General features: G+C 37.5%; 1 protein-coding gene and 1 non-coding gene across 2 annotated transcripts; one reads left to right on the plus strand and one right to left on the minus strand.

The window, feature by feature from the left end:
• Positions 1 to 13,688: 13,688 nt before the first annotated feature.
• On the minus strand, positions 13,689 to 13,794 carry LOC131929271 (U6 spliceosomal RNA). Its single transcript, XR_009383942.1, has one exon. It is a non-coding gene; the product is annotated as a U6 spliceosomal RNA (small nuclear RNA).
• Positions 13,795 to 25,770: 11,976 nt separating this feature from the next.
• On the plus strand, positions 25,771 to 100,813 carry LOC131929270 (uncharacterized). Its single transcript, XM_059285345.1, has 9 exons — positions 25,771 to 25,917; positions 28,465 to 28,573; positions 30,315 to 30,387; positions 31,862 to 32,014; positions 37,578 to 37,757; positions 40,172 to 40,252; positions 40,841 to 41,014; positions 42,263 to 42,414; positions 100,654 to 100,813. The coding sequence occupies exons 1-9, from the start codon at positions 25,809 to 25,811 to the stop codon at positions 100,811 to 100,813; spliced, it is 1,191 nt and encodes a 396-aa protein (XP_059141328.1). The 5' UTR covers positions 25,771 to 25,808.
• Positions 100,814 to 135,188: the final 34,375 nt, after the last annotated feature.

A 135,188-nucleotide genomic window follows, 5' to 3' on the forward strand; every position in this document is an offset into this window, starting at 1 on the left:
TCTTCAATCTCTCTCACTCCTTTCTCTCTCTCCCACATTCTCTCTCCGTTTCTCTCTCCTCTCTCCCAGTCTCCTCCGTTTCTCTCTCCCTCTCCCACAGTCTCTCTCCGTTTTCTCTCTCCCTCTCCCACAGTCCTCTCCGTTTCCTCTCCTCCCCTCTCCCACAGTCTCTCTCCATTTCTCTCTCCCTCTCGCAGACAACATGTGCACTTTTCCTGGTGAGTGGACGATCGCTCACCCGATCAGCTTGCCAAACACGCCTATCTCCAGTCTGTTGATCCGTTTTATCCTTAAATTCACTTTGCGCCACATTCTTCAACCTTTTTATAGAAAAAAAAAAACATGGACCATGAGAATATTGCATTGCCTCCCTTTTCTAAAACTTTTTTTTTCATTATCGAACAATACTTCCAATATTAAAAAAAAAAATTCCTTCCAGTATAAATGAATACATCAATATTCAACAATTACCACCCATATCACATTGTGTCAGTTGTAAAATCACATAAAAACACTAACAAACCCGATTGAGCTGATACACAATTGCCTCACATTTCCTAAATATTTTACAAATATTAGTCTACTTATTTTAATAGTAATATTGATCCTTAGACTAATATTTATCATTAAACAAACATTTTGCCTTAAACCAACAATTACCCTATATTAACTCCCTGATACCACTTATCCAAAAAAAACCAACAGTCATCCTTAAACCAACAGTTATCCTGAATCCAACAGTTATTTTGAAATCAAGTTATCCTGAAATCAACAATTATCCTCAACAATTATCCTCAACAATTATCCTCAACAATTATCCTCAACAATTATCCTCAACAATTATCCTCAACAATTATCCTCAACAATTATCCTCAACAATTATCCTCAACAATTATCCGCAACAATTATCCTCAACCATTATCCTCAACCATTATCCTCAAGAATTATCCTCAATAATTATCCTCAACAATTTATCCTCAACAACTTATCCTCAACAACTTATCCTCAACTTATCCTCAACAATTATCCTCAACATTTACCCTCAACAATTATCCTCAACAATTATCCTCAACAGTTATCCTCAACAGTTATCCTCAACAATTATCCTCAACAGTTATCCTCAACAATTATCCTCAACAATTATCCTCAACAGTTATCCTCAACAATTATCCTCAACGATTATCCTCAACGATTATCCTCAACAATTATCCTCAACAATTATCCTCAACAATTATCCTGAACCCATCTTTACTTTCCTTCAACCCCGTGTTACCCCAAGCGTGACTTCGTGACGACGATTGGAAAAACGAAGGTGGTTACGCTCTATTAACCAGCTGGAGCAGACGATTCCGTGCCTGCATGACTGACACCTGCAAGCGAACCGCTCGATTGTCCGCGGACAATTTGATTATCCGCCGAGCAGTTTAAAATAATAGCGCCGTACGGCAAATCAATACGAGTTTCCTTGTAAATTCAAACAGCTACACAAACCACACAAAAAAAGTTGGTATTTGATGGCGCGTTTTTATCGATGTAAAATTATCGATTCTTTCCGGATATACGCAATGATTTAATATAGTGTGTGTGTGGGGGGGGGGGGGGGGGGGGAGGTTCATGTGAGGTGGTATAGATAGTGAGAGTTGTAGTTTGTAAATCTAGGAATTTTCCACTTTCTCCGACACAATTTTTTTTTCCTCGACTTGCGTGGCGGGTATGTCCCGGAGTTGTTTTGCTGGCCATATGTGCGTAGTTACGGTGTGTGTGTGTGTGTGTGTGTGTGTGGAAGGGGGTGGGGGTGTATGTTCTCTTATTGGCTCAGTTCCATTACATAATTCAGTTGGTGGTCGTGTGTGTGTGTGTGGGGGGGGGGGGGGGGCGGCTGGTCTATGGTTAGTTATATCGGTTTAGTTTAGGTTAAGCAAAAGGATAAGTTTGTGGTTAGGACTTGCATTTGGGTTTGGGGTTGACACAAGCAGTTTATGTATTAGTTAAGTTTACCTCACCAGTCTAAAACCTGGATGTTCAGAAGATTATATTACAGCTGAGTTTTTGTTTCTAAATATAAACCGTGTTAAGTCAATCACCTCCCCGAGATAATAGTTAGTATTCGATTCCCGTACTCGTGTTGTACCTTACTCTTGGCTCATAATAGCGCGTAGTATCGATTTCTCCTTTTTTTCAAAACCACAAGACTACGTTACATGGAATACATAGAATCGATTACTTGACCTGGTTACAACTGTTTTTTGGGATGCGACTCAGGAGGAGGCAATTTGAAAGCCGGTGAATTAGGGTGAAAATAATCTCAGGGGGTCGGCTTTTTCAGTAACGGGAGTCACGTGTCCGGGGGAGGGGGAGGTTCTGTGGTCGTCAAATGGCTGGAGCAGACGTGGTGGTACCTGCCATAAATCGTCTGCCCAGATTTGGCTATAGAAGTCTGCGACTCGTAAGATTTCGCACTCGTAAATTGGCACAAAAAATTTACATCACTAAATGTGCCTCGCTGTAACTAGACAACGGAAACGGCGTCGCTGTACATTTTATGAACGTAAATTGCTATCGGAAACTGCGTCAGTATACATTTTATCACCGTAAATTGTAATCAGGAAAGTGCTTCATTATACATTTTATCACCGTCTAAATTGTTATCGGAAACAGCTTCATTATACATTTTATCACCATACATCGGCATTGGAAACTGCGGTCACTATAGATTTTATCACCGTAAATTGTTATCGGAAACTACGTCATTATGTATGTGATCACCGTAAATTGTCAAAGAAAGCTGCGTCTGTAGTGTTACCACTTGCAGTTTAAAAACAGTTTATATCCCAATAATTGTCTCACCATTAAAGTCACCTAAAACGTTTCAAAACTATTGTCTAACCTTAAATTTTGTCACCATGCAGTGCATCACCATTAACTGTTTCATCAACAGTCTCATAAAGTGTGTCGTCATTTATTGCCCACCATCTATAGCCCTACAGTAACATGTCACCATAAGTGTTGTTGTTTTAGGAATCTCTCGGGGGAGGGTGGCACGGTCTACTGCCCCTCTCCCCCCCACCCCCCCCCCCCCCCCCCACCCTCCAGAAACGAAATAGAATTTACATAGAATTTTTTTTTATTTTTTTACACTCGTGTCCCCAAACCCGCCCCCCCCCCCCCGGAAAATTTAGTCTTTATTTCCGAAAGTTTGCGCCCCTTCCCCCCCCCCCCCCCACTTCGACCCTCACGGAGAAAAAAGTCTAAAGAAACACCGATAACAGTCAGTTTTGTACCACCAACTGTGGCACCATCAAATTTACTCTCATTTTTTTAAAAAAATGTCTACTTTCAAAACCTACAAAGTTTCACAATTATTCGGCTCTAATTAAATACAGCGCCGATAAAATCTAATTAAACCAAGCTCCGTGACAGGGAAAAATTGACAAACTTTGTGGCCGTAATCAAGCTGCCAATCGCCCTGGCCGCTAATTAATGTTTAATTAGTCTCGTTGTTTTGCAAGTCAGGGTTAGATTAACTAGGGCATCAATGACGGTGAGTCGAGGTGTGGTAACGTGAACAGTGATATCAAGTAGACAATTATATCAACGTGGACAGTAATATAAACGTGAACAACTATATCAACGTGAACAATTGTATCAACGTGAATAATCATATCAACGTGAACAATTATACCAACTTAAACAATTATACCAACGTAAACAATTATACCAACGTAAACAATTATACCAACGTAAACAATTATACCAACGTAAACAATTATCCTAACGTGAACAATTGTACCAACGTGAACAATTATACCAACGTGAACAGTGATATCAACCGTTTATTAACGTGAGCAATTACACCAGCGTGAACAATTATACCAACGTGAGCAATTATACCAACGTGGAAAGTGATATCAACGTCACCCTCGTAAGGCTATGCGTGGTAGCGAGAACAAATTAAAACCATTAAAAAACAAAATAAATAGTTTTAAAAATAGCTCATTTTAATGTGCAGCATTTTTAAAAACATAATTACGCTTAAATGCTTTCATGCTGAAGAGGTCGGTCGTCTGAATTATACTTTTTTTGTATAGGGCAGCGAACTATGCTTTAACAATGGCACTATACTTTGGTAAGTCTATAACCAAACTCGGACACAGTGGCGTAGCGAGGTCGGGTGTCACCCGGTGCGGCACTTAATGGTGTCACCCCCCAGAGGCGTAGCGACCCTTCCCGGGGACAAACTTTCAAATTTTCGATTTGCACCCCCCCCCCTCAAACTTTCGATTTGCAAGTTTTCGATATAGGTCAGTTGGTCAAGTCCCTAAGCCCAAGTCGCAAATTTTTTATTATACAAAAAAGTTTTATCAACCATATAAACAAAAAGAGGTATTTCTGCCGACAGAAAAATTCTAGAGACGTAAGAGGTTTAAAATGTAAGCCTAATGCTTAATTAAGCTGATTACGTCAGCTTTTATATCCGATTCAACTTGTCAAAAAAATACCTTCAACAATTTTAATGGGTTTGTACTTCTTGTATATATTTATCGTAATATTCGTCATTTAAAAATTAAAATCTCACATTTTTATCAGGTTCACTTTATTTTACGTAATTTTTTAAACAGTGGTCATATTTTTATCAAAAGTGAGATACCTTCGGTACAATTTTTTAATCTTAAATTCATGGTCATTTAAAACAAACGTATGATTACAAAGTGTTGTTTCAATATTACACGTTTTCATTTTCAGTAGGTATATCCTTTTATTTACACGTTAGTAAGTTCCTTTCCAGACCAGGCGAACCATGGTGTAAATGAAGTAGAGTACATGTGTTTCTCTGACCTCGGCATATAATAAGTTTGTGTATTCAGCTTTGAGATGCCCAGCCGCCTGAGCCCTCAGGGTGGTATCAAAATACCATACGGACTCCAACCAGTATATTAAACTCGAGACTTTCTTTTTGATTATCGTGCGCTCTATCACTAGTCCAAGCCTTCCAGCTTACATTATTGTTTACCTGTATAAGCATCGATTTACTTTCTTGACCTTGTCTAACTTGCATTACGTTTCTGTTCAAATGAATTTGTGTCCGTAAAAATATATTTTAAAAATCTCTCTCTCTCTCTCTCTCTCTCTCTCTCTTTGAAAACACTTGTTCACTTACAAAAATAGTGCTTTTTTTCCCACCAAAAAGTATTTTTCTTCTTCCTTTTTTCTTTCTTTCTTCTTTTTTTTTTTTTAATTATGACGTTTCTTAAGTAAAAAGAAATTTGTTTACCAAAATAGTTATCATCGATTTTCATCCTAATGAGTTCGAATACATTTTTTTCAACATCGCAACGATTACCCTGAGATAAAGGTACACAATCAGGTGAGTCCACTCGTTCAATCACCCAACCCATACGGGTCAAGTAGATTCATGGGTTCCAATAGATTAGCCAGTGATCGATTGGAGTCAACGTCCGACGGCTCGATACACAGGCGATACGCTTTTAACGGCGTCAGAGTACATGTGCGGGAGTTGACGGAAAGTGCAGATACCTGCCAGTTTGTTGACGGAAAGTGCAGATACCTGCCAGTTTGTTGACGTAAAGTGCAGATACCTGCCAGTTTGTTGACGTAAAGTGCAGATGCCTGCCAGTTTGTTGACGTAAAGTGCAGATACCTGCCAGTTTGTTGACGTAAAGTGCAGATGCCTGCCAGTTTGTTGACGTAAAGTGCAGATGCCTGCCAGTTTGTTGACGTAAAGTGCAACCAGTTATAGCTAGCATTAAGCGGAAAGTGCAGCCTTTAATAGCTAGTTTGTTATTGTCCCTATCGACAGGCCAATGACAGTGTTGAGTCCCTATCGAAATTTTCGAATCTCTATTAGGTTATTGAGAGCCTCAAATTATATTAACTCCTTAAAAATAATATAAAATAAAATTTTATTTTTTAAAACATGACTATGAAAATTGCCTTTGAAATTTGCTTTAAACAAATATGGTATTTACTTATAAAGTACCACATATATCTAACTTTAATTTTCAAAAGTGTGATTTTTCTTTAAAAGAAAAAAAAAACTATTCGTGCAAAAATAATTTAGAAGGAAACAACTAGCCTAAGGGAAGCAACTGAAAGCTAATAACTTCGCTAATGTAATTGTTTTACAGAAGACAAGACATGACGTTATTAATGGAATTAAATTGTTTAACCCTGACACACAAGGAAGACATTTTGTTAAAGTATTTTTAAACGAACCAAAGGATTCAATCTATTTCTCGAGACGGAATAACGAAGGGTTAGTTTATAAAGGCTGTTTAAGAAAGCCAAGATGTGTGAGTTATTTCTGTATTAATATAAGTTATCGATTTTGTTAATATAACCGTCTATTTCGTTTGTCAACCCTTTAATATAGGCTCATGTATAGGGCATACCTCATATCATAGCTTGTATAGGGGGGGGGGGGACATACAGCAGGTAGGCCTACAGCCTACATAACGTCTTTCATACAAAATGTGCTAGCAGAGTCCACATCGAGTAATCGATTACCAAGTAGAACGATGACCCAATAGGTGAGACCAGCTCAGCGATTTGCTCAGTCCACACTTTTACCACACTTTACTTCCACATGCAGATGTCACATCAACAACAGGTGAACTCTACTTCAACTGTCCCTCGCGTCCGAAAGAGCAATAATTTTTCTACGCTCTGCTCTATAGCCAATAACTTTACTTTTGGTTTAAAAACAATTGCTTAAAATGTCATGAAGATTTAAAGTACGTCTAAATAACTAAGTACAACATTAATAATTTCTATAGACATCAACGACGGTATTTGTAAATTTTCACTGCGATTATCGGAAACGTGATTTTGAGTAAAAATATTTATCTTGAAATCCTGGGAAATGCCCAAAAACAAACATGTGTTGTGTTAACTTACAAAAGTTGCTCATGTGGCGCTTAAATGGATAGAAACAATCTCATGCGTCAGGAGTCTAGATTAGAAATTTAAAAATTATCAATTTAACAGATATTTCTGTACCAGACACAGCTTTTGTTTCGGCACTTTAAGCCAGCTAACCCAGATAGGAAATGACTTCTCCCCGAAGTTTATTTTTGTCTGATCACAGACTAGGGCGACTGAGACAATTTCAGCGAATTAGATTTAACGCTGTTAATATATCATGATGTTTATGTGGTTCTAGGAACAGTAACTCTTCCAAGGGAAGTAAATTATACCGACCAAAAGAGACTTAGGAAAATAGATTGATAGCGTCGTTTCTTTTGTTGGAAACGTTGACGTGTTTGGTTAAGTTTTAGACGAACTATCCCCAGGGGGGATCCCATCAGTGGTCTGAGAGTCAAGCAAGATTTAAAGACAGAGATCCTTAAATAGTGGCACCCTGCTTATAGCGATATATTTGTTTTTGTTTTAAGATTTTCGAAGCTTTTCATTTGAAAAAAATACTACAAATAGTTTAAATATATATATATATTTATATATATATATATATATATATATATATATATATATATATATATATATATATATATATATATATATATACATCATGAGCACATCGGATGCTCGAGACCATGATATAACGTGATGTTGTTTGTATTCACGCATGATCACTAAGGTGACAGTTCTGGGTTAAAAATAGTTTGAGCATGTTTCCTAATGGCACCCATTATCCGTCTTAGTTTTCCAAAGGAGACACTCGGAAAAACTTTCTCTGTCTCAGGTGACCTGGGAAGCTTCTGCTGTCTGCCAATGTCTTGGTGGAACTAGCGAGTAACCATCAAGTGGTGATCACTAAATAGTAGCTATATCACATCCAGTGGTGATCACTAACTACCATCTCATATCTAGTGGTGACCACTAACTAGTAGCTATCTCACATCCAGTGGTGACCACTACCTACCATCTCACATCCAGTGGTGATCACTAACTACCATCTCATATCTAGTGGTGACCACTAACTAGTAGCTATCTCACATCCAGTGGTGACCACTAACTACCATCTCACATCCAGTGGTGACCACTACCTACCATCTCACATCCAGTGGTGACCACTGACTACCATCTCACATCCAGTGGTGACCACTACCTACCATCTCACATCCAGTGGTGACCACTACCTACCATCTCACATCCAGTGGTGACCACTACCTACCATCTCACATCCAGTGGTGACCACTACCTACCATCTCACATCCAGTGGTGACCACTACCTACCATCTCACATCCAGTGGTGACCACTACCTACCATCTCACATCCAGTGGTGACCACTACCTACCATCTCACATCCAGTGGTGACCACTACCTACCATCTCACATCCAGTGGTGACCACTACCTACCATCTCACATCCAGTGGTGACCACTACCTACCATCTCACATCCAGTGGTGACCACTACCTACCATCTCACATCCAGTGGTGACCACTACCTACCATCTCACATCCAGTGGTGACCACTACCTACCATCTCACATCCAGTGGTGACCACTACCTACCATCTCACATCCAGTGGTGACCACTACCTACCATCTCACATCCAGTGGTGACCACTACCTACCATCTCACATCCAGTGGTGACCACTACCTACCATCTCACTTTCAGCGATCCACAGCGGGTTATTCTAGTTTATAACTGTTGTCTATCCTTTCCTAGGTAACAAATTCTAGTTCTAGCACTAAAAAAACTAAACTTGCTAAAGATACATTTCCGGAACATACACAGAAACGTTAACACGTGGAGTCTAATTAGCTGCCATATTTGTTTCTTTTGAGGCTAATTTCCTCTTCTATCATCGGTTATGAATGGAAGCACTGCGTGTAATACATGGCCAGAGTTTAATCAATAACATAAAAAGAACATGGCACTCCTTTTTTCATCAAATAAAAAAATACACACACAAGAAATAACACAAAAGACACAAAAAATAAACTAAAAAAATATAGAAAATTTAGCAGACAAAAAAACAAAAACTCGACTGAAAGCTTAGAAAACAAACCACAGAAAGCTAAGGAAGTTCAAAATCAAAGTTAGCAAAGGAAATAAAACCACATAAATTTAAACAAGAAAAACAGAAAACTTAATAAGCAAAACCACATAAAGCAAACAAACCCACATAAAGTTAAGCACACAAAAACCACAGAAGGCCAAACAAGCCAAACTTAACGCAAACGGCGAGAGACGTAGGAATACCTTAAACACCTGAAGACTTCGATTTTGTCTTCTCTAATTTAATCCCATTTGCAGTATCATCTTAATTTTAAGGTCAAAATAACTTCATGCATTTTCCCCCATTTAAATGCCATTACCGCATGCCGGCAAATCTGTTATTTTTTAAAAATTAAATAACCTCGCATAAAGCTAATAAAAATGTTTTTGACGTCAGAACACAAAAATAGACATTTCTTGTATTATACAAGAAGAATAAAATTGTTTCAAATTTGTTTCAACATAATGGTTTAGGGATTTAGCTTCGTCTCTAGGTTTCAGAGGGAATTCGGTGTCAGTGTATTTTTAGATGGTGGTTTAAAGATTTAGATTTATCTATATAAGATCCGGGGGCGGATTTTATCGCTAATTTAGTTTTAGATGACGGTTTAAAGATTTAGGTTAATTTATAAGTTCCAGTGCGGATTCTATGGCTAATGTAGATTTAGTTTGTTTATAGATTATAGATTTAGTTAAATCTCTGGGTTACAAGAGCGGATTATGGCCAATGTGAATGTTTTTAATCAGAGGGGGCCGATTTCGCCACTTTTATGTGTACATTTTACAGTAGAAATGATTGGCTGCGGCTTTCCGTGGTTGGATTATATATGACTAAAAAGGTGAGGCAATTTGTCTTTTTAAATAGTTTCTGGGATAATAATGAATATGTATGGTCAGCTTTTGTTGATTTGGTGCTATTATAACTGGGGAGTGTGAGGGTGGGGGTGCAGGTGTTATTGTGTCTTGTCTGTGTGTAGCAGGTGGTTGCGGCATAACACCAAAAACTCGACACCTTTTGTGTTCTCCGTTCGCCACTCGGCTTTGAACTAAATTACATGCTGACATTTGATTTGTTCGAATTAGGCGAGTCATATCTTTTCTTTTTTTAAATAAATACTATTGGACTAATTATTAAAATATTAAATTAAAATTTTTTCGGCGCAACAATAGTTTTAAATTTATTATAACTAGACTTCTAAGATAAATAAACAAAAACATTATGTATTGGTCAGACCTAGATGTTTCAAATTGATTTCTTAGGATCGATACTTTAGTAGAATTCTAAAAATATTTTTTTGTTCTTTTAAATTTGAAAACAACAAAGAAATGTTTGAAAACTATTGTAATTAGATCAGTGGTTCTTAACCTTTTTGGGGGTACCGAACCCAACAGTTTTATATACGCCTTCGCCGAACACTTTTTAAATATGTTATCTTCCGTATTGACAAAATCCGATCTCTAATCATTTTGAGTCGGGTGTGAGTCTTAACCTCCGACGAACTCTTAAGTTGAGAATGACTCACCGAACTTTGGGGTTCGACCTAACGCACGTTTAGAACCGCTGATTTTAGCTTATCAGATGGTAATCGAAACGTGTCCTTGAAATAGCTAGATCTGTGCTACAAGCAATACATATCTGTATCAACATAAGCTACTGTTGTGAAGTTAGCAACATTGCTCTTTGGCCGCAGAAACTATTGTTGTATGGCTAGTAGTTCTGTTTTTTTTTCTTTAGATAGGCTACTGTTGTATCGATATTAAAACGTATGACAGCATACATACTAGCGTGGCCTAGCGGTAGAGAGCTAGACTGCTAACCAGAGGGTCTCGGGTTCTAATTAGTGGAACGTCCCTGAGTCCACCCAACTCTGATGGGTACCTAAATAATTTAGGGAAACAAAGGCGGCTGGGCACAGTGCAGACCACACTATCCCTTCATATGCCGAGGTCTATGTAGCAGATGAACTCAACTTCACCTTCCCCGTGTGTCTTGGGCACGATCGGGAAGAAGATACTGTATTACAGCCAGCAGTACTGTTTTTGTCTTCACAAACATTTTTGTTGTACGGGTAGTATCCTGTCTTTACAGCAACTACTGTTGTACAGCTAGTAATACTGGTCTGTCTCTACGATTTTATATCTGAATTTTTGTCTTCTTCGCGCTATTAAAAAAAATCTCTATTTAAAGATATTACAAAGGAGGGAAAATTTATATGAAAAGAAAAAAATCCTAGGAATTTAATCTTGTTTTTTTTCTCTTTTTTTCTAATATGTTATTTTACACCTTTACATCCAAGAAAAGAATCTCGGCGAGAGAAGAAATCCCATAAGATATCACTGAACATCACCGCGACAACGAGATAATTCCCAGGGATAATCATGCTTCTATTTTTAGACTTGATGACACTAGTTAGACATGTATCTTAGTTTTTTTGTAAATGGAAAATATGAACGAAAAAAAGCAGGAAAATAAATATATGTTGATCTAGAACAGAGGACAGATTAATGGATCAATGATGTTAAGTGCTGATGTAGGCATTTTACGTGCGTGTCTGTATGTAATGTGTGTATTGTGTGGCTTTCTGTGAGGGAGATGTGCGAGTGTTGTATAGATTATTGTGTGTAGGTGTGAGTACATTTGCAAGTGACTGAAGTCATGTGTGCGATTCTGTGTGTGAAAATGTAGGTATACTGAAGTGTGGGTTTGTGTGTGCTGAGGGTTTGTGTATTTTTTTCTCATGTGAATGATCGTAGGTTGGTCTGTGTAAAGAACGACATTCCATCAACGTAACTAAATGTAAATAATGTAACACTTTATGTTCAGCTGCCAAGTATGATTCATCCAGGCACTATAAAGTATTTGTTACGCATAAAATATTACTGATTTAAGGATTAAATCCCTAACAACCCAATCTCTTTACATATATCGTCTTTACCTAACCTACATATACTTGTTTAATAAAAAATATATACAATTCAGATTTATAAAGCCTGCACTGTAATCATAATATTAAAAAAACTTTAATCACGTTTAATTAAAGCTCACATTTTCTGGAGATATCAGATGACACGCAGCTTTTTGGTGCAAATAATTTTAAAAATATTCCTACATTTTTATATTTTTATGCCTTCGCTTTTTAATATTACACATAACTTCTGACAAATAACTGCTGATTATTTTGGGTTTTTTTTTGCTACAAGCTATACAATACATGCTTTTTTGGAATTGTATTAACTTTAAAATACTTCAAACAATATAATATTGTATTTTTTTGGGGACAATTTATATATTTTTTGTCAAATTTGGTGTCAAATTGAACATTTTCTAGGTACACAGTAGAATGAAAATAACTAAAAATATAATTGAAAACAATGCAAAGTAATGAATTTTTTGTTAAATTTTTATAATGTATATTTTTTTCATATGATTTTCTAAGAAAGCAATTCTAAAAACTTTCACAGTTTTTTTTAAAAATTAAAGTACAGCCAAACCCTTCTACTACTATATAGATACATATGTTTGCAACACACAGTGGCAGTTTGAAGTATTTCTGATAGGCGCTTTTTGAGTAAAATTCATCCCCGCGAGATCTATATAGTAAAATTGACAAAACTGAGAAAACTCAAAAATTAAGCATTATTGACTAAATATTTTGTCATATAAGGTATGCATTAGCAAAATAATGAATAACTTTGACAAATAATTACTTTTTCCGATAACATTATTGAAGAAAACAACAATTTACTCAATTTATAAAAAAAAAAAAATTCGAGGCCAATCTTTACTAGATATCAAAATCCCGCGAAAATAAGATAAACAAAACTGATTTTAGACAAGAAAATTGAAATTTTTCAAGAAAGTTGACTACAGGTCCCCCCTTAAACCACATACATGATCGCACATATACACATACACACATAGGCGTACACATATACATACAAGTACACACACACACACTTACCCTATCATCGTAATGAATCTTACAATTCTTGCAGTTGTTATTTCAATTATTTTTTTTTGTCCGCAAGTGGAGATGATGGGACGACGAAATCAAAGAGAATTCCGTGTTTTTAATTTCAAAGAAAACATTGACGTTGTCTGTATTACAAGGGAGATAATTCACATCGTATGATTGTGTCCCTTGTAATCATGAATTCATTAGGTAATGGAGGATCGAAACGTCAGCAGAAAATGACTGTGTTGTGACATGCAGTCCCGTAGAATAGACATGTGAGTTTTTAGCACAGGGGGTGGGGTAGTGTGTGTGTGTGTGCGGGGGGGGGGTGAATTTGACCATTTATGATGTATGTGAGGTGGTGAGAAGGGGTAAAGGATTGCAGACATATCGGTGGAAATCGGTGGAGGTGTGAATGGTTAACTTTGGTTTATAGACGAGTGATTTTTTTTACCAAGTTTATATGCTCGAAAAATCAGAAGAGAGCGTTAGTCATGTTAGAAATCTTTGCGATCCGTTTTCGGCTAAGGATTAAACTGTTATAACTGCCGTAGCCAAAAAAAAATTGTTTATTTTCGCATTTTATAGTACCTTAAAACTTATAAATACAGCGTTTATTTTTATTTTTAAAATTTTTGTTTGAGCAATAATCAGCCGAGTTATTAAGGATCGTTCCGTCAGCTTTCATTGTAATGTGCAAGTATTTTGTTTAATTCCTTATTAAAATTTAATATTAATTATTTTTTATTTTATTTGAAAACGCTTCACGATTCTGTGAGTCGTGTCTGCGCGTAGACCATGCTAATCTTCTCTGTATCGTTCCAATTTTATTGTTTGAACTGCGTGAACAGATTAATTTTTTTTCCTTCTTTGCATCAGACAGGTTATTTTCAGCGTCAGTTTGCCTTGCCTTGTTCGCTTTTGTATTTCAGTTTTCATCATCGGCTTGTTAGGAAAGTTATAGATTTACAATAGTAATACTTCTTACTTACGTGTTCTTTTAATGCCTTTTTACTTTAATGTAAATAGTGACATTCAATGCATGAAAAGTAATAATAAATGTAAATTTGCGTTGAACCCAAATCGAAGTGTTGACTGATTAATTATTATGAGTTTTCAAAAAGTAACATATTTTTTTTTTAAAAAAATATAGTACTTTTATTGTCAAAATAACACCTAAATGAAAAAAATAACATCAGCATATACACATACTTCAAACATTTACAAAAATTATCATTACATGAAGAAAATGGTGAATATTAAAATAATAATGTCTTTGCATTTACAATGTTTGTTTGTAGGCTGTGTAAATAAAACAATACACAATTAAGCAACAATAAGAACCTTAATGACAAAAAAAAATAAATGATGCGAAACGAGGTGGGGACATGGGGGTTGTTGAGATAGGAATCAAATCAATGTTGTAAGAAATGTATGTGGAAAATACATCATCCTCAGTATTTAACATAGTATTTCAACACAGGGGTGGGGTCATGGGGACGAAGGGGAAGCAGTTATGGGGGAAAACTGATATTTCATTCCTTTTTTTTTTATTTTATTTTTTTTATTTTATTTTTTTTATTTTTTTTTTTTTATTTTTATTTTTTTTTTTTCTTTTTTTTTTTTTTTTTCTTTTTTTTTTTTTTTTTTTTTTTTTTTTTTTTCTTCATTCCATCATTAAAGTTTATAAATATATGTATTTATATGTTTAAGTGATCAAAACATAGAGATGCATATTACTAAAATGAATTATTTTATAATACAACTAAAGCGTTTGATTCGAGTTAATGTACATATTTTTTGTTAGTGATAGCTTTACTAAGTATTAATAATTAGCCTACAAATCAAATAATTAAACTTTTATGTCATATAAATTAAATAACCATCTGTAGATCTTACGTCTTACCTTGTTTATACTTTGTTTAAAACAAAATAAATTAAAATATGACTCGTTTCCCTTGGTCTACATAACTATTATGTACATTGACATGGGAGGTAATAAGTATGTGTGTGTCTTAACCACAGTATTCTACTCGGTAACTACTCACTCAAATATTGTTGCACGTGAAATGTTATCTTAGTTAAATTGATATGGAATACCGCGCTACACTCTCTCACACACACCGAGACAATCATACGATCATTCACTTGAAAAGAAATACCCATTTACACAAGCACACACAAATCCACTTCTCAGTTTACACAATATATACTTATGGTTAGGGTTAATAAACTAGCGTTAAAGTTCCGCTAGGACCGGTATATAATAAAGTCCATTCATCTCTGTGTCTCCACACCTGAAGGGGGGATAAGGCCTGTATCACAATCTCCTCCCATTCAGATGTATCATGACTTGTTCCTTTGGAGCCCCCGTGGAGGAACGGGCTGGGGCTAGACCACACCACCGGACTCTGTTTTTTTGGGCAGTTCTCTTTAGTTGAGCCCACGTAAGCCTACCAGCCCCTGCTTCTCCTCCCACTGTCCTTCTCGAGGACTGCTTTGACCGGTCTACTTTTCTTTTCCCCTTGGGTTTCCAGTCTAACACTTCTCGCGATGTTATTCTCGGCCCTTCTCAGGGTATGCCTTATCCATCGCGGGCTTTAGGTCCATGTCAATCGGCTGTTGCTTTGTGGGTTGGCCACAGGTCTACATTTGATATTTTGCTTGGCCATCTTGTCGTCACCGTAATGCAGGTTTTTTTCCGGGGAAAATGTGACCGCGTGGTCGGGTGGTAGAGCGCTCGTCTGCAAACCCGAAAGTCTAAAATTATCGGAATCTGTAGGGCGTCCCTGAGTTCACTCAGCTCTGATGAGTACTTGACTCACATTAGTTAAAGTAAAGGTTGCTGGGTATAGTTCTGATCACAACATCCCTTCATGTGCCGTGGTCAAGAAACACAACTTTAATTCATCTGCCCTCTGGATCGACAGGTCCGATAGGGGAACCTATTTCTTTGCGGTGTTACTCTTTAAAATACCGTCTCCTCTTAATTTACCTTTTTATCCAATCACAAGTTAAAACTACGGGACGGAGTGGTCTAGCGGTAGAGAGCTGGACTGCTAACCCGTAAGTCTCGAGTTCGAACCTGGGTTCAAGTCAGTCGACCGTCCCTGAGTCCACCCAGCTCTGATGGGTACCTAACTCACGTTAGGGAAAGTAAAGGCGGCTGGGCATAGTGCTAACCACACTATCTCTTCATATGCCGAGGTCACAGAAACAAGTGAACTCTACTTGCCCCATAGACCGTCAGGTTTGAAAAGGGAAACATTACTTTACTTTACAAGTTAAAACTACACCGCCAACCATGTTGTGGATGGTGTCTAGATGCAAACTAGAGAGCTCTTCCTATGCGGAAAATTTAAAAAGTATATCCACTCCGCTGAAACGAAATAAAAGTCAGAAATATTGAATCGTTTTAATGGAGAATTTTTTTTTTCTATACACATTTTTCTTCATGCGAACCCTCCATTGCTAAAAGCAGTGCAATAAATAAATGATTTCAATCCTATACTCAGGAGGTTTGAGGCTATGATTTCACGAGTGGTCAGCTTAAAGGTGACCTTTGGAAGAGAGGCTACACAGATTTTAGGGCAATGGTCAGATGAAAGCCATGTGGCATTTTGTAGAGATAGACAGAGAGAGAGAAAAAGAGAGAGAGAGAGAGAGAAAATAAATAGTAGTCAAGGCATTTTAAAAAACCAGTCAGCTATATTGACCTTTTTAAATAGCTAGTTTTACAAATGTAACATCTGTAAATAGCTAGTTTTACAAATGTGACCTCTATGAATAGCATGTCTAAAAATTTGACATCTGTAAATAGCATGTCTACAAAAGTGTCTTCTGTAAATAGCCAGTCTACAAATGTAACATCTGTAAATCGGCAGTCTAGATATAAGGCACCTGTAAATACCCAATCTACAAATTTAACATCTGTAAATAGCCAGAGGCGTAGCGACCCCTCCCGGCGCCCGGGGCGAACTTTCAGTTTGGCGCCCCTCCCCCATATATATATATATATATATATATATATATATATATATATATATATATATATATATATATATATATATATATATATATATGCGTGTGTGTTTGTGTGTGCGACAGTCTGGAAAAAAATTAACAATTACGCTGATTGTCGTTCCCTAAAACTTCACTGGACGCCAATTAAATTCCCCTTAAGATGCCGAAACGAATAAAAAGTAGAAAATAAAAAGAGCTTAGAACAGTGGGCTCCATCGAACCCGAGAGGTTCGGTAATTCAGTCTCAGGGCTTCCGCGGAGGTCAAGACACACACCCGACTCATAGGATTTTGTCACTGTGGACGATAAAACTATTAAGGAGGGTTCGGTGATTGCGCATACGAAACTAGTTGGGTTCGGTACTTCAAAAAGTTAAGAACCACTGCTTTAGAGTGTATTTTGTAGAAGGTGCAAGCCTTATTGCAATTTTGAATTATCAGTTAGGTTGAACAAAGTAATAATCAGTACAATATACTAATTTTCTTCTCTCTTAAAATTTTGGCTTCCTATCAACCAGCTCCGATTTTTTCCGATTTTAGTCTTGGAAAAAGCGCCCCTCCCCATCTAGTAAAGCTGGAAAGCGGTTTTTCCGGTCACTGTTTCTTAAAGATATACGTTTTACAGTTACACAACAAAGGTGGAAAACAGTTAAATCAGTATGCAAAGGTTCTCAGACGTTAAATTTCTTTACTTTGACTGTTTATAATTCAAAATTGCAACTTAAAATGAGCTTTTAATTTTTTTTTTACCCCTTTTGGCGCCCCCCTAGGGTCGGCGCCCGGGGCGGCCGCCCTCCCCGCCCTCCCCTAGCTACGCCTCTGTAAATAGCCTGCCTATAACTGTGACTCATGTAAATCGCCATTCTACAAAAGCGACATAAGTAAATAGCCAGTCAGCTAATTTGACATCTACAAAAACCCAGTCTACACATGTAACATCTATAAATAGCTTGTCTATAAATTTGATATTTAAGTGCTCAATCAGACCCACTGTACACTAAACTCAAGTCCCATAAACAAAGCAAAACCCCTCCAACACCGAATCAGCTCCATCAGCTTTTCAACATGTTGAAATCTCGTGAACTACACGACACCCACATGACATACGCGACGGCTATAAATAGAACTAATCGTTGCGAATAGTTTTAACGTATGTCGACTTGTGCCTGCCTCATGACGCACGTTTCATTGGTTTTATTTTTTTCTCTCTCTCTGCTGCTACTGAGTTGGTGATGGCGTTGGTGTCATGGGGGGGGGGGTGTCAGACATTTTACAGGCGTTTGTCAGTTAACAGAACTGATTACATATGTAGGTAGTAAAGCTTATGTCGAGCTTTAACTGGTAAAGTTGTAACTCAAACCCCAAAAAAAACGAGATTAAACTAAGCACTCAATCTTACACTTTTTAGTCCTTACTCTGAATACTTCTCTGCTAATGAGTTGATAATGGCGTTGTTGACATTAGGAGAAAAAAAGTCAGACATTTTACAAGCATTTGTCAGTTAACAGACCTGAATACATGTATAGTTAGTAACGCTTATACCGAGCTTCAAGTAGTAAAGTAAAACTCTAACCCTAACAGCGAGACCAAACTAAGCACTAAATCTTACACTTAGTCCATACTCTGAATAATAGACGATTTCCGCTGTGAGATTACGAGGGGAGTCGATAACCTTTTATTGCAGATAATTTATTTTTATTTTTAAGTCGACAACATCAATCATTAAGATTGTTGGCGTAACAAACAGAGAATGTTATGCTTTCTGTTTTTATTTTTGGATGGGGGTTGGGGGGGGGGGGGGTTTGAGCCGCATCGGGTAAATACAATAATACGTTGTGTATAATTATTATAGCTAATGGAATTAATGGAATTTAGACTTCACTGTGGTACTGAAATATATATTTGGATGGTGTATACAGGTTTTCACAAAAAAAATAAAAAATGAAAACAGTTTTCTTCTGCCACTAGCCAACAATGGACTCGTCCAAAGGAATATTGTTGGGTTGTTAATATTAGTGTAATTTCAGGTTTAGTACTAAGGCCATGATTAGGGATTTGCGTATGAAACAAAATTGTGTTAGGGTATTGTATATGCCGTTTGAAATGACCGAGTTAAATTTTAAGTTTTATGGTTTACTACCAGCAACCTGACACCCCCTTTTATAGGAAATACCATTATTGTCACATTCTTTGGTACGAAACACATACACATGTCTTTGAAAAGTTTCCCCGGATACCGGTACATTTTATACTTTGTCAACAACCCTATTAACATTAAGCTTTTTAAAACGTGTTTGACTGTAATTTAAATATTTAATATATTTACATACACTTAGAGACAATCACTGGATCTGCTTTGGCGTATTATTTCAGGTTTTTCTTTTAATTTAGATGGTTAGAAATTCTAAAAGATAATTTAAAACGTATGTGCTGCAAAAGCTGTCGTGTCATATTTCTGGTTAAGACTAAAATTGAATTAAATTAGTTTTTTTTTTAAAGTGTTCAATAAGAAACTGTAGACTTAAATTTTATTTCTAAGTGTTGTTATTAATTTCTTGAAGCTTTTAAGCAGGGTTTCTTTTAGGTATTTTTCTCTGTGGGTGATTGTGGGGGATATAGACGCTTTTTGAGGAGGTAAAGCGCCCTCCCCCCCCCCCCCCTCGGGATATTGAAAATATATACCTTCAATATCCGGGGGGGGGGGGTTGTAGGTGCTCTGAGGGAGGTGGCACAGTCTACGGACAGATAGCTATAAATAAAAAAAATTAACGTCTATCAACGATATTGTCAAACACAATGCGCAACACGCCATCGCAGATGTTAATAAAAAAAATATCCAAAACAAGCACTAGAAAATAACCCGCGAGACAAACTAACAACTAACACAATATAATGCAAATACGGCAGGGGAGGGAATTGGGGAGATGCCCAGACAAACACGCAAGGGGCAAGTAATTCGGTGACGTCCACATTACTTGCGGAAGTAATTGTCTCCAAAACGTGGAATCGTTAAGTTGGACCAGCGGTGGTTGTAAGGTCACGGTCAAGGTTAATTGGTGGGACAGCGTAATGTAATTAAATCTGCTCTACAGGATAGTTACGAAAAAAAGGTAATGTGTTTAACTACAGCTTTTGGAAAAGAGATGAATTGTTTGACAAATTATTTGATGTGATGCTTAAACTAACACACACACGCATATATATATATATATATATATATATATATATATATATATATATATATATATATATATATATATATAAACACACATTCAAGTACAAGGAAATTCTTTTCTTAAATTGTACAAAACAACAAAATGGTAATTAAAAATCCATTCTCATGTTCTGTTATAAGAGAACTTTTTAAATGAGCTGTATTTCATTATAAGACATTTTTTGTTAAATAACAGTAAGTTGGTTCAACATAGTGTGTCAGTTTTTCTGTATCACGATTGTAATTATGTTTAAAATAATGTTAGATCCCCCTTCCCTTGTGAAGACACAGCCCTCATTTTGCTGACTGCGACGAGTTAGTTTAAAAATTAAAATTAACCTGAGTAGCTATATTTTCTTACAAAGTAAGTTACACAGACATGTTAGTAAGTGTGAATGTTTTTATATGTTTCGTCACAGTTTAATTAATCGTTGAAAACTAAGAATCTATAGGAGGTTTGGAACTTGCTAAAGTATTTGGATATTTGCGTACTGGTATGATAATAAAGTAGTAACACAACCATTATTTGTTTGTGGATATGCCGATTAGAGCAATAGAGAGATTGAATAATGAGGTTCTTTCCAGAACACTCTAGAACGTAGAAAATTGTTACAGTTCTTTGCCTCGGGAATTCTGATTTGATGTGTGTCTGGTACTAATTAGGAGAGTTCAGAATGAACACAAAGGAAGATAATTACATTGTACAATTTCATATCTAGAATAGACTTTGCTAACGTTTTAGTATGATTTGATAACAAATTATGCATGTAAAAGATCAAAAACGGAAAAATATGTCATGAATTACATTTCGAAAAATAGAATTATTTCGAGAAAATAAACAAAGTAGAAAAAAATTTGAACAATGACGACCAGTTCTAGACGAAAAAACAAACTTAAATTAAATGAGTAATTAAACATGTTTTTTTGTCCTTATTAAGCAAATGAGTTTTTACGTAAACAACTTTTTAAGCAAATTATAATTCACATTAAACCTTCAACATCCGATACAAATACGTTACTAATTAGACGGTTGCATTAAGGAGTTAATTATTTAATTAGCCTTGCTGATGAGATTCTGGACGGTATCTTAAATCTTATATCTTCCGGCATGGCCGCACTGTGACGCGGACTGATCGAACGTATGCCAGTCGTCCGTCTCACGGAGTCTGCGGACACGGCGTCGCCCTCGTTGTGATACGGTGGAGGTTAGGTAGGATGATAGGGTAGAGTCGGTGTTTATTTGCATTAAAGTGTATCTACATTTTTCAGAAAATATTTTTTGTTTGTTAATTCCTTATAAATCTGTTTAGATATAGGCATATTAGTTATATGTGGCGGTATGACGATCAGTTTCTTCCAGTCTACCCCCCCCCCCCCCTCGAACGAGATGGATTTTATATAGTAAACATAGGTTTTTACTAGTGTCCGCCCCCCCCCCCCCCCCGAAAAATGTTGACCGCCCCCCCCCCCTTAAAATATCAAGTCCCCCCCCCCCCCCCCCGGAGAAAAAAGTCTGGAAGAAACACTGATGACGACGCGGCAACGTACAAATAAATAAAAATGGTAGCTGCGGCAGCGTATGAATGCTAGCTTAAAAGTCTCGAGTTCGGATCCAAGGCTCATGAGTCCACCCAGCTCTGTCTAACATTAATGAAAAACATGGCTTCTATGCACAGAACTAACTGCACTATCCCCGTATATGCGATTTCACATAAATAGATTAACTCTACTTCAACTGACATATGGACCTCTAGATCCGAAAGGGTAGCTAACCAAACATTTTAGCGAGTTCCTTGATGGATTTGGGTTTTTATTTTATTTTTCCAAAGTCGCCAGAGGCCAGTCACCCATCTAAGACAGGACTAGCGTTGGGTTCAGGGTTGAATGGAATTGACTGTTGCGGTTCTCAGCTTAATAAAAAGCTGGGGGGTGGGACGAGGGGGAGGGTAAGTTAATCGTACACGGGAGTTGGGTTTGAATGCTTGAAATAAAGGTTGGTTTCATAAATGTAATAAGGGTAGTTTCTCAGTTAGACAGTGTTGGTAATATCTTAGATATAACAGCTGAATATGTTTCCCTACTTTTTATTTTACCAGGCGCTAGATTCAATTTTCCTAATTATCCACAACAAACAAAACAGACGACATTAATTAACCCACACATCAAAACAACCAATCCGAAGGTCATTATTTTTTATTTCTGTGGCCGCTAGTTTCTCTTTCTTTTCTTTCCTGTTATTTTGTCATTTTTTTCTTGTAATTTTTTTTTTTATTCGTGGCGAACAGAATTCTACTTTTAAGAATGTCCAGAATTGATTTCTTGAAATAAACAAGCATGAAATGAAAACCATGAAATGTGCGCCAAGAGTGGAAGGTTCGCTAAAAATACGTCATCGGGAATTTTTATGTGAGATGGCGGATAAAAGAAAGAGAGATAAAAAGATTGAGGAATGAGGAAATGTATAGATTTTTTTTTTAGAAATAGGGAAAATGATCTTATGATGAGGTAGGGGGAATAAACAAGATAGGATTGTCAGTTGGTGAGATGGGCAGTTGGTGAGATGGACTGTTGGTGAGATGGACAGTTGGTGAGATGGACAGTTGGTGAGATGGACAGTTGGTGAGATCGACAGTTGGTGAGATGGACAGTTGGTGAGATGGACAGTTGGTGAGATGGACAGTTGGTGAGATGGACATATTAGTGAGATGGACATTTGGTGAGATGGACTGTTTGGTGAGATGGACAGTTGGTGAGATGGACATATTAGTGAGATGGACATTTGGTGAGATGGACAGTTGGTGAGATGGACAGTTGGTGAGATGGACAGTTGGTGAGATGGACAGTTGGTGAGATGGACAGTTGGTGAGATGGACAGTTGGTGAGATGGACAGTTGGTGAGATGGACAGTTGGTGAGATGGACAGTTAATGAGATGGACAGTTGGTGAGATGAATAGTTGGTGAGATGGACTGTTGGTGAGATTAAGAAGATAGAATTCCGTTACACAGACAATAACCACGCAGGGAACCAATAACATTTTTGTACACCCACCCCTATGTCGATTTAAAAAAATTAATTTCTAAAAAAAAAACAACAAACAAGGATCTCAAATCCAACTTGACGTCATTGCTGACATTTGTAACCCGATCCAAAACAATTGAGTTAATAATTTAGATACCAAACTAGGTAAGGACGTCATGAAAACGTCACTAGAGCGTCATTAAGCCCTTACATTCAGATTCAAAATTTCAACACAGCATATCAGTTATATGACATTGTTTTTTTTTAAAGACGAATATAAACAGCTTATTTCTTAACTGCTTCTTCATCATATTTCTTGAAATTATTGCTCAATGTTATATTAGATTTAGTTCGTATATATATATATATATATATATATATATATATATATATATATATATATATATATACCCAAAAAATATAATATGTAGGTATTTATGTTTGAGCTATAAGGTATGTATTGCTTTATAATTTTGTCATACTCACATCTAAGAATAACATCGACATTTAACTATACAAGTTTCTAATCTATATCTCCATATCCGGTCTCTTCTTTAATACGTCAGACATAATATTGATTTTTACCTGTGCCCATTGGAATGCATGTATTACCTGACCCTTAGACGTGTCACACTCCCAATTAAGTCCAAACCAAATCTAATTACCCACCTACCCTTCTCCACATTACACTTTCCAATACCACGCACCTTACAGTAACTACATTGCCAGTCTAGTTCTTTCTCTACACCCAGAACCTGTTTGTTATCTTGCAAATCTCGCGAGTTACTGCGTGAATCCCGCACTACTTTCAAACAACACCCGGCTGTCCCAGAGCACTATGTCGGTCTTATTTTGGAGATTGTGTCAACAATGCTGTCTGCTGCCATTGGTATGGAAATCCAAACTTCATTTTGTCGCCGGATGGGGCAGAAATAGAAATAAGTGAATGCGACTTGTAATAGAAGAAATACGTTTCCTTATAAAAAAAATATCTAGTTTCTAAAGTCTTTCTACAAAATAAATATCTTTGGGGTTTCATTATCTAGGATAAGACTCAACGCAACCGGCCATAAAAGATATGAAATAAAATGGCACTATTAAATTTAAATTTTTTTTTTTTTTTTTTTTTTTTTTTATATTTGTCTGTTAAAAGCGTAAAATAGAAAAGCTGTTAAGGGGGCAGTATCACCCAGACAAAGGGAAAGGAACGAAAAATCACCACAAAAAAAAAAAAAAAAAAAACTATTACATATACAGATTTCGAATTTTACAAAAATAATATTTTCTTAGCTATAATACAGCATATAATTTGAGGAGTATATGTGTAAAACATTTCTTCTACAAATTAATTTGTAAATATTTTATATATGTTCTAAATTTAGTGTAAACCAATTACCAAAACCGTAAATAAAGTACTTACAATTCGGTATAAAGTTTTCTGTCGCTTTGAAGATTTGTTTAGTATTACGACTGTCTCGGCTAGCAAGAAAAACAATTTTAGAAAATTATGATATGTTTTTAGGTATATCCAAGAGGAAATGACCTAGGAAAAGTTAAAAATGTACAAAATTTGTAACAATGGAAATCATCTAGTTCCAACAGTAGGTTACTATGTTATCTCCTTGTGATTTTCAGCAGTAAGGGCCCAAATGTCCTAGATTTATTAAACAAATTTTGGTCAAATTATTTATAAAAAATGTTTGCATCATACATTGCTTTATAGCTCCCTGATTATAACTATTATTTAAAAAATTATGTGTGTATGTATAATAGTTTTTTTTTTTTGGCAAATTTTTTTCGTCAATTTTCCATTGTATGGGTGATAATGTCTACTTTTAAAAAAAAAAACGGAATTTAGTGGTTCTTAATCTTCTGTTATTACATTTAGTTTAATTTTAATTGTTTTAATGAAGCTAAATGTGGGTAATAAAGTATTAAGACTTATTTAGGGTGAAAAATTCAACAATCCCAGCTTTATTAAACTTTGCACGTGAATTTCTGTCACTAAAATAACAATAAGAACTAAATTGTATTTGGGCACATTTTGAATTTTTTTAAATTGTTATACAATTATGATGACATGATCGAATGGTCGAGCGAGCTATCGCTAATCCGGAGTGCCGGAGTTCGAGTCCTTTATGGGAATTCAGAGAAAGTAAAGGCGAGGTTCATTTTCGTTCAGTGGCCTTAAAGTAAAGTTTCCCTTTCAAACCTGACGGTCTATGGGGCAAGTGAAGTAGAAGAGATAGTGTGGTCAGCACTATGCCCAGCCGCCTTTACTTTCCATAACGTGAGTTGGGTACCCATCAGAGCTGGGTGGACTCAGGGACGGTCAACTGACTTGAACCCGGATTCGAACTCGAGACTTACGGGTTAGCAGTCCAGCTCTCTACCGCTAGACCACTCCGTCCCTTAGTGGCCTTACGTTAGATAAAATCTTCTCTACCCATGTAGACTGCGGCATCCGAAAAAGCCTTGTACGAATAATCTCCCCCCCCCCCCCCCAACCATCAGGTAGTTTTATACTGTTTGATTGCCGTCTGTTGTAGGATCCAGACCTGGTTTACAGTGACAGCAGCAGACGAAGAGGACAACGGCTGGAACCGGCAGACATGGAGTACAAGGGCAACCACAAGAACTGCTACGCTTCCCTCTCCAACCCCTCCCTGAAGGAGGCCATAGCTCTTCATAACTTCTCCATCCTCAAGCTTGCTGTGCTAGGTAAGTCTTCATCTACCCTCACAAGCTAGGTAACTCTTCATCTACCATCACAAGCTAGGTAAGTCTTCATCTACCATCACAAGCTAGGTAAGTCTTCATCTGTCCTCCCCTTCTGTGTTCTTTTCTGTCCTCTCCTGCTATGTAAATCATTGACAAGTCCTTCTCTGCCCTCTCCTTTTAGGTCCTCCTCTGCCCTCTCATGTTAGGTAACTCCAACATAAGTCATTTTCTGCCTTCTCCTGCTAGGTAAGTCCTTTCCTGCTCTCTACTGCTAGGTAAGTCCTTTCCTGCTCTCTACTGCTAGGTAAGTCTTTTCCTGCTCTCTACTGCTAGGTGTCCTTTCCTGCTCTCTACTGCTAGGTAAGTCTTTTCCTGCTCTCTACTGCTAGGTAAGTCCTTTCCTGCTCTATACTACTAGGTACGTCCTTTCCTGCTCTCTACTGCTAGGTAAGTCTTTTCCTGCTCTCTGCTGCTAGGTAAGTCCTTTCCTGCTCTATACTGCTAGGTAAGTCTTTTCCTGCTTTATACTACAGCTAGGTAAGTCCTTTCATGCTCTCTACTGCTAGGTAAGTCTTTTCTTGCTCTCTACTGCTAGGTAAGTCTTTTCCTGCTCTCTACTGCTAGGTGTCCTTTCCTGCTCTCTACTGCTAGGTAAGTCTTTTCCTGCTCTCTACTGCTAGGTAAGTCCTTTCCTGCCCTCTACTGCTAGGTAAGTCCTTTCCTGCTCTCTACTGCTAGGTAAGTCCTTTCCTGTTCTCTACTGCTAGGTAAGTCTTTTCCTGCTCTCTACTGCTAGGTAAGTCTTTTCCTGCTCTCTACTGCTAGGTAAGTCTTTTCCTGCTCTCTACTGCTAGGTAAGTCCTTTCCTGCTCTCTACTGCTAGGTAAGTCCTTTCCTGCTCTCTACTGCTAGGTAAGTCCTTTCCTGTTCTCTACTGCTAGGTAAGTCTTTTCCTGCTCTCTACTGCTAGGTAAGTCTTTTCCTGCTTTATACTACAGCTAGGTAAGTCCTTTGCTGCTCTCTACTGCTAGGTAAGTCTTTTCCTGCTCTCTACTGCTAGGTAAGTCCTTTCCTGCTCTCTACTGCTAGGTAAGTCTTTTCCTGCTTTATACTACAGCTAGGTAAGTCCTTTGCTGCTCTCTACTGCTAGGTAAGTCTTTTCCTGCTCTCTACTGCTAGGTAAGTCCTTTCCTGCTCTCTACTGCTAGGTAAGTCTTTTCCTGCTCTCTACTGCTAGGTAAGTCCTTTCCTGCCCTCTACTGCTAGGTAAGTCCTTTCCTGTTCTCTACTGCTAGGTAAGTCCCTTCCTGCTCTCTACTGCTAGGTAAGTCTTTTCCTGCTCTCTACTGCTAGGTAAGTCCTTTCCTGCTCTCTACTGCTAGGTAAGTCCTTTCCTGTTCTCTACTGCTAGGTAAGTCTTTTCCTGCTCTCTACTGCTAGGTAAGTCCTTTCCTGCTCTCTACTGCTAGGTAAGTCATTTCCTGCTCTCTACTGCTAGATATCATGTTCTTCCTCCTCCCAATAGGTAAGTCCTTTTCTGCCCTCTCCCGCAAGGTACGTCCTTATTCAATCCTCTCCAAATCTTCCCATACAGAGTTTCTTCCAGGCATCTCTTCGGGGGGGCGAAGCCCCCCCGAAAATTTTTTACCGCCCCCCCGAACGAAATGAAATTTATATAATTTATATAGAAAATATATACTTTTAACAGTGTCCGCCCCCCCGAAGAAAGTTTACCGCCCCCCCGAAGATTTCAAGTGCCCCTCCGGAGAAAAAAGTCTGGAAGAAACACTGTTCCCATAGCACTAAAAATATTCTGCATCCACGTGCTTTCGGTGCTAGATCAGTGATACCACGATTTCATTTTCTCTACCCACTCTGGGGCTGTATTCACTTTCCCACCCCTACAAGCTCAGCACCTATTCAAAGAGTGTGTTCATGAATCTTTCTACCTGACCAAAGAGTGTGTTCATGAATCTTTCTACCTGACCAAAGAGTGTGTTCATGAATCTTTCTACCTGACCAAAGAGTGTGTTCATGAATCTTTCTACCTGACCAACATGAATCTTTCTACCTGACCAAAGAGTGTGTTCATGAATCTTTCTACCTGACCAAAGAGTGTGTTCATGAATCTTTCTACCTGACCAAAGAGTGTGTTCATGAATCTTTCTACCTGACCAAAGAGTGTGTTCATGAATCTTTCTACCTGACCAAAGAGTGTGTTCATGAATCTTTCTACCTGACCAAAGAGTGTGTTCATGAATCTTTCTACCTGACCAAAGAGTGTGTTCATGAATCTTTCTACCTGACCAAAGAGTGTGTTCATGAATCTTTCTATCTGACCAAAGAGTGTGTTCATGAATCTTTCTACCTGACCAAAGAGTGTGTTCATGAATCTTTCTACACGACCGTAATACGCTCTATTCAAATAGTGTGTTCATGAATCTTTCTATCTGACCAAAGAGTGTGTTCATGAATCTTTCTACCTGACCAAACAGTGTGTTCATGAAGTTTTCCGCCTCCCCCTATAGTTGTAGTTCTCGCTGATAGTTTCAGAGTTCGCCCAGCAACTGGCCGCCGCCTACGAGCTGTTCTCTAAAGAGGTTCAGGCCATCATCACAACGTTCAGGAGACGGAACACGGAGCTCAAGAAACAAAGGTAAGGCCGTCTGTGTAGATGCTGGTAGGGTTTGGCTCTTATGTGCTTATTTCATTACCATCATAGATGTATCGGCTCTCGTCTTGAGTGCTGGATTATGATTATCTCTGGGGCCATTTTCCACATTTCCACAGATCGTTTGATATGTGCCATATCTCAGTGTTCTCTCTCTCTCTCTCTCTCTCTCTATCTCTCTCTCTCTCTCTCTCTCTCTCTCTCTCTATATATATATATATATATATATATATATATATATATATATATATACATATATCTTTTTTCTTTACTGCATTGTCTTTGTCATTGCAAATTATCTAATATTAGACAAACAAATTGTGTTCGTGATCATTTCTCATTTCTTGTTCTTGAAAAAGGTTTTTTTCAAATGTATTTTAATTTTATAGTCCTTACTGATTAAACTAGCCAATCATAAAAGCTAGTTATAAATAGTATAATAACACAACAGCCAACTTACACATAATAACACCGATCTAATGTCTTTATAAAACATAAAATCACTCAAATAAAATAAAAATTCTGCTTTTCGCTGCTTCATCTCGTATCTTGAATTCGTGTTAAGCGTGACTTGACCTATTCTACATTATACTTTCGACTACACCAATTGCGCTGCTGTAATACACACACCAAACAGACACGAAACATCGATGGTGCTTAGCGCTGTTTAAATTTGAAGTACAAATTATAGAGGGCAGTTTTAAGTGTCTGATAATAACGCTTGCACATTTTCTCATTGCTTCGTTCCTGCATCGTTCAGCATACAAGATTGGAACATCGATTTTCTTTGTTTCAGCCCCTTATTAGTAACCGTTTTATTGAAACAAACTGCGTTGGTTAGATTGTAAAATTGAATATTATTTCGTGAAATGAAGCTAATTTTAAATTTAATCTAGTATTTGCTTGGTTTTTCTTTTACCTTGTATGAATTAATTTGTAGTCGTTCGTCTTTCGTCTTCAATATATCAATTTTGTAATTACTATCGGTATATTTGTTATGTTTTTGTTACATTGTATAACGTAGATAATAATCACTGCGTTGTATTTCGGACATTAGTGATGCTAATATCGGTCCACTCTGTTGTTACATTATATATCTACACCCTAAACTTTTTACACAATACTAAAGCTATTGTTGATCCTCTGTATATGATAGGTTACCTGCATAATGACCATTACGTTGTATTTCGGACATTAGTGATGCTAATGTCGGTCCACTCTGTTGTTACATTGTATATCTACACTCTAAACTTTGTTTTTAACACACTACTATTGTTGATCCTCTGTGTATGTTAGGGACTTAGGTTGATCAGTAGATCTAAAGATCAATCTTTACTTTTTTTTTTTACCGACACTTTAAACACTTCGTCGTGTTAGTCGCAGTGGCGTAGGCAAGGGGGTTAGGGGGGAGGGGTCATAACCCCCTATAGACCCCTCGGTATATATATATATATATATAAAGTATGAGGGGGTGCAAATCGAAAGTTTGAAAGGGGGGGGGGGTGCAAATCAAAAGTTTGGGGGGGGGGGGAGGGGTGCAAATCGAAAGTTTGGGAGGGGGGTGCAAATCGAAAGATCGTCCCCGGGTAAAAATTGGACTCCCCCCCCTTCAGACAATCCTGGCCACGCCACTGGTTAGTCGCATGACATTACGCTACTGCTGGTAACAACTGATTCATGTTCAAGTCAACATTTTTTTGTTGTTGTCTTCCCCCCCCCCCCACAGGCCCGTGGATACATCCAATAGCATCTTCAATGCCTGGGAGTCGCTTTTGTTGGAATCAGAGTTGGATGCACAGGTAATCATGGTGGGGGGGGGGGGGGGGGTTAAAAATTAAATTATTGTTTAAAGATTAATTCAAACAACTAGGGATTAAATTTATACTTTGAATTTGTTTTTATGGTATGAATGTCAATGTTGTAGAAGGATAACATTTAAGGATCGTGGACGTCCTCTGCTCTGTAAGACGTACCTCTGTCTATAGGACGTCTCTCATTCTATCATGTCTGTATACAGGACGACCACCTGTAGGACGTCTGTTATTCTGTTGGGCGTCCGTTAGTCTGTAGGACATTTCAATACTGTAGGACATCACTCGATCTGTAGGACGTCTTTTATTCGGTAGTACGTCACTCCCGATCATATCTCACTATACAGGACGACCATCTGTTTGACGTTTCTCCAACTGTTGGACGTCAATGAGTATGTATGACCTTCAGTCCACTGACCTACACGCTGTGGACGTAAAAAAAAATTAATTAAAACAACAACAAAAAAACACGCCGAATTTGAAAGACATACCTTGTGTAGTAGCACGACCTAAATCTGTAAATCGTCCTTGACTCAAAACATGTTTACCTCAACCATCTCATTAACTCCGTACTTCTGGCATTTTTATTTTGTCCTTGTTTATTTTTTCGGGTGGGAGGTAACAGTAGTGCTGCCTGTTCAAACATCGGACCGGAAATGGGAAACTAACTCATCGGAAAAATCCAATAACTTGGTGTAGTAGGGTCCATCTGCTAGGGTAGCCTCGAACTGGATAGTTTGGTTGATACCAGCTGACGCCATCATTAATTCTGGGTAGACCGGAAGTGAAAGTGTATTGTATCGATTGCAGAGTCTTCTAAAAATAGCCACACAAAAAACCGACCGACAGTATGAATATAAAATATAGTTTTGATTTTTGCAATGTTTTACGTTCCAATGTGGTCTTTGCCCACACCAAATCGGGAAATATTTATAAAAGCCTTTTAGCATTTCTTTTCAAAATTTTAATTTGATTCCTGATAACCAACGACGACATTCTAAAAATGATTTTTTTTGTTGTGTTACTGTAATCTTAAAAGAAAATTCTGAGTTCAGTTATTTATGTTGGATCATGTCTAATCAAACAATTCGAACATCAATCAAATAATCTAAAGTAGTCATTTTAAATGACTCATTATAAAGTTTTAAATGATTCTATAAACGAGAAACGAGAGTAATCTAAAATTCACCCCCCTCCAACCACCAAACATGATTTCTATTTATCAACGAAGTAGCACCCATAAATTTAATATGAGCTAGACTTTCGTTAAGCTTAAAACAGCAGTGCCATATAACATTCAGAGCGCTAATTCCCTTGTATAGATTTCACCAGGCACTATGTCGTGCGGATGTCGTATTGGGGTGAGAAAGTCGTCTGCTAATCCTTAATTGTTTCCTGGATTAAAATATAAAAAAAAAATAACTGTCTTAGGTTAATAACAATTTTTTTTCCCCACCTCTAGGCCCACCTGGATGCCGCTGGTCTGCTGATGAAAAATGTCTTCCGGCCCTTACAGGAAGTTGCGTCACACAAGAACAGACAAGCTGACGTGCTGTCGTCATACAGAGATAACTTTGAATCTGTTCTCAGCGAGGCCGTAAGGGAGGCCACTCAGGTAAGGGGGGGGGGGCACTGGTAGTAGAGGCTACTCGGCTAAGGAAGGCCACTCGAGTAAGGGAGGTTACTTTGGTAAAAGTAGCTACTCGGGTAAGGGAGGCCACTCGAGTAAGGGAGGTTATTTTGGTAAGCGAAGCTACTCTAATAAGAGATGCCACTCAGGTAAGGCAGGCTACTGGTAGGAAAGGCTGCACGGCTAAGGCAGTTTTATTTGGTTAGGAAAGCTTTCCAGTAAGGGATGCCACTCGGGTAAGGGAGGTTACTTTGATAAGGGAAGCTACTCTAGTAAGGGAGATCACTCGGATGAGGAGTCCACTGTTGTAAATATGGCTCGAACTTATTAAATAACAATATAATAACAATTATACGGCAAGTACGATTATTTATTTGTGATACTTCTGCTCTTTGAAAAGCTTCTATTTGACGTATTCGAGTCTAGTACTCTGGTATCGCTCTCATAATATTGAATCTACCTGTTTCATAGCACCGACATTACATTATCAACCCTGACGCTTACAATACATTCACACACAAGAATACCTTGATTGGATACTATAGGGCTGCATGAGCCACATAACTGGTTGTTGACCTACTTACCAGCCCTATTGTCCATCCAAAATTTTCATTAGAACCAATATTTAAAACACGAAGTAAGTGGTGAGGCTTATTTAGTGGTGTTTTTTTTTTATATTGATGCTCATATGTTTCTCGTTAGCTTGTTCTAAAACCTGGTGTTTACGTCCTATTATTTTGTTATACTTATCTTACAGTCTTGCCACATTGGCATTTTAAAGCCAATTACTATTTCAACCACTGAAAACTGAAATTTAATCACAAGTTCATGTCAAGTCTAATGACCTTATTAATTCATATAACAATCTCGGAAAACCATAAAATACAAAAATAAAAAGGACATTATATAATACATATTATTATGCCCTACCCGCCAGTCACATGCTTGAATCAGCCAATCAGATTTGATGTAGCTCGCACCATTAACCCAAGACGACAGAGTAATGTCAAGGTTGATTAAAATACAGGATTATAACGTGCCATCAAGGGCAATAATCAATACTTCACTTCAGCGTCTTAGAACAATTTTTGAAGATTTAAAAAAATAAAATAAAACACGTGATAATTGGATCTAGTTATGCCTAATCACACAAGAACTATATGTAAAAAGGCAATTTGTAGCTATATGTAGTTTAATACCTGCTGCTTTAAAACGAATAGGTTTTTATTCTGAGTAAAGAAGCCTTTGCTTGTCTGTTGGTTCATGTACCAAATCTTACTTATTTAGAAACAAGATGAAAAAAACTTCACTTTATCTTTAAATCAAACAAAAAGCATCGTCCACATTTTGTTTGCTCTCATCTAACTTTTACCCCAACCGTAACCCTAAACATAATAACTCCAAACGTTAAACAAAAAATTCAACTAAATTTAAATCTAAAGCTACCAGACTTCCGTCGCCAACGCATCCATTCCGCCTAAGCTGATACAAATGCTAACCATGAACACAAACACTTACCGTGACCAAAACCATTACTCTAACGCCACACAAACCCAAACGCAGCTATTGGGATATACGACGATACATATCTAAACTTACCATATCCTAATACAAGCACGATAGATAAAGGTCACCCCTTGTGAAGTTCAAAGGTCAAGCTTTATTCACAATCCGCGAGGGCTTAACAGATTTCGTGACGAGTTTAAAAAAAAAAAATCCCAAACGATCGCCGTGCAAATAACGAATTCTGCTTTACCACCGCCGCGAGCACTTAAAATATTTACCCTCGTGTTAAATGGGCGGGGAAAAAATGCCTGTCTGATGTTTGTCTGTCTCTCTCCTAACCAGATAAAGCTTGCGATAACCTATATATTATTGCGAGGTATCGACTTTACCGGAAGTGTTTGTTCAGTGAAGTGGTCTACACTTTTTTCGCGATTACTTCCCCTGCAAATAGTTTTTTTTTTTTGTTTTTTTTTTGTTTTTGTTTTTTAAGTATACGTATCAATTTTTTTATAAAGGTGCTTTTGTATTTATTTTGTTTTGAACTAGTTTCACATTACGTCGTCATACAGAATCTTTTTTTTTTCATAAATTAATTAAATTATAAAATGACAACGCGAAATAAAGTAACAAAGAACTCGGCTATTAACGATTCGACCTAAAGTCGTTATCAAAATAAATAAATTTTAAAAATGTTTAAAAGTTTAAAAATATATAATCTGATTTCTTAGCTGTCGAGATCAGTAGTTATCAAACGTTTTAATCCTACTGCCTCCTTTTCAAGATTTTTTTTTCACTCTGGGGGGTGAAATCGCCCAATTAGGGGCACACTGATCTAGATCTTATGAAGTTCTTCATTTTAAACTGGAGATAATATAAAAACATTGAGGGTATGGTAGCAAACTCTTAACAGGTTGAAACGTTACACTTAATTTTATTGAAGGAAATCCCATCCTACGCTATAATTAAAAATGACAAAGAAGAAATTCGAAGTATCAAACATATGACCAGATGCTCAAAATACCAAATAGCATCACAACTAGAAAGCTAAATGGCTTTCGACCGAAGGAACGAATGATCATTTGGACAAGGGACATATGCACACAAGATTCGACCATACAGCGAAACAAAAACTGCAAGATCAAACTACAATTCGACCACACTTCAACACAAACAATCAAATCTCAAGACCAAACGACCATTCATCTACACGACCTTTCGACCAAAAGTCACGCAAATGCCACGCTGGTGTTGAGCGAGTTAATTAGACTAATTAGTTGTGTTAATCACAGTATAACATGGGTAGAGTGAAATGGCTGTCACAAAAGAAAAACTCACTACAACATAATTATACAACACAGACGCGACCAAAACATTTGATTATACTGTAGTTATACATTGCCACGACAATTACACACAAAATAATAATTATTTTTGTAATTAAATTAAAGATCAACAAATATAAAAATATTTGATTAAAGGTCAGAAACCTAATTTCGTTTTTTTTTCCTTTGTTATTTTAATAGAGGAATCGTATATGAAGGATTTGACTTAGATTCTACCTGTCATAGTGTAATTACATTACTGTTTATTAATACTAATAGTTTCGCTGTCTGTCTATGTATCTGTCTAAGTATCTGACAAGAACGCTGTAGAGAAAACACAAGCAAAATAAAAACATGCATAGTAATACGGAAACGAAATATGACGTCATATTGAGCATGTAGTAGAAAATAATGTCAAGCCGGAGAGTGCACACAGTAATATGACGTCATTGATTCTCGAGTAAACATCCAATTAAAAAGCCAATGTTGTCTAATCTTAAAAGTGGTTTGCGTGAAGAGTTTCTTTCATACAATTCTTCGGGTAGGGGCGCAGCCCATCCCCCGCGTAAGAACGTCTAAGCCGACCCCCCCCCCCCCCCAACTCAAAAGAAATGTCGTCATCGATACTCTATAATAAAATTACAGCCTAATTCATGTGTCTAATCTAAAAAGTAATTTGCGTGCAGTTTCTTTCATGCAATTCTTCAGGTAATGGCTAAGCGCGACACCAGTGTTTCTTTCAGACTATTTCCTCCCCGGAGGGAGGAACGTTTTCTAATCTAAAAAGTGTTTAGTGTACACAGTTTTTTCATGCGTCTCTTCCGGTAGGGGCGAAGCCACGCACAGGTTCTTCCTTTAGTTTGTATGATCTATAAATGCGACCAGTGTTTCTTTCAGACTTTCTCCTCCACGGAGAGGGGTGGGGTATTTGAAATTTTCGGGGGCGGGAGTAGAATTTTCTGGGAGGGGGCGGACACTGGAAAAAGTATATAATTATATTTCGTTGAATGGGACGGTAGATATGTTTTGGGGTGTGTGCGGGGGGGGGGGGGGGTTAGTTTATAAAAAATAGACAGCACTATCAACCTAGCGCCCGTTGTATTCTTCCTCAACGGGCTATTTTTCTCGTTGTTAATATTGAAGAAGACATTTCGGAGAAATATGTTTTATTTTAGATTTAGGTGCATTTTGCTTAGGCTTCAGTCTAAAAATAAAACACGTTGTTTGTTAGTTTGTCTTTCAAAACTAGCTTATCATTTGCTAAGCGTTGAGGAAGCTTATTTTTTCTTTTTAAAATATTTATAAAAAAAAGTCCGTATATGATGAAGTACTGAGAAGTAAAACTGAAAAATGTCAAAATTTCTTGTGATTTTTGTGCACGATTACAATACTTCCTCTATGCTTTACATACGAGAAAGTAAAAACAATATTAAATCATTTAATGCGGCTTCTATTACTGTCTACTGGTAGTTGGTTTACACTATGAAGACCTCCCCAATCGGATGTTGATGTGTAGGAAACAGACATTCACTGATGTTATTTGCTCGTTCTTACTGTAAAACTCAATCAAATCTGACACAGCGACGGGGAGGGGGAAGGGTGGTAAAAAAAAGAGGAAATGTTTGAATACCTGAGCTGAATAGTGGCTTGTTAATTACTTGATTTGTGAACGGCTCCATCGGAGTTTCCATGGCAACGGTTTTGAAATAAATAGGTATGGCTGTTGCGTAACGATGCCGGGTGTGACAATACGCATGGAATAGGTCCCTGGGGTGTGGGGGGTGGAGGGGGTCGGGGTGGGGATCTGGCGTGGTGAAAAGAGGGAGATTTTGATTGAAAGCGATCAATATTTGTATTGGTTGGCTGGGTGATATAGCGTTTTATTAGTTTTTATTTTTTTATCTCATTCAGAGAGGTTTAGTGGTTGGAGGTTGTTTTTTCGTTTTTTTGTTGATGGTCGTTGGCTTCTGGTTGGTGCTATGCTTGAGAGGCTCTTTTTTGTGGATGGATGGTAGATATGGTTAGTGCTGTGTTTGCGTGGATGGATGTTTTTGGTGAATGTTTGATAGCTTATTGGTTAGTACTAGGTTTATTATTTGTAGATTGTTGGTAGGTTATATTTAGTGCAGGGTATGGTGGAAGGTATTGAAGTTTAATGTACGGTTGTATATGGTTGATGGTGATAGTTGGTTACATTTATTGTTATGGTTGATTGATGGTAGTTTGAGGAACCTGGACAAAACAACAGCAAGTCCACGACACTCCAAGCCCACAACATCATCATGGCCACAACAACAACATGGTCACTACACCAACATGGTCACTACACCAACATGGTCACTACACCAACATAGTCATCACAAAGGAACAACATCCTAAAATCTATCGTTGTGTCCTTCCCATTTCTATAAACGTTGGTCATCATTAAAGCCTAGACCAGACACAACAACAACAAGTATCAAAATCTACAACCTTACACCTCTATCTAGCTACATCCAATAACATAGCTTTAAATACTGAAGCGACATAATACAAATAGCCAACATCTTTCGTAAAAGAGTTTATTAATCGCGTCTAGTCCAATTTATTTTACCTCCCCTTTCCCACTTCCTTATTTCGCCGAGCCGTTCTGTTACTACAGTCGTTTAAAATTAGTTGTTTCGTTATGTGTTCCCAGTTTAAATTTTGTTTGCAATTTGTGTTCTATTTTTGTCTCGCAGGCGGAAGCAAAATATCACAGCTCTTTCCAAGAGTTCGCTTGCCTGCCTGACAGTTCAAGCGAGCAGGGCGAGCAGGTGAGAGGTCAACTCCACAACTCACACAATGAATACATCCTCAAGATCCGGGCCTCGAACAGGACGGTGGACGAGTTCAACTCGCTGCTGCCTCAGTTGTTGGAGGTACTCGTGACATGGTGTTCTTTCTATGCGTGCTCTGATGTTTGTGTATGCCCTGTTTGATGTGGGTTCGTGTCCTGTATATGTGTGTTCTTGTCCTGTATATGTGTGTTCTTGTCCTGTATATGTGTGTTCTTGTCCTGTATATGTGGGTTCATGTCCTGTCTATGTGGGTTCATGTCCTGTCTATGTGGGTTCATGTCCTGTCTATGTGGGTTCATGTTCTGTCTATGTGGGTTCATGTCCTGTCTATGTGGGTTCATGTCCTGTCTATGTGGGTTCATGTCCTGTCTATGTGGGTTCATGTTCTGTCTATGTGGGTTCATGTCCTGTATATGTGGGTTCATGTCCTGTCTATGTGGGTTCATGTCCTGTCTATGTGGGTTCATGTCCTGTCTATGTGGGTTCATGTCCTGTCTATGTGGGTTCATGTCCTGTCTATGTGGGTTCATGTCCTGTCTATGTGGGTTCATGTCCTGTCTATGTGGGTTCATGTCCTGTCTATGTGGGTTCATGTCCTGTATATGTGGGTTCTTGTCCTGTCTATGTGGGTTCATGTCCTGTCTATGTGGGTTCATGTCCTGTCTATGTGGGTTCATGTCCTGTCTATGTGGGTTCATGTCCTGTCTATGTGGGTTCATGTCCTGTCTATGTGGGTTCATGTCCTGTATATGTGGGTTCTTGTCCTGTCTATGTGGGTTCATGTACTGTCTATGTGGGTTCATGCCCTGTCTATGTGGGTTCATGTCCTGTATATATGGGTTCATGTCCTGTATTTGTGGGTTAATGTCATGTCTATGTGGGTTCATGTGTCGTCGATGTGGGTTCATGTATTTTATATGGTTGTTCATGTCTTGTTTGATGCTGGTTCGTGTCCTGTAATGAAGTTAAATAACTACCACGCACCCTTTATAAAATTTCTTTAATAAATCCAGAACATCCCATACGAACAGTAAACTAAAATGTTTATTTTCAAATACTTCTATTAAACAACTGCTTACACCATACTGTTCACACCATACTTAAATAAACAGTCATAAACTCTATTCCCGTGTGCCGTCTAAAAATGAAACATTAAACTGGAAACGAAAAAGGGAGAAATTTGGTGTGGGGGGGGGGGGGGAATAGAATTAATACAAACAAATATATAACACGGCTTATGACCATCATCATCAGACCCCGTATAACACTAACAAATGATAAACCATAACCAACCCTGTATAACACTAACAAATGATAAACCATAACCGACCCTGTATAACACTAACAAATGATAAACCATAACCGACCCTGTATAACACTAACAAATGATAAACCATAACCGACCCTGTATAACACTAACAAATGATAAACCATAACCGACCCTGTATAACACTAACAAATGATAAACCATAACCGACCCTGTATAACACTAACAAATGATAAACCATAACCGACCCTGTATAACACTAACAAATGATAAACCATAACCGACCGTGTATAACACTAACAAATGATAAACCATAACCTACCCTGTATAACACTAACAAATGATAAACCATAACCGACCCTGTATAACACTAACAAATGATAAACCATAACCGACCCTGTATAACACTAACAAATGATAAACCATAACCGACCCACTATATAACTAACAAATGATAAAACAAACCCGACCCTGTATAACACTAACAAATGATAAACCATAACCGACCCTGTATAACACCAACAAAATGACAAACCAGCACCCATCGTCTTGTATCGTATAACAGCCGCACACTCCCTACCAAGATGAATGGCTCTGAGCCTAGCCCTACATCACCACTGTTTGAAGCTTCATCACGTGATTCCCGTTATTTGACGCCGGTTGTTCGTATGATTCACGAGCAATTTATTTTTATATATGCGAATTTCCGGATCCTTATTTTTCATCTTGTGACATTACATCAGCTATTTTGGTTATTTATGTGTTTTAACTTAAGTAGCCTTCACATAGAATACACAAGTGTGGTTTGTTTAATGAGAGGATAACTAGGCGTATGGGATTTGGGATAGAACTTCTTGAAGAGTTGGCATTTTCTTTTAACAAGTAAAGATTTTTGTCTCTTTAAACAAAATGACATTAAAAATGTGGCTTGATTCTGACGAATGGTTTTGAAGAGAATTAATTCCTAAAATGGTATTCGTAAATTTGCGGGTAGATTTTTTTTTTTTGGAATTTAAAAAAATAATTTAAAAAACAAGCTCTGTTCATAAGTGGATTGAATTAGTAGAATGCCATGATTTAAATATAATCAATTTAAATGAATACATTTCAACGTTGTTTTCTTTTTGGTTTACTTAATAATCATATTTAATTTTTTTAAAATATTTTTTGTTTACTTAATTTTGTAAAGTGTAATTGTACTTTTTGAAAATTCTTCTGTTTGATTTAGGAGTTGGAAGAGATTTACATCGATACAGGAAACACAATAAATGTCGCTTTTGAGAGCCAGGCACTACTTCTTCTTACAAAGGTATGCATAGTTACTACAGGTACTTTATACAAAGGTGTGCAGTTCCTGCAGGTACTTTATACAAAGGTGTGCAGTTACTGCAGGTACTTTATACAAATTAGTGCTCAGTTCGTACTCGCATGTGCTACGAAATTGTTTATAATTAGGGGAGGGGGAAGGCACTTGAAATTTTCGGGAGGGTGGAGTCAATTTTCCGGGGGATCAGACACTGGTAAAAGAATATATTTTCATATATATATATATATATATATATATATATATATATATATATATATATATATATATATATATATATATATATATATATATATATATATATAAATTCCATTTAGTTTTGGGGGTGGGGGTTGTAAACGATGTTCGATGCCTGAAAGAAACTCTGTATAGGTATTTTATACAATGGTCTACATAACAAATAATAATTACAGGTATTTCCTACAGGCAACAATTTTGTTACAAGTCTTCTTGCAAACCAAACCCGGCCCTTGATTACCATCTAAATAAACAAATCTAACCAAAACAAAATCCCAAAGTCAAAGCCTTTAACTTTAACTTTAGCCTAAGCCCTAACCTCTTTGCCTCTTACAGGCAGACGAGCAGCACCGAAGGTACGAGAACCAGATGAAGATCTGCAAGATGGTCAGCCCGCACCAGGACGTCAGCTTCTTCGTGCGGGCCAGCCAAGGCGAGGGCCCGGCCTTAACCTACACGCTCTCACACTACGTCTTTAAGCCCGCCATAGCCATCACCGCGGAGGCTCAGGTGAGATATTGAGACGGGGGTCATGGGTTCAGGTGAGATATTGAGACGGAGGTCATAGGTCTAGGTGAGATTTTGAGACGGGGGTCATAGGTCCATGTGAGATATAAAAATGGAAGTCATAGGTCCAGGTGAGTTAATGAGACGGGGGTCATGGGTCCAGGTGAGATATTGAGACGGGGGTCATAGATTCAGGTGAGTTAATGAGACGGGGGTCATGGGTCCAGGTGAGATATTGAGACGGGGGTCATAGGTCCATGTGAGATATAAAAATGGAAGTCATAGGTCCAGGTGAGTTAATGAGACGGGGGTCATGGGTCCAGGTGAGATATTGAGACGGGGGTCATAGATTCAGGTGAGTTAATGAGACGGGGGTCATGGGTTCAGGTGAGATATTGAGACGGAGGTCATAGGTCTAGGTGAGATTTTGAGACGGGGGTCATAGGTCCATGTGAGATATAAAAATGGGTCATAGGTCCAGGTGAGTTAATGAGACGGGGGTCATGGGTCCAGGTGAGATATTGAGACGGGGGTCATAGATTCAGGTGAGTTAATGAGACGGGGGTCATGGGTCCAGGTGAGATATTGAGACGGGGGTCATAGATTCAGGTGAGTTAATGAGACGGGGGTCATAGATTCAGGTGAGATATTGAGACCGGGATCATGGGTCCTGGTGAGATATTGAGACGGGGGTCATGGGTCCAGGTGAGATATTGAGATGGAGGTCATAGTAATCAAAATTTGATGTTCTCGTAGTGAAGAACTTAAAAATTTCTTATTTAAATAAATAACATAATTTTTAAAAATTAATGGTTTAGGATAAAAAAGAGAGTCGCTTATTTATTCGAAAGTGTAAAAATTAAAATTATTAGAGGTAATTTATTTATATTATATATATGTATAAATTAAACTATATTGTTATATTTTTTTTATTATTGTTATGAAACTTCTTTTTTTTTTACACTTTTGTCTATATAGTTTCAAGTTGTCTCCCGTGGTCTGTTTCAATATGCATATAGGAAATAACATACACACATTAGTGTTGAATATTTGATTATGAATAATTGTACTGTGTCTTAACAAATCGGACCATTATGTAATAGTTAGTATATTAATAATTTTAAAAACATATTTCCATGGTGACAAAATTGACGTGATTTTTAAAAAGGGAAAGCACTGTGCAAAAACGAATCACTTTTTAAAAAACCCAGTTACATCCCTTAGACTAAAATTAACTTTTTTTTAATATAGAAAACCTTGTCAAACCAAATTATCTACGACCGACTAACGGAGTCAAACGTGATCGATAAAAGGACTGCTCTCCAGACACAGGGCATGGGTCTGGCCGTCAACCTGAAGCAGAGCCAGGACATTATCGCCACCCTCAGTAACATCTGCCAGAGGTAAGTCTGATATCTGATTGCTCAGTTATCAGCTTGGTGACTTATCTGTTAGGTCAGTTACCTGATAAGTTAGTAATCTGTTATAATAAGTTGTTTTTTGGGTAAGTTTTTTAATAGGTCACTTTTTGGTAGGTCATTTATCTGATTAATCAGTTATTTCTGTTAGACCATGAAAGTATTATCCGTCTGGGATAGGTCCTTTATTTCGGTCGGGTTCAACATTTAATTGTGTCACTCAAGTAGACACCATTTACGTCTTTGATCATTACTACTCCCACGTTCATACATTTATTTTCTACTAACAGTTCATCAGTGTGTCTATCGTGATAGGCCCTTTTCATTACTTTAAGAAGTGTGGTTTATTTTTAACATCGTGTAATGAATTAACAATAAAAGAACTTTGGCGAATAGTATAAATTATATATAAGAGGTTCAGGGTTTCTTTCAGACATTTAACATAGTTTCCATTGGGAGCTGACACTGGTTAAAATACTGCGGGATCAGCATGGCCTAGCGATAGAGCGCTATCCCGATAGTCTTGAGTTCGCATCCGGGTTCAACTGAGTCCACCCAGCTCTGGTGGGTACCTAACTCACGTTAGGGAAAGCAAAAGTGGCTGGGCATATGGCGAGCACACTATCGCTACAGAAACAGGTGAACTCTACTTCAGTAGCCACATGGACCATCAGGTTCGAAAAGGGAACTTTACTTGATATAGTGTATATTTTTTCCCTTTTCGTCCAGGGTACTTGGGTGGGGGGGGGGGGGGGTGGCAGCCATCCCCTTCCTCCCCGAAAAGATACCTGAAAGAAAACTCCTAAGGGATTTTGTCATGAATTCATATTATTCAGACAACTACAACTACTACTTTAGCCCTCGAACATAACTCGAGACACTCGGGTTTTGTAGCCCTAACACTCGACCACGCCTTCGCCAGGTTAACTCACTATTCTGTGTTGGAAGTTGAACAGGTAAAGAAAACTGCGAGCTTTGTGTTGTACATAACAACTGCTCACACTGAGTTGTACGTATATTTTAAACTACCCCGCACTGATTTCCGGCTAGATGTCAATAATTTCTATGCTGGAAATTCGGAAACCTAATGAGGAGAGGGTTTGGGGAGAGGGAGGCTTTTAAAAAGAAAAAAAGTAAACAATTAAGGGATATCAATTTGAAGGCTTGCTTCATCCTTTTAAAAATACCGCACTGAAACAACAAAATATAAAACTTGTTAATGAAATATTTGTTGTATGTTTGTTTTGACACTCGGCTGCTTTTTTTTTTAAATTCTCAGGTGTAAATAAGGGTAGAGTTGTTTTAATTAAAAGTAGGCAGTCATTAAATAAACTTTCCGCCGTGAGCACTCATCGGGCTGTTTTCACCTGACGTCTCTAACGTGCATTAACCCAGTGTGTGCCGCAGCTGGTGTTAACCCTTTCGTTGGCGTTTTTTCAGAACCCTGCTCAGATCATCTTTCGGTTTGTCAGCCGAGATGGTTAACCTTGACCTAGTGACTTGTCTGCGTCATCAGTTGGCGCATGCGTCAAAGGGTTGTCAATGTGAAATTTTGGAGCGGGTGAAAGTGTGGATAGGTTTAGGGGTGAGATGTTGAAGGTGTGAGGGCATGGGTTTAGGGGTGAGATGTTGAAGGTGTGAGGGCATGGGTTTAGGGGTGAGATGTTGAAGGTGTGAGGGCATGGGTTTAGAGGTGAGATGTTGAAGGTGTGAGGGCATGGGTTTAGGGGTGAGATGTTGAAGGAGTGAGGGCGTGGGTTTAGGGGTGAGATGTTGAAGGTGTGAGGGTATAGGTTTAGGGGTGAGATGTTGAAGGTGTGAGGGCATGGGTTTAGGGGTGAGATGTTGAAGGTGTGAGGGCATGGGTTTAGGGGTGAGATGTTGAAGGTGTGAGGGCATGGGTTTAGGGGTGAGATGTTGAAGGTGTGAGGGCATGGGTTTAGGGGTGAGATGTTGAAGGTGTGAGGGTATAGGTTTAGGGGTGAGATGTTGAAGGTGTGAGGGCATGGGTTTAGGGGTGAGATGTTGAAGGTGTGAGGGTATAGGTTTAGGGGTGAGATGTTGAAGGTGTGAGGGCATGGGTTACAATGTCTGCGGGGGTTTTAAAAGTAGCTGTTATATTGCTTGAGGAGGGTGGGGGAGGGGGGATTGATTATGTGTGAGTAGTAGATTCGTATAGAGGGAGCTAATGTGTGTGTGTAAGGGGGGGGGGGGTTGTGTGATGTATATGTATATAATATGTAAATATATATATATATATATATATATATATATATATATATATATATATATATATATATATATATATATATATATATATATATATATATATATATTACTTTTATATCATATACCACTAAGAAACTTAATAAATTTCCTTGTGCTAAACGCCTTATTATAAATAGCATAAGTGGGTGTTGTTTCAAATTTTAAATTTAGAAATAAAAAAGAAAATACGCTCATTTACTGCCGTCCTTATCAACCGCATCCCGAAACGGTTTTTATCAGCGTTCGTTAAAGTTTTTGTTTTCAACAGCGCAGATTGCTGTTTTATGAAAGCTCGCCGCACAACAGAAGCCAACACCGATAACTCTCCGCAATTAGCAGCAGTTAACTCCCCTCTTTTGCTCACTAGGATCATTACTAAGGCATGGCGAAATTCACAGTTTTCAGTAGTTTGCCTACATACGTCGAAAATCTAAAAATAGTTGCTACTATGGTGTTGCTAAATAATAATTATATTAAGTTCAAACTTTTTTTTCATTATTTCTTTATCTTACACATTTAGAAAAAAAAAAATCTTATATATCTTATGAAGACTCGATTACATTAAATCTATTTTAAGCATCTCGGGTAATTCCTATTTCACTAATGAAGCGCACGTGCGCTAACGTGAGTATTGTTGATGGCAGGTGAAATCTAGGTGTAAAAGACTTTATGTGGAATAAGATCTAGGGGTGTTTCATGGGATGTGGGTTTGTGGAGTACGAAACGAAATATGATTGCGAAAGTGTGAAGACTAACGACATGTCGTATTCCCGCCAAAAGTATTCAAGATACTTACTCTAGCCGTACTATAAAAAAACAGAAACATCACTGTAAATAGGGGGGGGGTCGGTCAGAACAGCAAGACCATATTTAGATTGAAACGGATGAAAAAAAATAAGATGTTTTATTTAGGGATAGCAATAAAATCGTTTGGCGGACGTCGGTGACACCCAAGCACACCGACAGATGTTTTTTTTTTGGGGGGGGGGGGGGGGGGTGAGTGGGGTTTGGCACCCACTGTTTTAACTTGAGATGACACCCACCTAGTGAGCAAAACTCACAGCAATTGAAACCTGTTTGAGCACAGTTTAACTTCGTTAAAAAATGTAATCTGTCTTAAAGACACGCATTGTTATAATATTATAGCATTTCTTTTAGTAGTAAGAGTTAATGTTACTCTTCAAGGATAGTTGAATGTACAAAGTCTGCGTGGGCACAAACTCCGTAGAACTAAATGTCTACACACGGTTAAATTTCTCTGATTCTAGGTGAGTACACATTAAGTCTGTGGGTAGTCTAGAACGACTTTCATTAAGAGACTGCATTGACGCCATATAATAGATGACAGCTATTTATTATTTCTACTGATTTAAAAAAAAATGTATATTAACTTAAATTTTTGGAGATAATTCTCTCGAATGAAACTCTCTAATCTAAAATATTGTTACCGTACCCTCTAATCTAACACGCTGCAAATATTACCGTACACTCTAATCTAACATATTGCAAGTATTATCGTAGCCTCTAATACGCTGCAAATATTACCGTACTCTCTAATCTAACATATTGCAAGTATTATCGTAGCCTCTAACACGCTGCAAATATTACCGTACACTCTAATCTAACATATTGCAAGTATTATCGTAGCCTCTAACACGCTGCAAATATTACCGTACTCTCTAATGTAACACGCTGCAAATGTTGGCGCACTCTATAATTTAACATATTGTAAGTATTATCGTAGCCTCAAACTTGTTGCTATAATACACTCTAATCTAACACGGGCACATATTACCGTACCCTCTAATCTAACACGCTGTAAGTATTATCGTAGCCTCAAACTTGTTGCTATAATACACTCTAATCTAACACGAGCACATATTACCGTACCCTCTAATCTAACACGCTGTAAGTATTATCGTAGCCTCAAACTTGTTGCTATAATACACTCTAATCTAACACGAGCACATATTACCGTACCCTCTAATCTAACACGCTGCAAGTATTATCGTAGCCTCAAACTTGTTGCTATAATACACTCTAATCTAACACGAGCACATATTACCGTACCCTCTAATCTAACACGCTGTAAGTATTATCGTAGCCTCAAACTTGTTGCTATAATACACTCTAATCTAACACGAGCACATATTACCGTACCCTCTAATCTAACACGCTGTAAGTATTATCGTAGCCTCAAACTTGTTGCTATGATACACTCTAATCTAACACGAGCACATATTACCGTACCCTCTAATCTAACACGCTGCAAGTATTATCGTAGCCTCAAACTTGATGCTATGATACACTCTAATCTAACACGAGCACATATTACCGTACCCTCTAATCTAACACGCTGCAAGTATTATTGTAGCCTCAAACTTGTTGCTATGATACACTCTAATCTAACACGAGCACATATTACCGTACCCTCTAATCTAACACGCTGCAAGTATTATTGTAGCCTCTAACATGTTCAGTGTTTCTTCCAGACTTTATTATCCGGGGGGGGGGGGGGGGCACTTGAAATTTTCGGGGGGGGGGGGGGGGGGGCGGTCGACTTTCTTCGAGGGGGCGGGACACTGTTAAAAGTATATATTTTCTATATAAATTATATAAATTTCATTTCGTTCGGGGGGGGGGGGGGGGTAGAATTTTTTTCGGCCCCCTCGAAGAGATGCCTGGAAGAAACTCTGAACATGTTGCCAGTGTTACCGTACTCTCTAATCTAACACGCTGCAAGTATTATCGTAGCCTCTAACACGCTGCAAGTGTTACCGTACTCTCTAACCTAAGGTGCTACCCTCCCCGTCACAGGCTAGTGATGGTGTGTAACTACTGAGTTAATTGTGTCTGCACGTGTGTTAGCGCGTGCAGTCTCTTTATCTCACCTGTCTGATGCAGAACGCACACAGGTTACCCCCGGCACTGCCAGCTCACATCGCGACTTGAGAGATGAACTGTCAGAGGCGTTGATACTCACTTTTTGTAGGTGGGAGGCTGGGGGCAGAGTTTCTTCCAGGCATCTATATAGAAAATATATACTTTTAACAGTGTCCGCCCCCCCCGAAGAAAGTCTACCCCCCCAAAAAATTTCAAGTGCCCCCCCCCCCTCCCCCCGGAGAAAAAAGTCTGGAAGAAACACAGAAACACTGGCTGGGGGGTACCTTTTGTTTCAGGTTCTACTGTTTGTAAAAAAAAATTGTTTGAATGTTTGTTTAAGTAGAAAAGACAGGTTTCTTATTAAAGTGCTGGGAGTCGAATTATATCGACAATTTTTTTAGCGTGTGATTGATGTTAAGATCGAGATGAAAGGTTTAGGGCTGGGATTAGAATCATGTTTAGAATCATGGTTATAGATAGGACAAGGGTTAAGTTTAACGATACGATAGTAGCAAATAAATTAGCTTAGATACAGCCTCGTAGCATTTTAACAAGTCCGAAAGCAACTTCATTCTCCGATAGTGATAACTTTGGGGTAATCAATAAATGATATCACATTTTTTTGACAACTTTATTTTACCCCTCCCCCTACCAATCGTCACCAAACCACACCCTTGCAACCTCTTATTCCAAATTGCATTTTAGTTTTTTTGTTAAACATTGGTTTCTTTCTTAAATATTTTTTTGAGCTCTGTCTACATTTAGTACATTAATCATTTCATATTACACTTAACAAAATAATGGCTAAAAGTAAGTTTTGTTATTTTACTTTGCAAATTGCCAAACTGTATTGTTACATTTCCTGATTCCTCGTCTCTCAACGTCACAAAATCCTTAGGAGTATGACGTCATATATACTAGAAACCTTTTATTTAATTGATTAATTATTGATTAATCAATTCATATTCCACTTAACAAAACAACCTTTTATAAACGCAAAATAATGGCTTAACGTAAGTTTCTTATTTTACTTTGCAAATTGCAAAACTGTATTGTTACACTTTATGATTCCTCGTCTCTCAATGTTACAAATCCTTAGGAGTATGACGTCATATATACTAGAAATCCTTTTACTTAATTATACTTCATCAATGTGAACATGTATTTTGAAAAGCAATCAAACTTATCTGTAACTGAATATTGTGAAATGTTGCAAATGTTTGTTTTTTTCTGTCCGGAAAGAATTGGAACCACAGGGTAAACTAGAGGTGAGGCAGTGGAGCGGTAGTGTGCGTTGTCGGTGCGGATACGGGTGCGGGTTCCACCAATGGATGAAGCGGGTTTAGCCATGGGTTGCCGACGGCTGTTCATCGGTTGGATCTAGTGTTGGCATGTGTACGTAAACATCCGTCCTTTAACAACTCACCAAACGAATTTTTTTGTACGCTTTAACAAAACCATGTCCACTTAAACTTTCACCACCGTTTCACATAAAGAACATATCGCAAATCGAATACATATTAAACATGGGTATACCACACACAAAACATAACACATATAAAACACCACACACAGAACTAACCACAGTTAGAACATGCTATACATCGAACATGTCACACATAGAACATACAATACATAGAACATATCACATAGAACAATACCTATCACATATCACATGCCGCGCATTGAACGTTTTACACTTAGAAAAAAAACCACACATTGAAAATACCACACATCTTATATTTAGACCCCCCCCCCCCCACACACACACACAAATTGAACACATCACAAAAAGAACATACCACACATCTTATATTTAGACCCCCCCCACACACACACACAAATTGAACACATCACAAAAAGAACACACCACACATCTTATATTTAGACCCCCCCCTCCCAGAAAAAACCCCCACCCTCTATTCTCTACCTCTGTGGTTGCCATGTAGACAACCACTCCTGCTAGTATCCTGTAATTGTAACAATCCCTCACCTTGTTACTGTGCCAACGATTAATATCGCCAAGTAAAAAAAAAACTGATGCAGGGGACTTCACTCCATAGTTAGATCATTGATTGTCCTATAGATAACTCTGTTGGTTAATTTTTCAGGAACAGTAAATATGTAAGTAAATCATTTAACCTCTTATATATATATATATATATATATATATATATATATATATATATATATATATATATATATATATATATATATATATATATATATGATATCATTCTGTGTATGAAGTATGTACTTTGGAAACATTATCCTCATAACTCTATCGCATATTGAAACTTCATCAACCTTTTCTTTTTATCCAGTCTTCACAGAAATTTCCTTCTCACGTTTCTCTTTCACTAACAGACAGGGAGATAACTCCGATTTATCCGGTTATATTCTTCGTTGCTATAGTTTAACAAAGAAAAGCTTACAATCAGACATGAATAGCTATAGTTTTATTTTAAGAGAGGCTGGGGAAAGACGCTTATTTAAAAAAATGTCAGAATTTAGATTGAACTATATGCACTAAGGCTTTACAAAGAAGCACTGTGAATGAGATTTTAATATTTTTTTTAATTTTTGGAAACATCTATAATATTTTACGACACTGCAATTTTACGACATTGGACTGTCTAGAGCAGGGGTTCCCAACCCTGTGCCCGCGGGCGCCATGCCCGCTGAACGATTCGTATGTGCCCGCCTCTCACTGTTCGACAGAGACAGAATTTTTTTCATAAACATTATTTTAAAATGAGATTTATTTTTATTCATTTGTTACAGTTTTAATTTTTTCTTTGACTGCCTAGGTACATTAAATATGTTCAATACCAGGGGCGTAGCGAGGGGGGGGGGGGGGGCGTGGGTGCGGACCGCACCGGGTGACACCATTTAGGGGGGTGACACCAAGGCAAAAAATAGCAAAATATATAGAGAAAAACTTGAGGGGGGAGCAAATCGAAAATAGGTGGTGCCCGCCACCCTACCGATATTTTAGAATGTGCTCTAGAGTAAAAAGGGTTGGGAACCCCTGGTCTAGAGATTAGACTTATCTAGCCCTTAGACTATCTGAATATTGGATTTTTTAAACGTATCTCCTACGTAGACAATAGACAAACTGTATCTTTGACTTTGACAGTCTATATACTTTGGGGGCTGTAAACATTAGATTAGTGTTTCTTTCAGACTTTTTTCTCCGCAGTTGGAGAGAGAGAGGGGGGGGGAGACTGTTAAAAGTATATTTTCTATACAAATTCTATATATTCTGTAGACGAGGTTCGGTAGTGAGAGGATGGCACTACCCCCCCTACCTACCCCCAAAGAGATGCCCATTAGACTGTTATTGAATGGGCTCCACATCGTACTATCTAGATATAGAACCATGATGTGGGGTGGGGTGGGAAGGGGGCAAAAGTTCTTTGTCCTTCAAGGTTTAAAAAATGTTTGAAACTGCTGGTCTAGACTGTACTTTACTAGATATTTTTAGATCTGCTGTGGTCGTCTAAACCGTTTCCACTTCCTCTCACACCTCACCCCCCCCCCCCCTCCAAACCCCGTCAGCAATTGTCTATGGAGACATACATGCATTCTCTCCCCTCTTTTAAAAATCTATGTACGTCAGTGGTTCTAATTCTGTGGCACTCGCATCCCTTGGACCTATTTGTAATTCCTGTTTGGTGGTTCGACAATATAATAACTGTAATGAGAACAAAGATTTGAGGTCAACCGCTACCAAATGTGTATTCTTTGCAAAAGAGGATGTATAAAAGTTCAATAAAGGCATAAATTTAAAAAATGTAATTAAGAAAATATTTACTGCTTGGTTTTCACAAGCCTCGGCCACAATTTGTTTCAGATCATCTACCTTCTCTCAACTATTTTTAGTTCGCATTTTACACTCTAAATCTAAAAATGTGACCCGGTAAACTCGCATAGTCTTAGAATTGAAATTTCATTTAGTTTAACCATGCAAAACTAAATTTTGTTACTATTTATTTTATGCAAGAGAATGTGAGGTTTAAGCTGTACAACGAGTTAAGGGGTACGGAATAGCAGACAATTTTGGAACCGCTGAGACATAGAATCAGTGCTTACCTGACTCTGTAGATAAGAATTTATAAATTGGATTTCTTGGAAAGTATTATCTAAATCTATTTTTAGAAGGTGACGTAACACTTACGTGATTTCATGCCTTAACCGTAAACGGAAGGTTTAATTGCGTGTTTGGATGGGGTGTGGGAAGGGAGGGGGGCATTTATAGTTTAAGCATTATTTTTTTCCCCACAGACAGGGCCGTTAACTGGTGTTAACCAAGCTAATTAGGACGTAGCTCAGGGGAGACAAGCCATGTCCAGGGGAACGTGGTCTCACTGGGTTTTATTGGTCTACCGCAATGCTGGGAGGTCATTTCCTCCTTAGCACCGGAAGTCCCCCAACTTCTCCGGCTCCCTGTACACCCGCCTGTCATTATACGTCCTACGTCGTCCCTGCCGTTGTCACGTATAACTATCCCATCTCACATTCTTACCTTATTCATTTTCACATTCATACACCACACCTTTGTACTCTGATTACCCCACATTCATACCCCACACCTTTGTACCCGGATCATCCCACATTAATCACTATCCCTCACACCACGCACCCCCCTACCTGCATATTCAACATGTGTATCCTCCACCCACCCTCTAACTCAAACTCTATACTTTTTTTCTCACTACGCCCACCCCTTTAACACTTAGAATTACAACTTTTTTCAATTTTCCCTCTTCAGCCTAAGTTCAACCACATTTCCGTATCACCCCACGTAGTTTTCTATTTCAATCATCATAAACAAAATACTATCTAAATAGTTTTCTCAGTTTTTAAATCCCATTAAATATGGTATATATATATATATATATATATATATATATATATATATATATATATATATATATATATATATATATAAAACAATGTATGTGTGTTTGATCGCCATGAAACATTGGCAAGTTGTTGAGAATACTCCTGGAGAGATTTCTGCGAAATAAAAGAATTCAATTTTCGCACGGGCGGCGCCCCGGCAGGATGCAATTAGGCTCCCCGGGCTATTCCGTGAGCACTATGGCGCCTACGTTCGTTTTAAACAGTGCGATAAACTATTGATACAATGGTGCGTTATAGTCTTTCACTAAACCGAATTAGGCGCGTTCGCCGACGCCCAGGTAGTATTATAGTCGTTCACTAAATTGAATCAAGGTGCGATTTGCCCAGGCTACCCTCGGACCTTATTAAAGCCCAGCGGCAACGCGCGGGGACGGGCACGCTAGTCTCTCTCTCTCTCTCTCTCTCTCTCTCTCTCTCTCTCTCTCTCTCTATCTATATATATATATAATATATATATATATATATATATATATATATATATATATATATATATATACTTGAAGGCAATAATGTATATAATATTTGAAGGAAAATGTAAAAATTTCCCCAAGGCAACGAACAAAAGACCGTTGATTCCAGAAGCTCAGTAAAATTAAAGTGTTGTGTCTGTAGCTACTTTATGACTTCTGTAAAGAAAATGAAACAATGCCACATTCATCTTGAAGCTTGTAAAATATGTTAATAGGATGTTTTATTACATGCCGCACTATGTGTTTTTAAATCCAGTGTGAAACGTGTGCAGGGGTTCGCGGCTAATTTTAAATGCACCTTTTTAACAACATGAGGCGTTGCATTTTAAAAGGATTTCATGGTAGCGCTTTGTTAGGCGTATTAACACTCTAGATAAGTCGTGTAGTATATTAAACAATCTGATTTTTTTGTGTCAACAATCATTTTTTATTGTTATTATCGATAAGCATCTTTTTTTCTCAACAATTATCTTTTTACCATGGATAAACATCTTTTCTTATCAACAATCAGTTTAGTATTATCAGCAATCATTTAATTCACGGAAGGAGTATTCAAATCATAGGGGCCACAACCCATCTACCATTAGTCTCAAAACAGCTGGATTGTTCGCCACTTAAAGTATATTTGTCTTCGTTGTAAACGCCAGTTTCTATAAGCCAGTGTTGACAAAACTTCTTAGTCTGAAAAACCATTACTACTAATTTTAGTTTTGTCCCCGAAGCTATTTATAGAAACACCTGACAGATTTTCAGGTCAGGATTTTGCATTTGAGTTACAGACATTGGAACACACGCACAAAAAAGAATTTGGATCTGCTACCAGAAAAGAAAATACTTCTGCTAATGCGTAGTCTTCTGCTGTTCTGCATAAAAAACATAATAATCGTATTTTCTTTGCCAAAGACGCAAGAGGTAGTTGTTTTTGTGTGAGGTCTTGTGACGTTCAGGTAATTCAGCTTTAGGGGGAAGATAGCGAGGGCTTTTGACTCGTTTGTATCTAATGGGTTTGACAGTATATCAGGATAATCAACAATTATTTTCACAAACTTTGCCTTCTTGAAGAGATTTTTTTTTTTCTTAGAAGACGTTTTCAGAACCGTTCGCCAAGTGATTAATAGAAGTACGTAAAAAATTGAAGCGTTGACGTCATTTGTTTAATTTACGAGAACTTTTATCAGCTGTTTACACGTGTTGAGTAAAAATAATTGAAATTGCAAGAGTTGATTCATCAAAAGGCATGTTGGTTTTTTTTTTTTTTTTTTTTTTTTTTTTTTTTTTTAACAACAGGTTGATATAAATGTGGATATTTAAATCAATAAAAATGACCTACAGAAAAATAGTTAGAAATATTAATTAACAGAATGACAAATGATGGCTGAGTAAAGTAGGAGGAGCTGACAATGATCCCCCCCCCCCCCCCCCCAGCCCAAGAAATCAAAGGATCGCGTATTTCTTAAGTGGATCCAAAATGCTTTTTTAATTAACACGATTTAATTAAAAATTGTTACTGTAAAATTGTAATCGCAGTGACCCAGAATAATTTTCAGCCCGGCCCAACTTGCACTTTGTCTGTTGAGTTGGGGAGGGGGGGGGGTGGGGTGGAAGGGGGTGGGGTTCTGTCACTCGCGCACTACCGCTTTACTTCAGCGATCTTGTAATAACAAAGAATATACGAGAAGGCTAACCATTAATCAATTAGGGATAGTTTTCTCTTATAGCTGACCCTCCCTAACACCATTATTACACAAGTCGTGGTGGCGCCACCTACGTTGTGTGCAACAACGAACCGAAAGTAGACAAAACACGTTGGAGAGATTGGCAGGCTTTGTCTTCATGGCTGATTAGCGATGGTTAATGGGTGCTGGTTGTTGCCCCTTACGAGGATGTGGGATGTGATGAGGTTTGTTTGTTGTACGCAGTGTGGAGATTTCTTTTTTTTTCTTTTCTTCTTCTTCTTTATTCTTTATTGACAATTTATTGGGTTTTCTTTTTTTTTATGTTCTTCATCTTCGTTCTTTATTATCAATTTATTGGGATTTCGTTTATGCCCAGTCAGCAGAGGCGTAGCGTGGGGGCGGGGGGTGCAGACCGCACCAGGTGACAACATTTAGGTGGGTGACACCAAGGCAAAAAAGAGAAAAATGATAAGTCCACTTAATTAAGTGATTTATTCGAGTGTTAAATAGTCTTTTAAGAGGTGCAAATCGAAAGTTTGAGGGGGGTGCAAATCGAAAGTTTGAGGGGGGAAAATTTGTCCACGGGAAGGGTCGCTGCGCCTCTGGGGGGGTGACACCATTAAGTGCCGCACCGGGTGACACACGACCTCGCTACGCCACTGCCAGTCAGCCTGCTTTTCTTTCTGGAATTGTTTCTATAACTTTTGTCCACAATAGAACAATTTGCAAGACAGCGGATGTTTAATTTTGGAGTTCTCTCTCCTAGATGGCTTGTTGTCCCCGGCTAGCTAGGCTCATCTGCCAGGGGTCCGAACTGGTTTATTTTCCAAACCCTAAAACATAGATGGGACCTAATTGTTGCTATTGGCTCCACCCCCCACCCTAACAATTGGTTATCGTTTAATGAGCGTTAGATGTTGTCCTTCATTAATATATATTCCATATACAAATTCATGGAGCCTTAATTGTTGCCTTTATTGAAGACACCTTGCTGTTATCTGCTGCCCATCTTAAATGCCTAAGATTTAATGACCATTTAATGCTCTCCCTGGCAAAGTGGAATTTGATGAACGAACTTCAATTAAAATACACGAGTAACGTCTTGTGGTGAAAATTTTAAAAAGTTAATTAATTAATTAAATCTAACTAATTGAAAGCAGGTTTTTACCACTTTCGTTTTTATTTCTCAGATATTACAATGCAAATTCAGATTTTTTATGTTTATTAAAATTTATTAAATTCATCATGATTTAATTGCTGAACTTTTCTCATTTTAAAACCTGGAGTTAATCAATTACAGAAATAGTTTTTATAATTACTTTTGTTTTTAATATCTAACTGCCAGTCAATCCACTGTTAGTGTATTCACTATCTCTACATGCTCATTAATTAATTCCTGATCATTATAACATTTTAAAAATCACCACTTTCTCATTCTTTACCACTTTATAATTAATAATAACAAATTAACATCCAGCTCCCATTAATTACCACCTTCCTGTTCAACACCTGCCTACCACCAACAACCCCTTAAATGTCCTGTTTCAGCCAGTGTTTCTTCCAGACTTTTTTCTAAAGGGGGCACTAGATATTTTCCGGGGGAGTGGGGCGGACACTGCTAAAAGTATATGTTTTCTATATAAATTCCATTTCGTTCGGGGAGGGTGGGGGCGGTAGAGAGATGCCTAGAAGAAACTCTAGTTCCAGCCCAGCCCTCTCCGCCCCCCCCCCCCCCCACACACACACACGACCCCTAACAACCCCCCCCCCCCTTGTTTTGAAGACCCGCCCTGGTTCTGTAGTCCCGGGGTATCTGTTCCCCATCTCGTTCTAGACAACTCCAGCCGCTGGCCAGACACAGCCACCATATTGGCGAAACTCTAGCCGACCTTTAATACAAGGGAAATAACCAGTTGGTAACTTCGGGGAGATAGCCCTAATCAAACAAAACTTATCCAATGTATTGATCTAAACAGCCGTAACAGTTTAGGTTAGGAATAGCCTGAAAGTTTCTTACTCCTTATATATTATACCTCTCCCAGATGTATATATTTTAAAATCTTAATATATTCATAACAACAAAACGATCACTAAAAACATGTTCCTAATCGTTATATTTAAAAGATGAATGATCTCTACAACACTTACTGTATACTGTATTACGCTGGTTCAAATAAATAAACACGCTTAAATTGTCTTTAAAAAAAAAAAAAAAAAAAAACATAAAAAATAAAAAAAAAAAAAAAAAAAAAAAATAAAAAAAAAAAAATAAAAAAAAAATAAAAAAATAAATTGTCTTAAATTTGACTCCCCTAGACCAGGGGTCGGCAACCTTTTGAGACAAAAGAGCCAAAATTTGCAAATGACAAAATTTCCCAGTTTTCAAAGAGCCACTAAGATTTTTCTTACAATAGTATAATCTTTGATTAGGATTATGTATATATATATATATATATATATATATATATATATATATATATATATATATATATATATATATATCTTTATATATATATATATATATATATATATATATATATATATAAATATATATATATATATATATATATATATAAATATATATATATATATATAATATATATATATATATATATATATATATATATATATATATATATATATATATATATATACATATACATATAAAGAATGAATGTGTCTGTGTGTCTGTCTTATATTAATTACTACACCCAGAGGAGTCGCAAGGCGGGGGCCGAGGGTGACACCATATAGGTGGGTGACACCCAGACAAAAAAAAATGCAGATATGTAGAATACATTTTTTTTGCCAGTTCAATAAATGGTTAATTACAAATAAAAAGTGTTTTAAGTACATAATGACGATCCCCAAAAGTGGGGGGGTGACACCATGAGTAGACGCACCGGTGACACCCGACCTAGCGACGCCACTGACTACACCTTTCATCCGATCGCCATGAAACTTAAGTTGTTGAGAGGTATCTGCGAAAAAAAGGCTAATTCGGTTGACTCTCCGGCAGGGCGCGATTCTATTCTTCTCTGTATACGGTATATAAAAATAAAAGTCGATTGCGGATTGACACCTGACGTATCCGTGAGCACCATGGCGCCTACGTTCATTTTAAACAGCGCGATAGGCTATGGATACAATGGGTTGCTATATTCGCTCATTTAATCGAATCAGGCGCGTCTTACAACGTCTCTACAGGGTGAAATTTGGCGCCCAGTGCTATCCCGCGAGTAGTACAGGCCTATGTTATTTTTAAGGAGGACCCTACAATAATGATAATGCGGCACACGAAATTCGACTTTCCGTCTCCGACACTTCGGCGGTGAGTGATTAACGGTGATATTACGGTGAGTGATTAATATGCACTCAAAGCTTTTATGGGCTGTAGTGTAGTTATACCGATAAGCATTATCCAAGCGCAGGCATTGTTTACATTTAAATAATTCAATTTTGGAAAACAAGGAAGTATTTTGAAATAGGGAGTAACTAAATATTTTAATAGAATAGTAAGTGTTTATGGGTTATATGTATTATTATATCGTTCATTACCGAGTGTTGCAGAATGATATTTTTATGAGTTTTAAATATTAAAAAAATAATATTTATGAACTTTTGTGCATGGAGCTAAAGAGCCGCATCTTGACATCAAAAGAGCCGCATGCGGCTCGCGAGCCGCAGGTTGCCGACCCTGTCCTAGACCAGGGGTCGGCAACCTTTTGAAGCGGAAGAGCCAAAAGTTACAATTTTCAATATTTCCCTGGTTTAAAAGAGCCGATAACATTTTTTTAAATTTCAAATATCTTATATTTTTATTAAGATTATTAGTATTTGTTCAAGGAGCTGGAGAGCCTTTTCTTGATATCAAAAGAGAACGCATGCGGCTCGCGAGCCGCAGGTTGCCGACCCCTGCCCCAGACCACTCACAACTTTCCACAGAAAAATGCATCACTAAAAATAATGTTTAAATATTCAGGTTTAATATACAATTAAAATTGGATGTTTTGTGTTATGTATAGCATTTTCAGTGAATTAAATTAAATGTAAAAAAAAGTGTTACTATTGTAATATATATATATATATATATATATATATATATATATATATATAAATATATATATATATATATATATATATATATATATATATAAATATATATAAATATATATATATATATATATATATATATATATATATATATATATATATATATATATATATATATATATATATATATATATATATATATATATATATATCAGTCCTCACAAGTCGCCGAGTGTAAATTACATATATGGGACATAAAAAGAGACGAAACCAATTCTTTTTTAACATTATAATAAAATCCCGGTATAGTTGCCTAATGCAGTTGCTTCAACCGTAGGGCTAGGGAGTTTTTGGCTAATGAATGGAATCGTTTTCATTTTTAAATTGATATAACTGAAATTGAACTGAAAACTTTGTTGATGTTTTTCGAAACGAATCAAATTTTTTTTTTAGAAATCAATACAGGAAATTTTAGCGAATATGGAGAACAAAGAAACTGATTAAATTCATTTTTACCTTCTGAAATGCAATAGCTTGACCCTTTTTTTTTATATTCCCTCGCAACCGTCTCAAAAGTCAGACACTCAGAGTAAGGTAACATATATAGACAGTGGCGTAGCGAGGTCGGGTGTCACCCGGTTGCGGCACTTAATGGTGTCACCCCCAGAGGCGTAGCGACCCTTCCCGGGGACAAACTTTCAAATTTTCGATTTGCACCCCCCCCCCCCTATTTTTTGCCTTGGTGTCACCCCACTAAATGGTGTCAACCGGGTGCGGTCCGCAACCCCCCCCCCCCCCCCATCGCTAAGCCTCTGTATATAGACAATACCTACAAGGTTTCAATCTTCCTCACAAAAAAATAATTGTATTTTCCCCATTCGTTGGTTTGCCATAGAGATAGTCGCCAATCGATTTTGTTTAGCTTGTTTCTGAAACAGCGTTAGCTTTAACAGCACTTTAAGTGGCCGGTAACAAACTTCGATAATCGTTGATGGGTTTTTTTTCTTTGAACAATGGCGATTCCAGCTGTTTTATTCGTTCTCTGTCGGCTTACTAATAGCGAGTTGTGCCAATAGTAAACGATCATATTTATGACGTTCGTATACCGAGGTATCCGCACCATGATACATTCGTATATTGGGGGGTTCATATCTTGTCCATGTTCATATCTTGGATCGTTCGTATCTGGCAATGTTTATATCTAAGGGTGTTCGAATTTTGGGGTCTTCGTTTTATGGTTTGTTTGTGTCTTAGGTTGTTCGTATTTTAATAGTGTTCGTATCTTGGAGCGTTTATCCTAAATTGTTCGTACCTCGCTTGTAGTTCACTCTGAAATTTAATACGATGTGAGTAAATTGGCTGATGATTAATTTCTTTCTAAGGTGTGAATAAAATAATTATCCCTATGCTCCATAGAGTTCAACAAGAGGAACTACTAGTCAACTTCTAAGTAAACTAGGCTTACCCATGTGTATATGTTGTAGCTTGCGATGTGTGTGTGTGTGTGTGTGTATGCTAGGGGAGGGGTACTCTCAAGCACGCCGTATTGTCAAAGTTATGTAAATCTATGCAGAATAAAATCATAACATCCGCCTCACTTGAGAGAGGATACAAGGAGATAAATGTGAATGGAAAGAGACGGAGGGGTAAATAATGAAGAGGAAAGATATGGAGATTTGTAAAGAGAAAAAGTAAGAGACAATCGACAAAGAGCGGGGCACCAGTAGACTGACACACAAATAACCACTTCCCGTGCCAATAAAGGGAAGCAGACGAACAAATAAATGGACCGGTGGATTATCAGATGTGTGTTTTCGTTTTTGGGTCGACGTAAACCATCGTGGTAGTGTCGTGAGACTAGTACAATTGTGGTATTGTTGTGAGACTAGTAGCATGGTGGTATTGTATTGAGACTAGTAGCGTCGTGGTAGTGTAGTGAGACTAGTACAGTTGTGGTAGTGTAGTGAGACTAGTACAGTTGTGGTATTGTAGTGAGACTAGTACAGTTGTGGTAGTGTAGTGAGACTAGTACAGTTGTGGTAGTGTAGTGAGACTAGTACAGTTGTGGTATTGTAATGAGACTAGTACAGTTGTGGTAGTGTAGTGAGACTAGTACAATTGTGGTAATGTAGTGAGACTAGTACAGTTGTGGTAGTGTAGTGAGACTAGTACAGTTGTGGTAGTGTAGTGAGACTAGTACAGTTGTGGTAGTGTAGTGAGACTAGTACAGTTGTGGTAGTGTAGTGAGACTAGTACAGTTGTGGTAGTGTAGTGAGACTAGTACAGTTGTGGTAGTGTAGTGAGACTAGTACAGTTGTGGTAGTGTAGTGAGACTAGTACAATTGTGGTATTGCAGTTAAATTAGTAGCGTCGTGGAATTGTACAATTGTAGTAAGACTAATAGCATCGTGGTATTGTAGTGAGACTAACAGGATGGTGGTACAGTGGCAGTAGCGTAAAAGGTCGGCCGGGGGCCCCTGGAGCCCTTACCCAAGTTTTCATGGGGTAAGGGGGAGGGTTAAGTCCAGATAAAGTGCATTATATATAATTTATACGAGCCGACCCACGGTGTATCATACGCCACTATTTAGTTGTTTTATTTTCTACTATTCGGTAGTTCATAATTTGTAAATTCGACAGTACCAATGCTGCCACTGAAAATATTTGCTTTAAAACACTAACCCCCGCTTTCCCCCCCCCCCCCCCCCGTGAAAGCAGCCTCCTCTTAGTTACCTCATCTAAGTTTAAAATCGTTTCAAACTAAATTATCTACTGTCACCAAACCCGGCTCTACGATTGTAAAATGTAAACATTTAGCGTGAACCACAGCTCACCAGACCATGTGAGGGGGGTGGGGGATGTTAGCGATAGAGAGGAAGAGAGGGGACTGCAAGCTTGTTTTCTAACGTCTCCCAGAAGAGAATTATATATATATAGATATACAGATCAACCGGAAGCCCTAACCCCCGAAACATGCGTAGAATTTGCAGTAGTAAGGGCATCGTGTATCAAAAGTAGGGGAAATAAGTAAGTCTTTAAACCAGTTCTGTATAATATTTAATTACGTCTTTCCTTTTATTTTATTAAAGAATGTACTTCAAAATTTATATAGAATAAATGTTTTCTATTTTTATTTATTCTACAAATATTTTTTTTTAGATTTAAATAAATTTTTATAATATTTATGCTTACAATTTTAACCATAACATAATTTTACATAAAATAAATTGATATTAGTATTATTAGAGCGCCCTAGAAGTAATGTATTCGCATTTAAAGGGGCGAGCTGCCTACTTTATTTTACTACTTGTATGATTTTGTTAAACCAGGGGTCGGCAACCTGCGGCTCTGCAATTCCATAATAATTCTTTTATTTTATTTTTAAAACTCAAAAATATAATACTGTAAAAATAAAAACAACTTTAAACAAATTAAAAAACAACGAGAATAGGTGGAGTACAGCGTATATGGACAGCATTAGGCCCAGCCCCACAACTGTGCTGTGGCCAGCCCCACATCTGTGCTGTGGTCAGCCCCACAACTGTGCTGTGGCCAGCCCCACAAATGTGCTGTGGCCCAGCCCCACAACTGTGCTGTGGCCAGCCCCACAACTGTGCTGTGGCCAGCCCCACAACTGTGCTGTGGCCAGCCCCACAACTGTGCTGTGGCCAGCCCCACAACTGTGCTGTGGCCAGCCCCACAACTGTGCTGTGGCCAGCCCCACAACTGTGCTGTGGCCAGCCCCACAACCGTGCTGTGGCCAGCCCCACAACCGTGCTGTGGCCAGCCCCACAACTGTGCTGTGGCCAGCCCCACAACTGTGCTGTGGCCAGCCCCACAACTGTGCTGTGGCCAGCCCCGTGGCAATGGTTCCACGCTTTTCACTACCGAAGTGCACATAAAAATGTTAGTGGCTCTTTAAAAATTAGAAAATTTTGTAGATTTTAACTTGTGGCTCTTCCGTCTCAAAAGGTTGCCGATTTCTGGCTAGACCAGGGGTCGCCAACATGCGGCTCGCGAGTAGCATGCGGCTCCTTTGATGTCAAGGTGCGGCTCTTCAGCTCCATTCACAAATATTAATACTTGTTTTATTTTATTATTAAAACTCATAAAAGTATTAGTCTGCAACACTCGGTAATCAACGATATAATAATAAATATAAACAATAAACACTCGCTATCCTTTTAGAATATTTAGTCACTCCATTTTTCAATGTACTTCCTTGTTTTCTAAAACTGAGTTATTTAAATGTAAACAATGCCTGTACTTGGATCATATATATCGGGGCACGGGTTGACCTATACTACAGCCCAACACGCCATGGGGCGTGCTATATGAAAGTCTTGAGTGGAAGTTAATCACTGCACACTGCAGACAGAGTTTCTTCCAGGCATCTCCCCCGCCCCCACCCCCCCCCCCCTTCGAACGAAATGAAATTTATATAATTTATATAGAAAATATATACTTTTAACAGTGTCCGCCCCCCCCCCCCCCGAAGAAAGTCTACCGCCCCCCCCCAAAAAATTTCAAGTTCCCCCCCTCCCCCCACCCCCGAAAAAAAAGTCTGGAAGAAACACTGACTGCAGAGACGCCGGAGGACGCGCCTGATTCGATTAAGTCAACGATTATTGTTGCCCATCGTGTCTTTAGTGTATAGCCTTTAAAAAAAAAAAAACGTAGGTGCCATAGTGCTCGCAGTAAGCCTAGGGCTCTTCGTGTCGCGCAATCGACAAGGTGCCGGCGGTATCCACCTCAACATCAGCTTCGAATCGTTTGTATAATTTGTTTTCTCGTATTTACTATTGTACAAAATGTTATGAAATCTATGTAAATCTACTGTTTAATTGACTGTCCTACTATGTTTTGCATATGTGAAGAACACACACCATGTGAACTAAATAATTTCAACCAGCCTTTTTTTTTTCACCATGTTACAAAATTCTCACCCTCGCTTTGATCGACTACGCCCCTATGAACTCACTCATCACCCACTCCTCAACTTATTCCCTCCCTTGCCTTAAATTAAGATTGTCATTTCCCTTTTCGCAAACGACAGATGTCATATGCAATTATTCATATATCCTATGTAAAAAAATTAAGTTGGTTTGCTGCAAATCCTGTATATTTCTTACCACAGACAATCGCATTCACACACACAAAAAAGTAAAAATCCCTTTTCAAACCTGACGGTCCATAGGGCAAGTGTAAGTAGAGTTCACTTGTTTCTGTGACCGCGGCATCCCAGTAACATGGTGCTACACTAGTGAGACCTATAGCATAGCACTATGGTGGTGACACCAGTAACATTGTGCTACACTGGTGAGACCTATAGCATAGCACTATGGTAGTGAGACCAGTAACAAGGTGATACAGTTAGACCAGTAACATGGTGATACAGTGAGACCAGTATCATGGTGCTACAGTGGTGAGACCTATAGCATAGCACTATGGTAGTGAGACCAGTAACATAGTGATACAGTGGTAAGACAAGTAGATTATTGAAGTGAGACTGGGAACAGCGCTGTATTGTGATATTAATTAGGAAGATATACAGACAGGAAGAAAAATAAACAGGCATATAAAAATATAGGAAGATTTACAGGCAGGTAGATATTTTGACAGGTAGAAAAATAAAGTAGACAGAAAATTAGACAGGTAAGTATATTAAAGGGATGGATATATAGAACGATTGAATCACATTTAGCAGGATATATAGACGACATCCTACATAATTATGCCAAAGAAATCTCCAAGTAAATATTTAATTAACCGACATAAAGATTTTTTTTTTAATCTGATATAAAAAAACCTATATAATAATAAGCTTTTAAATGCACTGAAAGTAATAAAATAAAATAAACTTGCTTTCTTTAATAAAAGCGTTGATCGCTAAAATACTTAGAAAGCTACTTTGTTTTATTGTTTTTAAAATATTCCAGTGCATTTAAAAGCTTACTATGAAGGTTGGTTTTTTACACTCATTAATACGTTTTAGTAATTCCTTCTTGATAAAGTCAATACCTCATAAAACTAAAAAAAAAATTTGCTTTCAAACCGAATCAAAACCCGTTCAGTAGCTTGCGATCTCTAAGAGCCAGTTATCTTTCCCTTCTTAGTCCGTAGTAGACAGACACTGTATCTGTACATTGAAAAAAATAAAAAAATAAGTAATACATGGTAGAGTAAAAAAATAATGCTTGAATAAAGTAATGAATTTCTTTTTCTTCTTCTTCGTTCTTAATTATTAGTGTTGAAGGGGATCGAGATTTATCTGCCGCCTCCAACACAATTAAGCGTTACGCGTCAACTGGTTATGCGCCATTGATGCCATTGACTCCGATTTCAGCCTGCTTTTCTTTGTCCAACCAAGAACAAACTACAAGGCAGCAGTTGTTTAAATTTTGGAGTTGTCTCTCCTAGAAGAGTGTCTGTCCCCAGCTAACGAGCCTCATCTGCCCGGGGGTTCGAACTCGAGACTTTTCGGTTTAGCTTTACCGACTCGACCACGCCGACCCCTAAGTAATGAATAACTCCTGCAAACAAAAAGCTTTAATCATTAAAACAATGTATCTGTACATTAAAACATAAAAATATAAAGTAATACATGGTAGAGGTAAAAATAATGATTGGATAAAGTTATAAATAACTCCTGCAAAAAAAGAAAGGAGGTAATTATGAAAAGATATGTAAATTGTATGATCTTTCCTCCAATATTTGCATTAGCCTCGTCTAGCGTAACAGGATGAGAAACACACACCATATTTATTTTGTTAGCGACGGATGAGTGAAGACCGGTGTTTAGTGGCTTAGGGCGAGAAGAGAGCTTTGTGGGGAAGAGAAGGATTATGAGTGTGTGTAGATTATCGGTTGTGAGATGTAATGAGTGCAAGAAGGGGATCGTAGACCGGCGAGGATAAAAATACCTTTTGCGTCACGTGGGTTTTTTTTATATTCCGATAATAAGCAAGTGATGAAAAATACGTTTTGAATATTATAAACTGTCAGGATAGGAGAATGATAGATCGGGGGATAATCAGTGTTATAGGTGCATCTTCAAAAGATGAAGCGGTTTTTAACGGCTTGCGTTTTAACTGCTTGTTTTTTCTTTTACTGCTCATTTTTAGCAGTTGAATAATGAGGTAATAAATATATAGCAGATTTTTAAAAATTAACTGGAAAAAGAAACGCAAATGTTTTTGTTTCTAAAATTGTTGTAAATTTTTTTTTCACACATTTTGTTAGTTGAGACAAGAAAATTCCCCAAAAATATAAATGTTGCGTAAACATTTAAAGATCAATTTGTCACAACCACATTAATGAAGTTTGTTCCCTTTAGCCATTAGTTATTGCAGAGGCGTAGCGAGGGGGGGGGAGGACATATGTCCCCGGGCGCCGACCTTAGAGGGGCGCCAAAATGGGTTGGACAAACGAATTAAAAGTTTGAGGGGGGTGTGTAAATCAAAAGTTCGAAGGGGTGGGTGCAAATCGAAAGTTTGAGGGGGGGGGTGCAAATGGAAAGTTCGTCCCCGGGCGCCGGGAAGGGTCGCTACGCCTCTGAGTTATTGTCTTGATCGGATTCGGAACTGTGTCATGCTCTGATTACTGATCTCGTTACTACAGCTGCAGATATCTGTTAGTCATACCAGCACAGCTTGTCGCAACCAGGTCGACTCTACTCCACCTGTGGCGTTGGTACACTTTGATTCACGGAACTGACGATATATATATATATATATATATATATATATATATATATATATATATATATAGTGAAGCCAAAAAAATAAACACACATCTTTGCTTCTGCTACTGACCACTATTTCCGTAAATTACCAGGCAGCTTTAACCTCAATCCTTACTGTCTATGACGTTAAATATAAACTGCCCCTCGAAAAGTCAGTTATGGAAATAGTTTTCATCCGACACAGACCCATCCCAAAATAAACGTGTTCGGCTAATCCTCGACAACAAAAAGGCTACTTAGTTCTCATGTAAACAACGTATACGTCAAAACTACGACCTACTACTATAATAGGATCAATACTCTGATGTACATGTCGCAATCGAAACAAATTATAGAGCTGTTATTTCTGGCGTAGTTTTTTTTTCTTATCACTGGTCAAGGCCGGATTAGGGCGTACTATGCCCCTGGGTCTATGGGTCCATAATTCCGTATTTAGATTTGCGGCGTTTCCACATGCCAAGGGGGTGGGGGGATGGAAGGGGGAGACTGGTAACCTGAAGCTACTGGATCTATATCGAAGCGAGTCGTTGGTCGATGAGGCCGACACAACCGGCCCTCTACTGACGTGACAGAGACCTACATGTTAGCAACATGACCTACATGACCACTGTTGTTAAAATGGCCATCTGTTCAAATACTGACATAACAGAGACCTACATGACCACTGTTGTTAAAATGGCCATATGTTGAAACACTGACATTACAGAGACCTACATGTTAGCAACATGACCTAAATGACCGCTGTTGTTAAAATGGCCGTCTGTTCAAAAACTGACATTACAAAGACCTACATGTTAGCTACATGACTGCAGCTGTTGAAATGGCCATCTGTTCAAACTCTTTCGTTGAAGATTTTTTTTTATAAGAATGATTGTTGAATTTTCTAATATATTTTTTTTCATTATATTGACACAGTTGTAATGGTTATAGAATAAACGATGTGGGAAATATTAGTGAGGGAATTTGGGAGTGGGAATCTGATTTTTCTTTCAGTGTGCAAAGTGAGATGGTGGGGGTGGGTTGGGGTAATAAACGCGTTTTACATTTCTTAAACAATAACTTTAAAATCTCATTAATTATAATAAGATACTGTTATATTCGGTTGCCGTTTAGGGTTACGCGGAGTGGGGAAGAGGGAAGGTAGAACTTGGGGGGCGTGGGGGGGGGGGGGGGTATATCATCTGGAGATGACATGTGATAATACAAAAGTGGAGAGGTATTGGGCTTTTGACGACCCTGAAACCATTTTCTAACAACGCCAACCCAAACCGCTTACATCAAGTATAACCCAATCAAGGTGATGTATAGAGAGAAAAAGTCCCCAAGTTGCATTATAATAACAGTTGTATTAATGCTGTACAGCGTTCGCATATGCCGGTTATGATAAACTAACGAGAGAACAAGTGCGCTAACTTTTGTGTTTGTTGTGATAAGCGCGGCGTTTTACTCACCCTTGTCTGCGTGCAGACAACCGTTGAGAAGCAGACAAAACATTGGCAAGTTGTCTCCCTCATAATTCCCAACTTGTTATCTCCCCTTGACAAAAGGGGACGCTACTCTACCGGCTTCGTCGTTCAATAATGGCCATCTGGACTTCTTCTTAGTCGTATCTTATCCTAATTCTAGCTTGCTCAGTTCAATGATATCTTAGTTCTATAAACATTAATCTAACCAAAGTTTGTATCTAGTCAAGATCTTTCCAGTTGTTTTCTCTCTTAAATCTATCTCTTCTTAGTTCTAACTTCTTAGTTCTATCATCTTAGTTGTATATTCTCGGTTCTATCGTCTTAGATTTGTTTATTTATTATATTGGTCCGGACTTGTCTGCAGAACGTCCATTAGTCTACCCAGCTCTGATGGGTACCTGACTCACGTTAGGGAAATTAAAGGCCGCGGGGCATAGTGCTGACCACACCATACCTCCATATGCCTAGGTCAAGAAACATGTAAACCCTACTTCATCTACACTAATGATCGTTAGGTCTTTAAGGGGAACATTGTGATCGGAATACAATTTCCAAGATTCTAGGATCGTAGTTTCATTATTTAAATTCTGACTAGTACAACTGATATTGTCTGAGATAATAATCATAGTTCTATTATATAATTTCTATCTTAACTTAGTTGTTTTTTTATCTAAGTTATATCTTAACTAAGTTCTATTATGTAAGTTTTATTTAGAATTAATAATATTCTGTAAGCTATATCTAGCCTTAGTATCTATCTTAGTAATATCTGAGTACTTTTATCCCAACTCTGTTCAGTTATCTTACCATTGTTCTATCTCACCATCATACCATTTTCCTACCGCAATAGGGCTGGTAAGTAGGTCATCAACCAGTACTACGGCTCAATAAAGCCTGCATGAGCCATATAACTGGTTGGTGACCTACTTACCAGCCCTTATCCCTGGCTTCAGTCCCAACTTACCTGAGCACCTAGGTACCAGTCTGTCATAATTCAACCACACAACTTCTGTGCCACTCACCAACTGACAAACGTAGCGTAACTCCTGACGTAACCGTTGCACCTACCGACAATTGTTATCTGCCCCTGCTCACCATGAGCCTCAGGTGAAATAATAATTACAACTCACTTTTCAGCAAGCTCACCCGTTTAAATATGTCCCTAAATTCTTGCTCTTCGCGTATTCTCTAACAACACTTCGTTTTCTAAATCTCCAGTTTCTGAAGTTTTATTTTAACAAGTGCCCGTCGTCACTCAATCAAGCAATCATAGACGGCGTCATGTTCATAGGAAAACAAAGATAAATCTTACATGTGGCTTGAGTTATATTTATATTTCTTTATCTTTTAAAGAAAGCAGGAATTCTATCTAATGCGCTTTGATAACTGACTGAAAACGTATATTAAATTTTTATTCATCGTGTTTAAATTTTGATGTAATACAGAAGTTTGAGAAAATGTTCCATAATCAGGTTATAAAAATTGTATTCTTCTGAAACTATTGAAAATAATTCATTTATAGAAAATTCGAATTCTGAATTTTTGAAACATCACTTGTTAAGTAAAATTTAATTACCTAAAAACTTCAAGAAAAATGTAGATAGTGTGTAGATGGAAGGGGAGGGGGGGGATGTAAGACACGTAAGTTTATTATAAAGCTTAAAATTAGTTTCTCAATTTAAAATATCTCTAGACGCAACATTGACGCTCTACCCGACACTTTAGTGGCTACATGGGTTCTCAAGCTAAGCAGTCACTATAACTAAGTCCCTCTGCAACAAGTTCAGTATTAAAATGTGAAATAATCCAGGAAAAAAAAACCTTAGCGTACACGAATTTTATTGTCTCCAGTGGCGTAGCCAGGTTCGTCTCAAGGGGGGTGGGTGTTCCAATTTTTACCCGGGGACAAACTTTCGATTTGAACCCCCCCCCCCCCGCCCCCTCAGACTTGATTTGCACCCCCCCCCCCCTCTCAAATTTTCGATTTGCACCCCCCCCCCCCAACTTCAAACGTTTGACTTGCACCCCCTCATACTTTATATATATACCGAGGGGTCTATGGGGGAGTTATGACCCCCCCCTAACCCCCCCCCCCTGCCTATGCCACTGATTGTTTCTACCAACAAAATCAATTTTAAAAGCTGGAAGGAATTCCTGAAGTAAGTAAGATTAATACAGGATCCTATTCTCAAGGGATTGGGGACAGCCCAGGTTGTGGGTGAATTCTTTAAAAGATCTCTTGCTTACAAGATTACTTTATCATAATACTAACGTTGCTTTATCATTTTATATGTGTTTTTGAGAAATGAAAATACATTGTCTGCTTAAAACGACAGGGTTATCGTGGTTTATTGCCTGCTGCATCATAGCAAGCGTTTGTATTACGTCAGTAAATTACTGCTCACTGTATCAGAAAGATAGTGTTTTGTTGGCTGTGTCGTATCAATCTTTTGTATCACACCAGTAAATTATTGATTGTTGTATCACACCAGTAAATTATTGATTGTTGGATCACGCCAGATATTTGTTGATTGTTGGATCACACCACTAAATTATTGATTGTTGTATCACACCAGTAAATTATTGATTGTTGGACTGCATCAATCGTTTGTATCACACCGCTAAATTATTGATTGTTTGTATCACACAGTCTATGTATCGCATCACTGGCTCACTGCCAGTCTGAATTTATACAGTGCAGACTTGCAGGCCGCCCTGATTCCCTTTCTGAACAAGAAGAGCACAATATTTACATCCAGGAACCTGCTCCTGACCACTGCTCTTGACAGCTCATAATAATTATACAATGACTACTCATCTGTACCTTGAAATGCTGCTCTCTACCCCTGCTCCCACTGGCCAAGTGAAGCCCTTCTAGACCCCTACCTTTACTCGCCTCCCTTGTTATGGACCTCTTAATCTGTATCTTGACCCCTCCATTTACTCACCTTCCCTACTCTCGACGAATATTTACACTGACCCCCCCCTGTATCTTAACCCATCCTCCTGCTCTCAACGACTGTTTATACTGACCACCCCTGTATCTTGACCCCTCCATCTACTCACCTTCCCTACTCTCGACCAATGTTTACACTGACCCCCCCCCCCCTCCTGTATCTTGACCCCTCCATCTGCTCGCCATCCCTACTCTCGACCAATGTTTACACTGACGACCCCTGTATCTTGACCCCTCCCTGTATCTTGACCCCTCCATCTGCCTTCCCTACTCTCGACAACTGCTCGTATTGTTATAACGAGCGATTCTACAGTATTTTCTTTTGCCTTTTGGTCAAATACTACACTTTATGATTTACGACAATAGTTTATATCGGAATCACAACACTATAAATAGATATAATAAGAGAGAAGTACCAGACCTACTCAACCATTTATTTGAGGCTAATTTCGTGAACTATACAACACATTTCATACCTTTAGGTGCCGTATAAAAAAAAACTTTAATAGCCGTACACTTATACTTAAGTGCTACCCATATTTATTGAAATATAACCATTTTTTAGATGAGTCAATTTTTATGAAACACATTTTTGTAATCTGTACATACTACTTTTAATATAAAATTCCTCCCTTCTATAGTTAATCTGTATTTACTATAAAAACCAACGGTAAACTATAAAACAAGCATTTCATAAAGCTATAAATCATACTTTCATTATAACTACAATAAGTATCTTCAGAAATTTTTCTTATAAAAACCTGGGCCAAACTGCTTGGACAAGCTCCTAAGCGAAGAGATTATCCCAAACCTTTTTCAGCTCTGGCAAATATTAACTGTCTCATTAAGTCTGCAAGTAGGGAGTAGGGTGGGGAGGGGGTGGGGGTGAAGTAACTGCTTGCACGTGAGTACATGGGATTACAGGTTATAAGTTTTGAGTGAGCACCATAGCTATACCATTCTACCTCGCTGTATGTAGTCTGAGGGTGTATTTTTTCCCCCTTGCTTGTGTGTTGTTCTTTTTTTTCATCAGCGAAGTGGTTTTACCTGGAATGCTAGCTTCATCAACAGTGGCTGCTGGTTAAATTTTGTTTTCTTTTTCTGTGTGTGTGTCTGTCGGTACGACGTGGCACTTCGGCGCTGTGGAAACATCTTAAATTCGTTTATCTTTTGAAAACATTGTTAGCTTTGTTTTTTCAACTGTGTGAGTAGCTTTTGTTTTGGTGTGGTAATAGGTGAGTTATAATTTGTGTGTAAATAGCTGTTTAGAGTATGTAAGGTAGGGACGTGTGTACATATGTATACACACATGCACTTTTATATATATATATATATATATATATATATATATATATATATATATATATATATATATATATATATATATATATATATATACATATATACATAGGTAAAAGTACTTAAGGATACAGAACTAATGTGTTAGATTATTTTGAATAATGAAAACACAAATAGTCTATAAGTGAACGCGCAATATTTTGTAAAAAAAATAATGTAATATGAAAATGTAAAGCAACTCAGGTAGGCTAATGTTGGTGACGGTTTTTGTTTACATGAAGAATTATTAACCAGCATAGATAATTTTGGAAATATTTATCAACAAAAATATTCAATATTACTTTATAAATAAGCATCTATCATTCTTTGGATTTTGGTACTAAATTAATTTAATGAAAATCTACTTTTGTTTTAATGAGCGTCGAATGGTAAACCATACGACTGCTAAGTTCAAATCCGGGTTCAAGTCCGTAGAACGTCCCTCGGTACACCCATTCTAAAGGGTACCTGACTCGGGTTAGAGAAATTAAGGCGTCCGGGCAAAGTGTCGACCTCACTATCCCATGTCACAGAAACAGGTGAACTCTACTTCACTTGCCCCAATGGACCTTTGGGCTCTAAAGGGAACTTCATCATCATTTCCCGTTAGTGCCCAAGAGACAAGTGACCTCGGCATATGAAGGGATAGTGTGGCCAGCACTATGCCCAGTCGTCTTTGTTTCCCTAACGTAAGTTAGGCTCTTCAGAGTTGGACAGACTCAGGAATATTCCACTGATTTGAATCGGATTCGAACTCGAACTCAGGTTAGCTGTCTAGCTCTCTACCGCTAGGTCACGCCGTCGCATCGAAAGAGAGCTTAAAGTTTTATAATATTCTTTCCCACAAATTTAAGTTTTCATCTTTTAAAATCAGTGCACATTGTTTATATTTACTCGATTGAACCCTAGTTGTACATGCATACCAGATGCAGAAAATGTGCTTAGACCAGGAGCAGCGAATTGTGCATATTTTTTAACTTAACCTCTATCACGTGACTTTTGGCCCTATGACGTCAGTTTTAAAGTGAAACTCAAACCGTGTTGTCAGGAGGTTACCTGCACCTATCAACGCTTAAGGTAAGCTGCCTCCCACCACCTGTGAAACACCTGCGTCCAGAAATGACTGTACATTGGGTGTCAGTGCGTTCAAAATATTTAAAAACTCGTAAAAATTATAGGATATCAAAGGCTACAGCCGCAGGAATCTATCAGGAAAACAAATATGTGAAGATTTAGTGTGATTGCATATTGTAGTGTTACGGATATTTAAATTCGCACTGAGGGCATTAGGGTGTTAATCAAGATTAGTTATATTATCCTTGACAAAACTGACAGTCCTTAGAGAAGATGTAGTATAATTTACGTTTTTTTTTAAAACGCAGAGTCAGTACTCCAACAAGTATCCCTTCACCCCCAACCTCTCCGCTAGCCCGAAGGTATCGAGTTTAGAACTCGGTTCGGACTTGAGACTAGAAAATCCCTGAGTACACCCAGCCCTGATGGGTACCTAACTCACGTTTGGGAAAGTACAGGCAACTGGGTATAGTGATGACCACATTACCTCTTCAGGTGTCATATTCCGAGGTCACAGAAACTTCACATGCCCCATGGGCCGTCAGGTTCTAAAAAGTTACTTTACAACTTACTACTACACTCACCTGTTGTTTTATATTACTTGATTCGCGTAACTTTTACGCTCGCTGCGACGTGCTGTACTACGCCATAAAAAAACATCGTTGACAAACAGCGTCTTAGCTTGTCTAGTCTCGAAACGTAGATTCGTCGTTATTCTGGATTCAAGTTACTGTTGTAATTGTTATTCTGTTTACATCATACGGGATGGTGTTCCACCTTTCATGTCGCTGACAGCCAGTGCTAGAGGTTTATGTGAAAATTGATAGGGGTTGGTTATAGAAACAGAGTTAGGAACAGACATTGTAATATGGAATATATAGTAGTCTTACAACCCTCTGTTGAGACGAAGATACAGAAAGTAAAGTAGTGAAGTTCCTCTTTAGACCTAGCCATCCATTGGGTAGATGAAGTAGAGTTCATGTTTCTTGACACGGGGATATGAATATGCCCCAGCAGCTTTTCCCCAACGTAAGTCAGGTACCCATCAGAGCTGGGTGGACTTAAGGACGTTTTACAGTAATAAGTCCAGAAATTCGGGCTAGCAGCCAAAAGCTCTACAATTCGACCACGCCGTCCCAAAGATATAGAAAGATGGTTATTATAAATATAGAACAGAGAATTTAACGCTGTATCCAAGACTAGGCAACTAAACGCCTGTTGCCAATTTACCTATTTGCCCGTAAAGTAGATACAGTAGAGTTGGTCTGTTTCTGTAGCCAGTGCACAGAATGAGCCACGTGTTACTGACTCAAAAGGCGTTCTACCCTTATCCCTCTAAATTAATACCGGCATCATACCGAGTCGGCTACAAAATAGACTTGTGATGTCATCATGTCTAAACGTTGGCAGAATTCACACTCACTGTACACCTTGCACAAATGTGTTAAAAATTTACGCAGCTGGTTTTCTATTTTCAAATAGCGTCTGTTTTGTATTCTTTACTTAACTAACATGTAAAGGCACCGTCGAGGGGAGGTAATTGGATGCACAGGAAACATTTCATTTCCTGAAAGATTTACGTGATTATGTGGAATGGCCTGTTTGTCGTGCCGAGGTTTGATTGCTGATAAAACCGTCGTAAGGTTTCTCTGATATCTGATTTGTTTTAAAATAGACAGTTTGAAAAATAACTTGTTTCATACGGGGTATCTTGCTGTGTAATGTGTTTAAAGGTTATTTTGTACACAAAGGTCTTAGTGCATGTCCGTAGTAGCCCCTCTATTTTAACACAAATTGTATTTCATCTCTCATAGTATATATATATATATATATATGTATACATATATATAATTTTTTACATTGTTTAAACAGTTTATACAATCAACATACATTTCAAGCTATATATCGTTCTTCTCTATTTATATTAAGTCTTACTGATAGACTGAAGAAATCGCATTCTTCTTACACATAACTTATAGGAATATTTATTTGAGCCATATAGTAAAAAGGCCCCCCCCTCCCACCCTCCCTCGTTTTAATATATTACATGTGATATCTGTAAAGTTTGGCACTATCTTTAAAAAAATTCTGACGCTTGTAGTTATTAATCTCTACCTTTCCCCTAAAAAATTCATTTGGGACCTCATTCAATAGTCAACCTATTCTCTCAACACATACCATATGGGATGTCTGTTGTTGACACCAGTCGTCTCACTCGGATGCGCCGTTGTTATTTCAGCTACAGCTACCGGCCGTCTTGATTATTTATGTGGAGGTTTTCCCTTTCATCCCTAGAGTCTAGCCTGTCGACATATTTTGACATCCACCATCATTTTTTTTTCTTTAGACTTTCACCATCACATTTTGTTTCGAGATTCACCATCAAATATGTTTTTTATAGACATTCACCATCAATTTTTTCCGACCATAAGCAAATTTTTTTTGACATTCACCGTAAAAATTTTTATAGACATTCACCATCATTTTTATCCGAAATTCACCATAAAAAAAAAATTTTGACATTCACCATCAATTTTTTTTAGATACATTCACTATCAATTTTTTCCGATATTCACTATCAAATATGTTTTTTCGACATTCACCGTCACATTTCTATTGACATTCACCATCATGTTTTTTCTTTCAATAATCACGTTTTTCGTTCCACATTAAGCATCTCATTTTTTTCGACATTGTTTATCACATTTTTTTTTCTTTTAACATAAACAAACACATTTTTATTTTCGATACTCGCCATCACATTTTCTTAATGTACTGTATTAGCCCAACTTAACGTACTATTACTGTCCAAACGCTTTTTAAAACTTAGATTTATATTTTTATTGTTTTGTTATTATCTTTCTATACTTAAAATTTCGTTATCATTCACTTGTTATCGTTTAAGTAATTATTACTATATCATCATACTTTTACTAACCTAATATCGTCTTTATTCTACTTTATTTATATTCGAGTATCTTCATACTTTCTTACCAACTTCATTTTCATCTTTACATTGCGTGATAGCATTTGGTTTTCGTATACCTGTTTCTTTTTATTCTATGATACTCTGTAAAAACTTGTTCTGACTGTGAGTAAAGTTCCCTTTTCGAACCTGACGATCTATGGGGCAAGTGAAATAGAGTTCTCCTGTTTCTGTGACCGCGACTTAACCAAATGTGAGTTAGGTCCCTATCAGAGTTGGGTGGACTTAGGGACGTTCTACTGACGTGAACCCGAAATAGAACTCGATACTTTCGGGTTAGCAGTCGTGCGTCTATTTAACCCTTTATTGGCCAGGCGAGCAAAAATAAAAGCAATGTCCGGCTTTCTGGCTAAGAAGATAATGGGTTTCCCAACTACTAAAGGCCGCTTCATTTCGACGGCAACTCATCTACCCAGATACTATATATGTTTAATATTAATCGTATTTATTGTATTATCTACACCCCTTCTCCTTATTATACCCCTCCACATGAATGAAAATAACTTTTTTTTTTAAATTGTTGTTTTAACTACAAGTATAAACTCGAGTTGTTAAGTCTTTTCACACGTATTAAAAATATTTCTGGAACTATGTTTTAGAGCACTTCCGCTAGGGTAAGTCATTTAGCAACACACAAAAATTATTCTAAACCATACATTAATCTGTCAACTTGACTTCGTTCATCATCAAGATAGTTTCGTGAACGAAAATTTTCTGGAATTTTTAAGTCTGTTTCGCATAATTATTTAACGTAAGTCGTAGTTATACAAAAAAGTCCCAAAAAAAGCTGGGTTTTTTTTTTTAAATCTCTTTTTTTTTAAATGAAGTAAAAACTAATTCGCGACATTCATTAAGTCCATCCATAAGTTCCTATAATGCTCATAAACTCGATCCATAAATTCCTACAAGATCATAAAATCCACCCGTAAGTTCCTACAAAGTTCTTAAAATCGACCCATAAGTTTCTACAAAGTTAAAAAAAACTTTATCAGTAATTTTTTACGTTTCATAAAATCGAGCCAGTGCGTCCCTACTTTAACGGCTAACAACCACCTAGGTTCTAGAATGTTCATGATAATAGCTTCAAACGATTTTTATGGCACCAACAGGAAACGGTTAATTACGTCATAACGGCTTCCTCTCACCTGGTGCTAAATTTGGCTAGGTGAGAACAGAAGGTCTTTGGAGACTCAAACCTCTGTTCTATTTATAAACTCTGATGTTGTCTTCATTTTAAAAAGTGATCAGAAAAAATCGCGCAATTTTTCTTTTAATGATAAGTTGTATCTTGATTATAAAATTGTACTGGCAATTTAAAGCCTAACGCCTACTAGAGTAAAAGAAAAATGCTAATAAAAGTAAATACAATGCCATCGAAACCTGAATTAGCGATCAACATTTTTTTAACAGTATTTGTAATTTATAATCTCAACAAAAATAGATCTACTCATTTTTATTATATTTCGGAGTTTAAAGTATATTGAAAAAGGAGCCAATTCATGGGAGATACTACTATCAATAATGTAAAGATATCGGTGGGTTGGCATGAAGATAGAACAACCAAAGCCTCACGACATAATTAACACAGAATGTTTATTAAGTTGATCAGAAAAATAAGATCACAGTATAAATGACGTAGTTTTTTTTTTGGAAGCATCATTATCTAAACGCTCTGATTGCTACGTTGCCAAGATATCTTTTTTCCTTTGACGTCAAGTGTGACGTTATTCGCCTAAAGAAAATAGAATTTCTCTCATCAATGGTACAGCTTTATAGGTTCGTTTGTGTGTTGGGAAGTTCCTTTATTGAACTTCTCTCATGAATGTTACAGCTTTGTAGTTTGGTTTGTGTTGGGTAGTTCGTTTATATAACTTCTCTCGTACATTTTACAGCGATGTAGGTTTGTTGTTTGTTGCGTTAATTTTTTATACAATTTCTCTCATCATTGTTACAGCTTCGTAGGTTGGTTTGTGTGTTGCGTAGTTCCTTTATAGAATTCCTCGCCTCAATTTTAATGCGCTATATGTTGGTTTGTGTGTTTCGTAAGTTTCTTTGTAGAGCTTTTCTCTTCAATGGTACAGCTTTGTATGTTGGTTTGTGTGTTGCGTAGCTCTTAATCGAACTCCCGTCAATGGTACAGCACAATGTTTGTTGGTTTGTGGGTCGCGTAGTTCATCGCCAACTTCTCAAACTGTGATTGTTTTAAACTTTTTTTTAATTTTCCAGTGAGCAGTAGATTGGGTTATTTCTCGACCACTGTATTACAAAACGTGAAGTGTTCTCACTTCCATGTCGGTATTTTTTTTTTGTTGACATGCCAATTAAACTGAGAGTGTTTGTCTAAAACATGTCTAAAACATGTCTAAAACACTGCATGTGTTTCCGTGGGGATTTAATTTTGAGTGTCTAAAGGGTTGCCATGTCAGCATTTATCTGTTGCACCTTTTGACCTACGTGAACTGGTATCAAATTATTGTTTTAAAAGACATACGAAACAACTTTGTTTACTTGTATGACAGTCTCCCCCACCTCCCTGACCACATGTTGCCATGCTATGACAACAATGATCATTTAAGCTCTAAGGTCAATGACCTATCGATTGTTTTTTTTTAACCTTGCAGGGCTTTTGTCTTAGCATAATGTTAAATGTGACGTGCTCTTTTTTATCCTGCTCACTGCCCCCCCCCCCCTCTCACTTCCCTGTCTTCTTCTTCTTCTTCTTCGTTCTTAATTATTAGTGTTGAAGGCGATCGAGATTTATCTGTAAGTGGGTTTGAACTCGAGACTTTGTTCGAATTTATCAACCATGAGCTTTTTGCCGACTCGACCACGCCTCCATCACAATTAAGCGTTACGTGTCAACTGGTTATGCGCCATTGAGGCCATTGACTCCGATTTCAGCCTGCTTTTCTTTTTGGATTTGCTTCCATAGCCTTTGTCCAACCAAGAACAAACTACAAGGCAGCAGTTGTTTAATTTTGGAGTTGTCTCTCCTAGAAGAGTGGCTGTCCCCAGCTAACGAGCCTCATCTGCCCGAGGGTTCGAACTCGAGACTTTTCGGTTTAGCAACCATGAGCTTTACCGACTCGACCACGCCGACCCCTTCCCTGTCTTCTAGTTTAGGCTATTACTGACCATTCGTATATTGACAGTTTCCTAGCTATCTTCTATATATCTATATATATAATTCTCTTCTGTGAGCCGTTAGAAAACAAGCCGCAAGCGCCTCCTTGCAGTCCCCTCTCTTTCTCTCTATCACTATCGCTACCACCCCCACCCCACCCCCACATTGTCTGGTGAGCTGTGGTCACACTAAATGTTTACAAAGCTAAATGCTTACAAATCGTAGAGCCGGGTTTTTATTAGGGGCAGATAATTTAAACTTACAGGAGGTAACTAAGAAATAACTAAGAGGAGGCTGCTTTCACGGGGGGGGGGGGGGATGTAGGGTCGGGGTTAGGGGAAAGGGGGGGGGGGGGGGGTTAGTGTTTTAAAGCACATATTTTCAGTGGCAGCATTGGTACTGCCGAATCCACAAATTATGAATTACTGAAAAGTAGAGAATAAAACAACTAAATAGCGGCGTATGATACGCTGCGGGTCAGCTCGTATATACATAATTCTCTTCTGGGAGACGCTAGAAAACAAGCTGTACGCGCTCCCTACCATCCCCACCCCTACATGGTCTTAGTGAGCTGTGGTTCACGCTATGTTTACCTTCGTGGAGTCGGGTTTATTGACGGCTATTAGGGGCAGATAATTTAGTTTGAAACGATTTTAAACGTTGGGGGGGGGGGGAGGAAGGGGGGGGGAGGGGGTTATGGTCCTTAACGAGCTACTTATAGTGTTTTAAAGAAATATTTTCAGTGTCAGCGTTGGTACTGTCGAATTCACAAATGATGAATTACTGAAAAGTAGAAAAAACAACAACTAAATAGCGGCGTATGTTATGGCGCGGGCCGGCTCGTATATATAATGCTCTTCTGGGAGACGTTAGAAAACAAGCTGCAAGCGCGCCTTGCAGTCCCCTCTCTTCCTCTCTATCATTATCACTACCACCCCCACATGGTCTGATGAGCTGTGGTTCACGCTAAATGTTTACAAATGTTAGGGTAGGGGTTGGGGGAAAGGGGGGGGGGGGGTTAGTGTTTTAAAGCAAATATTTTTAGTGGCAGCATTGGTACTGTCGAATTCACAAATTATGAATTACTGAAAAGTAGAAAATAAAACAACTAAATAGCGGCGTATGATACGCCGCGGGTCGGCTCGTAGGATATAAAACAACTAAATAGCGGCGTATGATACGCCGCGGGTCGGCTCGTAGGATATAAAACAACTAAATAGCGGCGTATGATACGCCGCGGGTCGGCTCGTAGGATATAAAACAACTAAATAGCGGCGTATGATACGCCGCGGGTCGGCTCGTATTATTTAGTTAAATAAGTGGTATCCGAACTTGGAGGCGGGCTCGTCGATATAGGCGTCGCCTGCTGCTAAGCAAGGCGAGAAACGGACTGATTTACAAAATGTAAACCAATTTTTTTTTTAAATGTAAGCAATATACACATTCCAAAAGTGTTTGCATCACACTAGCCTGTTTTTTTTTTAATTATTTTAACCTTTTTCTATTAAACCTTGATAAGGATAAAGAAAATATTGCTGAATTGTAGGGATGGATTTAACTAGCAAACTTTTGAGTTAAATACTTTGTGTTAAATGTTAAGTGACTTCCCATTTATTATTTCATTTAGAAAAGGGCGATAAACTTTAACTATTTTCAAAATTTGTCAAAACTGCAAAGAAATTCAATGGTAAAAAAACCAAAAACCGCCGATCACTGTTCATTATTTTGTGCAATATGAATACTATAATCTTAATAGAAGATTTTGTCTATTCTTAAATATCTTACAATTTTAGAATTGTATTTTGACTGTAGTCTAAAATAAAAAGCACTAGACTAATCAAATAAAAAATGCATATACAAATAGACTTAAATTATAATTTATGATGATTTCGATGGTGTATCTAGCGTAAAAAATGTACTATCGTCTAGAGCAGGGGTCGGCAACCTGCGGCTCGCGAGCCGCATGCGGCTCTTTGGATGTCAATGTGCGGCTCTCGAGTTCCTCACACAAATATTAAGTTATTTTATTTTTAAAACAAATAAAAATATTATACTGTAAAGAAAACAACTTTAAATGGGATAAAAACACTCATCAGAGAACAATGAGAGTAGGTGAGGTAGAAAGTATATGGACAGCTTATAGCCGCTTGGGCACCAGCCCCACAACCGTGCTGTAGCCAGCCTTGTGACCACAGTTCCATGCTTGAAACTGCCGACTTTTTCAAATATCGTTCAATAGTGAATGTTATTTTATTCAGACTGCATTTCTCTTTCTGTCAGTATGCATTAATTAGACCTGAATGACTTTTTAGTTTTTAGTTTCCTACGGTTGAGCCGAGTACTGTACGGTGGGGAACGCGTAGAGTGGAAGGTAAGTCAGTTGTGAACTGAAGGACAGAAGTGACCTATACGATGATCAAACCAATGTCCAAGCCAGTTAGTCGGAGTTGGCCGTGTTGAGGCTTGCCTAGCTAATGGGAGACACTTCCTGAGCCGGTGATGTCCGTTTGGAAAGGCAAAAAATGTATTAGTTTCTAAAGTGGATTGGGAAAGGCCTATAGTTATATTATTTGATTACTAATTTTATCAGAGCTAGCTAAAATACTTTAATATGTTTTGTGCGAAACATTAGTATGTTTTTATATGAATAAATATTATTTTAAATATAGCTATTTATTTAAAAAAAAAAACATTTATTCACCTAATCCTAATTAAATGCCATAATATCTAAATAAAAATGATAGTGGCTCTTTAAAAACTGGAAAATTTCGTAAATTGTAACTTTTGGCTCTTTCGTCTCAAAAGGTTGCCGACCCCTGGTCTAGAGTCTAGACAATGTATTATTCTCAAAATGGTTGGTGATTCTGTTCCTGATTCCGAGTTAAATACTAAAGGATGGCAGAAGCACTTCAATACACACATTGAGAGGGAGTTTAAATTGGGTAACAGCAACATATGAGTCATTATTTGGAGGCTTTGTGCTGTGCAAGTTACTGAAGGAAAAAACCTCAAATAGCAGATTACTTGTTTTGTCATTTCTGGACAGCAAACTCTAGTGTTTTAGCAGCAGTGAGCAAAGTAATTTTATATGAGCATTAAAAGAATGGTAATACAGATTTGAAATTAAAATAAATATGTCATGTATTATAATAGTACCAATAAGTACACAGCATTGTTTCTTTCAGACTTTTTTTCCGGGTGGCGGGGAGGAGGCACTTTAGATTTTCGGGGTTGGAAAAATTTTCCGAAGGGGCGAAGCGGCGGGCACTGGTTAAAGAATATATTTTCTACATGAATTCTATTTCGTTCTGGGTGGCAGTAGACGTTCTTCCGGGGGGGGGGGGGGGGGTGAGGGGCGGCCACCCCGAACAGATCCCTGAAAGAAACTCTGATACACACGAAGATGGCCGCTGTAGCTCACTCCGCTCATCTGCATAACTCAATATAAATTGTGTATTGCTTGCCTAAATAATTTGTCATCAAATTAAAGTAATGCCTGGAATGGCGTTATGGAGACGCCATTTTGTTTTAAAGATTTCCTCATCGACACACATTTTGGAAACTGCTACATCAGAGGCGTAGCGGTGTGGGGGGGGGACATATGTCCCCGGGTGCCGACCTTAGGGGGGGGGCGCCAAATTGAAAGTTTGAGGGGGGTGCAAATGAAAAGTTTGAGATGGGGTGCAAATCGAAAGTTTGTCCCCGGGCGCCGGGAAGGGTCGCTATGCCTCTGTGCTACATCGAGTATTAAACCTTTAAGTAGATTCTAAAACGACTAAAAGTTGTATATTCTTATGAGGCTTTAGATCAAAACATTGTTTTTAGCAAATTTCGTTAAGTTTTCTTCTCGCTGTTAAGATACAATAGGTATTTCATCGCCATTAAAGTCTGTATGAAAAGACTAACTTTAGTCACTTGCAATGAACGTCATTTTCAACTCGCTTAATTTCTATCCATTATCATCAGTCACAAAAAAAAAACTTAACATTTTTTGCTTTCTGTGTGGTCTGAACCTGATTTGTGAATGACAGGCAACTTGCTGGCAGAGTCGGTAGTGAGATAGACTCTAACAGACACGTGATAGCTTACCTCACCGTCTGAGTCAGGCTGAATCTTCCCACGTCAGAAAATCAGATTTCAAAATCAGTTACACCAACGGCATTTAGGTGCACCGATGGAAGACAACTCCGCCGGAAATAGATAAAGGGAGATAACTCTTCGACAAAATTTAAAAGAAAAATACGGTGAAATAAAAAGGGAAAGGGAACTATAGAATAAGGTAGAGATTCGGAATAAACGAGAAGCCGGGAGCGCATGTGTTTTACCTGATAGCATTTGATGATAAAAAAAAATTCCGAAACAAATATGTTGTTATTTTTTAGAAGGAAAATTTATTTCTGGAATCTATAGGTCTGTTGTTCTTCTTCAATTCACTATAATAACAACAAACAATATCGAAAACTATTTCATTATTATGGCTTGTATTTAAAGGTAACGCTGGTTATAAGAGAAGCTAACCTACATCACGATAGTTAATTGATGTAAAGGTAGATGTAAACAGGTAATACTGCAGGTGTTTGGACTTTGTCATGTGATGTAAAGTGACCAATAGGAGGTGTCGATGTAATCAGTGTAGCAAATACAGACCGTGTGAGTTATGGTGTTTTAGGCAAAATGTGTGTCGTGTTTGGTGGGGGCGGTATAGCACACGGTACAAGGGATTTTATTCAAATGTATGTAGCATGTTTCTATCCCCCCCATTGTCTTCACACCGTCGGGAAGCCGAAAGTCCTCTATTAACGAGCTGCACCTAACCCCCCCCCCACCCTCTCCTCCCCCACTTTCAGATGTTCTACCATAGTTGAATGTGTCCAATATCTGATGTAGTCTTCCCATCTTTACTATAGGGCTGGTAAATAGGTCACCAACCAGTTATATGACTCATGCAGGTTTTATTGAGCCGTAGTACTAGTTGGTGACCTACTTACCAGGCCTATAGTCCGCCTCCTTTACTTCTTACTTCACTGTATGACAGTCTCTGTATGACCAGATGACCTTGTAGCTTGACCGTAACATCTGCGCACTGGTTTTTTAACGATTGTTATCTGGTCTCCATGGTGAATAATAGACCCTTGTATCCTGTCACGCGAGGCATCATGGGAGATGCGATCTTTATGAGATTCCTTGAAGACCTCTATACATCTCATATCCATGGTTTGAGTTACACCTCCATGTTGTTTAGCCATATATGCACTTGGTATTTTAGTCAAATGTGTGCTAGAGCTATGTAAACGATGTAAGGTTGTATAATAAAATATTGTGCACTTGATATATAGCATTAAGACGGCACGGTGGTCTTCTGTCATTGTAGTGTGTTAAGTTGGTGTCAAATGGCCTTAATTTTCTTTATTTCTTATTTTTAAATTTCTATCAACCTTTAAGGGTGTATGAGTAATCTGAGATAATTTTATTTTAACGTAATTGTTATAAATCTTAAGGAATGGTGCCAGTGAGTCTGTAAGAAAAAAAACGTCTCTTAAATGATGTGATAAGACGTGATTGTATTAAATACCAGTTACTACAGTACGCAGGTGTTGGAAACTGTGTCCTGTTTAAAGATAAGAGTCCGGCACACATTTTTACTTTCTCGTATATACGAAGTATGGAGAAAGTCTTGTAATCGTGCAAAAAAAAAATCGAGATTTTTTACAAATCTTGACGTTTTACACCTCACTGATACGGAAAAACATAATTTTGCAATCTTGTCCGTATGTGTGTGTCTGTGTGTGTCTGTGTGTAAACACGATAACTTGAGTACCGTTACAGCTAGGTTGATGAAATTTCATATATAAGTATTTTATCAAAATCGAAGATCCGCATCAAATTTTGAGCGATTTCCGATAACCGGAAGTGGTACTTTTTCTACTTTGAATTTTTCAAAAGCCTATAACTTGAGTACTATTTCAGATAGATAAATGAAATTTGATATGTAAGTAAAAGATATAATTCTCTACCTATTGTGAATTTTTGAATAATTTCCGTCGACCGGAAGTACTAATTTATGCTAATTCCGATTTCTCAAAAAACGCATGTAAATTTATAAAGTACTAATAATATTGCGCACTATTATGCACATCTTTATTTGGCGTTCACTTGGTGTGCAATTCTTTTTCTACGAGATTATATTCTATTTTAAAGAGTTTGAGCATTTAAAATGGATTAAAAATCATGTCTATATCCCGAGTTGCCATCCCCCGTAGTGTTATATTAGAATATTCGAGAAAGTTTAGGGGAGATTACTTCCCGGTTTTTATTTTCAACAAACATGTACAACATTAAAAAAAAAACTACTGTTTAAAATGAGAAGGTGTTGTATTTTGTCGGCGTTTGTAACGTCATGTCGACATTTTAATGGGTAAACAGCTGTAGAGATATTTGAGTGCGATAGTTAGGGGTATGTTGATACAGCAATTTTAGTCACCGCGTCCTATTCCATCTCTTCATTACTTTTTACTATTGTGTGTACGGGGAAGCAACTACGGTTGTTTTAACTACTGTTTGTTTAATCACGATCATGGTACTAAAAGAGTTAATAGACGCGTTCATCTCTAAATGAAGATGTCGCTGGATTGTATCCGGGGTTAAAGTTCACGGAACCCCGATTTCCTGTGAGTTGTTTTAGACTGAGTATAGGTGTACACTATCTTCGGGAGCTACCTGGTTAGATCGGTACCTTGTCTTTAATTCAAGTTCAAGGCTGTGGAGATATAGAATCGGATCCTGTGTAGTTTTACCTACATTACCTTATTATCTTTGACTTCTTATGGATTTCAATTAACTCTATGTGCATGTTCATCTTTTCCCATTTGTGCTTAAGACCTATTGCACAGGGGAAGTAGAGTTCATCTGTTTAATTGACCTCGGCATACAAGGGTATGATCAGTACTATGCCCTACCGCCTTAGTTTCCCTAATGTGAGCTAGGTACCCATCAGAGCTGGGTGTACTCAGTGACGTTCGACTGACTTGAACCTGGATGTTCATATTACACGCAATTAATCTTTTAAAGTTCTGAGTACAAGCTGTGCCCACTTAGGATGTCACAGTTCGTTACAAGTATTCAAGTTAACATTTTTAAATAAATTAAAAAATACGAAAAAAATACTGTAAAAAAATAGCTTCTATTTTGCATCGGTAGACAATGGATGCACACAGCAAACTGAAATCTAAGGGTCGCGTAACAGGGCAGTAAATAAATAGATCATTGGTTGCCCATGCATTGTGACCCCACTCTCGACCTTGGCCGGTTTAGTCCAAAGCAATAAAATCAATTTAAGACCTCATTAATGTAACAAATTGCTCGCCCCAGCTATTAAACTTAACAATTGATTGCTCGGCATAGACAAATCATTAAATGGCAAGAAAGAAAAAAAAATTATGACAGAATTAATTGACCAGAAATTCATTGCTCAACTCGTGTGGTAATTTTTTTTTTAAACAGCTGCTTCTGCTATACTTAACATGATTCATTAAGCTGATTAGTGAAGGATAAAATGACTAACAAGCGATGAACTCAAGCTCAAAAATGTCTTAAAAAATAAAATGACCTCGAGTTTTTACTTTCATCCTAGGTTGTTTTTTTTTTTTGAAATGCTGGCTTGCATAATTTGTTCCGTTTCAAAGCGTCGTTAAAGTTTTGAAACATTTTAAGGAGATATTTTTGCCTGAAAGATAATATGGACGAGGCTACGTGCAGGATGTAGCAGTGGCTGCCACTGGTAGCCCGGGGGCAGGTTAGGCAGCCTGCACGTGCGGTCTAGTTCAGAGGATGTACTCACGATGGAGTTTAATGAACCGTGGATGTCTGTCATACCAATGACGTAGACGCGCGTGATGAGTTACATACTTTTTTGGTGTAGAGATTATAAGGGAGTTATACTATCGTTTTAGTTAGGGTTTTTGTTAAAGTTATTGAGTTTATTTTGTATATTTGTTTATTGATACACTTGGTAATAATGAGACGGCTCGACAGGATGATAGAAATAGAAAGTATATGTATATTGTATTATTTTTTTTTTATGAAGACAATCTTTGTTTTAAATTCTTATATAGGTCTGCATAATTCTTGTATCCACGAAAAGAAAAGCAATTGCAAGCATATAATTTTTCTTGTTTTTTTTTTCTTTTCTTCTTATTTGTTAAAATAATACGATTAATGCCTTTTACCATTACCTACACACACAAAAAAATATTCCCAAGCAGTCTAACCGGTTATTTTAGTACTTGAAGATTACAATCCATTTTTTTCCTTTAGATGAAGCTACATATTTTTTTCTTTCAAAATAGCAATCTAGATTGCTTTACAAAATTAATGTATCTATCTCACTTCTCCTTTGGGTATGGGGGGTGGGGGTGGACTATTTCCATGCGGGTAAATTTAACTACCAATTAGCCAGAATTTCAAGCTCCAAGAGATTTCTGTGTAGAGGGGGGTGAATTCTGAGTTATTTAAAAACAAGAACGCAAGTCTGGACATGATTTAAAAGGACATTTCTCGAGGTTTTTATAAGGCGTCTATTTTTGACGGGCTGGAGGAAATAAAATTAGCTCATTTTTTTCACTATGGAAACAACTCTCATAATGAAACGCCAATTATTTCCACATTTTGTTTGGATTAAGTTAATTAAACGTGTTTTAATTTTGATAAACAGATTAAAAAACTCTATTTTAGAATTGCTGGGGTGATTTGCATGTAGTTTTAGCATTCACAGCTCTCTACACATTTTAATTACGTTAAGTCTGATGTAACCATAAAGGCGCCAATTACCCTAACCTTAACATTTTTCTTCGGGGTCATCCATTTTTGACGTCCACAATTTTTTTGGATTTTGGACCCCCCCCCCCCCCCCCCCCCCCGTCCACCAAAATCCACTTTTTTTCCTTATAAAAGTCCATATGCGACCACAAAAGTCAGTTTTTTTCGGACCCCCCCCCCCCCCCCCCCCCGCGTGTGGACGTCATAAATGGATGACCCCTTCTGAAGCGCAGCACTCTACGCTAACTATTAACATAATATTCTAACATTCTTATGCATTCCTAACCCTATCACTTAACCTAGACCAACTTAATCGTTATATTTGCTTAATAATTTATCGTAACCTTAACACACTCCCCTAACCCTTGCACCTTTACACCTTTGCAGAGGCGGAGCGACCCCTCCCGGCGCCCGGGAATAAACTTTCAATTTGGCACCCCCCCCCCCCATATATTTTTTTATATTTATAATTCAAAACTGCAGCTAAAATGAGCTTTTAATTTTTTTTTCAACCCATTTTGGCGCTTTTAGGGTCGGCGCCCGGGGACATATCTACCCCCTGTCGCTACGCCTCTGCACCTTTGTGAGTTGCCCCACCACGCTATACTTTTTCAACGCTTAACCCAATCCTTGCAACACTTGCCCAAACTTCGCACGTTTCCCTTACACTTGTCCTAACAATTACACTTTTTTTTTCTCCCCTTACTATTACTCACAATAAATCCGTAAATAGCCCCCTTTACCTCCCAGCAGTGGAAAATCAAACCTAGTAAACAATATAACAACATTAATTAAACCATATCTAAACTACCTCGTTTATCTAACTTTGCAAAGCTTTCTCATACAGTTCTCTATCTAATCCTTCACATACATCAGCCTACAGCAAACATAACACAGCATTATGTAATTCAGTTTTGCAGCAAGCAAAAAAATACCCACTTTGATGTAGGTGATTTTAAACGCGTTAACTGGCAGCTGGTTCTAGGGTTAACCGTGCTGATGTAGTGGGGGGGGGGGGGGGGGGAACTGGCCAGATAATCGTGAGGTGTAAACAAAAAAAACTTAGCCTGAGTAAGATGTTTCGGTGAAGGTAATTTAAAAACTACAACCCGAAATGTGAGAAACAAAACCTGTATTTGAAGAAACAATTTGGGATTCTATTTCTGAGTTTCGATGTTCCATATGTTTTTTACAAGCGTGTGAATTTTCGTCTGGTGAAAGGAAAGGGGGCTGATTTTTTTTTTAAAATATATGCTGGCTCGCGTATGAAAATTGTTTTAACCTGTTGATGAAATAGTCAACTCTCTCTTTTTTTTACGTTTAGGTAAACTAAATTTAAGAACAATCTACAACAGATATAGACTGACGTACGGGTTTAGATTACAGGTGTTTTGTTTTGGTGATTGGTTGGCCGTTTGTCTTTTTTCGTTGTTTATTTTTTCGTTTTTTTTTTTTTTGGGGGGGGGGGGGGGTCTTTCTTTTAGTCAAAAGTAAAGTACAAAGTAATCATAACATTCCACCTGGGTTAACCGTAATTTTTGTCAACGGGTTCAACCACCTTACTCGTAAAATTAAGATCGTGTGTTGTGTTTGTTTTTTCGCGTGTGATGTATAACGTCAAATATTGCAAGGGCTCCTTGGCCTTTATATATTTAAGAGCCCCAACTAGTTGAATATTTAAAGGACGGCGATCGATTTACAAATTTTGTCACTTCTCTGGTGTCCACAATAGGCTTTATGTAAAGTGTTTTTTTTTTCAAACTTGTCACAGTGTACTTGCGTTTTTGTGCTGTCGCTTGTAGTTGTTGATCTAATTCGATAGTCAAAATTAAATAGATAACACGGTTTATATCACACAGCATCAATTCTAAGGGGAAAACAACTAGCGCTACATATAGCGAGCAAAAGTAAAAATTTAAATAGGTGATGGCCCTTTTTGTACAAGACGAATACTAGATGTGTAAAGGGTGTGGTGGATTTTGTAAATGTGAGGGTGTGAAAATGTATTGATGTGTGGTGGGTTTGGTTTATGGGAAAGTTTGTGTTAGAGTTTGATGATGCACGGTTTTTTGTTGAGTGTGTGGTTTATATGAGAGTTTCTGTTAGAGTGTTTGATGATGCACTGTTTTTGTGGAGTGTAGGGTATGTTTTGTGTCAGGTTTTAGGCCGGATAATGTGTGCGGATGTTTACCTGAAGTGTTTTTGCCCTGGTGTGTCTGATGAAGTGTGTGAACGTGTCAAGTCGAGTGTGTGTTTCAAGTGTGTTTACACGAGTGTGTGTGTGTTTGTGTTTATTTAAGCTTGTCTGTCTGACAGATAACGTAAGTCGAATTGTTTTTGTGAGTTAAAGTGTGTGTGTTTGTGCATATCAACGTCTATATTTCTATTTGCGTGCGCGTGTGTTTGTGTGTGCGAGCGTCTGTGTTTCTATTCTCACGTGCGGGTGTTTGTGTGTGCGAGCGTCTGTGTTTCTATTTCCACGTGTGTGTGTGTGTGTGTGCGAGCGTCTTTGTTTTTATTCCCACGCCTATGTGTGTTTGCCTACCGTGTGTACGAGAGTAACTCGAATCTCGGCTAAACTTTTTACCTGTCTTTCAGCGGTCTGCCCCACCTTTTGTAGTCTGTTTTTTTTTTACCTTCGCTCCCCTGTCTCAGATGTACATCTCTCACCTGACGCTGCCCAGGCTCTTGTGTTTGGTTTTAATTCTAATTAGATTTATTCCATTGTTTCCCTTGTTATTCGAGAAAACGTTTTTTTTTTCTCAAATTTTACAAGGCAAACCTGATTTTTTTTTTTTAAATAACAAAGCTGTGTTTTGTTTAACTGGTGAAAAATAAGGAGAAAGGGATTGGATATCTGTTGGAATTTTAAGGTTTGTTTTTAGAAGAATCGTGCGAGCTGTTAAACATCAGCGTAAAAAATCATGCAAGTTTGGATCGTGTCTAGGGTGTTAAAATTAAAAAACTTTGCTGTGAAAAATATAAAACATGAAAAGTACTAAATAACTTGTTGACATCTGGCTGTATTCAGGTGAAGTAGAGGCGTTCTGTTTCTCTTCTTCATCATAATGACGTCAGCGTCGACGTGAAGAGACAGATCACATCCACACACACCCTCAAACAAACAAACACACTCCCATTGACTCAAATTAAAAATAAACGCATACGATTCCTGAGCGGCAATTTCAAGTTGCGAAAAGGTATTTATTAAAATTTGAATTTGCCCATTTAATAAGCCGTAAGGGTTCGAACCCTGAGAAACAACAACCTCGACAACCCTGTCACCTGTTAAAACAAGACCACTAATACCTGTTGCTTTACTCTTTTACCTGTTATCTGCTTAGGACCTTCTTACATATCACATAAGCCCTTCCTACATATACAAATCCACATATCCCAGCCAATTTTACATATCCACAAATCCAAACCAATCTGACATATCCACATATCCAAGCTTCACACCAAGCTCGCATATCCGACAAGTAACACTTTCTTTATCAGAATATCATTATCACCTGTATATTTATCACCTGTCTATTTTTATCATCTGTTACCTTTTATCCCCGTCTAGTCTATTATATCACCTTTCTCTTCTCATGTATCTCCTGCCCAACACCCATACATGTACTATTCCTTGTATTTTAATATAGTCAACGAACTTTCACGCAAATAACCCTTCATATCGCATACAATATTCTCCTATTTATCATCGTATTACATATAATAAAAGCCTTTGAACTACCACCTACCCAAGCTTCATTACTACCAACTAGGCCTAAGCCTTTTAGTTTTCATCTACCCAAGCATCGCTTTCCTTCGACCAGTCAACCTTCAACAAATTTTCTTTCACTGAAACTCAAAACGACTGACCTGTTCTCATATCATGACTCGCCATTTTTTCTTCTATTTTCAGCCCTCTCTATGTAAACAATGTCCCGTTACCTGCCCTCCCCCACAGCTGGCCACTCGGCCATTTTCAGAAGGAACGCCGTCAAAAACATCATCATTAAAAAAACTGGCCAGGTCATAGAGATCTACTATTGACGGGAGTCACGTGGGGTTTGCTGCCCACAACAAAACCGGTGCTGATTAAATCTTAATTTTTATAAAACGTGAAATTTTATTTTTCACAGACATCTCGTTTTTTAATGCGCTGTTAGTTGTTGTTGGGTACATTTACGACTTCGAAGAGACGTAGTGTTTGTGTAGTTTATGTAAACCTTTACTCTAGACTTAACGTTCGTTTACGACGCTATCCATAACACTAACCCTGACCCTAATAGCTTTACCGGCAGACAAAATAAAACCCGAATTCAATTCTAGATTTTTCTGTTGAAGATTTTTCTGAATACTTTTTATTCTCTCAAGATTTTAAAAATCTAGTTTATTGTTCAGGAGAGCCACTTCTAGTTTTTTATTTATTTAAAAGAAAATTTTCTTTGAGAGTTCTTAAAAAAACCTTGTGGTTTATAAAAAAAGCTTTGACTAATAATATTTCTTTTTTTTTTAATTGTTTTTTTTCTCCCGATGTCTCAACGTACTTTAAATAAAATATCACTTCGATGATTTATAAATTAAATTCCGAAATTTTTCAACAACGAAACAAAAAATCCCTTTGTTAGGGCATAAGCTTTCAGTTTGAAAAATGATGTTTTCAATTAACTGCCACAGTTAACTAAAACTACAAAAAAAGTAATTAATTTTCCGCGGGAAGATTCAGTCTTTCAGAAGATAAAAATCATCTTCACATAAAAGACGCGTCTCAGCGGCGCTAGGTAACGCTTTGATGTATAACAAGTTACCCGGATGAAAAAGGGTGAACTCTTTTATTCATCGAGATAGAAATGTTTACCTAAAAGTGAAATTGATCAAATTTTGAAAAAAGGAAGTTAAAAAATTGCGAGGGGTCTTTAATCGCATACTTGACCGTCGTTTCTTTGAAGAATTCAATTTTTTTGTTGTTTCATATTTCTTCTCAGACCTGATAGCTTTATTTTAAATTTAAGTGGGATCAATTTTGTTTTGGTATTGTTTTAGTCATTGTTTTATTCACAAATTTAAAGTTCAAGTGTAAAAACGGTTTAAAACTACAAAATATAATTCTTATTTTACGTATTACGAGGTTTTAATATGTCTTTGTCAATTTATAGCAATCTTATAATTTATGTAAATGATTTTATTTTATTTTAAAGTTCTTTTCTGAATCTTTATTAAATTACAAAATGGTCAGTTTTTATTTATTTATTTTAAGAAAGTTTTTTTGATAAACAGTAGGAGTTAACCGACGCGTGCATCAATTAAATAATTTGTTTTAAAACAATAATGATCACGTTATTTGAACACAAGTGGGTTTTATTTAGTTTAGTAAAGTATAAGATTCTTCTTTAGCTCTAGCGACCCATTGGGCAGATGAAGTAATGTACATATGTTTCTTGAGCTTGGCATTTGAAAGGGATGATTTGGTCAATGGAACATTATAAGCCTTTTACTTAACATGGTCGGTAGAGTTCTAGACTGCTAACCCGACAATCTCAAGTTTGAATCCGGGTTCAAGTCAGAAGAACGTCCATGAGTCCACCCAGCTCTGATGGATATTTACTCATGTTAGGGACAGTAAAGAACGCAGGGCAAATGACACCTTCCCTTCATATGCGGAGGTCAAGAAACAGATGAACTCTACTTCATCTGCCCAATGGATCACAAGGTCTAACGAGGACTCTTTACTTAACATGGTATAGTGAGCGGGAAAGCGCGGGATTGCTAACACGAAAGTCTCGTCTGGAGACCGTTGGACATCTCAGACTCGAATTAGCCAAATAAAGAGGCCGGGCATAGAACTTATCACACTATTTTTTTTTATGCCGTGGTCAAGGGCAGTGTTTCTTTCAGACATTTTTCTTCCGTGGTGGGCGGTGCACTTAAATTTCTCATGGGAGGGGGCGGACACTAGTTTAAGTATATAATTTTATATACATTTTTTTTTAAATTTCGCTCTAGAAGCGGATATTCCCCCCCCCCTTCCGAAAAGATGTATGAAAGAAACACTGCTCACGGAAACAGGTTGACTCTACTTCACCTGTTCTGATGACCGTAAGATCAGAAAAAAAGTATATTTACTTTACTTAACACGTGCGAACATTTATTTATTTTTAAACTCAGTGCTCGCCAAGCAAATTTATTTTAAATTATCGAATTACCAAAAGTATCGAGTTTACTTCCAATCGCCTGAAATCTATCTAGCATAGCCACCAACTTCCGGTTTAACATCTCCATGCGCAATTCAGTACATTACAGCTCTATTCCCTTTATCTTCCTCCTCCCCCTGTACAAAGGACAAACACTCACTTAACCCTCCCAACCCCATCTGCTATTCCCCGGGGGTTGATCGCACACCGTTTAACCGAACTCGTTTCTCACCCGGGCACCGCCCTCCAATCACCTGCAACGTGGCAGACGATAAAGTGCGCGCGCAGATCGCTAGGTGGATTTTTTTTTAAATTCATTTCAATTTTGAAATTGCATTAAATTTATTTTTTAAGAAAAGATTTGAAAATAAAACGTAAATAATATTTCCAGTTGCGTATCATTCGGCCAAAATTGAAAATGTTACCTGCGACTGGACACTCCCTTGAAAAATCACAGTCGAAAGTACGTGTGCTAAAAAAAGCTATCAGCCTTAGGGATATTGACCCTAACTGACTGAACGAAAGAAGTTTGCACGAAGCAAAATTTCGTGAAAACAAACCAACTGTGAGACATTTCCCCGAAAGCCATGCATACCTTTGAACGATTGCTTAAAATAAAAATTGTCCGAAAAACAATTGTGCCTTTCCAACTCCTATTGTCCAAAGGATCCAACTGCCCAAAAGCTGATTTTACACTGCATGATGAACTATACAGTGAATGTTTACTTGAGAACATACAGTCAGAATAAATAAATAAGCATATGAAATTTTTAAATTTATAACGATAGCTTAAACGCAACAGCTAAAGTTTTAGTTTTACGTTTTCTTCGGACGCAGTATTAATTAAAGCGAATTAAAAAAAAAAAACAACTAAATATATTATAATTTTTATTTCTGACAACTTCCTGTTCTCATATAAGGTATTTCAATATAATTGGCAACTTTTATATTCAATTGTATTTAGTATTTGTTATGATAGTTTATTTTGACTAAAACAACTTATTATTTACTTCGAGCGCTACTTTGCTCTTCATACAGCTTCATCCTCTAGAGTCCTTAAAAAATGTTAGTCTAGCATCGATGACTAAATTAGACAGCCGGAAGGAAGGATTATTACAAAAAATGCATTTCTCGTGATTTTTACGGTAGTAATTGCTTAAAAAAATAAACGCTAGTTCCTCCGGGCGATAGAAACCAGTTTTTATGAGGCGGATGAGATTTTTTTGAAAGCAAAATTCGCTGGTCGGTGAAATCGACGGGGGCTGATGTTAAAAAATGTCGTGTCAGGATGTTTTAGTAGTTGGTAGTCATCACACAGGCATGTAGAGCCGGGCAACATATTCTTATCTCAATCAAAGTCAATCACATGTAATCAACCACATTAAATCAACCAGTCAGTCAGTCACATTCAGTCAATCATATTAAGACAACCACTTTTAGTCAACAAAATTAAATGAGTCAACAACATTTTAGTCAACTACATTATACCAACCACTATCAGGAAACCTCATTTCACCAACCACTTTCAGGTAACAACACTTAGTGAACCAAATCTTGGCAGTCACATCAACCACATCTAGACAGTCACATTAAGCACATTCAGTCAACCACATTTGGTCAACCACATATAACCAACCCTATTCCAATCCCAGCAATCGTCAACAGATAGTCCGAGCCATTACAACCTTCACAAAATTCAACTCGTATAACCACTACTTCCGATACAGTCCGAGTACTACATACCGCAAACAGTAGTGTGTATATATATATATATATAAAATTATATATATATATATATATATATATATATATATATATATATATATATATATATATATATAAAATTATATATATAAATATAAATATAATTATATATATATAATTATATATATATATATATATATATATATATATATATATATATATATATATATATATATATATATATATATATATATATATATGTGTGTGTGTGTGTGTGTGTGTGTGTGTGTGTGTTTATATAATGAGCGACGTTTTAATTTAATATGAAGACATTAAAACTTTCTAGCGGACATAAATTAAGTCTAAAATGTTTAATAGTGGATTTTTATCTGGAACGAAAAATTCTAATTACCTTAAAATTTAATTAGTAGACTAATTAACTCCTACGTATTTTTTGTTTTGTTTGTGAAGCACTTCTGATTGAACGTGACACGATTTAAATTTTTGTGTGGTAAAAAGAATTTAAAGGAATTCAGGGGCGTAGCTGGGGAGAAAGGAGGTTGGGGTAACATTTCTAAAATTAATTATTTTAACTCGAAAGTTTATTAAAAAATGAAGACCTCAATGCTTAAAGTACTTAAGTCGAAAAATAAAAAAAATATATATATATTAAGATAACAGGTCTCGAATTCGAACTGGTTTCAAAACATACCGTTTTATCTTATATGGTTGTTTTAAAGAGGGACGTATACAATACTTCAGCAATATTATGAAAACATCAGTTGAAGTCATTCTAGCAGAGACACGGCATAACTTGGTTTGATTTTCACAAACATGTGACCAATAAAGTACTTTTTGCATAGGCTCTTTAATTTAAAAAATAATTCTTAGTGTTTTAGTTTTTTTAATAAAAGGATGTTATCTCAATAATAATGACAATCAACTATAAAAGAAAAAGAATTTTGGTTTTCTATTTTAGTGCATTTACAAACTTATTTATTAAAAGCTTTTTTTATTCAAATATTATCCTGATGTTTTTTTTATACGGAGATCTAAAGTTCGAATCTGTTGTACTATTAAAATATATCGCTGTGTTTTTCTCAAATTACGATCGTGTTAACGGAGAGAGTTGGATCGTTTAAAAAACCAGAACTCGGCCATTGCGTGTCGAGCGACCATAAAACTGTGAGGTCACATCTCCCCGGACCTGTGGCCGCTGACCACAACAACTAGCCACGAGTTCTCTCCCCTGACCCACAACTCAGAGTTAGTAAACAAATCCTTGTAAGTTTCCATTATTTCACGTTCCGCCTTTCTCCACCCCACACAGCCTAAACTCCTCCACCCCCTCCCCCTCTCCCACACCCCACACACACCTAGTCACACTGAACCCTCATTCTCTCCTCCACTCTCTCCCCAACCCTCTCCCCCACACACACCCCACACACACCCAACCACACCCGTAGTCTCTGAACCCTCATTCTCTCCTCTACCACCTCCCCCACACCCCCCACCCCCACACACCCAAACAAATACCTAGTCGTTGAACCCTCATTCTCTCCCCACCCCACATATTCACCACCCTCACCTTTTATTTTATATTTGTTTACCACCCAGCGTACACCCCTCCCCCCACAGGCCTCCATTTTGACAGTTACAAATCCCCCTGTACATCTGCCGGAGACAGTTATAATCGTAAAATTAAGACTTAAGGTTCGGAGTCCCAGACCGGCTCGTCTGTTATTTGTGTACGTTACACGGCAACAGAAATCCCATCGAAACTTTTATTTCTCCCCCCCCCCCCCCCTCTCCTGCCGTAAAATACACAACAACATGTTTTCATTCAGTACATTTCCGTTAGCCGTACCGCCGTATTCTGTTGTAAATATCGTCGATAAAAAAAAACTGTAACCCTTTACCTAGCTATACAATTAGCTTCAATTCCACTCTTTGCATTAGTTAAACTCTAACGTAAACTCTAGACCTATCCGAATAATAAATCTAAAATTTTAAACCTAAGTTAATTAAACCTTTAAAAAATAAGGGGCGATAAGTATCGTTGAAGACGATATTTGTTATTCGAATTCAACGTGCAAATATAAAATAAAAATATTGTGCACTTTGTTGGGAAAATTCGTATTCAGTGTTTTTTTTTTACTTTCTCTCCTAAAGTTTTGAATTTAAGTTCCTTCTTACAAACCGTAGGAGCCAGTCTGTTAATTGTAACTATTAATTCTTTTAAAAAAGGACTGGACAGTGTTTAACATTGCTGCTCTACACTATAAAGATTTATTTTCATTCGTAAAGGAATTCATACTTTTTAAAGATTTAATTTCTTAACGAAGGGATTGGATACTTTAAAGATTAACTTCTAAAGGATTGGATAGTGTAAAAATTATTTGTTCTTCGTAAAGGATTTGCGGGCAGTTCTTCTAACTAAAAAAAAGTGCTAGATCAACATTGACTGCTGAAGGCACATGCAAGCAACTATATTCTATCGGACAAATCCGCCAACTGTATAGTTTATCCCATCTAACGTTAATCCTCTCACACTGGATTTACCGATGGATAATTCGGACGGCGAGGGCAAAGGTCGGAAGCTGAGTCTGAAGATTCGACGCTCGATAAGCTCTAAGGGCAGCACCAAGTCTAAGAAAAAAGAGGGCCGGAGTCAGTCACTGGATGACGCTTCTAGCGAGCCGGTAAGATGAGTCACGTTGCACGCTCTGGCCCACACTAACTTGATCGACCTCGTGTGCTTCTGGATTAACCCTAACCCTAATCTTTAACCATACAATGTGCTATATTGTTAGATTACTTAACTGTTAAGATATACCAAGAGACAGATATGCTGAATGCAAAGCTCTTGTAAAGCGTATCGCTACCAGTGAAATCGTCTGGGTTCAGTTAATGTTTTTGGCTTATTTTAGTTTACATCATGGTTATTATACTGTTAGATATTTCGGACGTCCAGATCTAGGGCTGGTAAGTAGGTCACAAACCAGTTCTACGGCTCAATAAAACCTGCATGAGCCATAGAACTGATGGGTGACCTACTTACCAGCCCTATTGCCATGCCCTACTTCATTTGTTTTCGTTCTAATCCTAATAACTGAATGTGAACATTTTGTATATTTGATTAAACGCATTTGATATACATTATGTTTTCGTTTGTGACACTCTATATACAAGTGGTTTCTTTTATTTAAAAAAAAACATAGAACAGCGCCATAAATAAGAGTAGTAATAGCGTTCACGTTTCTTAAACTTTGATACAGAAACAACTCATTAGATGTCTAACATTCAAAATAAAGGAGCGTACAGTACTTTTTAGACCTCCTGATACATGTTTCAGATGAAGTAGAGTTAACTCTTGTTCTAACTTTGGTTTTATGGTGTTATAGTGACATGTGTTATGACTGAGTTTTCAAGAGAATGGGGATTAGTTTCTTTTTTTTTTAGTTTAAATTTGATTCCTTAGTGTTAAACCACATTGAGAAAGGAAAGTTTAGTTTTATAAAACCAAGTTGTAAACATTTAGTGTATGACAAGTTAAGATTTGGGTTGCTGGTAGTTTTTTTGTTTCAGTACCTGGTTTGAAAAAACTCAAGACTCTAATTTATGCTGTATACACAATTGTAAAGACACTGTATTAAATACGAAATATTCAACATTTCTAATTTCTAGAGTCAGTTCTTCGTCCAAATGGCGATGATGATTGATTTTATTGGTTTGTACATATACTGACTCTCTGCTATCGCTATGTTTGTGAAAACAATCGTGTATGTATTGAAGTAATTATTCGTAGCATGGGAAACTAATAAGATGAAACGATTTACATTCATGCCCAATAAGATAGTGATATTCCTACAGTAAAATTCTACACCTTGAACATTTTTCCCATTATTGAATGTATTTTTTTTCAAATGGTGGTTAAACGCGAATCAATACATTGACCTTATACAAAGCTGATATATTTATCTTAAAAGCCAGGGCGGCACCTAGCCGGGACTGCTAGTATATATATATATATATATATATATATATATATATATATATATATATATATATATATATATATATATATATATATATACATATATATATACATATATATATATATACATATATATATATATACATATATATATATATACATATATATATATATACATATATATATATATACATATATATATATATACATATATATACTTATACATATTATATACATATACATATATATATATATATATATATATATATATATATATATATATATATATATATATATATATATATATATATATATATATATATATATATATAATATATATATATATATATATATATATATATATATATATATATATATAATACATATGGATTTGCATATTATTAATTATTATTGCATTTTAAAACTGAAATAAGTTATTATTTTGATATGTTATCTTAATCTTGCATATAACATTAACTGCATAAACCAATGTTGTGACTGTCTGCATGTTTACTAACCTACGTTCCCCTCCCCCCTGTCCATCTGCCCCCACCCAGGAACCTGGCCCGGCACCAGTACACCACCGTGTACGAGGCACAGCTAGAGATGTGCCGGAAGCGTAACGAGATACGTCTGGCTAATCTTCTGCTGGCGGCGGTCAAGGCGCAGGTAGGTTCAAACACACCTGGTCAGTTTGGGTCCTTAGGTGAACGCTAGCAAGAAGTATCTAATATATTTTTTTTATTATCGGTACATAGACCATCACACAAACAATACACATAGCTTGGCGGTGAATGCGCAGGTAGGTTCAATACACCTGGTCAGTTTGGGTACTTAGGTGAACGCTAGCTAAAGTATCCAATATATTTTTATTATCGGTACATAGACCATCACACAAACAATACACATAACTTGGCGGTAAATGCGCAGGTAGGTTCAATACACCTGGTCAATTTGGGTACTTTGGTGAACGCTAACAAGAAGTTTCCAATATATTGTTTTTTATTATCGTTACATAAACCATCACACCAACAATACACATTATAACTTGGCGGTAAATGCGCAGGTAGGTTATAACACCTGGTCAGTTTGGGTATTTAGGTGAACGCTAGCTAAAGTATCCAATATATTTTTATTATCGGTACATAAACCATCACACCAACAATACACATTATAACACTAGCAAGAAGTGTCCCATATATTTTATTATCGGTATCGTCGCAAAAACAATACAAGTATCGAAGTTATCTTATTTTTTGTTTCGATGCACTACGACCCAAACACTAGTCGTGATCCTAATCTTGGCTCCAACCATATATCTATCCCTAATATTAATCATAGCCATACATTGCATAAAATTATCAGGCTATACCAGAAAAAACCCTCGATCGGATGCTGAGTTGGCATGCCTACATTTCATTTTATATATATATATTTATATATATATATATATATATATATATATATATATATATATATATATATATATATATATATATATATATATATATATATATATATATATATATATATATATGTGTGTGTGTGTGTGTGTGTGTGTTTGTGGCTCCATTTCGCATTTAAAGACAATGGATGCGATCAGAGAGGTAAAATCCCCAGTGGACCTAATATAGTGCCTTAGAAATGCCTTAGATGAAGAAACCATTGTTTGCCTATGCCTGTAATTCCTCTCTAAACCTTGGCCAGCGTGGTTTGGTATTAACACCGCTTGTAGAAGCTACCGAAAGGAAAACCAAAGTTGTTAATTCTATCGCCAAAGGGGCTGCACTCTTTTCATTCCGGAGTTTTCTAGACGGGTTGCGGTACTTAGAAATCGAGATTCACCTACTCAGGAAAAACATACATACAGAGATTTTATTGAATGTAATAAAATATATCTAGCTCGACAAAAATTTCACCCAAAGTCTTTTATTTTATTTTTTTATGCAGACAATAACTAGATGAGATTTTTTTTTTTTTTTAATGCCCAGGGGCGTCAAGCCATTTGCTCTTGGCTGGCTATTAAACTATAAATAAACTATAAATAAACTAAGCTGACACCTGGCTTTTTACCACTTCGCTTGCTCCCGACGGAGATAAAAACTGAATAGAAATAGTTTTGATAAAATCTGATCACCTCACTGCACTAGTCAAGGTTGAGGAGGGTTTGGGGACTGACAGGGTGGTTAGGGGTGGGGTCTTACAGGGTCGTGAGGTGCGGGGACCTGCAGGGTCGCACAATTGTTAAAACTGATCAGGTCTGTCGGGATTTTGTGGGGGGGGGGGGGGGGGTCGAGACTGCCCGGATCGTGTTGGGATCAAGATTGCTAGAAACTGCAGCAGGGGTCAAAACTGTTGTGGTCGTGCAGGGGTCAAAACCGCCAGTTTAATGCAAGGATCAAGACAGAACTTGTCGTGTTCAATTCTGCCGTAATATTACTATTATTAGCTCTTAAATTCATGTCGGCGATCTTTGTTAAGGATACTAGTACTGTATAGTGTGCGTCAAGCCTACCCGTAACGTAGGACATAGAGTACATCAAATCAAGCTGTAACGTAAGATACTAGAACGGTAAGGCGTGCGTCGAAGTTAGCAATAACGTAAGATTCTAGAACTGTTTAGTGTTCATCAAACGTTAATGTAACGTATGATACTACAGTATAACTGAAGTGCACATTAAACCTAACTGTAGCGTAAGATACTTTCACGGTGTAATGTACGTCAAACATAACTATAACCTGTTTTTGTAGATCACAAAATGCAGGCACGCGAAAAAAAAGGTTACCCTAGGTGAGAGTTTATTAGGAGACCTGAGTCAGTGCACGCGCGCATCTGTGTTTATGTTGAGCGTGAGTGCTGTTGTCCTGAAATAGTTTTTTTTTAAAACGGAAGTCTGTGTTGACAGGTATCAAAACCCTGCGGCAGGTTCACCTGGGTGAGTCTGCCTGTCTGCCACTTGGGTGGATTTACCTGTGATTTACCTGTGATTTACCTGTGATTGTTTGGTTATGATGTGGACGTAGATAGTCGTTTATGGCTAATTTTAGGTTATGATGTGATGGCATATAGACTTCCGTGGTTGATTTTACGTTGTGATGTCCATAGTTGATGTTACTTTTGATGTCAATGTATTTGGACTTATATAGGCCTAATTGACGGCAAGCTATTTTTATCCCACCCTCTTCTTCGCACATGATTATAAAAAGACAGACTTCCTCTCGTCTTAGGATAAATTAACAAAAGCATCCCCCCAACCCTAACACACGCTTAAAATAATCCTAAGGGAAAATATACACAAAATACGCTTCTTCAAATTTCTACCTACACCACAACCAACAGAGGAGTAGCAAGGGAGGGCGGGTGGAGCGGCAATGCCGGTCACTGGCCCAAAAGGGGGGGGGGGGGGCGCCAAGCAGGATAGAAAAAATTACAAGCTCATTCTACACGGTCAAATTTGAGAAAATAGATTGCTACTTGGCTCTACAGACTGATTTCCTGAATTTGTGTGTGTGTGTGGGGGGGGGGGGGGGGGTTGCCATTGTGATTATCAGAATAACAAAGTTTTAATGGGTGGCGCAACATTGATAGTTCGCCCCGGGCGCCGGAATGGACCGTTACGCCTCTGCCAACCAATCCAGGTAGCTAATCACTCCAGGTAGTGTAATCTTACGTCCTCATACTAAACTAAAAAAATATTTTGGGAACGACGTGGATAGCTTTGAGGGCGTTACATACCAATTCCAGTAACCCATACTTTAGAAATTATTAAAAGGAAAATTCAGTGTAATCTCTAGTAGATGTTTTGTTAGAAATCGGTGTGGATATCTAAACATACACACTAGTTTAAAGGGTCATTTTAGGATCCTGATCTGCATTGTGTGCTGACCTTTTTATCAAAACATCTGTTCTGAGAAACGAAATCTTCAACATGCAAGCCAAGTTTAACCGAACTAAGTTAATGTCGTAGACAGTGGGCGGATTGAGAAAAGACGGGAGTTCAGAGTCACGTGGTTCTAAGAATAGATTTATTTTAATGGCGAGACAAATTTGTGTGAGCACTAATTGGGGTATTTTTTCCCGAGCACGTCCAGCGCTGAGTAAACAAGCTTGAAAGGGTTAAAGTACACTCGATACCTCCCGCCCACACGGGCGCCGGCCATTACGGCTCGTCGGTTTAAATGGTCATGTGATCTGTTAGCTCTTGATCGGTCAGTGATTGGGAATTTGGAAATGGGTGGGGGGCGGGGGCGGGAGAGATTGAACTAAGTACAAAAAAATGTCCTTATAATGGATCGTGTACATAAATATAATACTATACCTCATATAACGTTCTATAAACAACTCTTTTTATGTGTCGTTGAAGCAAATTAGCGGATGTTTTTAAACAAGTGATGTGAATTTACTTATTGTGATTAAAATATAGTCACACTTTTATTTAAAAATAAGTTCAAACGCCCTATATGTAAATATAAATGTGTAACCTACATTGCCAAGTATCTCATTCAAACGATTTAAATTGCAAGAGTTTTGTGAAAAAAAAAAGAATTATAAAAGGATTATAAAAAAGTAAATAAATCAGAAAAAAGAATAAGAATAAAGTAAATCGAAACAGTGTTGTATAACATTGCCACCTTATATAAAATATCATACTAAAACTACAGCATCCACCCTTTCATTGATAAACAAAATGTGCACGATTGTTTCAATACAAATACAATAAAGTGCGCTCAAAGTGATTAGGCGAACAAAAAAAAGCAAAGGTAGATGATTGGTTATCAGTACGGGATCTCGCCCCATGGCAACTGACCGTTTATAACCGAGTCCATTGGCGAGGGTTTTGTTTTTCTCATGCTCTGACGACTAAATGCATGGAAATAGTACTATTTTGAAAAGGAAAACTACATGTATATACATTGCACGTGTATATATATATATATATATATATATATATATATATATATATATATATATATATATATATATATATTATATATATATATATAACTTTCTACTAAACACATTGACCTCCATTAGACCCTTCATGTAGAAAAATAAACCCATCCTGTCCATAGAATTAAACCAGAAACCCCCGTAAAATAACCTTGGAGCCGAACCTTCTAGACTTATCTAGACCTTGTGCGTGCTGGTTGAGCCACTGACCAAATTAATGTAGAAAATCCCACACTGTGTGGCCTAGATAAAGACTTCCAAGTTTCCGGATTTTTTTTTTTTATTTTAATGAAAAATTGGAGGTTGTTTTATATATGGCTTAAAGTTTTACGGACATCTTTTTAATCATAAAAAAGACTTTTTTTTTTACTTTTAAAATTTTGAACGACGAACCAGAACGCTTTGTTGAGCCGAATAGTGTAAGATGGATATAACATATTCTTATGGTGAGATAATTTATCACACACGCAGGAACAATTAATGAATTTAGTTGTCAAAACGAAATGACAAAGACCAGAATGTATCATCCCTAGCGTCGCGTGGTATTCGCGCGTGCGCTGCACGTGCCGTGTGTCGCCTGGTTCAGATGTCCATATACTTCGCCCATCGTGGCTGAACGGACAGTGCATCAATTAGATGTACACATAACATTTGCAAATCTTAACAAATTGAAGCACTATTAAATATGAAATGATATGATTGTTAATGTTGGTACAAGCATATAGTGAATAATGAACAACGCGAGATGGGATAAAAGGATGCTCAATAATCACAATAGAATATAGAAATGAGATGCCTCATTCCTTAAACCCCAAAAAGTTATTAAGGAAACTGCAATGTATTAATGGTGAAACTAGAAATACTAAATCAAAACTATTAAAATGGATATTATGAACCATTTTGTACCTTTATAATATTTTATCCATGAATCCCTTCCACTTTGTGATTCTTGTATGATCATTGGTTTGAAAACACATCTGCGTATAACAGGGGTCGGCAACCTGCGGCTCTTTTGGTGTCCAGTTGCGGCTCTTCATCTCCATGCGCAAATAATAATTATTTTATTTTATTTTATTTTGATTAAAACTCATAAAAATATTGGTCTACAACACTCGGTAATAAACGATATAACAATAGATAAAAATAATAAACATTCACTATTCTATTAGAATATTTAATTACTCCATATATATGTACTACCTATTTCATTGTCCATTCCGAATTGAAACATTCAACTTCATAGTGGATATCACAAAGAAACTAAACCAGCTAAGTGTAAAACTGAAAGGAAAACCCAGCCTATAACTTGCTTGAAGAGGTGGATTGTTTCGAAAAAAATACTTTTCTGTTGAATAGGGCCTACATGGTGAGCAGTAAATTACCGTAAATTACTTAATTACGAAAAATCTGAAAAAATATCGTTATGAAACCAATGCTACTATTTAATCACTTCAGCATTTATATAAACGAAATGAAGGATGTTTTCACTGAGAGATTTAAGCTATTCAAAACAAATGCAAGTACTCTGACTTACATAGTAGATCCTCTCAACACAAATTCAAATTAGATTATCTCATAAGTTCAAAGCTATTTATTTTAAATTATATATATATACGAGCCGACCCGCAGCGTATCATACGCCGCTATTTAGTTGTTTTATTTTCTACTTTTCAGTAATTCATAATTTGTGAATTCGACAGTACCAATGCTGCCACTGAAAATATTTGCTTTTAAACACTAACCCCCCCCCCCCCTTTCCCCTAACCCCGACCCTACACCCCCCCCCCCCCCCCCCCCCGTGAAAGAAGCCTCCTCTTAGTTATTTCTTAGTTACCTCCTGTAAGTTTAAAATCGAACTAAATTATCTGCCCCTAATAGAAACCCGGCTCTAAGGCTCAACGATTTGTAAACATTTAGCTTCGTAAACATTTAGCGTGACCACAGCTCACCAGACAATGTGGGGGTGGGGTGGGGGTGGTAGTGATAGTGATAGAGAGAAAGAGAGGGGACTGCAAGGAGGCGTTTGCAGCTTGTTTTCTAACGGCTCCCAGAAGAGAATTATATATATACGAGCCGGCCCGCGGCATAACATACGCCGCTATTTAGTTGTTGTTTTTTCTACTTTTCAGTAATTCAAAATTTGTGAATTCGACAGTGCCAACGCTGCCACTGAAAATATTTCTTTAAAACACTAGAAGTAGCTCGTTAAGGACCATAACCCCCCTCCCTATCCTTCCCCCCCCCCTACGTTTAAAATCGTTGGCTCTGCTTGTAAACATTTAGAGGGAACACAGCTCACTAAAACCATGTAGGGGTGGAGAGGTAGGGAGCGCGTTTACAGCTTGTTTTCTAGGCGCGTTTGCAGCTTGTTTTCTAGCGGCTCCCAGAAGAGAATTATATATATATATATATATATATATATAATATATATATATATATATATATATATATATATATATATATATATATACATATATATATATATATATATATATATATATATATATATATATATATATACATACATATATATATATATATATATATATATATATATATATATATATATATATATATATATATATATATATATATATATATATATATATATATATATATATATATATATATATATATAAAATATGATATTTGTTTAGGATAATATATATACTAAACAAATATACTATTGACATTAAAATGTTAGTGGCTCTTTAAAAACCGGGTAATGTTGTAAATTGTAACTTTTGGCTCTTTCGTCTCAAAAGGTTGCCGACCCCTGGCGTATAATGACGCATTAAAATGTATGAACAGTCCTGATCACATTTTTTTGTATTTTTTTTGGAAATGACTATTTTAAAATTAAGAATGTGTACTGGCTTTTTACATTGATTGTGTCTAGGAATAATTGTTACATTGTGACGATAATACATAAACTGAAATAAAAATTCAAAACAGAAAAAAACACAAAAAAATCTGCATTAATCTAAAAACACACTAAAATCGTTTGTGAATATTGTTTTTTTTTTTTAATTAAAGCGGATCCTTCAAAAAGGAACCATAACTCCACACAAAATGTAAAACAAGTTGCAGCCCTTTGTCGAAAAAAAAAATCCTTGGAGTTCCTTCCCTTGTCGTGGTTCAGATTTGCGTTTGCGGCGCATTGGCCGTCACGTGACACCACGCACCCTATGTCTCGCTCTGACGTCGTGTCACAGCTTTCGAGACTACGGCTTTGGTACTCGCCCCCCGCCCCCACCGTGTGTTCCATATTTAACCCTCCTCATATAAATACGTGTTTGTTTTGGTTCCTCCATGTATTCTGGGCAAGCCATTGTTTAACAAGTTCTGTCAGCAGAAAATATCAAAGATTTTCACGGTCTGGATTTACAATGTGTGTATTCATAACGTATCGTTACAATTCGTTGGACTGTATTTCTGAAAAAATACTTTATTTAAAATTAGCTTTATTATTAAAAAAAAAAAAATTTTTGACAAGTGTTCCTTGGCTTTGACGGGTTTTCTAGATGTTAAGTAGCTGTATATTGAGAGATCGTTTTGGTTAACAAGTGTGTTTTCTTATCATCTAACCAACTAGTTTGAAAAGAAACAATTCAGCGATTATAAAAATAGACTCCAATATCTATCTATCTATCTATCTATCTATCTATCTATCTATCTATCTATCTATCTATCTATCTATCTATCTATCTATCTATCTATCTATCTATCTATCTATCTATCTGTCTGTCTGTCTGTCTGTCTGTCTGTCTGTCTGTCTGTCTGTCTGTCTGTCTGTCTGTCTGTCTGTCTGTCTGTCTGTCTGTCTGTCTGTCTGTCTGTCTGTCTGTCTGTCTGTCTGTCTGTCTGTCTGTCTGTCTGTCCGTCCGTCCGTCTCTCTCTCTAGTATATATATATATATATATATATATATATATATATATATATATATATATATATATATATATATATATATATATATATATATAATTGAAGCTTACTTCTCTTAAAACTAGCTTCCCACGCTTGGGATTTTAGAGATATCAAATTGGAACCGTCTGAGATAATAGAGTATTTCATTTTTTTTGCAAAGCCAAAAAAAAACAAATTATTTTAAGATAATTTTCAGAGCTATTTCTATGGGTTTTTCTTATTCGTGCCTTTTTACTACTTTTTAAAACACGTATTAATTTTCATACTTCTCAATATCCATACTGTAATAATCATACGTTCGGTAATATTTTATTTAGTTAGGTGGGGCGGAGTGGCCGATCGTTAAAGAGTTAGACTGCTAACCCGAAAGTCTCGAATTCGAACCAGGTTAAAATCAGTAGAACGTCCCAGAGTCCACCCAGCTCTGATGGGTACCTAACTCATGTTAGGGAAACAAAGGCGGCCTGGCATTTTTCTGACCACATTATCCCCTTGTATGCCGAGGTCATTGAAACAGATGAACTCTACTTCATCTGCCCCAAGTGTCTTGGGCACAAACGGGAAAAAAGAGAAGATCAACTTCCATACTGCTCAATATCAATACTGTAAAAATCGTAAGTTTTGTAACATTCTAGTCGATGAAGTTGTTAGATAGAGCGACTTAATGTAGTTTTATATTTTTGCTACAATGTTTGCGGTTGGTTGGTGTGTGGTTACGGTTTTCCAATTCAATGTCCTGTATTGTACGTGGTTGAATACAACCCATGCAAGTACTTTATCATTTTTTTCCAACTTGGTTAGCCTCTGATTGTGAATCTTCAACCTATTTTTATTTTCGGACAAGCTACTTTCTGTCGATAACTTTAATGTCATGTCTTCCTTACAGCGGAAGTGTGGATTCGATTGATCTACTTCCGGTTGTATTTCGAGTTCTGTGTAGATCGGATCTTTATCATGTTGTCATGCACGCTGAGCGCGTGATTCGTATCAGCACTTTAGTCCTTCCATGACCCACTCACACACGATTTGTCACAATACGAGCCCTTCATTCCCACTTCACTACATACACACAATGTGGTCCTCAACGATTGTCCCATAATGAATCGTTGGATTAGCTAGTATAAAGAGTTGAGATTTTTCTTATCTCTCAAGCGAACATCCACTTTCCGTCCCCGCACTTTCGAGATTGTAGTATGCATTTGATATATTCATGTGCAAATGCACATTGGATTTTAGTTTAGTAGTAAAGCCCCTATATAGTTTCTAAGAGTGGATACTTTTGTGTTCCACAGAACAGATAAAAAATTGTTTGAAAAATTCTTTAATCTCGGTATATGAATGGATAATATAGTCAGTTGTAAGCCCAAACGGCTTTCTTGTCTAACATAACCCGTGTAAGCATCAGAGGTTAATGGACTCGGAGACGTCCTACTGGACCGAATTCGAAACCTCCTGGTAAGCAGTCGTCAGCACTACCTCTGACCTCGTCGCTAGCTTATTCTAATTGATGGATTAAACGGTAAAGCGTGGTCTATTGAACTTTACCTGACGGACAATCAGACGGTACGATAGTACCCAGCAGAAGATCGGGCGGTGCAATGGTACACGGCAATGGTACTCGACAGACGAACGGACGGTGCAATGGTACCCGGCAATGGTACTCGACAGACGAACGGACGCTGCAATGGTACCTGGCAATGGTACTCGACAGACGACCGGAAAGTGCAATGGTACCCGGCAATGGTACTCGACAGACGGCCGGACAGTGCGATGACACCAGACAAACCACCAAGCACTACAATACAATAGTAGACAGATTCAGCATGGTTGTGATATATGCCGACTTCTACAGCCTGTTGTGGTCCGCCTTTTTTTTTGGCTTGTGGCACAGAGTTAGAAAGAATGAGTTTGTGGTTTAATTTTCTGTCAAATAACTCTGTCTACTGATGTAACCGTTAATGTGTCTGTTGGCAATTTTTAATAAGGTCAAGAGCTAGAGACTGTACGGTATTGAAACAACCGTCAGTGTGTCTTAGGGTCAAGAAGGCAGATACTGACTGAGAAGTCTGAGGCTTAACGGTATTGAGACAACCGTCGATCTTTTGGCTTGTTTCACTAAGGTCTGGGAGCCTGAGGTTGCATGATTTCACCACCACCCTCCCCCCCCCTTTCCGCAGAACCTTGACCTGGGTCAGCTTAGGTCACGTGTTGAAAGTTGGAAGTCTGTCCATGCGTTTTTCAGTTGATTAATTCTTACTTTTGTAATCTATCTCATGTAATCTATCCCAAAACCCCATGGAGCAGTTGGGTCACCACTGTTCACTACTCTTTGCCACCAGTCCTCTGCTACCTTCCAGTGTTCTATAAAGCTAAATTTGATTTAACACTGAAAATTCAATATAAATAGTGAAGGATATTTTCGTTCTTTTGCAATGGCGCCATTCTAATTTATGCAGGGGGAGGGGAGTGCATGTGTTATGTACGACTAAAAGTGTAAGACGGTTTTTTTAAGTAGATAATCTGTAAATGAGATGGTAGTTCTAATAAAGTTCTAATAAATTATAGAATCCACATTCAATTTTTAAAACATGTTGGTTTAAGGTTTTTCCCTAGACTAATAAGAAATTCGGTAATTCCGTGGAGCTGGGGTTAACAAAATTCTTTGACCTACAGTACGTCCGCGCATGTTTTGGTGTTCATTTTGTTGGTTTTACCTTAAGTAATCCAATGCAAGCCAGTAACACTTTCCATAAAAACCATCAAAAAACCATCAAAATGCCAACCAAATGCCATCAAAATGCCATCCCAAATCTGTCTTTATCCATTTAATCCCTATCCATCAACACGGGCTGATGCTTCTCATCGATTCCCCATCCAAGCTGCTTGCGATTTATCGTCTGCTAAAGTGATAGCCCTTCCAGGTCATGACCTCACGTTTGATTGGCTAACGAGCTCGTGCCGACACCGGGCGAGGTGTGTTGATGTGATTACTTCACCGCACGCGATCCCCCGTCCGCACGGGCGATACACAACACCCCGACCCATCAGGACGGTGTAATGGAGTTAATAATGGCAGATATGTCAATGTGGCTTTTGTTTTTTTAGCCGTCGCGGTGGTCAGCGGCTTAAGACGTAGTTCTAGAACATACATCGTAGATTATTGTCTTTTTTTGGCGCGTTTATAGAAGACTGTCGTATGGAAAATTTTAATTTTACGTTCTATCGTTGTTTTTGTGCAGTATAAATTAAAGAATGGGGATGGGGAGTAGATGCTACTATTTCAGTAAAATTTACCACCCTTGCTTTTTGTTTTGCACTAGAAGCAATATTTGTTAAGTTGTACTAGTAAAATGAATGGTCTCCTAAATGTACAAAGTAAACGATAACTACTGACTACGTTCGAGCTTGATATATGACCAACAAACAAGGATTGTTTCAATATGAGTCACGCACTTTTTTTGCCGGTGGAATAATTTTAATGCCATTACTCTCGAGAGATAATCAATAGTAACAATCGCAGAAGAACAAAAAAAAATTATTGATTGTTATGTTATTTTTTTATTCTTAGACCAACTTTAGAAAAAAAAACATTATCGTGCTATGGCTGGTAACTTGTGATTTTTTTTCATGGTTGTAACAATTGTATGGACCTTATCTCCACTTGTCTAAGATAGAAATATTCCTTGTACATATAGTGATCAGAGAAGCGGGTGGTGGTTAAGTTGAAGGGGTTTTTTTTATATTGGTCACAACATGAGCACGTGACGAGTTGAAGGGTTGACGGCACCGCTTAGAGCACGTGACCAGACTGGTTGAAGGGTTGACGGCACCACTTAGAGCACGTGATCAGACGGGTTGAAGGGTTCACGGCACCACTTAGCTACACTAGAACGGTCACGACGCTGTGGAGTCTTTAGTTACAACAAATATAAACACGCGTAATGTAAAGAAGTTTATTAACGATACTTCTTTTAGTACGTTACTTCTTTTAGTACGTCTATCTGTATCTGTTTACGTTGATATCTATTTGTACTGGTATATATATCACCCAAATAATATAATATATATATATATATATATATATATATATATATATATATATATATATATATATATATAAAGAGATAAAGACGCAGATTCAAATATTGTGGACAAAAAAAGAAAATCAAGCTTGCAGCGTTTGACGAATGAGTTGTTTTGAACTACAGAATGTATTTTAAAAAACCCAATGTGAATCACAGAGAACCGTTTTCTGACAGACAGACCGATAATGTCTGTTGTTTATGTGTGTAAACATGTCCTACCATCGATCTTCATTAGGGCTGCTAGAGAGGAGAATAATGTTTGTTTCGTTGTCCGCTAGACGCGAGCATGATTTTTATAAATCCATTCTTTTTATTTTTGTGTCTTAGGCTTCAGTAAAACGAGGTACAGTTGTGAATGGAATTAGCTTGGTGGTTGTGAAGATAAGTTAAGTACCATTGTGGATAAGACAGTATATGTTGTAGATGAAGTAGAGTTAGTTTGTTCCTGTTTATCTGCGAATGAAGGAATTACTTGAGGCAGGTAACCATTGCAGATTGGTGGGTTAAGTAATGTCACAGTTATGGAACTTATGAACCGAACTAGAGATCGTGGGTTAGCAAGCGTGCGCTCTACTGCTCGACAACATCATCTTCTAGAACAGGGGTCTCCAAACTACGGCTCGCGATGTCCTCTCATCCGGCCCGCGGAGATCTTTTTGTCCACGGAAAAACCGTTTTTTGGTGATGGGTGAGGAACTTTGCCCAGAAAAATCAAAGACATGCCTGGAAGAAACTGGCCCCCGAACTGAAATTTGATAGTAAATTCGGCCCTCGGACTGAAAAGTTTGGAGACCCCTGTTCTAGAAGATCGGGAAACTATATCATCATAAGTATTATGAAATCCCATTACACAAAGCTTCTAGTATTTTAATATTTTTTTTTAAAACCATTGATCTGTTTAATCAGGCACAAACTAGTATCGAGTATTAACTATGTAATCGCATACTGAGATTTTAGACGATTACAAAAATCGACCAAGCAAGTATCATTGTTAGAACTATACGCCTGCGCATACAGACGTTGTAACTAATGATGCGCTTCGGTTCAATATGGCATTTTAATTACGCTAGGACTGGAATAATTATCTGTAAATAGTTCACGTTTGCTTAAGGTGATTGAGTCATTCGTTGAATTAATTAGATTTTAAGTGGAGAAAAAATAATAAAAAAATTTAAAAGCAAGTGGCATTTACTCTATATGTGATTAAATAAAATGTTGTTCAACTTTTAAAATAAATGTTTATTCAAAGGTTCAATGACTGTTATATAAAGTTTTATTATATCGATCAAAGACTAACCTTGACTAACCCTAATCTAAATCAATATATCATGTTTGATACCCATTTTATTAAATTTGTTTTTTGTTGTAAAAAATAATAGAAATGTCGTTTCTGACTAAATGCGACAAAATAATTGTGTTAATTTGTATAACGCGATGTATTCAGATACAATTTAATGTGACATCGTTCTTACGGTACGACTGCGGACTCAGGTCAGTAGGTTGTCATGTTGTCGTGGACTCCGGTCAGTGGGTGCTGTTGTCAGGCCTTTAGTACAAGCCATACATGCGACAGGAAGCCATGTGAAGCGGTTCTAGAATTACCGGTAGTCTAAGGCTTTGATTGTACTATTGGGCTGTCGACTGCGTTCTAAATATGTCACGCAAAAGTTTGAGATATCGATATTCTTTGATTTGTACTTGTATTTGTGAAAGTATTATCTTAATCGAAGGTAACATAGGCATCTTTGTTTCCAGTGAATAAGTTTGGCAACTAGCCCTACCGTATCAGAATTATTGCAGGTTTTATAGTTAGCCGTGTTCTTGTTTTGTTTGTTAAAACAACTGCATTTTGCTGACATTCTTGGGTAAGTGCGTTGTATGCTCAGATTGTAGTGGGTAGGATATCTTTTCACGGCACTAAGTAGACTATCTCGGTACTTGGTAGGCTTTTCACATTACTGTCATTGCATTGCACTAATTTTGCAGTGTACTGAGTAAGACTGCCACAGTTTTACTGGGTTAAACTCTCACGGTACTGCTGGGTTAAACTGTCACGACACTACTGGGTTAGACTGTCACTGTACTGCTGGGTTAAACTCTCACGGTACTGCTGGGTTAAACTGTCACGACACTACTGGGTTAGACTGTCACTGTACTGCTGGGTTAAACTCTCACGGTACTGCTGGGTTAAACTGTCACGACACTACTGGGTTAGACTGTCACTGTACTGCTGGGTTAAACTTTCACGGTACTAGAGGGTTAGACTGTCACGGCACTACTGGGTTAGACTGTCACGACACAAAATAACTGCTGACACGACAGAAGTAGCTGACGTCTGTCACACCGCGGCCTGCCCGTTACACAAAAAAAATCGATCTAATCATCTTCAATTCCTCTAATCACCGCTATGAATGTCTCTGGCACTTTGTGATACAATGTTTAATTCAGGGCCGGCTAGTCTTGATAAAATCTCGCGACATTTATTTCTTTTGTGTAAATATATTGACGCTATTTTATGTGTGAGATTTTAGAATGTTTAATTCAGGGCCGGTTAGTCTTGATAAAATCTCGCGACATTTTTTTCTTTTGTGTAAATATATTAACGTCATTTTATGAGAGAGATTTTACTGGTTGTTTTCTTTTTGAAAATATAGAAGATCTACATCTAGAGTTTTGAAACAATGTACTTAAACTTTGGTAAGACTATTTAACGTGCACTGGAGTTTTTTTAATAATATTTCAACCATACTTGGTATTTGCGTTACTCGGACATTGAAATATTGAAGTGAACTCGACATATAGCTCGTGTTTAGAAGAATTCCCGAAGCTGGTCACAATGATGAGCACAATGGCCTTTGATAGGCCAACAATATTCTCTATCAGCGAATTGGCTGCACGGGTAAGTAGTCTCAAAATTCATGCTCCTAAAATGTATGCTTGTTACCTAAAGATTTGTCGTATCCTTCAAGGTCCTCTCACTGGCCGTTGGTCCGTGAAAATTAACAATCTTTATATTGTTATAATAATGTAAAATTCTTAGGATAATTTAACTTTTACTATCACGCGTATCTTTCTCGTGTTGTTGTATTTATAAGTAAAGTTCATCTTTAGACCTAGAGATCCACTGGGCAGATGACGCTGATATGTTTTGACCACGGCTTTAAGAAGATAGTGTTGTCAGCACTATGCCCAGCCGCCTTTACTTTCCCTAACTTAAGTCAGAGCTGGGTAAACTCAGGGACATCCAACGGTCACAATTCCAAATCGAGAACCGAACTCTAGACCTTTGTGCAAGCAGCAAAACGCTCTGCCGTTTGACCATCCCGTCATTTGTGGTTTTGTAATGCTTTGTTCAATTAAGTTTGAGTAAATATTTTATAATATTTGATTAAAGAGATGTTCAATTAAGTTTAAGTTAATATTTTATAATATTCGATTAAAGATAACAAGAGACCTATCCATCGACTACACGTTAGTAATTGTATAATTACTTTTTTCAAAAAAAGAAAAGGAAATCGACAATACATTATTTATTTGTAAATAATCTACCGCAGGAAACCGCCGTGTTTTAAACTGCGAGACTACAATACAATTCTGCTGCTTCACTGTTGATCATCGCATTGCAAAATTTCCCTTTCGTGCTATTAAACTCAATATTTTTTCTTACAATTGTACTAAGCGTTTAATTAACGATCATCTAATAGGATTGTAATATCGCTAATCATAAATCAATTGAATCCGGCGTCTTAAATATTTGTTCGAGCTGTTTGTTCAATATTTACCGTAACGTGTATCAATATTTCTGCTCACAAAATGTCTCGTTATGGGGCAATGTAAACATATCGGCTCCTAGGCTACAAAAGACGTCTTATGTAAACTTCTGATCTTATAACTGAAGCTGGTACTATTGTATTACGTTTCTGTACCTAAATATTAGCAACCGCATTTAAATTATTACCAAGGCTAATCTAAGATATTACTATCAAGCAAACTACTAATATCGGGTATTAAAATTCTAAAAAAAACGGTTCTAAAGTTATTAACTGCGGTCACAAAATGGTATGAACTGGTCCCTTGTCAAACTCGTAGATCCCGAAATAAAACCAGTTGTTTAAAAAAAATGTATACATAGGTCCCAAAATAAAATTAGCTCATTCTTTATATTACAAGGCCTTTCAAAAATTATCCAGATTTGCGCAGAAATTTGATCACCCGGATTAAATTGGTGACCCGTCAAAAGAGCGCACGACAAAAGAACGCCGACATAAGAGCGCAGACAAAAGAGCGCCGACATAAGAGCGCCGACAAAAGAGCGCAGACAAAAGAGCGCCGACATAAGAGCGCAGTCAATTAAAAAACACATGTTGTACGCTAAACGAATAGGACATGGTTAACACTTGTCTTAATTAAACAATCGGCGAGAGAACAACGTCTTTATTTATATATTATGGTTAATATGTTTGCAGTTTGACAATATTTCTAACCCAAGTAACATGGAGAAGATCAAATCACAGAAAGGGAAGGTTATTATATTGGTCGAAGGCTACATATATCGAAAGGACAGAGCAAATGCTGATGGAACTTATTTTTATTTTGTTACATTTCATTTCAGTTTATATTCTCACTTTAGGCCTAACATTTAAAATCTTTGTATGTGTTATTAGATTGAGTTTTGAATAATTGGACTTCACGTTGATTATACCAGTTTTTTAGTTAAAGAAACTGAACAATTAGTTTTTTAATAAAACAAAAAAGAGTTAACATCAAACGATGCCTTCTGATCTGAGTTAATTTTCTTGTTCATATTTATTAAATATGGTTTTTCGGTCGTTAGTTTGCGCTCTTTTGTCGGCGCTCTTTTGTCGGGAAATTAGTGCGCTCTTATGTCGGCGCTCTTATGTCGGCGCTCTTTTGTCTGCGCTCTTATGTCGGCGCTCTTTTGTCGTGCGCTCTTTTGACGGGGTGCCGATTAAATTCTTTAACAAAACAACAAAGTTTACCCATTGTAACTATTCTTTAAACATCAAATAAAATACACCTTTATACAAATACCACGATTTAATAAAAGCAAAAGATGAATGCTAGTTTATCTACTACATTACTTTGTTTTTATTTTTCATGCAAGATTTTACGATAGACTACCAACAAAAAAGAGATTATCTCCCCTACTACGTCGTTCCTGAGTGTAAAGTACTTTCTGTAAAACAATGTTATGAAAAACACATCAACAACTTCATGCTCTGGGCCAAAAAGTCGAAAAAATCCGAAACAAATTAATGCCGATTTAACCGTTGCCGTTAACGGTCTGCAGATAGCCTCGTGATTCCGACGACCTTGGGGCTTGAACTGCCCGGGACCCTAGAGGGTTAATCCCTAACCGACAGGAAACAATTAGCTCAGTGCGCCAATTAGTGAGACGTAGCCAAGATGAGCGAAAACGTGGTGTCAATGTGGATCACTTTGGCTCTTCGTGATGTGGCCCCGGATTTATTTTTGTTTACCAGCCAAACCTGTTGTGAATAGTACTAGTGTGAATTACCCCAGTTTTAGCAGAAAACGTTTTTTACTTAATTAAGATAAAGGTATTTTGTCATTACTGATATATGGTATGTACTGTAAGGAATACATCCATAATTTTTGTATATATATAGTATGAGTAGATGGATGTTTAATGTCTAAACTCAAGTTTATTTTCTAGTCACTATTATATATATATATATATATATATATATATATATATATATATATATATATATATATATATATATATATATATATATATATTTATATATATATATTGTTACGACCACCTGGTGTTTAACCTGGGCTGACCCGTATGTTGGGGTAGCGATCTCACGCTCATCCATCAACCTGGCGGTGGTCAGAGGCTGACCAGTGCTGGCCGTGAGAACCTTTGGGCCGTGACGGCCACACCGGATTGGGTACCACGCTGTGGGCAATGCATACCTGGTGTCTTGGGGGACTCGGCTATTAACGTGGCCAACAGCCCATAAATTACCTGGTGACACCACGGGCTGACCGTTGATGCTTGATCTAGGCTAGTGACGGTCCGTGTTTTACGGCTGGGAAAACCTTCCAGATCGCACAGGGCCGAGATGGACGGTCATGTCCTGACCTGACCTGACCTTGGGGTCAGGCTCGATTAACAAGGTTCCCACACTAGCGAGGGACGACTTGAGTACTTTAGGAGGGTAGACCGGAGACTAGGGGGACACTCTCGGACAGACTCTCTCGACAGACACTCGGGACACACACACGGAGACGGACGGACGTCTCGGATAGCTAGGTTTAGAGGGAGACAGACATGGGTCGTCTCTGTGAGCTGGTGGAAAGCCACGACATGTTTTAGACTTTAGGCTAGGCTAGACGGTTAGGGACAAGTAGGGTAGTCGTACTAAGTGCTTTAGTTGTTGTAGATAGTTGTGTATTTTTCCTATTGTGTTCCATGTGGTGGCGGGTTAATGTTAGATGTTGTATTTTGTGGCGAATAAATAGAGATTACTGAAGTTGGCTTTTATTTATTTTTATTTTTCTGCTTCTTGTTTCCGATTACGTAACAATTGGCGGCTAGAGTCCGGGATAGGACAGACAACGAGTCGAATAGTTTCTTTTGATGCCATTTTCAGTTGGGGGCTCACGAGCTAGTGTTTGATTTTAAGTTTTATGAGTAGTGAGAGTAAAGTTGTTCACGGAATCAGGAGAGTTTTCCAAACATTGAGTAAGTAGCGAGCTTATCACCTTTGTATTGACACTGAGTTTATTTTGCTTGATTTTTATGTTGGTCCAGTAGAGCTGGAATTTTTTTTGTTGATTCAGTATAGCTGGAGGGATTAATGCCCAGTATACTCGAATAGTTTTGTGTGGTCCAGTGGAACTGGAGCGTTCGGGTTTATTCAGTACAGCTGGAGGGTCATTCCCAGGTACGTGAATAAATTCGTAATTTTTATTTGGTTTGCTCAGTATAGCTGGAGGGTCAATTCCCAGTATACGTGAGTAAATCGTTTGTGATCCAGTATAGCTGGATATTTAGTTTGGTTGGCCCAGTATAGCTGGTGTCTACCTATTTCAAGTGTCAAAGGTGATAGCCCTACTTTTAATGTTTAACTTAAAGTGTTTGTTGTAAGCCACATTTTTAATAGTTAACCGCCACCATTTAGCTGGATAAGTTCCGTAAGTGTGAATCATGGACGTAATGAGTTTTATGGAGTGTCCAACTCTAGAAGTTTTAGACAGGTTTTGTCGCGTAGAGTTGTTGCGTCTAGTTGAGGAGCTAGGACTAGAGGTTGATGTGTCGGATAGAGATAGAGTTCTACGAGATCATATTTGTGTTGAGTTGGTAAATACAGGTAGATTAGAGGAGGAGTGTCTAGACTCGATAGAATATTACGAGATCGGACGTATTAGGGTAGAAGAAATTGAGAGAAAGTTTCAAGATAAGTTGTTAGAGATCACGAGAGAAAAAGAGGATAAGTTGTTAGAGATCAGGAGGGATATATTCATGTCAGAATCTTGGAAAGAAATTAACATTAAAAGTTTAGAGAAACTGTTCGGACATGAAGTTAAACTATTAGAGATCAGGAGGGAACGGGATTTACTTAGGCTATGGGAGGAGGCGCATCTTAGTGGATTGTTTGACTTTCCAGAATCTGTCTCTGTTTTCTCTCAGGCCAGTGTAGTAGTTTCCGAGGATCGGTATAGAAATGAAGATAGTTCGTTGTCTGATAGAGTAGGTAGTGAGTTTTGTCAGTCTCAGACTAAGGCTGCCACTAGCTTTGGCTCAGTCCCTGAAGTCGACTCTAACCTAGCAGAATCAGCACAAACGTCAAAACGTGCTGATAGTTTACGAGTCGAAAGTTGTCTGCCGACAAGTACTGAAGGCAGTCAGCAAGTTATTGGTTTAGATAAAATCACGGCGACCACTCTAATGTTGACCAGTCATGAAAAGGGGCTGTCAATATCTGACCCAGTGGATACAACCACCGATGATATAACGGCAACCACTCTGATGTTGACCAGTCATGAAAAGGGGCAGTCAATATCAGAACCAATGGTTACAACCACCGCTGAAATCACGGTAACCACCGAGAGAGTGAATACCCATGAGAACAGGCTGTCCTCGTCTGAACCTGAACCAGTAACTGCATCTGATCAAGACCTTACTACTTGTCATCTTGATGGCGTCATGACCTTATCTGGAGGTCATGTGAATGGTGACCTACACCTTCAGTTAGACGAGTCAACGAATCTTCTGCCAGCCTCGGTAACAGACGAAATTGTTACCCATTGTCTTGGAGGTGAGCCTAACACGGGCTGTCCTCCCATTATCACAGCAGTGTTTAATTTCTCCCCGACCAAGTCCAGCAACCTGGAGGCCATGACCTCACCTGGAGGTCACGTGGATGGTGTTTTACATCCAGAGATCGAGGAGACGGTGAATCTTTTGTCCGCGTCGGCGACGAGCCAAGTCATTACCTCTTGTTTTGGAGTTGAGCCTAACTCAGGCTTCCCTCCCCTTATCTCGGAGCTGATTTATTGTTCTTTGACCGACCCGGGGAAGATCGGTAATGTGACCTCAGCGGGTCACACTTCTCCCGTCAACCGAGAATGTGTACATGTGAGCGCATATCACCTCACTTTCACAGAGACGGGGCGTGAAATCGACCTCTCTTTGTGCGGCTCGGTGTATTTGTTGTGGGCGGATAATATCTCCGTCACTAAAATTGTGCTGCGACGTTATAAAGTTCGGCTAAAGATTTATATTTACGAACTCATGATGACCCGCAAGACGGAAACATAAGGACAATGTGTACCTTTGAGTTTCAAGCCTGTTATAGAACTGTTTCCTATATTGACTGTTTCATGTTTTCCCAGGATGCAAGTGTTCTAATCAAAATGAACTGTTTTTAGGCTTAAAGAATGTACCCTTTTACATGTCTTGTTTGAAAAAAAAATATTTGTTATTGATGTTTTACATGCTGTTGAATTCGTGACAGTTTTTAATTGTATTGACAAGTTTTGTTGACTGATGACGTAACTATCAGTAAAACGAAGACTGTTGGTTTTCAATCTTAGCATTATTTGCGACAGTGACACATGTGTTGCAGATTTGCTGTTTTAATTACTTTGATGTCTATGTTTGATGACATTGTGTTTGGGGTATTTAGTCAAACTTGTTATTGTGACTAAATCATCCACGTTTCTTATCTTTTTAGTAATGATTATGTTAAATGGATTTAGTCCCATTTAGGTTTATTCTGGGACTTTTGAGGAATTGTGAGATTGGTATGGTTGTCTAGTAAGAAATGTTCAATTAATTCACCAAGTGGCGAATTAATTTCTTGAAGGGTGGGGGTGTTTACGATCCCCTGACTAGTTCGAAAGGATTAGAGAAGGGGGTACGTAACAATATATATATATATATATATATATTTATATATATATATATATATATATATATATATATATATATATATATATATATATATATATATATGTGTGTGTGTGTGTGTATGTCTAAACATATGTGTGTTTATATATATATATATATATATAATATATATATATAATCCTTTACTGCTCTTAAAATTAAAATGAAAGTCCAAGTATTAGCTTTTGTAATTAAGATCGTATTCCTTTATTTAACTTGACACAAAATGTACATTTGACGTTGACTTGGCTCAATACATGTAGTTACTGCTACATTCACCTGCACTGATGAGAAGCCAGAGACTTAGTGCAATGTGGTGCTTGAACGGATAATGGAAGGACTCGCTAAGCCACCGCTTACCCGTTTCAAGAAACAAAACACGAAAAACGAGCAATTACTTAATGACTGTATTACGTAGGTAAAGAGGGGAAGCAACTCTTATTTTAATGCCAAAAATCATTGAACGTTTGTTAATTTGCCAAAGGTTTATCCTTGGAGTATACTTTTACTCGAGATTTCTTTGTTTTGGGATCAATAAATTTCCACTGACATTGATATGCTTTTCTGGCAACACTCGTTCAGTCTTTATGTTCTGGCCGCCTCACGTCTGTAATGTAATTACCGTGAGGATGACAATTTCTTAAACGTATATATTAACGCTTCGATTAAGCTAATGGAATTATCTTCTCGTGAGCAAGAATTATTTTGGAAGATCCATTCTATAGTAAACCATCTTGAATGAAAGTAGGCTTCTTGTTAGAAAGAAGTATTACTATTGTAAATCTGTATCAGTCTTCACAAGCTGATGATGAAAACTAATACTAAAGCGAACATGCAAGGCAAACTGACGCTATGAATTACATGTCTGAGGCGAAAAAAAAAATTTCTATAGAAATAAGTTCGAACGATTTTTTTTAAATACCAACCCAAAATGTGCGTTTAATTAATTGATTTTTTGTTATTATTGGCATTTGCCATTTTAAGTTCATTTTTACATTTAAATTAGGTAACGACAAACTTGTTTCAGCTGAGTTTTTTCTTCTATGTTTTTAAAATTTAAATTGAATGTTAATTAAGTACGCACATAAATAATACAAACGCACCTTCTAGAAGTAATTTAGAAAACTAACAATAGACTTTTGGGATTTCCCGATACCTTTTGGCTCACGGCAGTGTTTCGGAAATTTTCTTGTGGGAATATCCGCAGATTTGTCTGTTTTGGTATGTGAACAGTGGCGTGGGCCCTGAGTTAGCAAGGATTGCTCCGCTCCAACATGATGGGCTCTGTAACAATGGGTCAGTGGCGTAGCGAGGTCGGGTGTCATCGGGTGCGGCACTTAATGGTGTCACCCCCAGAGGCGTAGCGACCCTTTCCGGGGACAAACTTTCAAATTTTCGATTTGCCCCCCCCCCCCCCACCTCAAACTTTCGATTTACACCCCCTCAAGTTTTTCTCTATATATTTTGCTATTTTTTGCCTTTGTGTCACCCCCCCCCCCCCTAATGGTGCCACCCGGTGCGGTCCGCACCCCCCCCCACTACGCCTCTGCAATGGGTTAAATACGTTCTCAACATCTACAGCTATTTTTCTATACCGATTCATTCCAGTGTTAGGTGTGTATTAGACCTGCAAAGCCAGATGTCAACTTCGAACACGACCAGCACAGCGAGGCGTTTTCCTTACAGATTATACACTACATTTTAAATGCTCCTTACCACCCACCCTCATATGACCAGATAACCAGACAGTACGCTACAGACAAATGCCCTCAACAGCTCACCTTAATATGCCCTAAATATTCATACAATGCATTACAGCCAAATGCCTCCAACAACCTATATATATGCCCCAAATTTCCAGACAATACATTACAGCCAAATGCATCCAACACCCACCTAAATATATATGCCCCAAATATCTAGACAATACACTACAGCCAAATGTCTCCAACACCCCCATATATATATATATATATATATATATATATATATATATATATATATATATATATGCCCCAAATTTCAAGACAATACACTACAGACAAATACCTCCAACACCCACCTATATATATATATGCCCCAAATATCCAGACAATACATTACAGTCAAATGTCTACAACACCCCCCCCCACACCTATATATATATATGCCCCAAATTTCTAGACAATATATTACAGCCAAATGCCTCCAACACCCACCTATATATATATGCCCCAAATATCCAGACAATACATTACAGTCGAATGTCTACAACACCCCCCCCCCACACCTATATATATATATATGCCCCAAATTTCTAGACAATATATTACAGCCAAATGCCTCCAACACCTACCTATATATATGCCCCAAATACCCAGACAATACATTACAGCCTAATGCCTCCAACACCCACCTATATATATGCCCCAAATATCCAGACAATACATTACAGCCAAATGCCCTCCACCCCATCACCTGGTGCCTCTCACACAAAACGTCACCCCCACTTCATGTTAGTCTACCACACGCTACATCTAATTACCCCAACGCACATGCGCTCAATGGTTAAACCAGCTCAACAGGTAGCCCGGCAGGCAGACAAAGGAAAGTGCTAGACGTCGAAATGACTATAACACGAAAGGGCGAGACGTCGAAATGATTGTTATATGAACACTTGAGAAAACACAACCTAGAATTTGGCCAGAAAAAAAAATTGGGAAAAGTTTTTAAAAATCATAAAAAAATTAATTAAGCTAATTATAAAAGGCCTTCGCTTATTTGTGGAAGTTATCAGTGATACGCGTGTTACCCGTTAATAATTATCTCGCCGCAGTTTAATTATCTTAATTAGTTTATTTATTATCAGCTTAATCTGATAAAAAAATTTTTACCTCCAACATTAAGATTAAGAAGGTTTGACAGCTACGTTTAATTTCTGCCCAAAGAAATAACATATTTCAAATATTTTTTCTTAGTAGGAATTTAAAATACAGAAGGTTAGTTGGATGTAATTTCAGTTCTATTATATTTTTCAAGTATTTTTTAAAATAATTTTTTTAAAAGCCAACTTTTTAATGACAGTGTAATGCTTTTGTGGATAAAACTCTTGACGTTAATAACAGAACATGTTTTTAGAATTTTGTGGGTTGTTTTTTTTTTATAACCTTTTCCCTCCGACTAAAATTTTTAAAACTTAGCATTTTTATTCAGTAATTCTTTAAACATAACACGTTTCACCTTTTAAATGTTGTTACGCTCTTGGCTTGAAGTGGCGCTTCTGGGTTTTCGGCATTCAAGACACTCAAGCTATGGTGCATTTTTAATATTTCCAATAAGAATAAAATATTATGCTTCATCCACTGATGTTGAAGTCCTGAGTTTTACTCCACGAAGGGAAGTCACCGAGGAATAAAATCTTTAATAAAACAACATTTTTAATATTTCCAATAAGAATAAAATATTATGCTTCATCCACTGATGTTGAAGTCCCGAGTTTTACTCCACGAAGGGAAGTCACCGAGAAATAAAATCTTTAATAAAACAACATTTTTAATATTTCCAATAAGAATAAAATATTATGCTTCATCCACTGATGTTGAAGTCCCGAGTTTTACTAAATGAAGGAAAGTCAACGAGGAATAAAATCTTTAATAAAACCACATTTTTAATATTTCCAATAAGAATAAAATATTATGTTTCATCCACTGATGTTGAAGTCCTGAGTTTTACTCCATGAAGGGAAGTCACCGAGGAATAAAATCTTTAATAAAACCACATTTTTAATATTTCCAATAAGAATAAAATATTATGCTTCATCCACTGATGTTGAAGTCCTGAGTTTTACTCCACGAAGGGAAGTCACCGAGGAATAAAATCTTTAATAAAACCACATTTTTAATATTTCCAATAAGAATAAAATATTATGCTTCATCCACTGATGTTGAAGTCCTGAGTTTTACTCCACGAAGGGAAGTCACCGAGGAATAAAATCTTTAATAAAACAACATTTTTAATATTTCCAATAAGAATAAAATATTATGCTTCATCCACTGATGTTGAAGTCCTGAGTTTTACTCCACGAAGGGAAGTCACCGAGGAATAAAATCTTTAATAAAACCAAATATATCAGATGTTAAGAATTCCGAGGTTTGGGTTTTATCATAATAGTACGACTTCAAGAGTCAGACTTTTTATAATGGTCTCTTTTTTCAAGAGATATTCAGCAAAATCGATGTCATTAGTTTTAATGGTATCGCCATTTCAAGCACTAGTTTTTGGGAATCGATATAACTATATGTTAATGTAACGCCACTTTAGACATTAATTTGGGGGATCGATGTGAATTTATTACAATGGTATAGATACCGTCTCGTATTCCCAGATTTTATAAAATGTTCCAATGAAACAAAACTTCTAAAAATGCTTAAATTTAATTAAGCTCTTGTTTCTGATCGATTTTATCCCAGGAGACCCCTGGGGCGAAATTTTTACTTAAAACAATTTAATCTTAGATTACTTTTAAAAAACATTTTTTTAAAAACTAAATCTGATACTTTATTGTTGTGTTTAATGCCTGATATTGTATTGCAGAAGAAATTCGAGAAAAATTGGATCGAATGATTGCATTTTTAAAAAATCAAGTCTCTAATAAGAACAGAGTGTAAGCGGCTATGTGTAGCATGTTTTCTAGATTTATCCTACATCAACATTTGATGAAAAACAAAGCAGTAAAGAAAGATGGGGTCTATGATACTTTAATTCACAGAGTTGCCTTGCTCTTACAGCGTCGAGACGGACGCGCTAACATCTGGACCAGTTGTTTCCAGAGTTTCTTTCAGGCAATTTTTCTCCGGGGGGCGGGGGGGAGGCGGAGGAGGAGGGCGACTTAAAACTTTCGGGAGAGGGTGGACACTGATGAAAGAATATATTTTCTATATATTGTTTTCGTCCGGGGGGAATGCAACCCCCCCCCCTATCTCCTACGGTAATATACCTGAAAGAAACTGGTTTCTGGCCTAAAGGAAAGTACCTTAAAGGCCTTGACATTGAATCCCAGAGGTCAACGTCCTTTAAGAGAGAAGGACAATTCTGCATTGTGCTTTGATACTGCTTTTGCGCATAAATGTAGCATTTAAACGCCAAGGGTAAAAATAACCTCCGCGTAAATTGTGCTGTTATTGTCAGCCTTTTCAGGCGATAATTTCAATCAATACAATAGCCAACTGCCCCAGTAAACATAATGTTGTTTTGAAGCGGTGAGTGTGTAATAGTGCAGGTATCGTTTACGAGGGGGCCGGGGAGTCCCAAAGGACACTGGCCAGAGTGCGAACAAGGCCCGAATGGACACTTGCCCGGACGCGACTAAGGTCCAAATGGACACTTGCCTGAATGCGAATATGGCCCGAATTGACACTTGCCCGGACGCGACTAAGGTCCAAATGGACACTTGCCTGAATGCGAATATGGCCCGAATGGACACTTGCCCGGACGCGACTAAGGTCCAAATGGACACTTGCCTGAATGCGAATATGGCCCGAATGAACACTAGCCCGAATTGACACTTGCCCGGACGCGACTAAGGTCCAAAGGACACTTGCCTGAATGAACACTTGCCCGATAGCCGTTTGGCGAAAAAAATGCAAATAGTATATAATAGTATCCATAATCAAATGCATCCGGGCTGATATTTCGGGATTTAGTTGTGTATAAGAATAGTATTTAATTAGAAACAACGCTTCTAGAAATAATTCAATAATCCCAGCATCAAATTTGTAATACTTTGGAATTAATAATTAAAACTTCCCTGACAGTTGAATTAAAATATTAAGAGGATGTGACATAAAAAACAACCAACCATCAGAAATAATTAGAATAATTCAACAGCCAATATTTTTCAGAGTATTTTTTTGTATTAGTGTTTTTCTTAAAATATTTAGAGAAATTAACACAAAAGTTTTTCAAACGAGTATAATAGATTGGGGGAAAATAACAAAATAATTATATCTTCAACAAAATACTTGAGCGGGTTGGGATTTAACATTTTTTTTTCAACAACATAATTTCTCGGGTAAAAAAAGAGCTAATTACAGTACAAATTCAGAAAATTTTAAATATAGCCATCCACGCTACTAAGGGAACATAAAAAATCATTTTTTACTAGTGATATGACCCGATCTATTTGTGAATATAACAACTCGTTTACGTACCTAAATAAATCTTTGAAGGAAATATACCCCAGCTATTAAGCTGTATATAGAGGATGGCTTTGCCTCGAACTCTAGTATGTTAGTCGTCTCAGTCCACCCCTAAGGCGTGTGGGTAGAGTACTGTGCGTATGGTACTGTGTATAGTACTGTGTGTGTTGTAGGCCTACTGACCACACAATCCTACACACTTCTGAGCTCTACTTTATGCTCGTCAGATTCAAAATTGCTAATTAACCTTTATGGAACACCAACTATTACTACTGTTAAAGAAATCTAACAATATGAATATTACAACCATCACCACAATCAAACCACAGCAACACGACAACCATCACCACAAACACACCACAACCACAACCACCACCACAGCAACACCACAACCATCACCACACCCACACCACACCCACACCACAACCATCACCACAACCATCACCACAACCACAGCACAACCATCACTACACCCACTTCACATCCATGACCACAACTACACCACAACCATCACCACAACCACACCATAACCACACATCAAGACACCATTTCCCATGGACTTTGTCTTACATTGTGAAATCCGACCCTAATGACTTCTAACGTTAGCGCGTGCAATCAACGCGACTGTCGGATAGGACATTAGGCAAACAGTTTTGATTACTTTGATGTCATCAATGCATAATTATCGATTTTTTTCTCTGTCTGCACCCAGTGAATGCTGTAGCATGTATCGATTTATCGATTTCTTGTCGTGGTGTACTGTAGACCTACACATATGCTAAAACCAAATTTAATATCAATTATCGCCTCTACATATCGTTACATATATTTTTTTTTCTTAAGAAAGCACGACTTTATCGCCCGGGGCTGTTTATGATCATTAGTCAGCTGACTAGTGAACGTGCATGTTTTTGCGATTTTTTAAAAGGTTTAATCGTGGTTTTATAATATTCATTTTCGAAACTTAATATATTTGAAGCTATTAGTTTGTTCCTGATTTAATGGTTTACGTTCTTGATTGATTTTATTTTATTTTTTGAGAAGGTTAAATTGTGGTTTTATAATATTTAGTTTCGAATCTAAGTATATCCAAAGCGAGCGACACTAAGGGGGGGGGGGGGGGGGGGCGGCCTAGGAGCTGTCTTCTGATTTAATGTTTCACCGGTAAATGTGAGGTTTAACAATAATCTCAATTTTGCTTTCAAATTAAAAACATTTATAGCGACACATGGGCTCGGCCTCTGGAAACCATTTCCTAACGAGAGACAGTGGTGTTTTTGGAAAAGGGATGGGGTCTGAGAGTCCATAGTAAAAAAAAAAAAGTAAAGTTTCCCTTTCAAAACTGACGGTCTATGGGGCAAGTGAAGTAGAGTTCACTTGTTTCTGTGACCTCGGCATTTGAAGAGATAGTGTTGTCGGCACTATATAAATATCACTGTCTATTCCACTATAACAGGTTGTTTGTGCAACCGGTTTATTTATGACACCCTACCCCTTAGGTTGTTCAAAGGCTGCATCGATGATTACAAAGTTTGATAATGTCGAAGACGAGTTAATATAAGTCGTGTGATACTCAGATCATATCCAGTGTTTCTCTTCCAGACTTTTTTTCTCCGGGAGGGGGGGGGGGCACTTGAAATTTTCGGGGGGGGGGGGGCGGTAGACTTTCTTCGGGGGGGGGGGGATGGGGGAAGCTGTTAAAAGTATATATTTTCTATATAAAGATATAAATTTCATTTCGTTCGGGGGGGGGGGGGCGGTACAATTTTTTCGGGGGGGGGGTGGGCTTGCCTGGAAGAAACTCTGATCATATCCCGTCTGTTAAATATCATCAAATATTTTCAAATAAGTTCCTTGAGGAGCATTGGGCCGCAGTTAAAGCTCTCCTCTCATCCACAGTCTCCTGACACTTTTTTCAGCTTTTTACAACTCAGTCCTGTTCTTTCAGCCACATTTAGTCCTCATTGTAAATAATTGAGATTAAAATCAATTCATTGTATGTATTTAAATACATCTGGATCATAGAGTTTGTAGAATGTAATTCAGTAATTCAGATAGCTTGCATTTGATATCGGTAACTCCATTTTATTTTCGTTATTATATCGACGTCCCGTTAAAAAAAAACTTTGTTAAAAAGCTGACTCGCCGATATAACATATCTGATTATGTATTAAATTTTAGTTATTATTTTGAAATATACAATAGCAGATGGTAGTATAATTAACTGATTGCGATTAGACAGGTATTCCGAAAATCTTTTCAACATATTGTTATCAATTTTAAATAACTTAGTGTGAGTGTATTCCTACTATTGTGTCAAAATTTTTAATGTATTTTTTCTTTAGTTTACTTTAAGATAGTTTTATAAATTGTTAAACTGTTAAGTCGTGTCTGGTGGGTTTGCTAGTAAACACATTACTTCGGTATTGTTGTTTTTTTAGTCAGAAATTTTCAACCATCTGAGTTGAAGTCTGTAGTTCATACCAAAATTGTCTACAGTATTTATTGAGTTTTCTGGCTTTGTACTTCCACGTGTCCATAATCTAATCGAAAGTACAGTTAAGAATCGTTTTTCTAACCTTACCCAAATCCTTACCCAAAAACCTTATATAATACTTGTTATTCGATTATTGTTTATAGCTAATCAAATAGAGAAAGCAATATTTCGATAAATATTACTTCGGGAATATGAAAAGAATCAAGAACAAATTTAATTTCAGTACAATTTAAAATTGCAATTTCCAGCCCCCCGAAAAATCTGAGGTCTTACCGTAGTGTAAACTGAAGACAAAGAACTGCATTAAGTTCCGCCTGGTGCTCTTTGCGACATGTCGCAACGTTGATGAATGTTTTATGAAATAAAGATTTTCAAATAAACCAGGGCATCTGCTGCTATACAACCGAACCATCCAGCGTTAAATCAAGTCAGATTTTTTTAGAGTCAGAGTAAAGTTCAGCATCGGTTGTGGGATGCTGGTATATGGTAGCTATAGAGCTGGGTACTAGCAAAACTTCCCGGTGAACATACGGATTCAGTCAGGAGTTGATTCATGTTGATTTCAAAGTGTAAATGCCATGGTGGTGAAGTTAATTATTCATTGATTTGGGTATGTTTAATTTATTACATAGTGCTTGAAGACTTGTTTTTGTGTTAAAGAAATTCGGTTAGAATATAGTGGCTAGTTACACATTGATTAAGGACTAGTTTGTTGTAAAAGTATTTTCGGTTAGAATATCGTGTCAAACGCACAAGGTTTCAGAATATATAGGATTGGCAGTTACGAAGACTATTGTGCTGGTTATGTAAACTTGAATGACATTGATGAAATAATATTCTGTTTATGTTTACATTCTGGCTGTTTGAGGTGGAAATATACATCTGTTTAACGTAAAATTTTGTGATTTTAAAACCATTTACTCCGGGCACCCGTGTGTTGTAATTTTAGTTGCGAAACGCGTGAGACTTTTGGAGGAGTATTTTAAATAACCTTTATTACTTTGTGAGGCGAGAAGAGTTTAAAGAAAGTATGTTTCAAGTGACGTCCACGGTTGGCTATGGGATTCAGTGGCTAGAATAGTACCGAGCTAGGGTCGGAACCACGCGAAGAATTGAGCGTAAGTAACAACAGTCTAAGTTTATTTTTATATTCAGTCATGTTTTAGATTTACGGGTTGCTCATACATTGACCTGAGACTCTGGCATGTGTGAAGATTTGCTCGATCAAAAGTTGAGTGTTTGCATTTAATAATTAATTATTACATATTTTAATGTGTAAATTAATCTTTAAAATAGTGATTTTATTAAAGATGGGTGGATGATGAACTTTGTTTGACAATAGGTGTGTAGATATTTTAAAAGTCTGTCAAAATAGTGTTATCTCTTAATAGACGAGCAGTTAGATCACATTTCTGACTTTCTTGTGTAAAGTGTTAAAAAACTATACAACAGTCAGTAAACATTATTCAACGCTACCTTTACAATAAGTTGGTATAGAACAGCTCCACAGCATATAACTCGTCATTAACTTAATTAAACGCATGATTATCCCAGTTTTTGTTTTAAAATACGGTATTTTCTTTAAAATAAATGGATGGTCTAGATAAAATAGTCACCTCTGTTCCCAAATAGGGAAGCTTGTATATCAACCGTATCCACACACTCACGCTTACATAGTGAAAAAATCATTTGCAATTCAAGGTAGCGTGGTGTGTCTATAATTAGCCGTAACACAAGTGACGTAATTAATTATTCATAGATGTGCTAAACACGACACGAACAGCCACAGAAAGACTCAAACAATGGCACACGTTTACCGACAACTTTCAAAAAACGGAAATTCTAACGCACGGTATTGAATATCATTGAGGGCGCGACATGGTCGGGTAAAGCTCATGGTTGCTAAATCAAGGAGTTTCGAATTCGAACCCCCGGCAAAATTGAAGTTTGTTCTTGGGTGGACAACGGCTATGGGAGCAAATTTTTTTTAAAGCAGACTGAAATCTGGGTCAGAAATTATATATGACGTATAATAGGTTTACAAGTAATACTTAAATTGTGTTGAATGTTATTCCGTCCAACATTACAATTAAGAACGAAGAAGAAGAATATCTTTGTAGTAGGCCTACATATTTGTCATTTTTTTTTAAATTGATGCTCTTACTTATGATGCCGCTGTTAGGATTATCAGGCTATGGATTAAGAGCATGTATACTAAGGGTTGGTGTTTTAGGTTTGGGTTAGTACCTGGGTTTAGTGGGTGCTTAACAAAAACTTAGGTAAAAATGACTTGAATACTACATGATGGTTTTTTTTCACAAGTACAAGGTTTACTTTGTACAAATTGTTTATGTCAATATTTTTTTTTTAAAAGCAAGATTGACGCAATTAGCTTGGTTCATATCGTGAACAAACGCAAACCTTTTTGTTGCTTTTATTTTTAGCGGCTTTGTAAAAGAAAGTCTATACACACGTAAACATTGCGTAATAATCTTTAAATCTCGATCTGTAAATCAGTAAACGTGTGGGTGACGTCACGGAACAATCAAGAATCGGGTAATTCCGCTTGTTGTCACGTGATTTGATGTTCCTTCATTTCCCCTCTGGGTACCAAAGGGAATAATTGTGAGCCGCGAGCGTGCATGTAGGAGCAGCATCACCACAGGCACGTTAACCTAGAAGATAGGACATTTCTAATGCATACCACATGTTGGGAGTCTTAGCTGGTAGGAGACTGTACAGGATATTTGTGTGATAATCGTACTCTGGGGAAGGCTGAGGGGAGTATGTAATTACGTGCTTACTAGCTGTAATAGAATAAGGATTGACGTCTTCTAGCCGATGTAAGTATGATTTGGAATAAACGTAATTATTTCTACGTATGCTAACGAAGAACTAGTGTCAAAACATTATTTTGTAATTGCTTAACGCTTTGCTTATGTTTTTTCATTATTTAAATTTTTGTGGATCGGTTATTTCTAGTCATCAACTTTTTAAAAACAATTAAGAACCTTTTTCGCTTCTTTTGCAAAGGTTCTTATACTGTATCGTTAGAGGAACACACAAGGCAATACGACAAAATGTGTTCTTTGTAGTTTTGTAATTATAAGACTAAATTCTTAGAGCCATTACCTCGGGGTTTAAAAATACAGAGTACGTGTTATACTAATGTCCGATAACACTACGATACTGAGATCTTCTTTAAAAGGTACTGGAAGTAAGCTAAAAACTAATATAAATTTATACTGACCAAAACCCTAACCGAAGTCCTAGCATAGTCCCCAACCCAAATTTCTGACATTAACGCTAAAATTGATATTACAATACAACTAACAGCCCTAATAGAGTCCTACACCTATTTTCGTAAGACCACTGATTCTGATTATACCAATACTGATAGAAAGCTTGCGATAATACAGAGATAATTTCTATTTCTCCCTCCAACACCATACACACACAGTGGCGTTACAAGGTGGGTGGAGCTGGGGTGTGCCCCCCCCCCACCGGTGACGCCATTTAGGAGGTGTCACCACGATGAAAAGTTGTGGAATTTACGTCGAAACAATGTTTAATCACGTTAGAAATGAGCTACGGGGAGGGGGGGGGGGGAAAGAGGGGTGACACGAAACGACAATGCAAAATTGTTGGAGGGGAGTGGGGTGACACCCTCAGTTACTGGGTTGCACGCGACCTAGTGACAAACATACACACACGGTCAAAAACACGTTGACATATCCCCCCACCCCACATGTTTGTTTCCGTCAAAGTAATGAGCGTTGATATCAAACTAATGATTTTCGTCAACCAAAAAAAAATGTTGCTGTCAAGCTAATTAATGTTTTCTGTGAAACTAAAAAAAAACAAGTGACTATGGGATAAAAAACTAATGGGTTTTGTTGTTAAAATACTGATAATTAAAATCAACTCATTAGTGATTGTTGACATTTAATGGTTGTTACTTTTGATCGTTTGTTTGGGTCAGATTCTAGTTTTGCAATCCATATT

The sequence above is a fragment of the Physella acuta genome, unplaced genomic scaffold (genome assembly GCF_028476545.2).
Source record: "Physella acuta isolate Inbredline_101_S28 unplaced genomic scaffold, ASM2847654v3 ptg001601l, whole genome shotgun sequence".
NCBI lineage: Eukaryota > Metazoa > Mollusca > Gastropoda > Physidae > Physella > Physella acuta.

Coding starts and splice junctions, on each gene's coding strand:
- LOC131929270 (XM_059285345.1), top strand. CDS start 25,809: ATGGAGTACAAGGGCAACCACAAGAACTGCTACGCTTCCCTCTCCAAC. Junction 40,253..40,840: donor CACTACTTCTTCTTACAAAG/GTATGCATAGTT, acceptor TGCCTCTTACAG/GCAGACGAGCAGCACCGAAG. Junction 42,415..100,653: donor CTCAGTAACATCTGCCAGAG/GTAAGTCTGATA, acceptor GCCCCCACCCAG/GAACCTGGCCCGGCACCAGT.